The 144,179-nt window shown below is 36.5% G+C and overlaps 2 protein-coding genes, 1 non-coding gene and 1 pseudogene across 7 annotated transcripts; 2 read left to right on the top strand and 2 right to left on the bottom strand.

The window, feature by feature from the left end:
• The first annotated feature begins 41,873 nt into the window (after positions 1 to 41,873).
• On the top strand, positions 41,874 to 42,544 carry LOC120226924 (annotated as a pseudogene).
• An 82-nt stretch (positions 42,545 to 42,626) lies between these two features.
• On the top strand, positions 42,627 to 125,352 carry NDUFAF2 (NADH:ubiquinone oxidoreductase complex assembly factor 2). Its single transcript, XM_039225096.1, has 4 exons — positions 42,627 to 42,636; positions 60,555 to 60,644; positions 82,291 to 82,331; positions 125,028 to 125,352. Exons 1-4 carry the CDS (start codon positions 42,627 to 42,629, stop codon positions 125,277 to 125,279), a joined length of 393 nt encoding a protein of 130 aa, XP_039081027.1. The 3' UTR covers positions 125,280 to 125,352.
• Positions 72,933 to 73,100, bottom strand: LOC120226926. Its single transcript, XR_005527120.1, has one exon. It is a non-coding gene; the product is annotated as a small nucleolar RNA SNORA23 (small nucleolar RNA).
• Positions 125,353 to 131,736: 6,384 nt separating the features above from the next.
• On the bottom strand, positions 131,737 to 134,361 carry SMIM15 (small integral membrane protein 15). 5 transcript variants are annotated; one of them, XM_039225102.1, is made up of 3 exons: positions 134,299 to 134,361; positions 132,903 to 133,035; positions 131,737 to 132,039 (listed from the first exon to the last, which is right to left on the bottom strand). In XM_039225102.1, exon 3 carries the CDS (start codon positions 132,026 to 132,028, stop codon positions 131,804 to 131,806), a length of 225 nt encoding a protein of 74 aa, XP_039081033.1. In that variant the 5' UTR covers positions 132,029 to 132,039; positions 132,903 to 133,035; positions 134,299 to 134,361; the 3' UTR covers positions 131,737 to 131,803. The 5 variants fall into 5 exon arrangements, with proteins under 5 accessions (XP_039081033.1, XP_039081028.1, XP_039081029.1 ...); XM_039225097.1 differs by lacking the exon at positions 134,299 to 134,361 and adding an exon at positions 133,670 to 134,292; XM_039225098.1 differs by lacking the exon at positions 134,299 to 134,361 and adding an exon at positions 133,695 to 134,292.
• Between the last annotated feature and the right edge of the window lie 9,818 nt (positions 134,362 to 144,179).

Below are 144,179 nucleotides of genomic sequence, written 5' to 3'. Positions count from 1 at the left end.
GTTTTTTAATCAACAAAATGTCACTTAAGATGGCTGAAGCTTACAGTTTTACATATGAACAGTGACTTATTTGTCTAGGTTATAAGAAGGCAGTTTGAGTTTAGGAGTTAGTGCTTTGTTGGAAAGGTAAAGAGTGACATGGGCTCTTAGCTGTATGTTTTTTTAAAGGGTTGGTAAGTTGCTTGTGCCTGGGTAGCCTGTACCTCTTACTACACTTCTGATGTACCTGTGATCTGATGTACCTGGGATGTCTAGTCCCTGAGTGCCTGGCCTCTCTTGTTAAGAATCAGTATCGTCCCAAAGAAAGTACGTAATTTTTTCCTCTCTATCTCCCTTTTGTTTTTAGAAACTCAGCATTTGCCTCAGATCATCAGTATCTTCTTTTCTCTATTTGTAGCTTTTCCTTTTTTACTTTTCAGTAAAAAGGTGGGGTTGGCATGAGATAGCCTACAATAAATATTAGGTTCTAGAAGAATTGATTATGTCCTACTAAAATTATTGTGGGATAGCACAAATTCATATTAATGTTATGTTGACAGTGTGTTTTGGGGCAAGATAAAAACCTCATACCCAGAGAATTAAGCGTAAAAGTCCTTTCTGTATACACATATGTCAGTGAAAAATCTTTGTAGAAACTACAAACAAAAATGTGCTCTAATAGATTATTGATTTGGGTTTTCTTTGGGTGTATTGGTAATTTGTTATGAATTGACTTTTGCTAAATCAAGTAACTGTAGAATATCTTGGATTAAAATAGATGTGTGATTTTTTGTGAAGTTTCAGAAACAGCTGTAGTATTTACAGATTTTTTAGGGGTGTACTAGAGCCCGCTTGCACTGGCTCATGAGAGCAGATTGTTAACATTTCTGGAATTTTGTGTGCTGGCTGTTCAACACAGACATTATTCAAAATTAAATCATATAAACTTATAATTAAGCTATATTAATTGTATATATAATAAATATATAATTATATATATAATTAAGCTATATATAATTAATGATTCAAAATTCATTACTTCCTAATTAATTACTTACATTTTACTATTTTCTGTGCTCTTGATGCTGTTTATGCCTGTTGTATCTGTGTGGTAGAAACACTATACAATGGTGGGCTACTGTGTATCTCTTCCTAAGTCCCTGTTTCATGTTAGTAGCTTGAACTTTGTTCTGGTGGAGTATTTCTACCACAGAAATTGGCAAATGCTACAAATCAGGGCTTGATATTTTATTGATTGCACTTAAAGTGATGGAGAAAACGATAATGCACATTGTGTCCTTAGTCTTTATGTTCTTAATAGCACAAAAAATGCAGAAATATTCTTTCAGTATTCCAAAACTATAATCCAGTCAACATTCGTGGAATTATACTCAGTGAGTCAGTTGATAAACATTTATCAGCACTCCATTGGTATAAGTTAATTAAACTTTGTTAATTTTTTTGTTAACAAATTAGGATTTAACATAAGTACTTTTTTAAATGTTCTATTTATTTCTGAGAGATATATATATATAGAGAGAGACAACGTGAGCAGGGGAGGGTCAGAGAGAGAGTGAGATACAGAATCTGAAACAGGCTCTAGGCTCTGAGCTGGCTCTCAGCACAGAGCCCGATGCGGGGCTCGAACCCATGAACCTTGAGATCATGACCTGAGCCGAAGTTGGACATTTAACCTACTGAGCCACCCAGTCACCCCTTAACATAAGCGCTTTAAATCTAAGCTACATAAATGGCTATAAAATATATTTTTATTCATCCAGTATCTTCCCAGAACATGAGGTATAGTTATGCACTTAAAATAAAACCCTAGCTTGTAGTTTTCTTACATTTTACTTCCAATAAAAGCTGGCTTATAGTTTTTTTAAATGTTAATATTCTCTACAGCCGTTGTTCTTCTTTGTAGAAGTTCTCTCAATGATCAAATTAACAGACACTTTAAAAACAATGACAAAAAAAAGTGAGTTGTATCTTAGAGATGGTGATTCCATAGATTTATGGAAGGCCTAAGAACCTGCATTTTATGAATCTACCCTGGTGGTACCAATCATTAGCCAGGCCTAAGAATTACTATATTTCCAATGCCTTTTTGAATACTTGAGGATCTTTTACTTGAAAGAAGTAAAATAAAAAAGAAAGAAGCTGTTTATATTTTGATTTTAATGACACTGTTGCATATCTCATTTTGTGCTGTTAGAATGTCCTGAGTAATATACTTTGAAGATCTTTTTAGTTCATCACTGTTTTTTATTGTTATTTTTGTTTTGTTTTTGTTTTTAAATTTACTTAGAGAGAGAGAGAAAGAGGGAGAGAGAGAGCAGGCACACACACACACATGTGTGCATGGGGAAGTGGCAGAGAGAGCACAGTAGAGAGAACCCCAAACCATGAGATCATGACTTGAGCCTAAATCAAGAGTCAGACACTTAACCAACTGAGCCACCTGGGAGCCCCAACCAGGGTTTTTTTTTAAAGAGTGTTTTTATTTTTAAGTAATCTATGCACCCCATGTATGACTTGAACCCACAACCCCCAGATCAAGAGTCACGTGCTCCACCAACTGAGCCAGCCAGGCTCCCCTAGTTCTTTATTAAGTTTTACCCAAATGAAGTATTAGTACAAATGAAAATAATCTGAAGGTTTATTTTCTTGTCTTGACTCTCATTTTAGGGTTCTGTTACCTTGCATGTGTAATTCTTTCTCTTAAAAGTCTCCATTTTCTCATTCATAAAATGAGATTATACTATATAATCTTTAAGGTGGAAGAGATGATTGACTAAAACATTACCTTTTATTCTTAGGGATTTATTTATCACTGCTGCTTCTGAGTCCACTGAATTATCTTATCCCACACAGAAAATTGCAATGATTGTAATTTGTCTCTTTTACTTGTTTCTTTCTCTGTGGAATGGGGATAATGATAGTACCTATCCTCATAGTGTTATTTTGGAGTTTCAGTGGGTAAATTTGTTAGTATTTAAGAGAATTTGTTGTACAAAGACAAGTTATATAAATATTAGCTGCTATTCTCTTTTCCCTTTTTTTCCCTACCTCTACTTTCCTTGGGGGTAAATGGTGAAGATCTACCCAGTTCCTACTTAAACTACCACCCTTTTTCTTCTTAACAAGTAGAGTAGTAAGAAATATCCGTTAAAGGTGCAGTACAGTTCCGTAAGGTTTTTTTTTTTTTTAATGTTTTTTAATTTTTGAGATAGAGATAGAGGCAGCCTGAGCAGGGGAGGGTCAGAGAGGGAGGGAGTCACAGAATCTGAAACAGGGTCCAGGCTCTGAGCTATTCCTCAGCACAGAGCCCGATGCAGGGCTCAAACCCACAAACCGTGAGATCATGACCTGAGCTGAAGTCGGACGCTTAACTGACTGAGCCACCCATGTGACCCCCGTAAGTTTTTAACAAATTATGAAGAACTTTAAAGTCTCTTGGAAAGATTTCTATTTCTAGCAACAAGGCAGATGAAAACCTCAAAAATTCTTCTGCTACAAAATATTCAGTAGTATTGAATAAAACATAACTTAAAAAAAAAGTTCACCTTAGATTTCAAGAGAGTAAGGAAAATATCTGAGAGGATACAGACACCCACGTATTTCTTTTTAATAAATGATTTTTACATATATTAAGTGAGATTGGCTTTTTTTTTTTTTTTTTTTCCTTTCTTGCCCTGGCCTCCTCTGAGTTTGGTATCAGATTATGCTAGCCTCTTATAAAGAACTGAGGCATTTTCCTTCTTTCTCTGTTCTCTTAAATAGATTGTAACACAGGTTATCTGTTCCTGTGTGTCCTGGAAAATGTACTGTTAGATTTTCGGGCCTCAGTGGCATTTTTGTGTTTTAAAAAAATTTTTTTAAGTTTATTTTCAGAGAGACAGAGACAGTTTGTGTGGGGGAGGGTCAGAGAGGGACAAAGAGAAAGAATCCCAAACAGGCCACTGACTTCCAGCACAGAGCCCCATGTAGGGCCTGAACCCACGAACCGTGAGATCATGCCCTGAGCCGAAATTAAATGTTGGACACTTAACCGACTGAGCCACCCAGACACCCCTTTATTGGTTTTTTTTTTTTTTAATGTTTTATTTTTTTCTGAGAGAGAGAGAGCAGGGAACGGTCAGAGAGAGAGGGAAATACAGATTCCAAAACAGCTTCAGGCTCTGAGCTAGCTGTCAGCACAGAACCCGACGTGGGGCTCAAACCCACGAACTGTGAGATCATGACCTGAGCTGTAGTCGGTCGCTTAACCGACTGAGCCACCCAGGCACCCCTCATTGGCGTTTTTTAAAGGAAGATTTTTGACTATGAATTTAACAGTTGCAGCTCCTATTTAGTTTCTTTTTGCAGCTTCTATTTCTGCTTCTTTGATCCATTTTTATAATTCATGCATGTGGAAAATTGGTTTAAGTTTTCAAATTTATTGACACAATTGTTCATAATATTTTCTGATACTCTTAAATATGTTTGTAGATTTTTTTTTAAGTTTATTTATTTATGGGAGGGGGGGAGGTAGGAGAGGGGCAAAGAAAGAGATAGAGAATCCCAAGCAGGCCCCATGCTGTCAGTGTGGAGCCTGATGCCAGGCTCGATCCCATAAACTGTGAGATGATTACCTGAGCTGAAATTAAGAGTTGGATGTTGGGGTGCCTGGGTGGCTCAGTCGGTTAAGCGTCCGACTTCGGCTCAGGTCATGATCTCGCGGTTCGTGGGTTCGAGCCCCGCGTCAGGCTCTGTGCTGACAGATAGCTCAGAGCCTAGAGCCTGTTTCAGATTCTGTGTCTCACTCTCTCTCTGACCCTCCCCTGCACACGCTGTCTCTCTCTCTCCCAGAAATAAATAAAACATTAAAAAAAAAAAAAGAGTTGGATGTTTAACCAGTTGAGCCAACGACGTGCCCCTCTTTGTAGATATTTAATTTTGTTTATATATACTAGTCTTTTATTTATTTTTAAATGTCTGTTTATTTAGGGAGAAAGAGAGCATGAGCAAGAGAGAGGCAGAGAGAGAGAGAGGGAGAAAGAATCCCAAGCAGGCTCTGTCCTGTCAGTGCAGAACCCCATACAGGGGTCTGAGTCACAAACCATGAGATCATATCCTGAGACAAAATCAAGAATCAGTACTTAACTGAATGAGCCACCTAGGCACCATTATACTAACCTTTTAAAACTTAACCAATTAATGACAAATCTGTCTATAATTCTTTTAAAACACCCAGCTTTTAATTTTATAGTTTCTTCTTATTTACTTACATTTCATTAAACATTTATTCTCCTCTTGTTATTTCATGTATTTTACTTTGTTTTCCCTCCTTGGTGGTGTTATTTTTATAATTTCTTAATTAAATTTTAGATAATTTCTATTGTGAATTCTTTCATCCATGAGTTATTTTGAGTTTTTTTTTTTTAATTCCTAAATTTATTAGGAAACTTGGTTTGGTGTTCTTTTTATTCCTGATTTCTCATTTCTAACTTTATGGCAAGTGTTAGTTTCCTATTCCTGTTTTAATAAATTACCAGAAATTTAGTGGCTTACAACAACACAAATTTCTCAATGCCAGAAATCCACAATTACTTTCTTTGGGCTAAAATCAAGATATTAGCAATGTTATGTTCCTTTTGGAGGCTCTAAGGGAGAATCTGTTGTCTTCTTTTTTGTAGCTTCTAGTGGTTTTTGACTCCTTTTTCCGTCTCCAAGTCTCTTTGATTCTTAAACATTTGCGTCTACATAAAGATGGCCAACAGACATATGAAAAAATGCTCAATATCACTCACCATCAGGGTAATACATATCAAAACTACAATGAAATATCACCTCTTACCTATCAGAACTGCTAAAATTAACAACACAGGAAACAACAGGTGTTAGCCATGATGTGGACAATGAGAACCTTCTTACACTGTTGGTGGGAATGCAAACTGCAAAACCGTATAGAGGTTCCTCAAAAAGTTAAAGATAGAACTACCCTATGATCAGGTAATCACACTACCAAGTATACCCAAAGGATACAAAAATAGTATTTAAGAGATAATATGCACCCTGATGTTTACAGCAGCATTATCTACAATAGCCAAATTATGGAAAGAGCCAAAATGTCCACTGACTGATGAATAGATAAAGAAGATGTGGCATATATATGCAATGGAATATTACTCAAGCATAAAAAGAATGAAATCTTGCCATTTGTAGAGACATGGATGGAGCTAGAGAGTATTATGTTAAGTAAAGTAAGTCAGAGAAAGACAAATATATGATTTCACTCATGTGGACTGTAAGAAACAAAACAAACAATCATAGGGGAAAGAGAGAGGAAAACCAAGAAGTAGATATTTAGCTTTAGAGAAGAAACTAACGGTTACCAAAGGGGGGGAGGGTTGGGCTAAATAGGCGGTAGGGATTAAGGAGTGCATTTGTTGTGATGAGCACCAGGTGCTGTGGATGATCACTAAACTGTATGCCTGAAACTAATATTACATTGTATGTTAAGTCACTAGAATTTATATAAAAACTTGGGGAAAAAAAACAACAACCCAGGAACCTCTGCTTCTGTCATTCTGTCTTCTTCTGTGACCCTTGTGCCTCCCAATGTGATTACATTGATCTAGCACAGCCTTCTGGAGGCCCTTAATTTAGTCCCATCTGCAAAGTTCTTTTGCCATGTAAGGCAACACAAATTCCAGAGATTAGTACCTGGACATCTTTGGAGGGCCATTGTTCTGCCTATCACAGGCACCATGGTTCGAGTGTGTTCATATGGCATACACTCTTTGGTTTTTGTTAAGATTGTCTTTGTAGTCTTGCATGTGGTTTATTTTTATTAAGATTCCACATGTGCTTGAAAAGAATCTGGTTGTATGTAGTTTTCTGTAAGATCATATTTACAGGATCAAACTTGCTAAATATACTGCTTATAACTTCTAAATGTTCACTGATTTTTTTTCTTTAGTAGATTTGGAGAGAGGTATGCTAAGATACCCCAATTTTAGTCAATATTAGTATGTTTTTACTTGTAATTCTATTTTCTGGCTGTATTAATACTGCTATGCCAACTTTGTTTTGATTAATGTTTGGTATCTTTATCTCTTTATTTACTTTCTGTGTTGTAATGCTTTAAGTAAATCTCTTATATATAGCTTGTAAGCAGATTTTTAAAAAAATTCTGAGAGTATTCAGTCTTATAAGAGATGAGCATAATCTTTTTGCTTTTTATTATTTTATGATGTATTTGAACTTATTTCTGTAATTACATTCATGTTTGCTCTTAATCATACCTTTACCTTCTTCTATTTCTATCAGTTCTGATTGATAAACTTTATATAATATCCCTTCCCCAACCTTTCCCCCTTTACTCTTTTGGATGTTATACATTCCGTTTCTCTTCCTTATTATTACTATGCTTGTTTGACTAGCAAACTCTAAAGGTAGTATCTCTATTGAGCTTTTTGGAAAAAAAAAAAAAAGAAGACCTTGAAATTTTAACTTTAAATACCATCCTCTTTTTGCACCTTCTTTCTATTCTTTATCACTTTAGTTTCCTGTTACTTTTAAGTGCCTTGTGTATTAGAGTTCTTTAGAGAAAGAGAACCAACAGGAGAGAGAGATCTATTTTAAGAAATTGGTTTGCACAATTGTGGAGGCTTGGTAAATTAAAAATCTGTTGAGTAAGGCAGTCGGCCAGAGATCCAGGAAAGATTTGTAGTTTGAGACCAAAAAGTTCCCTGACAGATTTCCTTCTTGTTTTTTAAAGTTGGTCATTATTCTCTTAGGGCCTTCCACTGATTGGATGAGGCCCACTCATATTATGGAAAGTATGCTTTGCCTAGAGTCCACTAATTTAAATGTTCATCTCATCCAAAAAATACCATCATAGAAACATTCAGAATAATATTTCACCAAATACCTGGGAAACATAGCCTAGCCAAGTTGACACATAAAATTAACCATCACACCATCCACATTATTTACTTTGCTGTTACTATTAAGATTCTGTACTGATTTAGCTTTACCAGTATGTTTACCTGTATCTTTTCACATCATTTATTTTTTCATTTACTCTCCTTTATATGTCTCATTTTCTTTCTTTAACAGATCTTTCCTGGGAGTCTCTGGAAGATAAATTCTGAAATTTTCATTTGTCTGAAAATGTCTTTATATTGCACTAAATGTAAATGATGGTTTAAGTGGGTATAGAATTCTTGATTAACATACCTATTTTTCACCTCTTTAAACATATTATTATGTTGTTTCTAGCATTTACTGTTTATTATGAGACATTTACTGTCTATCTAATTTTCTTTTATTTAAAAGCCATTTGCCCTTTTATTTTGATTTTGATTTATTTATTTATCTTTGCTAATTGTTTTTAAAGATCCTTTCTTTGTCTTTGATTTCTGTGTTTTCATTACAATTTATATGAGTATAGATTTCTTTGTATTTATCCTGATTTTTGCCTTCCTGAATCTGAGAAAGGGTTCCATTGGCTCATCAGTTTTGGAAAACTATCTGCCATTATATTTTCAAATATTGTTCCTTTCTCCCTTCTTCCTATCGTTTCCTTCTGGAATATTCATTGGAGATATAGGTTGTCTTCCCTATATCTCTTGAGGTTTTCTTTTTTTCTTCAATGACTGTTTATTTATTGAGTTTCTCTTAGGTTCTTTTAAAACTAATTTAGTTCTTTTGCTGCATAGCCAGCTTTTTCATTGTGGCTTTCATTTTTTTTTTTTTTTTTTGTGGCTTTCATTTTTAAATCTATAATCATCCTATACATTCTTATGGTTTTAGTCATTTTCAGATTATTGTATTTGTAGTTTGTGGAGGCTAATTTATTTTTTGTATCAGCTAAAACTCCCCTCGTGGTGGCTTCTTGAAGTTTTAGTTTTTTACTATGAGCTTATCTTTGGTAGGGATTATTTCTTCTGTGGAAGTCCATTGTAGTATGTGAGTATTTCTGTAGGGCTATTTATATTTTTATCTTCTGGATTCTTAAAGATGTCAGAGGTCTAGGCAGATTTTATCTTGCTTTTTAATTTATAATGTTCACATCATACATATTATATAAATTTGAAAATTTCACATACGTGTGATACTCCTGTAGAGTTTTTTTTTTTTTATTTTTTTACTAGTGACATTTTTCATATCTCATTCAAGTCCTTAAAGTAATGACTACCCTCTTTGCTCCTTCTCAAAGTTTATGGGGCACAGTTTTTCTAGTTTTTCTTTTTTCTCAATGTTTGTTTATTTTAGAGAGAGAGAGACAGAGTATGAGCAGGGGAGGGGCAGAGAGAGAGGGAGACACAGAATCTGAAGCAGGCTCCGGTCTTCAAGCTGTCAGTACAAAGCCCGACAGGAACAGGGCCTGAGCACAAGGAACCTTGAGATCATGACCTGAGCTAAAGTTGGATGCTTAACCAATTAAGCCACTCAGGCGCCCCCTAGTTACTTTTTCACTAGTCACTAAATTTTTTGTTATTGTGAGCTTTATCCAGGTGCTCACCAGCTAAAGGTGTTTTTTTCTCCAGCTCTTTAAAGCTATACTTCCAAACCCTCAGCCTTTAGAGCCTAGAAATGAGTCTGAAACCCTATGGATTGCCACTGTCTCAGCTCAAGCTTAGGACTCTGGCCTTCTATGTCTATTTGTTTCCAGCACTTGAGGAATTTTCCTTTTTAAAAAATTAGCAATATATTATTTTTAAAAGTGTTTTATTTATCATTTCTTTATGTTTATAGCAGAGACAAAACTCCTGAACATCAACTTAGAGGTACATGTTATAAGAATTGTTTGTATTTTGTTAATACTGATGAAATTTGAGTCTTTACATTTTAAGAATGTTGATTTATTTTCTATATTATTACTTTTTAGCAGTCTCTTTTGAGATTATTTTAACTTCTTCCAACAGTAGGTTTTTTAAAATACTTTTTCTTTGACATGTCTGTACATAATGAGAATTCAGTAAATGTTTTCCAAGTGAAAATAATTTGTGTAATTTGTGCCAGTGGTGTAGGTGATATTGATTATATTATTTGCTTTAGGACTTGTGCGTATTAGAGTTAGACCTAAAGACCCTACCAGACTGTAAAATGATGATGGTGATTGTAATAATGATAATTAATAACAATAATAATAATAATAAAAGGCACCTAATTCTCCTAACTCTGCTATATAAAGTATCATTATCACCTGTTTTACTGATGAGGTAATTGAGACATAGAAAAAAGTAGTGTGCCCAAAATCACATGGCTAGCAAGTGGCAGAGCCGGATTTGAACCGAGTCTGTCTCCCAGGAGCCGGTATTCTTAATGACTGATTATACTTTAACTTTTATATCCCATTGGAAGTTACCATTCATTATTGCTACATCCATCCTTAACATCTTCCGTAAGCCTCCTACTGCCTTTTGCGTATTGTTTAAATAAAATATTTTAACATGACATTCAAAACTCCTCCTGACTTACTCCAGCCTACCTATTCTACCAAATCACATATCAGCCCTCTTCTCCATCGCCAATTACTAACAATTTTCCAAAGGTACTATGCTATTTCATGCTTTCATGTTTTTTTGTTTAATACTGCCTTCTAGCTGGAATGTGTCTTTATTCCACTTCTCTCCTGGCTGATTTCTCTATGTCTTTAGAAACTATGACTCTACCAGAAAACTTCCATACTGCTCATGAGATAGTAGTCTCTTTCAGTGCTTTCCTAAATTTGTCCTCTCTTCATGTATCCATTTATAGCACTTATTTCACTAAGTTTTAAAAAACGATTTTCTTCACTCTCAATTATACTACCTTCCTGAGGTACAGGACTGTTGTTCTGTACGTTTCTATATCTCCATGGCCTGGTAAAAACTACCTGGCACATAGGAAATACTCAATAAATATTTGTTGAATGAATGAATGAATGTCATTGCAAGACTTGTTTTACAGACCATCTGTAAGGTTGCTTAGTTCATTGTCTTGGTGAATTTTTAAATAGGGTTGTGAATTATTTTGTTAGTAACTTTAGTGAAAAGATGTTTGTAAGAACAAGAATGCAAGTCACTTAGTGAGTTTCTTAAGGTATCCTTTTTAACACAGTAGTTTTGCTTAATTAATTAATTAATTGTTAATTAACATAGACTTCATAATTGTGCTTTATTTAAAAGCCGTTCTATTTAGATATTCAGTTAAGGATGATTCTTTGGTGAAAAATTAACTCAGTTTTTGTATGCATTAAGAATGTCTAGTCTAAGGGCACCGGGGTGGCTCAGTCTGTTGAGCTTCTGATTCTTGATTTCGCGTCAGGTCATGATCTCATGCTTCCTGGGTTTGAGCCTCGCATCAGGGTCTGCTCTGACAGTGCAGAGCCTACTTGAGATTCTCTCTCTTTCCCTTTCTCTGCCCTTCCCCCACTCATGATGTGTCTGTCTCTCATAAACTTAAAAAAATGTCTAATCTAGCTCCTGTAATTCTTTGTTTAATATTTTTACTCTTGGCAGTATTTAATGAAAATCCATGTTATTAAACTTGAAATTGCTAATAATTATTTTGTGACTGCATTTCATTTATGTACTATCTTGACATCGTATATAGAAATATTAATTTTATCAAAGCTCTTAGCATTATTCACCACCAAATACAGAATGAATAAATGAATAATAAATAAATAAATCAGATAACCATATAGAACAAATAAGTCTCTTAGGAAAAATCTCTTTTTTTAAAACATATCAAATACATTAATGGTTTTTCTATCGTAATTTTCATATAATTATGTAGAAAATGGAATTGTTTAATGTGAGAGTAAATATTTTGTTTCATGGGTTTTTAAAAAATTTAACTCTTAAATGGCATGAAGGGGATAAGAAGAGAAAATTACTTGTTTCAGCCTGATAGGCAGTGTATCTAGGCTAGCATTATTTTGCTGCAGCTGAAATTCAAACATGAGGAAATTGCAGAAATTTACAATTCAATGTGTGTTTCATCAGGGAGAAATCCACAGATTGTTTTGACACTCAGTTAGAAATTCAGCATGAAGATGGACGTCTCATGAAATTTGCAGCTGCTGATTGAATTTATATTTCCATAAAGGCCATCAACAGTAGCAGCCTGCAGGGGAAGAGGGGGGAAAATGACAAAAATCGTGAGGCTAGCATTTTTCCTCAGCGTTATAGTGGCAAATTACTGGTAATAAGGGTTTACACTGACCAGGATTAAAGAAAAATACAGACAGCCAGAAGGGAAGGACTTCTCAGTTTAATTGATTTTAACTAAATATGTCTACATTTGATATCTAAATATGTGTTTAGTCATATGTGGAAAATGTAAAATGTACCTAAAATTCAGTTTATTTGTCCTTACTATTTAAACATGAAAAATAAAGTAGTTCTTGAGGTTATAGAAGGTTTTATTGTGTCAGTTATTTTCATAAGAGCCTCTCAAGATAGAAGATGAGTATTATAGGAACACAATACAAGCTTGTTTTCTATAAGATTGAAAAATAATTTCATGTTCTTACAAGTAGGCCACAATTCACTTTTTCGGAATACCAACTCATTATTTTCAGTATTAAAAAAATTTCTTGAATGGACAGCCACGTAACTAACCTTCACAGATAACAAGTTGCTTTTTCAAGGAAATTATTTTATTCTTATTTTAAAGTGTTATTTTTTAGCACAATCAACAAAAAGTTATTTCTTTTGTTTAATGTGTATCTTGTAGAGATTTCATATTGTACATGATTTTAAAATATTCATGGATTGTGAGTGAACTAAAGGATTAAGAATATGTTCATTGTTCTTCCAGAATTCTTTGTCTCTGTGGATGATGTGTGCTTTAACCTTAACAGGATGCCCTTAGATGGCTTTATTTGAAAATTAGTATTTGCACAACTGTATGTAAAAGTAGTGTCCTTAGTGAGAAAAATATTATATTTTGTTTAAGATTATATGGTTTAAATGTTAAAAGTGAGATTATTACCCAGAAAATAAATGCATAATTGTTAGCCTCTTTTTTTTAAAACGCATTAGATTTTTTTGAGTATAAGAACATAGAAACTGATTCCAGTTCGTTTGGTTATATGTTAATTATATGTGAGAACACCTAATATATCTACCTTGTAAACTATTCTAGTTGGAGAAGAGCTGTATGCATGTATGGTTTCTGCACTTCGAATGTACACAAGGACATTTTTAGAGTTTCAGAATTTAGATGTTAAATAAACATCTTCAGGTTAGAAAACAAGAATGTTCTTATCCTGCTATGAGTCTATGATGCTTGCCTTTTTCAACATCTCTTGCAATTGTTTTACTCTTTGTTTGTTATGAGAACTTGCCATTTAAATATATTTTCATTTCTTGTGCATTCATTTACAAACCATAGCAAAATTATTTTATGAGAGAAGTATCAGTGCATCTGGCATATGAAGGTTATAGGTATTTAGAAAAGCTGTTTATTCGTTTGTGCTTTTCCTTCACTGCATCATTCCGGCACGCACAATTTTGACTTCCCTGTTTTTCTTTCTTCCTTTCCCTCCCTGTCTTCCCCATTTGAGGACTTACTTTTCCCAACGTTCGAAAATATAGGAGCTTAACAAATTACTTCTTTTAAAAGTTACTTTTTCTTTGTTTTAAGTTGCTGTCAGTTCCATCACCCAGTCCAGTTTTATTTGCTTTTTTGGCTTTCTTTCCATGCCTATGTGTATTTTCAGTTTTTATACATGAAATGTAATTTATTCTTTCATTATTTATTCAGCAAATATTCATTGGCTAGCATCTATGTATCAGAGACTATTTTAGGTGCTGGGGGCACATAGTAAAAAACACAAAGCTCCCTAACCACCTGCATGGAGTTTGTATTTTAGTGAGAGATATAGACAGTAAGTAGATGGCTATGTAATATAATATCATGTAGAAACATGGAAAAATATAAAGCCAGGTAAGGGACTAGAATGTGACAGAATAAGGATATAACAACAAATTTGTAAATTACAAAAGGATCTCTCTGAGGATGTGCCATCTGCAAAATCAGCTGCATAAAGTGAGGGTGCAAGCAGTATTACAGAGTTCTACTTAATTCTTCTTTATATAACATGACCCAAATTGCATGGGGGTATTGTTTATTTATTTATTTTGTTTTACAAAAATGGAATTATTATATTTACCTTTCGTTGGCACTTGTGTTTCTTACTTAACAGTAAGTCAAGGCTGTGACTTAGAAAATAGAGACCTAGCTCTAAAGCAGCTTTTTAAATAGCTGCATATATTTTCATGGTATGGATATACCACAGTTTGTTAATAACAGTGTAATTAGTTGCAGTTGTACAATATAGTGATTCAGCACATCCGTATAATACCTGGTACTCCTCACGACAAGTGCACTCCTTAATCCTTATCACCTGTATCACCCATCCCTTACCCACCTCCCCTCTGGTAAACATCATTTTCTTCTCTATGGTTAAGGGTCTGTTTCTTGGTTTGCCTCTCTCTTCCTTAGTTTTTTTTTTTTTTTCCCTTTGCTCATTTGTTTTGTTTCTTAAATTCTACATATGACTGAAATCATGTGAGATTTGTCTTTCTCTCACTGACTTATTTGGCTTAATGTAATACTCTCTACCTCCATCCATATCTTGGCAAGATTTCATTCTTTATGACTGAGTAATATTCCATTGCATATGTAAGCCACATCTTTTTTACCCCTTGGATCAAGGATTCAGGTTAGGGCCACGGTTAGTTTATATACCTGGTATTCTGCAATATAATGACCTCTGCAAAGGGTTAGTTTTAGGGTTAGGATTAGGGTTAATGGTTAGGGCTTAGGGCTTAGGAGTAAGGTTAGGGTTAAAGTTAGATTTAGGGTAGGTACCTGACATCCTGCAGTTTAGAGACTTCTCTGGAGAATAAAACCCAGACTTGTGCTGGGGTGAGAATAGATAATGCAGCCATATACCAAGCTGAGGCAAAGAGGGGATTTGAGGCTATAAATACTTTCTAAATAACTATTATGTTGACTTTTCTGTTTTTATCTCTGTCTTCACTGCTTTTAACCCATCTTTCATCTGTCTCCCTGATGTTCATTTTGTGTGTATTCTAGGCATACAATTTAGAACAACAGAACAATGTTTAAGTCTTATGGAACTATACAAACCAGTTTTTAACAATCTTACCATGTTGTGTTTTAATACATGTTTAAGTATATATCTTCACCTACTCTAATCCCCAAAACTTCAGTAGCACAAGCCACTCTTTCCTAGGAGAGAAGTCTAGGTTAGTACTTGCTTTCAAAACCAAATGTACAAGATATTTTGATTACCAGGCATGTTGGATTATCCATGCCATTAATTTATCTTTGCCAGGGCAAATAAGAGTTCACTACATCTAAAAGGTGTTACTCGAAATATCAAACAAATTTTTTATAATATTTGACTTTAGGGTTTAAGCATGTATTTTCCTTATATTGCACATTGCTATGATCAGGACACAGTTATTATATTTGTCAGATTGTTGCTGGCTCCTATATGCATTCTTCTGGATCTGAAGTCACGTACATATTTTAGACCTGTCCTCTGAAATTTTTTGAAGTTAATATTGTTGACATTTTACTGGGCAGATGTTTTCACCCCAGCATGTGATGTTCACTACTTCCCTGACAGAGGTCAGGGAAAGCGAAAGCTTTTTGTTATTTGCCAAGATGTTTGTTACAACCATATAAAAGTGTATTCCTATTTTCAGATTTAAAGTGTAAACAAATTCCATCCCTGTCTCAACCAGTCTCTTCATTTTAGAATCTTAATGTTGAAATGTCCCTTTACTATCAACTAGCCCAGTCTTCTTTTCATAGCTGCCCACCCAGAAGGTAATGTTTATAGTATATCTCAGTTTGTGCCATTATGTATAGGAGCCTGTGTCACCATGAATGTAGTATGCATTAGCAGCTGAGCCCAAGAGAATAGGGAAAGTGTAATCCTGATTCAGCCCTGCTTGACAGAGATCATGCCTTTAAATGGTGGATCTCAATAATTTCTCACAAGTGCAAAGAGCCAGATGGTATTTCAGGTTTTTAATGTAGGATAAGTTTGAGGACCTTTGGAGTTGATTTTAGTAATGTGGGATATATAGGAGTCCTAGATGATGTGCCATACTGTCACTGATAGGTAGTTAGAGAGGACACAGTGATTAATCCAGGAGACTTCTGACAGAATTTTGAAAATGTGGACAGAATGGAAATGGCAAGTAGGGAACTTTATCAATTCTTCAAATTAAGTCTGAATTTGTTTACTGAGTAGCCAATTCTGTTTCACCTTCCTGTTGCCTGTTTTTCTGTCCCCTATCTTATTCACTGTTATCCTTTGAATGTGATCTGAGAATGTACTGTTCTTCTATGGTTAGAGATTCATATTTTGGATTAGAAACTGAAACTTGGAATAAAACTCTTCCAAGCTCTTAGAGCAACAACTGACCTCAGCTCTTAGGTCCTTTATTGAATCTTATGGACCACTTTTCTTTTTAAGGTATCAGCTTCATGGCACACCTGGGTGTCTCAATCATCAGTTAAGCATTCGACTTCAGCTAAAGTCATGATCATGCAGTCCATGACTAAGAGCCTGGAGCTGCTTTGGCTTCTGTGTCTCCCTCTCTCTCTGCATCTCTCTCTCTCTTAAATAAACATTAAAAAATTTTTGTAAAGATATCAGCTTCTTAATTTAGATTTTTTATGTATAAAATCATTGATTATGTTTCCCAGTTAGTTTTTACCTTAACTGTTTTCTTTCTTAGCATTTTCAAATTTGAAGTGCTTCTCAAACTATTTTACTAAAGGTCTAATAGATAAAATTCACAAATAAGGAATATTATGTCTAGATACTTTAACAATTATTTTTATCTTTTTTCCTATTCTTTTTTACTTTTCTTTTTAAATTATAATACTTATAATAATTGTATTTGAAGATTACTTCTCCCCAGATAGCTAATGAGGTCTCTTGTTACAGCAAAGGCCAAGCAGCATACATAATATAACCTTTTTATTTTAAACTAGGACATTAAGATTTTCCCTGAACCTACTTCTACCAAACCCCTATTTTGTCTTTAGTTACTCTTATTCTTTGCCTTAGGTATGCCATTTCTCTGTCTCCTTATCTTCTGCCTTGCCCTGACTGCCCAAAGATATTACCATCAGCTCGTCTAGTTAGTTCCTTTGGCTTCTCTTTAAACTTAGTTTTGTATAGACCCATTGATAATATCTATTACGCTTATGAGCCGCTTCAGCTCATGTGAGAATCATGGATATGAGTGCAAGTTCTTTGCCACTCATTATCCATTAAATAACCATTATTTTTTCATATAGATATATTGTAAGAAATTGAGTTTATATAGGGTTTCTTTTTTCACCTTACTGGTTAGACTGTGTGAGGGCCCCTGGGTGGCTCAGTCGGTTAAGTGTCCTACTTCGGCTCAGGTCATGATCTCACAGTTCGTGGGTTCGAGCCCCTCGTCAGGCTCTGTGCTACAGCCAGCTCAGAGCCTTGAGCCTGTTTCAGATTCTTTGTCTCCCTCTCTCTCTGACCCTCCCCTGCTCATGCTGTTTCTGTCTCTCTCTCAGAAATAAATAAAACATTAAAAGAATTTAAAAAAGACTGTATGAAGATAGTCATGTAGACTTTTTAACATCATCTCTTTATGTCAGTATATAATTAAGTTATTGTAGTTATGTGGAAAATGTTAAAGGCATCATTTCAAGTGGGGGCTTTTATTATATATTATCCCTCATGATATGAATCTGTTTTATATCATTCCATGTGATACCCATTTTGTGGTAAAGATTTAATTTTTATCACAGAATTATTTATGTTTTCACCTACTGAGACATGTAACTAGTAAACCTAGAACTAGGTAGGATACTTCTTGAATGATAAGTATAGATAATTCCTTTATACAAATACATTCATTTCTGTATTTGTTCAACAGAAATTCATGTTCTCACTGTGATAATCTTAAACCCTCATGAGATAGAATTCTTTCTTTCTTGGAAGTTGTGTGGGTTCATATATATTTTTAAAAGTCAGAGCAGAGATATATGAAAGCTATACTAAGAGGAGCACTTAAAAGGAGTTTTAACTTCTTGAAAAAAAGAAATAGGGAGAAATTAGACAGAATGTTTTTATATTTGGCTCTGCAGAGAAGAAGTATATGTAATTAAATTTGTGCACATATACACACTCATACACACACCTGTTTCAAACTATAAATTAGTGGTTGAAGTCATCATTTGTTATATCAAAAGGAGAGTGAGACTTCTGCTCAGAGCCTAATTCTGATTATCAAGGAGAAAATTTATTAGTAAGGTAGAAACTTTAGAGCATTCAGTGTATAATTTCAGTTTATGATAGCCAAGCAAAGTAGTGTTTTGGGAGTTACATGTGTATTCTATCCTATACATTAGAAATGGAACCTTCACAAAGCTCTGCATGAAAAATTGATGTTTATGTTTCAAAAAGAATGGAAAGATCAACAAAACAACAAAAAATATTGTTGACAGTATATCTGTTAATGATTCTGATAAGCAAGAAATAGAAACTCTACTATAAGGAGTGCTGTAACTAGAGTTTTAAAAGGATATGTTCACAAAAGTTCCTTTAACTGTAGCCACAAGCATTGTGATGGCAGCAAGAAAGGGGGCCTGATGTGTTCTCACATAGTCATTAAACACATACCAATATGTTTCACACATCATGTATGTAATAATTGTCTAAGGCATTTAAAAACAAATTCTAACAACATGGCATATTTAAACTATGAATGAAACATAAAGCCAAGGACATTGCTCAAATGAGTAAAACATAATACTAGAAGAGCTAAATCTCAAAAAGAGAGATGAGATTTTTGAAACTCTCAAATAATACAAAATGGCTGTCTACCTTTGTGTAGAATTTGTGTGTGTGTGTGTGTGTGTGTGTGTATTTGATTTTTCTTAAATAGATAAATACTTGTGGGTAACAGATATGTTCTTATTTGATAATATACCATAGTCTAAATATCAGTATTAAATATCCACAAAAAAAGGCTAAAATGTTTTATTTCTTTCTTTATTATTTTTTCTTAAATAGTTTATGTCAAGTTGGTTTCCATGTAACACCCAGTGCTCATCCCACCAAGTGCCCTCCTCCATGCCCATCACCCCCTTTTCCCTCTCCCCCGGCTATCAGCGCTCAGTTTGTTCTCAGCATTCAAGAGTCTCTCATGGTTTGTCTCCCTCCCTCTCCGCCACTATTTTTCCCCTTCTTCTCCCTCATGGTCCTCTGTTAAGTTCCTCCTAATCCATCTATATGTGCAAACATATGGTAGCTGTCCTTCTCTGCCTGACTTATTTCGCTCAGCATAACACCCTCAAGGTCCATCCATGTTGCTACACATGGCCAGATTTCATTGTTTCTCATTGCCATGTAGTATTCCATGGTATAGATAAACCACATCTTCTTGATCCATTCATTCGTTGATGGACACTTAGGCTCTTTCCATTTTTTTTTTTCTTTACAAATAGTTTATTGTCAAATTAGTTTCCACATAACACCCAGTGCTCATCCCCACAAGTGCCCTCCTCCATGCCCATCCCCCCTCCTCCCCACATCCATCAGTCCTCAGTTTTTGTCAGCATTCAAGAGTCTCTCATGGTTTGCCTCTCTCCCTTTCCCCCACCATTTCCCCCCTTCTTCTCCCCCTTGTTCCTCAGTTAAGTTCCTCCTAATCCTCCTATACGTGCAAACATATGATATTTTTCCTTCTCTGCCTAACTTATTTCATTCAGCGTAACACTCTCAAGGTCCATCCACGTTGCTACACATGGCCAGATTTCATTGTTTCTCATTGCCATGTAGTATTCCATGGTATAGATAAACCACATCTTCTTGATCCATTCATCTGTTGATGGACACTTAGGCTCTTTCCGTGTTTTGGCTATTGAGAGTGCTGCTATGAACATTGGGGTACATGTGCCCCTATGCATCAGCATTTCTGTATCCCTTGGGTAAATTCCTAGCAGTGCTATTGTTGAGTCATAGGGGAGTTCTGTTAATTTTTTTGAGGAACCTCCACAGTGTTTTCCAGAGGGGCTGCACCCATTTACATTCCCACCACAGTGTAGGAGGGTCCCCATTTCTCTACATCCTCGCCAGCATCTGGAGTCTCCTGATTAGTTCATTTTAACAACTCTGACCAGCGTGAGGTGGTATCTCAGTGTGGTTTTGATTTGTATTTCCCTGATGATGAGGGACGCTGAGCATCATTTCATGTGTCTGTTGGCCAACAGATGGTATATTTAAATTACGTAATAAAGGTACCATGTGAGGGTGTGGGCAGGGTCTCAAAGGAAAATCACTGAGGTGGTGTAGGAAACCACAAGTCCAATCCTGGTGATCTAACAGCAGAGAATCTTCCATCGCCAAACTTGAAAGGGTGAGGGAAAAAATGGTTTCTGGGACCTTAAGTTGTGACTTTGAGCTGGGGGGCGGGGGCCGCCAGCCATTTGACCTTTCAAGGAGTGCGCCAGCAAAGTCAACTCTCTGATCTTATTCTCCTCCTTCCCTCTAGTCTCCCATTGGTATTCCCTATTTGAATCCCAGTGGAAGTCAGAGAGCAAGGAACATGTTCATGTAATCCATAGAGGTCACCTTTCTGGGGCGGAGGACAGAAAGGTGGAGACATCTGGAGGGGGTAAAAAGCACACTATCCTAAAAAAATTTCTCTCTTTGGCAAATATTTTCAAGGCCTGTTCATTTGCAAAGCTGTAAGTACTATAAGGTATATACAAAATCAACGTCTTTTCCTTCAAGGACCTTGCTGTCTAGTAAGGGAGAAGAAATCATAAACAAAAACTGAATTCAGGGGCAAATCTCTAGAAGATCTGTATTTAAGCAAGGATTGAGTGCCACATGGAGCTTTAGATGAGGTATCAGTAATGTAGTTCAGAAGAGGAAGAGATTATTGCACTCTTGAATTGTTAAGGAAGGCTTTTGAAAGAACTAGAATTTGGTTATGAATGAGTTGACAGAGTTTTTATAGACCAGAAGAAGGACAAAGAAATACATAAATGTAATTTGCTCAGAGTATAATGAGTGTAGGGTGTAGTTGAAGGTGGCAATTCATCTATAAGTTAGAGGTAAGTTTAGAAATAGTTTGAGGTCAGACTTTATAAAATTATAAAGAGCAAACTGAGCAACTTTTGCATTTTAAAACCATCATAGTTTTCTGAGAGAAGTTACAAGGTGTTTGTGGTAAAAGTGTTGTGCAGTGAAATATGTTTGGGAAATGTGTACTTTCCCACCTTGTATATTGTGTAATGTTTATGTAATGTATTAATAGATCATGAAAATCTTGCTGTACAGAAACCACTTTTTTGCTAAGCTACGTTTGACAAGAGAATACACCCTCTTCCTTTTTTTATCTTTTTTAAGCTAAAACATGTTAAAATCTTGTGAAACTGTAATATTCTATGAACCGTGTTTTGGGAAATGCTTCTGTAGGTAAAGGGAAGCCTTTGATAGTTCTAAAAGAGTTATGACATGAATAAAAGGATATTTTGGGGAAATTCACTGGGCAGTGTTGTGCAGAGTGGATTGGGGTGCAGATGAAGTTGAATGAAGTGGATGAAATAGAAGTTACTGCTTCTGCAATAATACTGGCACCTAGTGCTTGATAACCTGAAGTCAAGGGTAGTAGTAAGCTGTAAAAAATGTACACTTGGGAGGGGCATTAGGCATGAAGTGACTCAGTGACTGAATGAATATGGGTGATAAGAGAGAGGGAAGAGAAAGTCAGGCAGAGGAGGGAAGGAGGAAGGCAGGTATCAGGAATGACACAAACTAGGACTTTCAGCCTAAATCTTCAAGTTCTGTGTTTGTTAAACTGCATTCAATAATGTACATAGACCATTAAGAATAAGGTATAAAAAAAGGCATGTGAGGAGTTTGATCATCATGGTATCAAAACTGATTGTAATTCGGAGAGCGGAGTTCTGGCCAAAGTAGGTTGATGGGCCAGACCATGAGGATTATATATACATAGCCAATTCACACTGTGGATTTATTGGTCATACGTGTAAATTTAGATTTTTTTTTTATCACTCCCTTCTCCTCACTAAAGAAGAATTTTGGCACAGAACCAGTTCAGGGTAAGAGCCAATTGTATCTTGTTTATTAGAGGTTGTATTAACAGTAACAACCTAAGAACATTGTTTATTCTAACATGCTTCAAACCAAAATCATGTTAACAACCAGCTGCTTGCCTAATGTGTATTTAGAGCCACAACCTGAAGGAAATTGGTGTTGGGTAAGAGAGGGATACTTTTAAAAAAGATTTGTTATTGATTCAAAATTAATTATTTGAAAAGGGAAAAACCCAGCAACAACTCTATAGCATTGTTTTGGGGACTCATATATCTTAATTGGTACTTTTGTTGCAGCTGTAACTTTTTTTCTTTTCATTTCATATGCTTGCTGTCATTTGCCCATTTCTCTTCTGTGCATGAATGCTTTTTTCTTTATCTTCTGATACTGTGTTTTTATTTATAGAAGACAAAGTACAGTGTAATGCTTCTTTATTACTTGCTAAATTCCTTGTTTACATGCTAAATCCCTATTTTAATGTCGTTTGGGGAAAAATGTACTGAAAATATTCAGTGCTTATATTTTCAGTTTTGAATTTATTCATATTGTGACAGTAATTGGTAGAAAACTGTTTCTCACAGCTGACAGGCCAAAAAAAAAGGGGGGCTTGGGGACAAAGCTACCACATGCCAGGGTGCTGAGGGCCCATCAGATATTTAAAGAAGTGGCATTTGTACTTGCATTATTTAAGCTACTATTGAAGAAGAAGATGAGAAGAGACCATATTTGTAGCAAGCATATTATAGAACTCATTTTCTGAAGAATCATGTTTTTGAAGAAGGTATAACATCTGTCAGAGATTTTATAAAGCACACAAAACAAATACATAAAAGTTCTTCTCAAAGAGAACTGGAAACTGTGAATGCTATGGCATAAAATCTTTTATTTTAAATCCCTCACACTGAAACAAATATATCTACATCCTAGAAATTAGTAATTAAGGCCAAATTTCATACCAAGTGTTGGTGAATAATTTTATCATTTTATATCATAGAAATACTGTCGGGTAAACACTGCTTAAGAAAAAATGTATATTTAATCTCTGTTTTGCCAATTAACTCAGATCATTAATTATCAAACTGATTTGGGGGATCTGGGACATCTGGTATCTTTAAGAACACCTCAAGTGACAGGATAGCTGTTCTTTGGTTTTAGTGATGATGGCTGTATTTCTTTCTTTTTTGCAACTATGAATAACTCTGTTTAATAAAAAGAAAAGAGCATCTCACTGATGTCTCATCAGAGAGAAAACTGACTTGCTCTTGATTCTGATGAGGTACGCTGCTGTAAGCAGGAACAGTCCTCTCTAGTTTGTTATTTTTAGTGGTACCTAGGTGAGATTTCGAAGAGCCATGGATGTAAATCAGAGCCCCATAACTTTTTTGGCCTTTGAGGATATTCTATTAAATCATTTCAGATCCATTGTTAAAGTGAAGATTTGTACAATGCCTACTGAATAGTTTAAGAACATTTAAGAAGTAGCTAAGTTGTCCTCCTTCCCTGGCTTTAACTATGGAACACAGATTGTAAAACACTTCAACCTGAAGTTTACAGTCTGACAAGTTTTTGTTTTTCTTACCTTTCTTTTTTTTTCTTCCTTTGCAGTCAGTGTAATGGGTTGAATAGTGGGTTCCCAAAAGTTCATGTCTGCCCAATATCTCAGAACCTTTTGGAAGTAGGATCTTTGCATATGTGATTAGGATAGGGTCCTGGACTAGAATAGGCCCTAAATCCAGTGACTGGTGTGTCTATAAGAAGATGAGAGGACACACAGTGTCATACACAGGAAAGAAGGCCATGTGAAGATGAAGGCAGAGCTTGGAGTGATGCAGCTGTGAAAGCCCAGGAATGCCATGCATTGCTGTCACCACCAGAAGAGGCAAAGACAAGTGACCCTAGAGTCTTCAGAGGGAACATGGCTCCTGTCTACACCTTGATTTTGGACTTGCAGCTTCCAGAGCTCTGAGAGAACAAGTTTCTGTTGTTTTAAGCCATCCAGTTTGTCGTACTTTGTTATGGAAGCACTAGGAAACCAAGAGATTCAGTATTCCTAAACATTCTTCTGCAAATTTACATATTACAGCTTATTTCAACATCCTGATATTACCCACGAAATCCTTGGGGGTAAAACCACCTTATACTCATGTGTAGTAGGCAATATTTAGTATTATTTTTAAATAATAAAAATATTTATTATTGTATAACTGGGTGGACACTCTTCCTTTTTAAGATTCCCAAATGTGTTCTTCATGAACAAATATGCTTTTATTAAATTTATATATTTGAGGAAGACTAGAATATAAATATCCTTAAGGATATTCTATATGGAAAAGTTACAGATAATTACCAGGCTTAAGTTTTAATAGTTAGCAGGGTATGTTAACTTTCACTACTACTTTTTTTTTATTAGTAATACTGTATTTATTTTTATTTATTTTGAGAGAGCAGGGGGAAGGGCAGAGTGAATAAAAAGAAAACATCCCAAGCAGGTTCCGCGCTGTCAGTCCAGAGCCTGATGCATGGCTCGAACTCACAGACTGTGAGATCATGACCTGAGTCCAAATCAAGAGTCGGAGGCTCAACCATCTGAGCCACGGGGCACCCCAGTAATACTCTATGTAAATAATTTAAATCACTTTAACATTGGATGTTACTCTATGCCATTCAAAGACCTAGGAAATCAATACTGTATATCAGTAGTGAAAGTAAAGTGGTTTTTAATGATATTCCATATGAATATTTAAAAAAATGAAGCCACAATTAATACAAATCTATTATATATATGTGTACTCACATACCCATACCCATATCTAAAGCAAGAATTATTGAATACAAAAGTAATTTAAGATTTAAATGCATGTGGTTTAAAAAAATTTTTTTTATGTTTACTTTTGAGAGAGAGAAAGAGAGAGATGGAACACAAGAGTGGGAAGCACAGAGAGAGAGGGATACAGAATCTGAAGCAGGCTCCAGGCTCTGATCTGTCAATACAGGGCCCAGCATAGGGCTCAAACCCAGGAGCAGTGAGATTGTGACCTGAGCCAAAGTTGGTCGCTTAACTGACTGAGCCACCCAGGCACCCCTAAATGCATGTGTTTAATAATGTATAATCTATAAAACAAAGATTTTCTTTTCTTCAAGTTTTTATTTAAATTTCAGTTAGTTAACATACACTGTGATATTGGACTATTACTATCACTTTTATATTCCATTCATATAAAAGGTAAGATCTGACCTGAGTTTAAAAATAAATGAAATTTCTGGCACATGGGTGGCTCAGTTGGTTAAGCATCCAACTCTTGATTTTGGCTCAGGTCATGATCTCAAGATTTGTGGGATGGAGCTTGGCTCAAATAGGGATTCTTTCTCTCCTTGCTCTCTGTCCTTCTCCCCACTTGCCTGAGCATGCTCTCTCTCTCTCCCTCTCTGAAAATAAGTAAACCTAAAAAAAGATTTTTCTTTCTCCCTTTCCCCCTCCTCCAGTTTCACTGTCTCTGTGTCTATAAATAGATAGATAGATAGATAGATAGATAGATAGATAGATAGATATTAAAGTAAATGAAATCTCTAAAGGACTTCCCATCTGAATTCTTCATAGAATATAATAAGTTTGTCACAATTTTGTTGTGACAGTCTAGAGCACAGCTGAAAATAAATGATCATTAAAGTATCAAAATTCTATCCAAAGCACAGATCATTTATTAAGATTAACATTTTTTTCCTTTATTTTTATTTTTTATTTATTTTTTTACAAATAGTTTATTGTCAAATTAGTTTCCACATAACACCCAGTGCTCATCCCCACAAGTGCCCTCCTCCATGCCCACCACCCCCCTTCCCCTCTCCCCCACCCCCCTCAGCCCTCAGTTTGTTCTCAGCATTCAAGAGTCTCTCATGGTTTGCCTCTCTCCCTTTCCTCCACCATTTCCCCCCTTCTTCTCCCCCTTGTTCCTCAGTTAAGTTCCTCCTAATCCTCCTATACGTGCAAACATACGGTATTTGTCCTTCTCTGCCTGACTTATTTCGCTCAGCATAACACCCTCAAGGTCCATCCATGTTGCTACACATGGCCAGATTTCATTGTTTCTCATTGCCATGTAGTATTCCATGGTATAGATAAACCACATCTTCTTGATCCATTCGTCCGATGATGGACACTTAGTCTCTTTCCATGTTTTAGCTATTGTGGAGAGTGCTGCTATGAACATTGGGGTCCATGTGCTCCTATGCATCAGCATTTCTGTATCCCTTGGGTAAATTCCTAGCAGTGCTATTGCTGGGTCATAGGGGAGTTCTACTGTTAGTTTCCTGAGGAATCTCCACACTGTTTTCCAGAGGGGCTGTACCAGTTTACATTCCCACCAACAGTGCAGGAGGGTGCCCGTTTCTCCACATCCTCGCCAGCATCTAGAGTTCTCTGATTGGCTCATTTTAGCCACTCTGACTGGCGTGAGGTGGTGGTATCTCAGTGTGGTTTTGATTTGTATTTCCCTGATGAGGAGGGATGCTGAGCATCATTTCATGTGTCTATTGGCCAAAAGATTAACATTTTTAAAAGTCTAAAAAATGTAATTTAAAGTAACATGGTCTTTTATGAAGAATTGATATTCAAAAATAACATCTAAATGGTTATATGTAGGGGTGCCTGGGTGGTTAAGTGTCTGACTTTGGCTCAGGTCATGAGCTCATGGTTCATGAGTTCAAGCACCACACTGGGCTCTGTGCTGACAGCTCAGAGCCTGGAGCCTGCTTCAGATTCTTTGTCTCCCTCTCTCTTTCTCTGCCTCTCCCCTGCTCACACTCTGTCTCCATCTTTCTCTCTCAAGAATAAATAAACATTAAATTTCTTTTTTCACTGGGTATATGCAAATTTGAATTTTTTTAATCTTAGAGAATTAGATTATAGCTTAAACTTCAGAGATAGGAAAAATGATCATTAAATGATACTCTTATGTTTCAGTTTAAATATACTCTACATTTACTAGTATTTTTATCTCTCCCTAATTAGAAGTAGTTTAAAATTGTCTCTTCAATATTTCTTGCCCACAAGTTGAAATATTGCCAGTGAAAGCACTAACGACTATATGAAGTGGTTATACAATGTTTTCACTTTTCCCAACTTTTTTTCATGAATTTTAATGTACAAAGACTTCCAGTCTTTGTATATTAAATTCTCACCCTTCTCAGAGAGACTGTAGGTAAGAAATATTGTTTAACTTATTACAGGAAATGGACTAGTACCAGAGGATGAGAATGCCAGATTCAAAACTTGGTGAAGAATTAAACATATGACTCTTAGTTACATAAACTAATGAATTATGAATTGTAAGCTCATTTTAGTTTATACAACCAGGTGATAAACATCATTTGTAATAGTTAAATCTTTATATATCTATGGACATGCATTAAGCTTACATTCTACTAATAAGGAGGAAAAAAAATCATTGCTTTTAGTTGGTAGAGGACATTCTTTCCAGGCATTTGTTCATAGTGTTTCCTATTGGAAAGTGATAATTTTAAAAGCTAGCTGGTACTTACTTTCTTTCTCTTTTCTGATTTTTTTTCACATTCCATGAAACAAAATTAAAATCCCTGTGGCAGCCATGGGCAAACCAAGTATGCTTCTTGAAGCTTAACAATTTTCCTGACATATCATATGAGTGAATCATATGGGTAAAATTATCCATAATAAACTCAAATTATAAATCCAGGTACGAGCAAGTAGGTTTGTCACTAATCTGCTGGAATCTTTTTTAGAAAAGTATTTGCACTTTTAGACTTAACTATTATTCTAGACAACTCAAATGAGCCCAGTAACCTTGATAGCACTATTTTAGCCATAGGAGATTATCTGTCTTTTGTTTGAAATTTATTAGTCCTTTATAAACATGTAATTCCATGCTTGTAACTTAAATGTCTCTCTTTTTAAAATTTTGTTTTATTTGTTTAGTGTTTTTATTTATTTTTAAGAGAGAGAGAAGGAGAGAAACAGAGCATGAGCAAGGGGCAGAGAGAGAGGGCAACACAGAATCCAAAGCAGGCTCCAGACTCCAGGCTTCCAGCTGTCAGCACAGAGCCCGGTGCAGGGCTTGAAATCACGAACCATGAGATCATGACCTGAGCAAAGTTGGATACTTAACTGACTGAGCCAGGCACACCAAAATTTCTTTTAAACCTAAGTGCTCACTATTAGTGGACCAGTTACATGAATTACGGAACACATACACAGTGGTGCTTCTGTAAAAAATAATGAGGGTATATACTTTGTGTATTAATATGAAAAAATCTAATGTGATTACTAAATGAAAAGGAAAATTGCAGGACAGTTTATAGAGTAAGCTATTTATGGAAAAACAAAAGGAATCATGTCTGTGTCTTTGTCTGACACAGACATTTATATATACATTTATATTGACTTCTATGTGCATAAAAATTTTTCTAGAAGGATGGACTAGTAAAGAGAGGTTACCAATTGTGTCTGTGTGCAGGGATAGGAACTCAGCAGATAGGACATAGGCATGAGAGGGAGTTTTTCCACTGCATACCATTTTATGCTTAATATTTGAACCGTATGAATGCACTAGATGGATAGGCAGACAGATAGTTAGGAAGAATATTCTGCTTTTTAAAGTATGCTGGTGAATTTTGCCTTAAGAAAAACCCAGTAAGTGGAAATCACCTTTAAAAACAGTTCCATTTGGGGATTGATATTAATCAAGAAAATATGTAGAGAATCTCTTATATGTAAATTGCCTTATTAGACATTGCTGAAGCTACCAAAAAATGTAGAAGGACAAAGTGACAACCTTCTAAAACTGTACAGTGATTATGTTACAAAAATATTACTCGTTTTACATGTACTGTCTCTTTGAGTCATAGTATGATTCTAATTTCCCTTCTGAGTCTTGTAATCAGTAAATGAACTTTGTGGTTCTTTCAAGTTTTCTGAAGATGTAGTTCTCAATTTCGTATCTTCCTGGTTACCTTTCTCCAGTTGTTCTTCACTGTAACAGTGTGCTTTGTAAAAACTCAGTATCAGACATGAAAGTGAATGCTCTGAATTGGGGTGACTAACTCTGATTATGATTTTTACAATTATATTAACATTTGGATTAACTTTGTCAAACTACTAAAAACTACCAACTGTTTAAACTTGCTGCTCTGCTATTGTGCAGGATATATTCTAAGTAGATTGCTGCCCTATAGGGCCGCAAAATGAGCATGCAGTTTTATCCCAGAAGGTTTACTCATCTGTTCTGTGAGACTGTCTTGCTATTTTGTCATGGGACTTGATGAAATATACCTCGTATGTAACCCTTTTCTGTCGGAAACACAAGACATTCTGGTACTATCTCTAGTTACCCATCTCTGTTTTTCCAGCATATGTTCTTTTTTTTTTTTTTTTTTTAAAGTTTTTTAAATGTTTTTTATTTATTTCTAGGAGAGAGAGAGAGAGACAGCGTGAGCAGGGGAAGGTCAGAGAGAGAGGGAGTCACAGACTCTGAAACAGGCTCCAGGCTCTGAGCTGGCAGTCAGCACAGAGCCCGACGCGGGGCTCGAACCCACGAACCGCTAGATCATGACCTAAGCGAAAGTTGGACGCTTAACCGACTAAGCCACCCAGGCGCCCCTCCAGCATATGTTCTTGAGTTCCACTCTAGCTGATTTCACCAGTGAACCTGGTTTTCTACCCCTGGTGCAGAACTGAGCCAGAAAACGTCTACACTTTGCTATTGAGTGAAGAACTAGGGAAGAACTAGCTCAATAGGCTTTTAGATTAGATGACCTTGGCTCATCAGGTATACCATAGTGTTTTGGAAGCTTGGATGCAAGTATATCTCCTGTAGTTAGTTCATATGTTTGTTTGACCTTTTATAATGATGTATGCTTTGCAGTCATTAGAGTCTTTTATCTTGATATTAACCACTTGGTAGTCAAAAGGCAAACATCCTAATGTGGTAACTTCTTTCATGGGGTTTAATAAAATCTGTATTTTCCTGCAGTCACAATTTTAGGTGAAGGATTTTCTATCTTTTAGTTCCAGGTAATTTCTTCAGAAAAGAATCTCATGTGTCAAGAGCAGTGATAAAAACTTAAAAATGAAGATCTTTAGATTGAATTGTAGGGTTTGATGGCAGAAGGAAGGGGTTTCCTTAGAACTTTGTCCCTCCCAAGGCAGTCCATGAAACATTTTCATGGAATGCATTATGTTTAATTTGACTTACATTATTGTGTTCAGAAAAATGAAATTGACAAGTTATATTGACCTTAGGACAACCTTAGGAGATAGTTTTAGAGCTTTTGACTTTTTAGTCAAAAAAAGTAATTTTTTTGATAGTAATTTTGATTACCAGCAATTTGGGTACTTTTTTATCTGACCTCATTTTCCTTATCAAGGTGTCTTTTGAAACATATAACCTTTCTTTTTGATTTGTTAACATTATTTCTTGTGTCCCATCCCAATTCTGTTTATTCTGTGGAAATACTTATCTTTAAGGCCTAAATATTGGTAATAAATTAAAAATGGCCCAACCAAAAGCCATTATGAGTAGGAGGATGGCTCCCTATGGGTAATCTTTTCTTTTAGAGACAGATGTATTTACCTAAATAAGAAATATTTTTGCAACTCTGGTAAGTGCAAATCTGGGGAAATTGTTACCAGTGTTTTTACTTTGGATGCCAACATTTCATTCTTATATATTTTTTACCTTCAAAGTTTTCCAAATTATAAAAGTAATACACTCTTAAAGAAATACGTCATAGGGACGGGAAAAGTCTACCGTAATACTTACTCACCCCCCTGAAATAACACTTTGCAACTTTAAGTCTATTTTTATCATTCAGGATGGGTAGCTGGGCTGTCTTAATAGAAAAACCATGAAATTCCAGTGGATTACTGTGACAGAGGTTTCTTTCTCACTTGCCTACTCCAGGTTAAGCATGAGGGTGTTTACAGTTTCTCACTGATGGAGAGATTCCACCAACTGTTATAACAGCAACATGTGGCCTCTTCAGATACTTTGGTAGGAGAGAAGAGCTTTAAAGATTATTTTGACTAGCAATTACATTTTTTGCAATAGCAGTGAGATGTGTTACTTTAGCTCATAACTCATTGCCATAGGCCCCTCTTCAAGGTTACAAGGAAATAGAGAGGAACACTTGATGGGGTGAACAATAATAATCCCTAACACATTATTATTCCTTGTTCTCTGTGCCACTGCCTGTATTTTCATCTAACAGATGAGAATATCTTTTTAATCTACATTTCTTTAATTATTAAGTTGTGCACCTTTTTTTTTGCCTATTTATATTTTTCTGTCTTATGCAAAAAATGTTAATATCTTTCATCCATAGTTTTATCAGTTCTCCCGTTCTATTCAACCTACTGGTATATTAGGAGCGATCAGAACTTGCCTTTCATTTCATTAAACATGTTTTTTTCCCTCCATTTTTTTCACATGGCCTTTTGACTTTGTTTAATGGTATTTTTTTGCCTCTCGCGATTTATTTTTTATTTAGTTTTCAATTTTTTTTAACATTTATTCAGTTCTGAGAGATGGAGAGATAGAGTGCAAGTGGGGGAGGGGCAAAGGGAGAGGGAGACAAGAATTCAGAGCAGGCTCCGGGCTCTGAGCTGTGAGCACAGAACCTAATGTGGGGCTCGAACCCATGAACCCTGATATCATGACCTGAGCTGAAGTAGTATGCTTAACCAACTGAGCCACCCAAGTGCCCCCCAGGATTTTATTTTTATGAAGAAAATTATACAACCCTTTTCTTGAAAGTTTCTGTTTCTGCTCATCCATAGAACAACCTTTCCCAATCCAGGATTATTTTTATAGTCACTCATGTCACTTGATTTCCGAGATAGTAAACCTCAAATAAGGCACTCCCAAGAATATAAGGTTTCTTTTTTTCCAGGTGCCAGGTGTGTTTCTCTGCAAATTTTGACTCCTCACGCTTGCTATTTAACCATAGTCTCTGATAACCATTTTGCTATTTATTTTCTTATCTGTTATACCATTTCTTCTGAAAGACACCATCTGGATGAATGTTTTGTGAAGGAACCAGAATTTACCACAGTTCAAGATCACCTGTAGCTAAGCAATTTATAAAACCAAGTAGAGTGAGCATCCCTTCAGTATGCATGGCAAAATAAGCCATTCACACTTAGTCCACACATTGGGGACTGAGGGCGGACAACATGATGGTCTTCTCTACTCTGCTTTGTACTTTAATTGCAGCCCAGATAGGAAAGGACTCCCCATGCTTGAGAAGGTAATAGTGCTGCCAATGTTAACTAGCCCTAAATTGCATTGGTTTCCCTCTCCCCACTTCCACAATTATTTCCTCTTTGACCTTTCTACCAACTTCTTGAGTTGTTTCTTTGATTCTGAAGTCCCTAGGCAGAAGTATGGCTGCACTGCAGGATGCCAGGCTCATCTGAACATTGAGTTTCAGGACTTCCCCTGCCCACACTTGCCTGTTAGCAGCAAAACTGCCAGTTCTGAAACATAACCTTATACTCAGTGATCAGAGCCTGACTTATGTTGCTCCTCCATCTGCCAGCAGCCTCATAGCCCCCTAGAAAGAACACTGTGCAAATCTCTGTGTTGCTTTTGTTTTGATGCCTCAGGTGATAATCTGAATATTCTCTAAGTTCGATATTAAACCCTCTGTTTAGTTTGTAGTATGACTTTTAAATGACAATCTACAGAATAAATTATAATAATAGTAATAGCTAATACATGTAATGCTTACTAAGTGCCAGGTACTATATTTAGCGGTTTACATATACTAACTAATTTTATCCAGTGATCATATTTTATCTTATATCCCTGTTTTATATGTAGGGAAAGTGGGGTACAAGGAAGTTACATAATACTAAAGAATATAAGCTGGTAAATTCCAGAGTCAGTGAGTCTCCTTCCATAGTCTGTGTTCTTAACCAGTTGTCTATGCAGTAATATATATATATATATATCTTAAGTTTATTCAGCTTTTGGTTTTCAGTTTAGCTGGTGTCAAAGCATTCTAAGGTTATCGTAACTATTTGTAGGAACCTATAAAGTTAGACAGTGCCTTAACTGTTGGAGATGAGGGTTGACCGCAGCCATTTCTGAACTAAAACTCCTAGTTTTTGTTAGGTGCACACTGCCTGTAGATCTTAGTGTTGCAGTGCCATTTTCCTCTTTTCTCTCTGATGTTTCATATTTTTAAATGTAGGATTATAACCTGCCACAGAGCCTGCAACCTAGAAATGAATCAACTCAGCTAGTCCAAGGATAATATCTCATACAGGTAGGGTTCCCTGCTGAGATATTTAAGGCTGGGAAAATTAAGGGGTAAAATAGAGTGTTTTGGTGATGCTCTGAATGCCTAGAGTTAGCTTAAGTAGCCTTCATCTAAGGATGTATTCTATCACTATGTTGAAAGCCTTTCTAGCAATATACCAATGATTTTACCGTCCTTCATGGCAGATAGAATAAAAGAACAGAGAAAATTTACTTCCAAAGCAATTTATTAAACATGAAGTGAAAAAAATCAACAGAGATTTGTTTCTTTTCATATTTTCCCTTTAAAATTGCCGCCTTATAGTTGATTAATGAATTCATTTCTCTTTCATATCACAAATTTAAGTGTGTCTCTGAATAAGACCTAGTGTCTGATTTTTTTAAAGTGCTAATATGTACTGGAACTGAGCTTAAAAATTCATCCCTCTTCCCCACCTCCCTCCCAAAATTCATTCCTTTGACTCATCCTTCTTTGTACAATTTGAGAAGTTTTGAAATTGTGTTTGGATGGCTTTCATTAAGGAGATATGTTTGCGTGTTTATCCATTTTAAATTAGAAAAAAAACAGATCAATATTCTTATCATTTCTTGGCAAATAACTCAGTTGTCAAATTATTTTTGTATCCTGGAGTTGGTGCTTACTAATATTAACCTTTTTGAAAAGGAGATTGAGTTTAAAATGTGGATGCTCTTGGGGCGCCTGGGTGGCTTAGTCGGTTAAGACTTTCGCTTGGGTCATGATCTCGCGGTTCGTGGGTTCGAGCCCCGAGTCGGGCTCTGTGCTGACAGCTAGCTCAGAGCCTGAAGCCTGTTTCAGTCTGTGACTCCCTCTCTCTCTGACCCTCCCCTGCTCACGCTGTCTCTCTCTCTCTCTCTCCTAGAAATAAATAAAACATTAAAAAAATTAAAAAAAAATAAAATGTGTATGCTCTGTAATATGCTAGGTTACCTCGAACAGTTGCAAAGGCATGGATAGTTTCTGTTTTTATGTGAAGTGAAGAATGAGGCATTAGAGTTATAAAATTAAGATGCTTGTTGAATAAGTGAGTTTGCCTAAGGAAAGGGGTAATCAAAATGCTTGATAATTTGCACTGAGAAGTTAGAGTTGTCAAAAGCTATCCCCCAGCCAACTAACTCTCTTGAAGCCATTATACCTGGGCTGATCACTTTATTCCCCAATGTCAATAAAGTTGATCTTAATCCTAACTGCTCTAGGCACCTGAGTGGCTCAGTCAGTTAAGCGACCAACTTCAGCTCAGATCATGATCTCACAGTTCCGTGGGTTTGAGCCTCATTTCAGTCTCTGTGCTGACAGATGAGAACCTAGAGCCTGCTTCAGATTGTGTCTCCCCATCTCTCTGCCCCTCCCGCACTCGTACTCAGTCTCTCTCTCTCTCTCTCTCTCTCTCTCACTCTCTCTTTCTGTCTCAAAAATAAATAAACATTAAAATTTTTTTAAATAAATTTAATCCTAACCCCTCAATAAGACTTTCCCCAAAACATGTTTTTTTCCCTTGAGATTATAATAAATGTCATTCTGCATTCATGTCTTCTTTGTGATTTAGATATTACTCATCTTTTTGCTAGAAGCAATCAGGAAGTGCAAAATACTATCTTTGAGAGTCTTATAGCACCAAAGTTTGAACAAAGTTGATTATAATGGGTAATTTGAGAGGTGAGTGGTGACAGAACAACACTCACAACTGGGTCCATTTTGTCAGGTTTTGTGGTTGTGTCTCAAGTTGTTTCTGACACAACATACAAGGTAAAACCATCCATCCCTGTCATCTTTGGAAGCCAAGGCATATTAAAAACCAATATTCATTAACCTCCCAAATTAAGTAGTTTGTATTTATATCCGAGTTTTGTATTCTTTGTTCTCTTTCTGTATATAGATAGATAGATAGATAATAGATAGATAGATATAGATAGAGAGAGAGAGAGAGAGTAAGGATTTTAATGTGGCAACTTTAAAGACCAAATACATTCCTGTGTATTATGGCTAATTATATACTATTTGAGTCAATACATTCATCTAACCTTTTATTTAAAATGGTATAATTAGATCACAAGAGGACATAGTAATTTTTTATAATCTCAGACTACTTGGTATAAAGAGTCTCCTTTATATATATATGTTATATATGTATATATATGCTATATATGTGTATACATATGTTATATATGTATATATATAATTGAGTCTTATATATATACATATACATGTTATAAATGTTAACTAAATTGAGTCTTATATACATATATAATATATATAATAAGACTCAATTTTTTTAACATTTATTTATTTTTGAGACTGAGAAAGACAAAGCATGAGCAGGGGAGGGCCAGAGAGAGAGAGAGAGACAGAATCTGAAACAGGCTCCAGGCTCTGAGCTGTTAGTACAGAGCCTGATGTGGGGTTTGAACTCATGAACCAGGAGATCAAGACCTGAGCCGAAGTCAGACGCTTAACCAAGCCACCCAGGCACCCCTAATAAGACTGTATTTTTAAAAATTACTTCCAGGTAAAAATTGGCTTTAGTGATATAATTTAGTATCTCATCAAGTACTTAAAAGTTATTTAGGGAATAAAACATGGATTTTTATCCTCCATGAGGGCAAACTGTGCTGTTGATGGGAGGTATTCACATCTTTGTTATATAAAGCATTTTAACTATTGTGGTTGTATATTGTTTGACACCATAGGTGTAGAAGAAAGTGTACATGCACAGGGTTTGAAGTCATATAGACAAAATTAAAATTCCACTTTTTCTACCAACCAGTTGTGTGACTTTGACTTAAGTTTATTTTGGGACAAACCTATGTTTCTTCATCTGTAAAATGGGAATAATAATATTTAGCTCCTAAGTGGAAATTAAAAGGAATAATTGAAGAAAAACACCAAGTACCATGCCTTAAACCCTGTATCTATTTGATCCTACAGTTAAACCTATTCCACCTTATAAACCTCTCTTTGGATTATTGTGGTAGACTGGTATCCATTCCTGTCTTGCACTTCACTCTCAAAGTGGCCACCAAAGTGATTCTTTTAAAACACATCTTTGAACCTATTAATCTGTTGCATTATTAAATTTGCCAGTGACTCCCTATTGTGTCAAGGAAAAAGTCCATATACCTTGTCATGGCATTCTTGGTCTTTCCAGGATCTGATTCCACAATCTCTTTAATCTCTTTGATCCTGCAGGCCTGGTAAGTGAGGAGTTTTCCAGGTGAAAGGAGCCCAGAATCACAGGCTTGTTGACATTATATATAGTTTTAGTCTATGGTGGTGGTGGTGGTGGTGGTGGTAAAGTGTATCTGCTCACATAATCTCCTGTCTTTCTATTGCACTTTTTTTTGCAACACCACATTTAAGGGACTAATTACTTTAGTAATTTTATTCCTTCCCATGTTGTCAGAATTGTGTGAGGTTTTAATGCACTGCCTGTTGGAAAAACTAGCCACAACTCTTCATGCTGTAACACTGTCCTTGGGAATCTTTAAATGCCAAATGTATATGAGGAATTTTCATTAATTGAGGTAAAACTCACATAACATAAATTTAATCAATACATTCACATTTTTGTGCAATCCTCACCCTTGTCTAGTTCTACAACATTTTATAAGGGAATTTTAAACCTAATGCTGAAAATCTTTGAACAAGTGGTGGAAGAATAAGTGTAAGAGTGATAAGGACCGGCTTGATGATGAGCTCTTCTAGTAGGATCTCCCAAGTTTACAAAATCTATAAATTATATGTATATATATATTTTTTTATATTTATATTTATATAATAAATGACACATAATATAAATTTACCATCTTAGCCATTTTAAATACACATTTCAGTAGAATTAGGTACATTCACGTTACTGTGCACCTAAGTCCTCAGAACTCTTTTCATGTTGGAAAACTGAAACTCAGCAACTTCCAGTTCCCCTCCTCCCTCTCAGCCCCTGGTAACCACCATTTTATTTTCTGTTTCTATGAATTTGATTGCTCTAAGTACCTTATATAAGCAGAATCATACAATATTTGTCTTTTTGCTTTCTGTGACTGGCTTATTTCACTTAGCATGATGTTACCAAAGTTCTTCCATGTTGTGACATGTGTCAGAATTTCCTTCCTGTTTCAGTCTGAATAATCTTCCATCATATCTATATAACACTTTTGTTTATCCATTTATCTGTCACTGGACATTTGAGTTGTTTACACCTTTGGATGTTGTGAGTAATGCTGTGTGAACGTGAGTATACTAATGTTTCTTTGAGACCCTGCTTTCAGTTCTCCTGGTCATATGCCAGAAGTTAAATTGCTCAATCATAATGATAATTCTATTTTTAACTATTTTGAAGACCACCATATTGTTTTCCATAGCAGCTGCACCGTTTCACACTCCTACCAACAGTGCACAAGGGTTCTAATTTGCCCGCATCTTGCTCACTAACACTTGTCTCATTTGGACATTTTTAGTGCTTTTTGTTTGTTTGGTTGTTTTGTTTTGTTTTTTTTATAAGAGCTATCCTCATGAATGTGAGGTAGAGTCATACATTTTTAAATTAAACCATGACTAGATATTATCCAAAGGATACAGGTATGCTGTTTCGAAGGGACACATGCACCCCAATGTGGTATATATATATACAATGGAGTATTACTTGGCAATCAAAAAGAATGAAATCTTGCCATTTGCAACCACGTGGATGGAACTAGAGGGTATCATGCTAAATGAAATTAGACAGTCAGAGAAAGACAAATAGCATATGCTTCACTCATATGAGCACTTTTTTTTAATCATAATAGTAGCTTTTATTTACTGAGCACTTAACATACACTAAGTGTGTGTCAAGAGAATATTATATTAAATATCATTTATTTTTTTCAGTACACTTCTTTTTTTTTAGTTTTTATTTTTATTTTTTTAACAAATAGTTTATTGTCAGATTGGTTTCCATATAACACCCAGTGCTCATCCCCACAAGTGCCCTCCTCCATGCCCATCTCCCCCTCCGCCCCACATCCATCAGTCCTCAGTTTGTTTCTCAGCATTCAAGAGTCTCTCATGGTTTGCCTCTCTCCCTTTCCCCCACCATTTCCCCCCTTCTTCTCCCCCATGGTCCTCAGTTAAGTTCCTCCTAATCCTCCTATACATGCAAACATGTGATATTTGTCCTTCTCTGCCTGACTTATTTCGCGAAGCATAACACCCTCAAGGTCCATCCATGTTGCTACACATGGCCAGATTTCATTGTTTCTCATTGCCATGTAGTATTCCATGGTTTAGATAAACCACATCTTCTTGATCCATTCATCTGTTGATGGACACTTAGGCTCTTTCCATGTTTTAGCTATTGTTGAGAGTGCTCATATGAGCACTTTAAGATACAAAACAGATGAACATAAGGGAAGAGAAGCAAAAATAATATAAAAACAGGGAGGAGGACAAAAATGTGAGCGACTATTATATATGGAGAACAAACAGAGGGTAACTGGAGGGTTTGTGGGAAGGGGATGGGCTAACTGGATAAGGGACATTGAGGAGTCCACTCTTGAAATCATTGTTGCACTATATGCTAACCAACTTGGATATAAATTTAAAAATTAATTAAAAAATAAAATAAATTTATTAAACTCTGATACAGAGGAAGTTATGAAAAATATCTCGTTTCATTTAGAAATTATGGCAAAAGTCTAAATTTGAAAACTTGTTCCAGTTGACCCTTTTCTCCTTCACTGTACCCCAAATGATAGGTCTTGAGTAAAGCTTATCACAGATTAAGAAGTTGACTGAGGGGCGCCTGGGTGGCTTAGTCGGTTAAGCACCCGACTTTTGCTCAGGTCATGATCTCGCGGTTCGTGGGTTCGAGCCCCGCGTCGGGCTCTGTGCTGACTGCCAGCTCAGAGCCTGGAGCTTGTTTCAGTCTGTGACTCCCTCTCTCTCTGACCCTCCCCTGCTCACGCTCTTTCTCTCTCTCTCTCCTAGAAATAAATAAAACATTTAAAAAAATGTATTATAATTTTTGTATTTTTTAAGATGAGTAAACACTAAGATGAAGAATTTGGATTATCTGTTTAAGAAAAATACATGTTTTGTGGAATTTTAAGTTTTGTATAGAAAGAGTGATAGAGTTGTGATACAATAAAACTCTGTTATAAAATCATTCTCTCCCTTCTTCCAGAAGAGATATGAGGTTGAAGACTCAAAGATAGAGGTATAAAATTGCAGTGAACAGGACAAGTAAATTCAGGGTGAGGGAAAAGTGGACCCAGATATGAGGCTGTAATATTAATTGCACTTAGTGCACATTTCCTCAGAGTGGACTGCAAATGAATCTCTGAGTTTTCTAACAGCCAGCTCAAAAAGCAATAGCCTTCTGGTCAAAGCTTCGCGATGGCTATGAGATCCATTATGTAAATAAGTATTGTGAAAGAATAGGACTATGTTTTTGTTTTCCCCAAAGAAACAGCCTCATTTTGTTTTTATTCTTTAAACAATACATATTTCTTTAGGCATCTGGGTGGCTCTGTCAGTTAAGTGTCTGACTTTGGCTCAGGTCATGATCTCAGTTTGTGGGTTTGAGCTCTGCATTGGGCTCTGTGCTGACAGCTCAGAGCCTGGAGCCTGCTTTGGATTTTGTGTCTCCCTCTCTCTGTGCCCCATCTCCACTCGTGCTCTGTCTCTCAAAAATAAATAAACATAGAAACATTTTTTTTTAAAAATTCAATCAGTAAAGAAAGTACAAAATCTTATGTTAATTGCCCCTGCTAGAGATAATTTTTGGCCACACTCTTAGCTTCTCAGTAATCCAGAGATGAAAACAGTTGGTAACACAGTTCATAGTGGCTAATTTACATTCCCAACAGTATAAGAACTTCTTAATTTTCCTGCACCCTCTGTAACACTGGGTCTCTCTGTTGGTAATCTTTCTTAGTCCTATAAGAGAAAAATGATATTTGTTATTTTTCTATTATTCTTAGTACTGAAATCTAATGCTACTTCTACCATAGCTTTTATAGACTTTCTGCAACATAAATAACAAGTATCCCTGACAACATGTTTTGATAGATTTGATATGTTTCCTTCTGAAGTATTTTTTACAGTAGCACTGTACCAGATTTTTAATTTGGTAACCATGTTTCTGGGGCCAATATGATATGATCTGGTATTCACTGTCTTTGTTGATTTAGATTTATCCAGGAGTATATTTGTAAAGACTGCTAACTTTCCACCAAAATCCACCTTCTACTTCTCCTTGACACACAGCTAGGAGTTTCCTTTAAAATCAGGCGTGACTCTATGACCAGGTTTTCTGTAGTGCCTTGTAACTGGAAATGATGTGAGTCATTTCCTGGCCTAACTGGTAAAAATCTCCCTTTGTTTCTCAGTGTTCTTTCTTCTTTCTCCCTGAATGAAATGGCAGTGAAACCCTGGAAGTCAACTGTTGAAGATGACTGAATAGCCTTCAGTCTGAATCCTCAAATGACTGTGTGGGAAGAGCTGGCCTACCTGAGCACCCACCCAGGACTCTTACATAAGAAAGAAACATATTTCTCATTTAAGCTACTTAATTTTTAGATTCCATTTGCTACCACAGCTTAGCCTACCCTAACTAACTAATAGAATATTTTAGAAAATATATAATATATATATATTGAACAGAAAAATATATAATTGAACAGAAATTGAATTAGATGCAACTGCTCAATATCATGAGGATGTGTTTTATCTATCACACAACTCTACCTACCTCCAAATTAGTTTCATTCATAGATAGGTTTCCTCCACAATGTAGAATTGATGGCCCCAGCAGTTTGAGATCTATCTGGTCTTTATAACTTATGATCTTAGATCTTTCTTGGATGCTTCAGCAAAATTTGTAGGGAAATGCTGATTGGCCGAGCTGGCATCATATGCCCGTCCCTCATATAGTTTTTATGGTTAAAGATTTGTAATACTATGGCCAAATTTAGTTTACATTCCTACCTCCAAATGCAGGGGTTATAGCCTCCCCCTCAGGCCCAACACAACCTGCCAATCTCAATGCACAGAGAAGGATCACAAGGAATGGTTCCCCAAAAAAAGGATTTCTACACAAAAAGACATCAGAATACAGTATGGTTACAAAGGTTTTTCAGTTAATATAAACATGAAATAAGAGGGGCCTGGATGAGAGTGGTGGTGCAAACATTAAAATAAAAGGAGCAAATCAAAGTATTTTTTTTAGTGTTGAAAAGTTGGCACTGTTGGGGAGGGAACTAGTGGTAAAGTCAATTTATATTTAAAAAAAATAGTTTTAAAACTTTTCACATGTGGCTGACAACTCCTCCAGCCGGCAGCTGCTGCTTGGGTGCAGAGGTGAGTGAGCTGTGAGCCTAGCTGGCACGCATGGAGCCTTGGCCCTGGCTTTGCATCCCAGATGCAGTGTGAGTGCTGAGTCGCCCCTGCTGGGATGGCAGTGAAGTTTTTCCTGGGCCAGAGCATGCCCCAGAGTCCCTGGTACAAGTGTCCATGGCCTTGTGGCAACAGTACCCAAATCCCTGTAGCAAACGTGTCTTGACAGAAGACACAGTGCACCTGGAGGTGACCCCTGAACAGAAGCTCCTATCCTAGCATCTCCTGATGGAGACCAACAGAGTGCCCCTCTGGGTGCAGCAAATGTTTCCTACCAATGTTGTTCACTCAGTGTACATCCTAGAGGATTCTCTTGTGGAATAGCAGAACCAGACCACAACCATGCCCAGCGGAGGAACTATGTATTTACTGTGTGAATTCTGATAAAAGCGACTGGACCAAAATCTATGGGGAAGCTTGGGTCTCTGTCTGATTTGCTATCCCTAGAACTGTCCACAGTCCTTCCCCTTTTCTTCTTTTGCCAGAAATTTGGCCTTGCTCAGTTCTAGAGGAGTGTGGCTAAGATTGTGAAGGGCTTTGAATAGGGCTTAGCTGCGCTGCACAGTGAGACCCCTTCCAAAACCCTTGGTGAGAGAGCCACAGAAGCCAAGGAGGAACCAAAAGAGAGAAGCTGCACAGGCAGCTACAGAGAGGTCCAAGGACCTTGCCAGCAACACAGTCACCGGACAGCAGCAGTTTGTGTGGCTAGCCCAGGCCCTGGTGCAGTAGGACACCTGACCATCTGGCACAAATGCCAGGGCCACTTATACTTTTTTTTTTAAGTTTATTTATTTATTTTGAGAGAGAGCACATGTACACAGGTATGTTTGTGTGAGTGGGGAAGGGGCAGAGAGAGGGGGAATAAAAGAAACCCAAGCTGTCCCATGCTGTCGGTGCAGAGCCCAGCGCAGGACTCCATCCCAGGAATGGTGAGATCATGACCCAAGGCCAAATCAAGAGTCAGATGCTTAACTGACTGAGCCACCAAGTGCCCCACCATGTGCTTTATTAAAAGTCAACTTCCAGGGAAACTGAGTGGCTCAGTCAGTTAAGTGTCTGACTCTTGATCTCTGCTCAGGCTATGATCTTACGGTTCATGAGATCAAGCGCCATGTAGGGCTCTGTACTAACAGCATGAAGCTGCCTTGGGATCCTCTCTCTCCCTCTCTCTCTCTCTGCCCCTCCTCTGTTTGCATTCTTTCTTTCTCAAAATAAATAAATAAACTTTTAAAAAAAAGGAAAAAAAGTTAAATTCCAAGATTTTTTCTCATTTGTGTTATAAATCATATTTGTCAACCTAACCATAAAAATGTTGTGTTAAGTATATTCATATTGTAAAAACAACTGAAATTTTTAAACTAGGAAATGACTAAAATGATAGTACTATTAAAGGATTTCAGAGATTTGAAATGAAAAGCAGTGGAGGATAGAGAGAGATAGATATCATAACTACTGATGAAACAGGCAAGATCATAGTTTTTCAGAGTCTTGGGGAGTCAATAAAATAGTGCTGGGCAGATGATTTGCAAGGTAGCAATACAGTTAAAAGTGAGGAGAAGGTCATACACCTGGGCACTGGACATCAGCGTTAGACCACAGACAGGTCTCAGAGTACAGGAATATGGTCTGTCTTTCTACCACAAATAGCCTCTGTCTAGGCAGGTAATAACAGTTTGTTATAATATTTATGAGCAGTGATGGTCTTTCCTTGCCATAAAAAATTGGACTCAAATTAGGATTTGAGGGGCAGTTTCTAGAACTAAGATGCAAGGCACAGACCAAGGGACAAAGACACTTTGCTGCTTGATTGGTACCAGCAACAAAAGTGACTTCATGATGACCCATTTGTTTGAGAAATCTTACATGTGTCTCCTGCTTCAGCACAAAATTTCCTCAAATGGTAACTTACAGAACTTACCATAAAGATAGGACTTTAAGGATTAGATACTAAGGACACATTACAGGAAGATATAAAACTCTTTAAATAAAAGTTCATGATTAGCACTCTTTAAGTGATTAGAGTTATAGATGTTGTCCTCGTAGTTTTCATCATAGAGATAAAAGTCAAAATAATGGGAGTTGTTCCCTCCTGTATCACTGGTGTAACTTTAATGAGCCAACGCAAAATAGAGGTGGACCTTGTCATTATCAACAAATATTTGAGTGTTCCCCTGTGTGTAGGGCAAGATCCAAATTCCATAGAACAAGGCAGATGTTTATCAACTCTGAAGAGGGCGAGAAATATTTGCAGCTTTGCTTTGTATTAGCATTCTATTCCTTTATTTGCCTTGGAAGCCACAGTGAAAGTCTTAATGTTTCTATATGTTTTAGTATTACAACAAGTTTCCAACCTACAAATTTCTTGAATTCCAAAAGTTCTATGTAAGCAGCTTGTTTAAATTCAGCACACTTTCCTTTGAAATCATGTTGTAAATGGTAGTTCAGTTTCCATAATAATTCACATCCCTTTTAATCCACAGTTCTTGTGAATTGCTGCACGTTAGCAAAAAAAACATACTGGTTAGCAATGGAATCAAAAGAGATGCAATAACTCAACAGGTTTTTAAAAGGAGAGATGGAGATAAAATATGTATACATATGAGGAAAAAGTTGTTTTCAAGTGGACTTCACTCAGCTGAAAATTTTTTTCAAGTAGGTGTAATAAAAGGCAGAAGAAAAGGAGAACTCAAATTATTCATTAGTCTTCCTGACAGAAAGAAGCAGATGCTATTTCAGATTATTCCAATCCCTTTGTAGCCAGTTGGTGGTGCTATTGCCACACAATAGTTGGGTTGCTCTTAGTTCTCAAGACAATGGGAGAAGTATAAGTCAAGAGGTTGTAAAGTGAGTTGTTAAAGGAAGCAGGAAAAAATAAGGGAGGCAGTATGAAATTGGTTATATGTGGATATCGACACATCAGGTTTTATGGCATAAGAGGTGACTCTCCTTTTCTCATCCATAATATTTTCTTTGAGCTTTAGTTTACTCAGTGATAAAAATAAAGATGGTTGTGAGAATTAAGAAAATAAGTGTCTAATAAATGCCATACACATAATTGTTGCTCAATAAATATGATTCTCTTGTTCTCTTAAATGAGTCAGATACAATTAATAAACTACAGTATCATAATGTTATTGATATATTACAAAATTAGACTAAAATAAGGGTTCCTGAGTAGTTCAGTCAGTTAAGGGTTCAACTCTTGATTTTGGCTCAGGTCATGATCTCATGGATTTGTGAATTGGAGCTCTGAGCTGACAGCATGGAGCCTGCTTGGGATTCTCTCTCTCTCTCTCTCTCTCTCTCTCTCTCTCTCTCTCTCTCCTCCTCCCCTGCTTGTCTCTATCTCTCTCTCAAAATAAATAAAAATAAACTTTAAAAAATAAACTAAAATATGTGATCTCTGGGATCTTATAAAGAAGTAGGAAAGATGTTTTGTCATTTATTACTAAAAATAAAAAAAAAATTTTAAGACTGATTATTTGATTATTTTGTAGATAAATATCCTGATGTGCATCTACCAAGTCCACCCTTGAGTAGATGTAGTTTACTTTTCTGCACAGTATATTTGGAGTTACCCATCTTAAAGTAAGATTACCATTTTGCAGATCTTCATTATTTGTGACTATAGTCTTAACCTTTTTGAACATTAGTGGAAAATAAGACATAGGTAGGGAACAATAGCAGGATGAATGCTCTTTATTGCAACCTTCACAAGCCAAATAGGTCCAACCTTTACTTTTATGCTTCTATAGCCTTCCTTTTGGTGAAGTCACAATTTATTAATTTGCCTTTCTGCCAGAGAACTGAAGCAGAGAATGTAGGTAAAATTTATGTCATCCAGTTTTATTAGTTATTAGCCAAGGTAAAGTTTTATTGTAGAGAAAGTTAAAACTAATGACTAAAATAATGGGATACTATAAATAAATTGCTATTACTAGAATTTATTTATATTTCCCCTTCCTGACTCTCTTTATTGCTCAGGTTGGCCTTAGACTACCTCAGTTTCTTCCCCTTGACTGAATCCTCTAGGTTTGAAGGGCTGAAGGAAGTAGTTGAGAATGCATATCCAGTCAAGGCCTGCTTCCTCGAGGACCTGTGAATCCAAGAATTTGTTTCTCTATCTTTTCTATACAGGCATTTTTATCTCTTCCTAAAGACTTCTTGCTCCGAAGTGAGAGAGTGATTTCTCGGTGAACTCTTCCTGTCTATACACTGGAAGCAGACCTTAAGTCATGCTCTAGCCTTAAATCATAGCTCCACATGTGAAGTAGTCCTTGTATTTCCTTGGGCTGTGGAATTGCAGGCAAAATCCTGCATTGTCTTCCACCTGATTACTCAGGAGTTTGTGACAGATTGTTGGATAACTATTTGACAGGTAGGGGTAGAGAAAGAAGCAAAATACATGATGGTCTTTCTGCCATTCATAAGGTCTTGATTTTGTTTAGGGAAGCAGTATATATTCTCAAATGCATTTCACAGTCTCAAAAGTGTGATACTGAGTCTGAATGCACGACTTTCACTGGGCTCCTTGGAGCGCCAGGAGTGTGAGTAGGTTGCCTTCAAGAAAGGCAAGGGAGACAAGGACCCCTGCCTCAACTATAGAAGCTCCACTTTGAACAGTTTCATAATTTTGGCCTCTATTGAAGATATTTTTAAAGAAAAGAGTTTGAAAATTATTGACCCCTCAACCTCTGATATAGTTCCTGTCAAGCTGATGAATGTCATAGTTCATTAGCTGATTATATTATTTCTTTCTATATCAAAATAGATTTCTATTCATTAATGATAAGTAGTGCCTAATGGTAACTAAATTAAACAGATTAATGAAGGGTATTACTAATTTCATGGGTTAGTAAATAAGTATACATTGTTTAAATTAAGACAAATGTACCACAAAATGTACTCTATTTTCACTGAATTAGCCCTATTTGAAACTGTCATATAGTCTGTGAATTAGTATCATTAGCTAATAGTGCAATCCTTGTCTCTTTTATGATCTTTGATAAAATGACCAAGTACTACCCAATTTCTATAAAACTATTTGGATGTAGAAATCAAATAATCAGTCATATCTCTAACATTTCAAATATGAAAATAAAGTTTGAGGTAGGCCCAAGCTTTACAAGTGGCATAATTTTCTAATTCTTTAAATTCTATTAATATTTGCCACTGTTTGCTTATTCCTTCAGTTTCTCTCTCTGTTTTTGTTTTAATGTTTATTTATTTTTGAGAGACAGAGACAGCATGAGTGGGGGAGGGTCAGAGAGAGAGACACACAGACTCTAAAGCAGTCTCCAGGCTCTGAGCTGGCAGCACAGAGTCTGATGCGAGGCTCAAACTCATGGACCATGAGATCATGACCTGAGCCGAAGTCAAAGGCTTAACCGACTGAGCCACCCAGGTGCCCCTCTTTACCTCCCTACTGATATCCCCATTTGTTCAAGTTAGACTCTCAAAGTGAAAATCAAATACAGTACTTAATTATATTGGTTTATACTATACTTGAATGTGTGCTAATTTTGAGAGGAGAAAATATTATTCCTTTTTATATTAAGGATGTACCAGATTGGAATTTGCTTACTTTGTATAGTGATTGTCACTAAAAATAAAATGAAGAGTTTTCAGTCATAAATTTCCTCACTGGACTTTTTAAAACCTGGAATTTCCATATGATATATCTTTTTTTTTTTTTTTTTAAGAGAGACCGTGAGCAGGGTAGGGAAAGAGAGAGGGAGACACAGAATCTGAAGCTGACTCCAGGCCCTGAGTTGTCAGCACAGTGCCTGATGCAGGGCTTGAACATATGAACCATGAGATCATGACCTGAGCGGAAGTTGGAGGCTCAACCAATTGAGCCACCCAGGAACCACTGATGTATCTTAAAGCATATGTAATTTAGCTAAATTTTCTTCTCTTCTCTTCTCTTCTCTTTTTTCTTTTTTCTTTTTTCTTTTTTCCCTTCTTTTTTCTTTTCTTTTCCTTTCCTTTCCTTTCCTTTTCCTTTCCTTTTCTTTCCTTTCCTTTCCTTTCCTTTCCTTTCCTTTCCTTTCCTTTCCTTTCCTTTCCTTTCCTTTCCTTTCCTCATTTCTTTGCCTTGCCTTGCCTTCTTTCTTCTTTTTTTCTTTCTTTCTTTCTTTCTTTCTTTCTTTCTTTCTTTCTTTCTTTCTTTCCTTCCTTCTTTCTTCCTTCCTTCCTTCCTTCCTTCCTTCCTTCCTTCCTTCCTTCCTTCCTTCCTTCTTTCTTTCTTTCTCTTTCTTTCTTTCTTTCTTTCTTTTTTTCTTTCGAGAGGGCATGTAAGCATGAGTGGGGAAGGGGCAGAAGTAGAGAAAGAGACAGAGAGAGAATCTTAAGCATGCTTCACACACAGTGTGGGGCCTGATGGGGGGCTCAATCTCACAACTGTTAAATCATGACTTGAACCAAAATCAAGAGTGTGACGCTTAACCAACTGAGCTACCCAGGCACCCCAAATTTAACTAAAAATAATTTTATCCCTCCCCTTCATTCCCTCCCTTTGCTTGTGTATTTAGGACATCTTAACTTATATCACATGATTCAGACATAGTGATACCAGGGTTACTGAAAGTTAGCTTTCTTGTGTTATTTTGGTAAATGTTAAAATTATCAATTATAGGGCCTCCTGGATCGTTCAGTCAATTAAGCATCTGACTTCGGCTCAGGTCATGATCTCACAGTTTGTGGGTTTGAGTCCCATGTTAGGCTCTATGCTGACAGCTCAGAATCTGTAGCCTGCCTTAGATTCTGTGTCTCCCTCTCTCCCTGCTCTTCCCTTACTAATGCTGTCTCTCTCTTTCCTTCAAAAATAAGTAAACATTAAAAAAATTTTAATTATCAATTATAAATATATTTTACACATTGGAAGTAATTTAGCCTTACGAATTCTAACAAAGAAATATAGAGTGTATTAGGTGAAAAAAATACTTTCAAAAACTGATTTCCTACACACCAATCAAAATCTGAAATGACTGCATCTCTTTTATTCATGGACTAAATAGTAATGAACCTATCATTTGAATTCTTCTTTTTAATGTTTACTTACTTTGTACTTTTTCTGAAGGTTGAAAATTCTTTGCATTTTGGAAAATAAGTGATTTTTACACAAAAATGTTTGATTTCCACAATAATAGGAAGTAAATGCAGTGAAATACTAGACATCTAGGACCCACATGCTTGACTGGGGAATGCACTCAGAAAACCTACTTAGCTTTTGATTGTAAGTCATCCTAGATTAATATAATAGATTATTCAGTATACATTTGTTGGCTAAATAACATTTTGAGAACTTTAAGGTTTTGTTTACATACAAGATTGTTAGGGAACAACAGATAAGAATTTATTGTCTAAGCAGAAAGCACAAGCACAAATTTGCATTAGGTACATCTTTTTTTCTTAAATGATGATATTCTTTGAAAATGTACTTTCAGACTTTACTTTTACAAATTGTATTTATGGCTTTAAAAAAAAAAAAAAACCAGACAGAAAATCACTAAAGAAATAATGGACTTGAAAGACACATTGGACCAGATGGATCTGACCGATATATTTAGAACTTTACATCCTGAGGCCAGGGAATTTACTTTCTTCTCAAGTGCGCATGGCACATTCTCCAAGATAGATCACATACTGGGACATAAAGCAGCCCTCAATAAATATAAAAGAATAGAGATCATACCATGCACACTGTCAGATCACAATGCTTTGAAACTTGAAATCAATTACAGGAAGAAGTCTGGAAAACCGCCAAAAACATGGAGGTTAAAGAACACCCTTCTAAAGAATGAATGGGCCAATCAGGCAATTAGAGAGGAAATTAAAAAATATATGGAAACAAATGAAAATGAAAACACAACAATTCAAAATCTATGGGATGCGGCCAAGGCAGTCCTAAGAGGAAAGTACATTGCTCTCCAGGCCTATTTCAAGAGATTAGAAAAAGCACAAGTCCAAAATCTAACAGCTCACCTAAAGGAGCTAGAGGCAGAGCAACAAGAACGCCCTAAACCCAGTAGAAGAAGAGAAATAGTAAAAATTAGAGCAGAAATAAACAACATAGAGACCAAAGAAACAATTGAACAGATCAATGAAACCAAGAGTTGGTTTTTTGAAAAAGTAAACAAAATTGACAAACCTCTAGCCAGGCTTATCAAAAAGAAAAGAGAGAGCACCCAAATAGACAAAATTATGAATGAAAATGGACTTATTACAACCAACCCCTCAGAAATACAAGCAATTATCAGGGAATACTATGAAAAATTATATGCCAACAAATTGGACAACTTAGAAGAAATGGACAAATTCCTAAACACACACTCACTACCAAAATTCACACGGGAAGAAATAGAAAACCTGAACAGACCCATAACGAGTGAAGAAATCGAATCAGTGATCAAAAATCTCCCAACAAATAAGAGCCCTGGACCTGATGGTTTCCCTGGGGAATTCTACCAGACATTTAAAACAGAATTAATCCCAATTCTTCTCAAGCTATTCCAAAAAATAGAAGTCGAAGGAAAACTCCCGGACTCATTTTATGAAGCCAGCATCACTCTGATTCCCAAGCCAGACAGAGATCCAACAAAAAAAGAGAACTATAGGCCAATATCCTTGATGAATACGGATGCAAAAATTCTCAACAAGATCCTTGCAAATCGAATCCAGCAGCATATCAAAAGAATCATCCACCAAGATCAAGTGGGATTCATTCCTGGGTTACAGGGCTGGTTCAACATTCGCAAATCAATCAATGTGATCCATCATATCAATAAAAGAAAAGATAAAAACCATATGATCCTGTCAATAGATGCAGAAAAAGCATTTGACAAAATACAGCATCCCTTCTTAATAAAGACTCTCGAGAAAGTTGGGATAGAAGGAACCTACTTAAACATCATCAAAGCCATCTATGAGAAGCCTTCAGCTAACATCATCCTCAACGGGGAAAAACTGAGAGCTTTCCCCCTGAGATCAGGAACACGACAGGGATGTCCACTCTCACCACTGTTGTTTAACATAGTGCTGGAAGTCCTAGCATCAGCCATCAGACAACAAAAGGAAATCAAAGGCATCAGAATTGGCAAAGAGGAAGTCAAACTTTCACTCTTCGCAGATGACATGATACTCTACATAGAAAACCCGACAGACTCCACCAGAAGCCTACTAGAACTGATCCAAGAATTCAGCCAAGTTGCAGGGTACAAAATCAACGTACAGAAATCGGTTGCATTTTTATACACCAATAATGAAGCAACAGAAAGAGAAATCAAGAAACTGATCCCATTCACAATTGCACAAAAAACCATAAAATACCTCGGAATAAACCTAACCAAGGATACAAGAGATCTGTATGATGAAAACTATAGAAAACTTATGAAGGAAATTGAAGAAGACACAAAGAAATGGAAAAACATTCCATGCTCATGGATAGGAAGAATAAATATAGTTAAGATGTCATTACTACCTAAAGCACTCTACACATTCAATGCAATTCCAATCAAAATTGCACCAGCATACTTCTCAAAACTAGAACAAACTATCCAAAAATTTGTATGGAACCACAAAAGACCCCGAATAGCCAAAGTAATACTGAAAAATAAAACCAAAACGGGAGGTATCACCATCCCAGACTTCAGCCTCTACTACAAAGCTGTCATCCTCAAGACAGTATGGTATTGGCACAAAAACAGACACATAGACCAATGGAACAGAATTGAGAACTCAGAAGTGGACCCAAAAGTATACAGCCAACTGATCTTTGACAAAGCAGGAAAGAATATCCAATGGAAAAAAGACAGCCTTTTTAACAGATGGTGTTGGGAGAACTGGACAGCAACATGCAGAAGAATGAAACTAGATCATTTTCTCACACCATGCACAAAAATCAACTCAAAATGGATAAAGGACCTGAACGTGAGACAGGAAACTATCAACACCCTAGAGGAGAAAGCAGGAAACAACCTCCTTGACCTCCACCGCAGCAACTTCTTACTTGACACATCCCCAAAAGCAAGGGAATCAAGAGCAAAAATAAACTGTTGGGACCTCATCAAGATTAAAAGCTTCTGCACAGCCAAGGAAACAACCCAGAAAATTAATAGGCAACCAACGGAATGGGAAAAGATAGTTGCAAATGACATATCAGATAAAGGGTTAATATCCAGAATCTATAAGGAACTCACCAAACTACACGCCCGAAAAACAAACAACCCAGTGAAGAAATGGGCAGAAGACATGAACAGACACTTCTCCAAAGAGGACATCCAGATGGCCAACAGACACATGAAACGATGCTCAGCATCCCTCCTCATCAGGGAAATACAAATCAAAACCACACTGAGATACCACCTCACGCCAGTCAGAGTGGCTAAAATGAGCCAATCAGAGAACTCTAGATGCTGGCGAGGATGTGGAGAAACGGGCACCCTCCTACACTGTTGGTGGGAATGTAAACTGGTACAGCCCCTCTGGAAAACAGTGTGGACGTTCCTCAGGAAACTAACAGTAGAACTCCCCTAGGACCCAGCAATACACTGCTAGGAATTTACCCAAGGGATACAGAAATGCTGATGCATAGGAGCACATGGACCCCAATGTTCATAGCAGCACTCTCCACAATAGCTAACACATGGAAAGAGCCTAAGTGTCCATCAACAGATGAATGGATCAAGAAGATGTGGTTTATCTATACCATGGAATACTACATGTCAATGAGAAACAATGAAATCTGGCCATGTGTAGCAACATGGATGAACCCTGAGGGTGTTATGCTGAGGGAAATAAGTCAGGCAGAGAAGGACAAATATCATATGTGTGCACGTATAGGAGGATTAGGAGGAACTTAACAGAGGACCAACCAGGAGAAGAAGGGGGGAAATGGTGGGGGAAAGGGAGAGAGGCAAACCATGAGAGACTCTTGAATGCTGACAAAAACTGAGGACTGATGGATGTGGGGGGGAGGAGGGATGGGCATGGAGGAGGACGCTTGTGGGGATGAGCACTGGGTGTTATGTGGAAACTAATTTGACAATAAACTATTTGTAAAAAAAAAAATTAATAAAGTCAGATTTAAACAGTTAATTTTGGATTTTCCAAGATAGAAGCAGAGATTCCTTATGCGAAACCTATAAGTATGGAGAAGCTGATAAGGTTTTAGGTAATCCATTGAACTAGTTGGCTGTTTTAAAAATTCTGAAAGCTTATCTGGAAAGCCTCTTTAATTGGTTTTTAAAAAAGTATTACCTGCTGAGACCTGCTGAGATAGTCATCCATGCTCGTACAAATATATGTAGAATATGTCAAATTATAGAATCATCACATTTTCAAGCAGAAATGGCTCATTTGATCACTATAGGAAAATAATAGGTTGTGATTATTAATAAAATGTTAGTTTTTAATTGAATATGTGTAATGATACTGTATGCAAACTTTGTAAATGATAATTTTAAAATCTTAAATAGGAAATGCTTAAGGGAGGAAGTTAGTAAAAATGCTCAGGATCAAATGCTAGCTGTACTGTACTACTTTAATTGGCTATGTACATTTGGGTGAGCTAATCATCCAGTGCCTTTTTTTTCTCGTCTATAAGAGATGTTTTAAACACAAGAGGCAATATGTGGAAGACACCTAACTACTTCCTAACATACAGGCTTTTAATAAGCAGATACTACATCTAAGTAATTTTGGTCAAATAATCCTTTAAGTCATATGTGAAAATGACTTTCAGCTTAAGAATTCTTAGTACTCTTAACTAAGTTTTTTCTTTTTAATTTAATCCTTCAGCATAATGTTAAAAGTCCCCAGACCTAACCAATGGAGTATGTATGTGGTTCTTGTCTTTCAGTAGCACTCACTTTCACGTATTATGTACCAACACTTCTAAGCCTCTTTTCGTATGCAGAATTCAGTCTTTTATATATCACCAGACCGACTGATTTAGAATAATCACCTGGTTGCACTGATCACTGCTACTGGGGTAAAGGGCCAGACGTAAGTCAGACAGAGAGGATCTTAACCTTGGCCATCTTACCACCATTTCTTCAAGCCAAGGACTCTTGTCAGGCATCAAAAAAGTCTCAGTCTTGCTTATTTATAGGGGGAATAGCTCTCTCAGAGATGTGCCACCCCACTCAACCCAACCTCCTTTTTGACCCCAAAGTCACCTCCAAATGCATTAGTGTCTCCTTACACTGTCCCACCTATGGGAAATATTAGACTGGAAGTAGATGGTTGGAAATATCACCAAGAATTATATGTGCTTGTGGGTCACAACCAATATAGGCCTCCACCTTTAATTTGGTAATTATAGAAGAAAATCCTGGCTACATTGTGATAGATAGCTAATGAGTTTTGAAGCTCCAAAATTTAAAAATTAAAGGCTGCCCAAATATCTGCACTGACCTATGAGGATGCATTAGGGAAGGAACAGTGATCTGGAAAAGGAGAGATGCCTCAGTCTGCTGTTTCATTCTTCAGGAGCCTTGGTGTTACCTGCCTATGAATATACCTGTCAAGGGTCTTACCTACAGGGTTACTAAGACCATTAGGATGACAATATTTCTAGGTATCAAATTAGAAATTTTTAATTCCTAATCCAGCCATCTTTCAATAAACCATCTTGTAATATTTACCTTTCAGATGTGTAAGAACACCCCATTTGCAGAGGAGAGGGAAATTATTTCCAAATAAAAACAAAAACAAAATCTTCTTCCATTATGGATGATTACCAGAGCTCGTCTGTATCTTACAGCTATAAAATGATGGTGTTTCAGCTCTGGCACTTGTTCTCTACATTTACTATCCAGCACTGTGGTAAGAAGGAGCCCTTTCATCTCCCCCAATTTATTTATTTATCCATTTATTTATCTATACCTTTTAGTGACTTGGCTTTATGGATTCCTTTTTTTTTTCCTGGTAGAGTATTCTCAAGTATTTTGGTCTGAAGATCTCTTTAACTCTTCACAATTATTGAAAGAACCTTGTTTATGAGATATGTATTAATATTTATATTGAAATTAAAACCAAAATTTTAATTCTTGTAATATTAATTATTTAAAATTAAAACTAGTAAATCTATTACATAAAGAAAATATTTTTTCATTATTTACATAAAGAATATATATATTTATATTTGTTTATTCCTTTGAGAACGAGAGAGAGAGCACACATGCCCCAGGAGGGGCAGAGGGAAAGGAAAAGAGAGAATTTTAAGCAGGCTTCACACCCAGGGCAGAACCTACTATGGGGCTCAATCTCAGGACCATGAGATCCTGACTTGAGCCAAAATCATGAGTTAGATGCTTACCTGACTAAGCCACCCAGGCAACCCCCCCAAAAGTATAATTTTTTTTATCAGATATAATGATGCTTTCCCAAACAGAAACATTTAGAGAAAAGGGGAGCATTGTTTTATGTTTTATAAACCTCCCTGATGTCTAACTTAATAAAAGATAGCTAGATTTTTTTTTCATATCTGCTTCCTTATTTAGTCTGTTGCTATTATCACATACATGTAGCCTTTGGAAAACTTCACTGTAAGTTCAGTAAATAATGGAAGTGAAAGAGGCAAATAATGTTCTTAGTATTATTACTGAAGTAGTGTTGGCCTCCCATTCCCCTTCAAAGGGTCAAAGGTACACCACAGTTTTCCCTCACACTTTGAGAATAGCTGGTCTAGAATTCCTAAATTATTTTTAAGTCTATTTACTTTTAAAGACAGAGAGAGAGAGAGAGAGAGAGAGAGAGAATCCCAGGCAGGCTCCACATCCAGCATGGAGCCTGGCATGTGGCTTGATCCCTTGGCCTCAAGACTGCTATCCAAGCCAGTATCAAGAGTCAGAGCTCAAACAGTTGAGCCACCCAAGCACCCCTATGATTCCTTCATTATTTTGGTGCTCAGATTTATCCCAGTTTTGGCAAGTACCAGCCCCTATAAAATGGCTCTTAAGAAAGGCTCCTATTTTATGTATGTATGTATAAATGTACGTATGTGTGTATTTACTTACTTACTCTCTTACTTTCTGGCCTAGCAAGGTGCAGGCTCATCTTACCTACTCAGCTCTCGGCCTGAAATCAGCCATTTCTCTGAGAAATTCTGATTTCTTTTGGTGGATAATGGCATAGAGACCAAGACCATTGCTAACTGCTCTTAAGGTCTTTACTTCTAGGCTCTTTCTGCAAGTAGAACTAGGAAAATGCATGAAGTTTCTCCAGGCAAGACTTGGTATTTATCAGCCATTTCCCATCCATAGGAATTTCTTATTGATTATGTTGATTCCTGTGCCTGTATTATCATATATGTTGCTGGGCTTGTCTTTGTAGACAAACATTGTGGTTTCCCAGGCATGATCTTCAAGATGATTTTAGGTGATACAAAGATGACCCATTAAAATTTTAATGTATGTATATATTTTATGTATGTTTTAACAAAAAACACAACTAGTGTTGACATTTGAACTACATGGGTTTGATTTTTTTCAATAAATACAGTATTATAAATGTATTTTTCTTTATGATTTTCATAATATTTTCTTTTTGGGTTTACTTTATTGTAGGAATACAGTATAGAATACATAGACAATATAAAATGTGTTAATTGACTGGGTTATCAATAAGGCTATGGTCAACAGTAGGCTATTTATTAGTAGTTAAATTTTTACAGTAAGCTGTTAGTAGTTAAGCTGTTAGTAGTTGAGCCAAAAGTTTTAGGTAGATTTTCTCTTTTTTTAGTTTTTATTTTATTTTATTTTATTTACTTATTTGGAACACAAGCGAGGGGGCAGGGGGCAGGGGAAGAGAGAGAGAAATCTCCATGGGCATGGAGCCCATCATGCAGCTCAGTCTTGCGACTATGAGATCATGACCTGAGCCTAAATTAAGAGTCACATGCATAACCGAGCGAGCCACGCAGGTGCCCCAATTTGTTTTATTTTAATTCCAATATAGTTAACATTAGGAGTTAGTTAACATTTTGACTACACTGAGGTGTTGATGACTCAACTATAGTTCAGGACTCAACTATATTGAGTTCTACTTATAGAAAGAGCCTTTATTAAATCATTGATTTTATGAGTATTTTTATGAGTAAAAGTGAATATTGAAAGAAAAAATAAGTCAAATTAAGGACAAATGTTAAGAATTTAATACTATCGGTGTGACAGAAAATGCAAAATTGGATCGAATGAAAATTGGAAGACTGACATTTATGGCTCTCTGCTCTCGATAGATCCTTCTTGCTCTATTTGTGTCCAGGGAATTTCCCATCCCTATTCTGGAAGCCCAACAGATGAAGTCTGTCCTTTACCTAAACTTGTCATCTACCTGATGTTTGGGGAATCTTCCGTTTCTTCTTTTCTTTTTATTTTAACCAAATAGGTTTTATATTTTTCTAAACAAAGGAACAGGAAATCTGTCCTAGGGCAATTTTCTTTAAGTCGTTGGCAGCTAGTTTTATAATTTTTTAAGTTTGTAAAATGATATTGTTACTTGTTCTGTCTTAAGTCCATATACCAATGACCATTATGATCTACTTGGGTTCAAACTTTTGTTTTGATTGTTTTAATTGAATCTGTTGTTTTACTATTAATTAAAAAATAATTAAAGCTATGCTTTGTTTTACATAATAACACTCATTGAGCACCAGTGTCAATTGTTTATTGTTGCATTAGGATTTATTAAGCCAGTACATATTTTAGATTAATGTTTTTGTTATCAAATTAATTTTTAAATGTAAATTAGATCCTAATTTTTTTTACACCGACCAGGTACTTAAATTTGATCTGTTTGTAAGGGTGGACATTTTTTGCTGTGATAAGTAAGATTGTCTTTACAACTGTTGTATTAAAGCATATTAGTATGAGTAATGTACAATTTGTGCATAATTTCTTAGTGAGAGGAAAAACCTTCATTCCCAGTTCTTAGAAATTATGTAATTAGGACTTATTACAAAGAATGGAGTGGTTTTAAAACAATTTATGTCAGGGGAGAAACTTATATCTGATTACAAAAAATTTATTCAATAAACTATTGGCCTTATTTTGTAGGTCTAATTTTTTTTATACATCTTTGATGTCTTCTATTTATAAACAAGATTTTCTCAGCAGTTATCAAGGAATTAGCTAAACTAACTCATGTGTTACTCTTTCTTTTAATTTATACATAAGTATGTATGATTTATGGTTCTTAAAAATCTTGGGAGAACTTAAGCTGATGGACCTAAGAGATAAGAGATAGGATGTTAATTTTTATATCACAGACATTGAAATATACTTGTATTATATATGCCTTTCGTGGTGCTACTAAGACTGGTAAATGTCTTTATTCTCTTCTCTGTGCTAAATTTTTTGATGTACATATAAAAGCTTATAGAACACACACTTACTTTCAGATGACCATTTCTTAGCATTTTGTGTTTTAGATGACATTTTTCATTTCTGTACTTGTTAGTGCTAACTAACAAGTTATATCTTCATATTCAGATAAGAGCTATATGAAAGCACAGGTATTTTGATTCTCCCAAACATTTTTAAAATTGTCATGTAAACATACTTTAGTTTGTGCTAAATTTATGATAACTTTTGTTATTACATGTTTATGTATGTAGATATAAATAGCATTTTATTAAAGATATACATATTTTGAGCCTCTACTATGAGAGTAATGCAGCTGTCATTGTTACAGGCTCCTTTTACTCTGACTCTTGTCCCTACAATCTAGGGACTTTACTCCTAACATGACCTACTGATAATTTATTGGAGAAGGTAAGCAAATGGTTACTCCTCTTTATAAAACTTGGGAAACCTCTGTGTTAGGGTTAAATCAGCTTGATTCAGTAGTCCATAATGAAAGGCAGAATTTCCCTAACCCCATACTTCAGAGTTATTGCCCATTGATGGCTTGTGCATGAAATCTCAGCCTTTCACTTATTATCAGGAAGGCAAAGGAAGTAGCACTAGTCCTTCATTCTTCTCAGGCTATCCTTTTGTGTCTTCCATTCTCCTGCATAGTTACCCCCAGGAATTTACTTGGTCTGCAATTAAAGGAATTTTTAATTGGTAGAATTTCAGGAAGAGATTTACAATAAAGTCATTTTGTTTAATTATGTTACTCTATTTAGCATAGTTTAAGGTTGGTCCTGGAGTGGGAAGACAAAATAGTATTTTGTAAAGCCCAGATCTCTCTCCCTGACTAATGTGATCATTGTAAAGCCATGCTCCTCCCCTCATAGTTAGTCAACATTGTTTTCTCTGTTTCAGCTTGCATTCCCTGAGTAGGCAGGCACACTCCCTAACTTTTGGGAAGTACCAAGTTCACCTGGTTTCCCTAGACTCAAAGGCTCAATGAGAAGGGAACATGTTTTGAAACCACCAGTTTGACAAAGCTGCTTTGAAGGATATAATTGAGACTGTGGGAACAGAAGAAAATACCAAATAGTTATATATCTTTTATATGAACTTAAAACACATGCTAATCAATTTTTATTATTGAGAAAAGTAAGCCTATTGCATTCTCATCCCATCCCTGATTATTCTACACCTTTTTCTTTAATGCTCCATTTGCTTTCATGTTTCTCCGTTGCTACCATCCTGCACCAGTATGAACTCACACTCGTAATTCCCGAGTTTTTGCCTTCTTCATTTAGATCCATTAAGAGGTAGTCACTTACACAGGTCATAGAATTGAACCCATGAGTTGGTTCCCTTGGGTTTGCCAGTGTACTGTGGGGGTAGGGTGGCAGCAGGATCTTGTGGTTCGTTACACACTTAATGGGGGTGTGAGTAGTGGTTCCCTTGTGCAGTCACAGCAGCCACTGGCACCTCTAATACAAATACTTGTAGAATTTAAAGGAGTTGAACACTGTTGATTACCAAAATGTTTTTTTTGTGTGTATTTTTTTTTCCATTTGTGCCCTTAGATTAATTGGTTCTTTTTTTTTTTTTTTTAAGAATTTAGATTTCTTCTACCAAATTTAATTTTGCATACTATGGAAGGAAATTTAAAATTGTAGTAAGTTTAGAATTTGTTTTTTCTAACATAACTAACTATAAATGCAATCTATTCTTTGTCCTGATAGTTCTTTTACCGTATGAGGATGTGTGCAATATCCAAAGAAAAAATATTAGTTGTAGTAACTGCTGTGTCATGACTTCATTTAAAAATAAGAGGGGCGCCTGGGTGGCTCAGTCTGTTAAGCGTTTGACTTTGGCTCAGGTCATGATCTCACGGTTTATGCGTTTCGGGCGCTATGCTGTTATCTTGGAGCCTGGAGCCTGCTTTAGATTCTGTGTCTCCGGGGCGCCTGGGTGGCTTAGTCGGTTAAGCATCCGACTTTCGCTTAGGTCATGATCTCGCGGCTCGTGGGTTTGAGCCCCGCGTCGGGCTCTGTGCTGACTGCCAGCTCAGAGCCTGGAGCCTGTTTCAGTCTGTGACTCCCTCTCTCTCTGACCCTCCCCTGCTCACGCTGTCTCTCTCTCTCTCCTAGAAATAAATTAAAAAAAAAAAAAAGAGAGAGAGAGAGAGAAAGGCTGTTTAAAAAAAAAGAGAGAGAAAGGCTGTTTAGATTCTGTGTCTCCCTCTCTCTCTGCCCCTCCCCCACTTACTCTCTATCTCTGTCTCTCTCTCCCCCACTTTGTCTCTGTCTCTCTCTTTCTCTCTCTCTCTCAAAATAAAATAAAGACATAAAAAAATAAAAAATAAAAATAAGATAATCACTTTTGTTTTGTAGGACAAACTATTCGAGAGAAAAGAATTGTAGAAACAGCAAATAAAAGAGAAGTGGACTATGAAGTAGGGGATATCCCAACCGAATGGGAAGGTAAGTTTGTGTTTTTAGTAGTATCTTCTGGAAGGCAAATTGTTTATACAAAATTAACAGAAGCAGATATAACTAGATGTTTATTTTTTTTTTTTTTACAAAACCTTTAGTAATCTGAATCCATGAAATTTTTTTAAGATATTGCATTTCTTTGAACGTTGTGAAGGTGTCACAGTTTATTTAGTAAGGAAACACATGTACAGTGAAAGGATCTTTTAAACATTAGCTGAATTGGTACTAGGGTGAGCCAAGCGAAGCTCCTACAATAGAAGATTGAAAGAGGCACTCACTTTCATGTGCTGACTGTGCAGTTGCACATCCCCCAGAGTTCAAATATTGTTTCTGGCATGGAATACCCGTATGAACTTGGGAAAGTAAATTCATTCTTCTCAGTCTTGGTTTACTCTTTTATAAACTGTGAATAATACTTGCTGTTACCATCTGGAATATTTGCTCAGCTTAACATGACCCTGTTAGCTCATACCCTGTAAAGACAAGGATGAACACTTGATTCCTATCAGGACTTTGGAATTAAGGTAAGAGATCAAAGTGAGATATAACAGTAGCAGTCAGTCTTTCAGTATAGCTGGAACAATAACATATGATTGTGGCTAGTTATCTTCAATCTACTATCTAAGCTTTGCTGCAGGAAGAGCTATCTACTAAGAAGAAAAAGGAAACCAGTCTGCAAAACAAAATAGATAGTGAGACAGAATATTTACTAAGTTTCCTGGAAGTTTCTAGTCATATATTTCATTTCTTTATGAATGAAGTTCAGCTGCATATCTGCCTTTGAATATTAGTGCCACCCCACATCTGAATTTTCCCTTTTTTTTTTTTTTTCTGAATTTCCCCTTTTCCCTTACCATTTCTTTGCCTAGTACCTGGCACATACTAAGTGCTCAGTAAATATATATTGAGTACATGAAATCCAGCTTGAATTAGCTTTTGTTATTTGCATCTAAAAGAGCCCTAACTAGAATACCAGTATCTGTCTCTCTTTTTTTTTTTTTTCCTGATTACACCAATATCTATCGTTTATCACTTATCACTTACCAAGTATTTACTTGTCTACCTGGTATTGTACCATTGTTTATAATCATTAAAAGTTTAAGCATCACAACAACCCTGTCAGGTAGACATCCCTGTCAGGTAAATCTACCCATTTAATAGATAGGGAGTCTAAGGTCTAGAAAGATTAGATAAATTGCTTAGGTTATATGGCTACAAACTGCAAACAATAGACCTATTGCATTCTGGTGGGTGAAGCATACTTTACATGTGGTAACTATAGCCATTAAGTTACTTTTAGGCCAGTATGTGAGCATAAATATTTCTTTGGAATCATCTTTTCTGTTTTACCTTAAAAGCTATGAAAATATTAGAACTATGAGGAAAGAACATAAAAATGGGTAGAGACCAGAGACTATTTGAAGAAATGTAGAATATAAACTGACAACTTCTAGGAGTAATAAATGAGATTTTTTAACAGACTTTCCAATGTTATGTTACCTTTGCAATTCTTAAATAATGCCCATACCTCTTTATGAGTCTATTTTATCATTTTTTCAAAAAATGATATAGAATTAAAGTGTTTATAAAAACAAATTGAGTTGCAAATAAACAGGTAATGACTTATTTTTCAAAACCTTTGAGACTTTCAGAGAATTAGAATGAAGTTCTAATGATTTTTTTTTAATGTTTATTTTTATTTTTGAGAGAGAGACTTAAGACAGAGCACAGGCCAGGGAGCAACAGAGAGAGGGAGATACCGAATCCAAAGCAGGCTCTAGGCTACGAGCTTTTAGTACAGAGCCCAACACAGAGCTCAAACCCATGAACCGTTAGATCATGACCTGAGCCAAAGTCGGACCCTTAACCAGCTCAGCCATCCAGGCACCCTAGGTCTAATGCTTTTTATGGCTTTGTCCTGATCCAGTAATTCGGCATAAGTATCCTGTGAGTCATACCCTTAACACAAATGTATCAACCAAACACTTAAACTAAAATCATTCTTATAGTGGTACATATCAATTAAATGTAAAAGATAATTCCATACTATGAAAATGTAAAGTGAAATCAAATAAATATACAACAACTATGTTAAAAAAAAAGAAAGGAAAGTGAAAAAAAAACTTTTAAAGTAAATAGTGTCAACAAATGAATCTAAAGTATTTTCAGATCCAGATGAATATTTCTCAATTATTAGTATAGTAGAGGTCCTCAAAATGTATGGGGGATACCTATTAGATGGATGCCCTCTTCCTTCATTCATTCTTTTAGTAAATATCTGTGGAGGACCTCTGTATTCATGGAGTTTACTTTCTGGACTGGGAGAGTAGGTGGGAGAAAGACAGTAAACCAGACAGATAACTATGTAGTATGTTAATGGCCACAGAAAATAAAACAGGGAAGAGGAAATAGGGAGCGTTGGGGAGAGTTATGCAGTTTTAAATAGTGTAATGAAAAGGCATTGCTGAGGTAATGACTTGGAATAAAGGCAGAAGAAGGAGCTGCGGATGCAGAGAAGTAGTGGAGGGGTATTTCTGGAGAGTGAGTACCAAAGCCCTGAGGCAGGAACATAAACTCATAGGTTTAATGAATAGCAAGGAAGCCAGTATGATTGGAATAAAATCAGAGGGAAATTAATAAATGAAGTTAGAAAAGTAACAGTATACCCAGTCTTGTAGCACCTTATAGATAATTTCAGGACCCTGGCTTTTACTCTGAGTGAGATTGAATGCCATGGAAGGTTTTGGAAAGAGTAGTCATATGCTTTGTTGTATTTAGCAGCCTCACTCTGGCTGCTACACTGCAGAGACTTAAGAGGGCACAGGCAAAAGTTAGAGACAGAAGGCTCTCCTAATAATTTAGGCAGGGAGTAATTGTGACTTGAACCAGAGTAGCAGTGGAGTGGGAAGTAGTCATATTCTGGATCTTGTAAAAGCAGACCCAGTGGGATTTACTGATAGATTGGATATGGAATGGAGTCAGAGATGCCTATTAAGCTTTTGGTCTCACCTGGGAAAATGGACTGTTTTTCCATGCTCTTGATTCTGAGGGCATTACTGTGGGAGGAGCAAGTTTAGGGGGGAAATGAGATCAATTTTGGAAATGTTAAGTTTGAGATATCTATTAGACATCAAAGGAGAGATCTTAAGTTGTATGTAAGCTGAGAATTTAGTGGAAAAGTTTGAGCTGGAGACAAAATATGGGAGTTGACAGCTAACAAATGGTATTTAAACCTGGGAGACTGGATGAGTTAACAAAGGGAATGAGATAAAGAGAAGATGTGAAGTTCAGAGACTGTCCTCTTGACTGCTCCAGGGTTTACAGATGGTGAAGACAAGAAAGAAGCAACCAGAATAGGGGAAAGAAGGAAAGAAGCAGAGGACAGAAGGAGAGAAGGAGAGAAAGAGAGAAAGAGAGAAGGAAAAGTTTCATGTCCTGGAAGCTAATTTTCAAGAAGGAAGAAGGATTCAACCATTAAATGAAGACTGAGAATTAACTCTTCGCTTTAGGAACAAGGAAGTCCATGATCCTGCCAAAAAAAAAAAAAAAAAAAATAGTGTGTAGAGTGTTAAGAACAAAAGCCTGATTAAAAGAAAAAAAAAGGATGGCCAAGGAATATTTAGAGGGAGTGAGTATAGACAGTGCTTATGAGGAATTTATCTGCAAAAGAAAGGGAATGAGTATTGAGGCAGACCCTGGGTAGGAATGTAAAGAGAGGAAATTTATGTTTTATTGTTTAAAAATTTTTTTGATATTTATTTTTGAGAGAAAGAGCACACACAAGTTGGGGAGGGACAGAAAGAGAAGGAACAGAGGATCCAAAATGGGTTCCATGCTGACAGTAGAGAGCCTGATGCAGGACTGGACTCAGGAACTGTGAGATCATGACCTGAACCTAAGTCATATGCTTAACTGCCTGAGCTCCTTGGGTGTCCCTAGGTTTTGTCGTGTTTTAAAGATAGCAGAAGTAACCGAATTTTTTTTTCCAGGAATAGAATTTAGTGATTCATCACTTACATATAACACCCAGTGCTCATCTCAACAGGTGTCCTCCTTAATGCCCCTCACCTTTGTAGCCCCTCACCCCCAGTACCCTGCTAGCAACCCTTGGTTCATTCTCTGTATTTAAGAGTCTTTTACAATTTGTTTCCCTCTCTGTTTTTATATTATTTTTGCTCCCTTCCCTTATGTTTATCTGTTTTGTATCTTAAATTCCACATATGATTGAAATCATATATTTGTCTTTCTCTGATGGACTTGTTTCACTTAACATAATACACTCTAGTTCCATCGGTGTTATTGCAAATGGCAAGGTTTCATTCTGTTTCATTGCCAAGTGTATGTATATATATATATATATATACTTCTTTATTCATTCATTCGTCAATGAACATTTGGGCTTAGTCTATATTTTGGAGTTTTGTTGATAACACTGCTATAAACATTGGGGTGTATCCTTTAGATAAATACCTAGTAGTGCAACTGCTGGGTCGTAGAGTAATTCTATTTTTAATTTTTTGAGGAGCCTCCATACTCTTTTCCAGAGTGGTTACACCAGTTTGCATTCCTACCAGGTATGCAAAAGGAATCCTCTTTCTCCACATCCTTGCCAACATCTGTTGTTGCCTGAGTTGTTCATTGTAGCCATTCTGACAGGTATGAAGTGGTATCTCATTGTTGTTTCGATTTTTATTTCCCTGATGAGTGTTGTTGAGCATTTTTTCATGTGTCTGCGAGCCATCTGGATGTCTTCTTTCAAAAAGTGTCTGTTGTATTTTGCCCATTTCTTCACTGGATTATTTGAGTTTGATAAGTTCTTTATAGACTTTGGATACTAACCCTTTATCTGGTATGTCATTTGCATATATCTTCTCCCATTCCGTAGGCACTGCCTTTTAGTTTTGCTGATTGTTTCCTTCACGGTGCAAAAGTTTTTTTATCTTGATAAAATCCCAATAAGTTTATTTTTGCTTTTGTTTCCCTTGACTCCAGAGACATGTCAAGTAAGAAATTGCTGAGGCTGAGGTCAAAGAGATTCTTGCCTGTTTTCTCCTCTAGGATTTTAATGGCTTCCTGTCTTATATTTAGGTCTTTTATCCATTTCAAGCTTATTTTTGTGTATGGTATATGAAAGTGGTCCCGATTCATTGTTCTGCATGTTACTATCCAGTTTTCCCAGCATCATTTGCTGAAGAGACTGTCTTTTTTCACCTGATATTTTTTTCCTGCTTTGTCAGAGATTAGTTGGCCATATGTTTGTGAGTCCATTTCTGGATTCTCTGTTCTGTCGCATTGATCTATGTTTCTGTTTTTGTGCCAGTATCATACTGTCTTGATGTTTACAGCTTTGTAATACATCTTGAAGCCCAGCATTGTGATGCCTCCAGACTTAGTTTTTTTTTTCAGGATTGTTTTGGCTATTCAGAGAAGTAACCAAATTTTCAAATAGTGATGGGGAAGATCCAATCAAAAAGGAAGCATTAATAATGCAAGAGAGAGTGACCTTGAGAGGCAAGGTGAGACAGAGTCTAGTACACATGTGAAAGAGTTGGCCTTTGACAAGAGGATGGAAAGTTCATCAGTTGTAATAGCAGGAAAGTAGAGTATAAGGCCATGGATGCAGATAGGTACATAGATGTGATGGTGAGTTTCCTTACAGTCTCAGGGAAACTTTTGAGTTTCATCCATGGCTTGATGGATAGTTCTTACACAGAGCCTCTCAAAATCTCTATCCGCATAATTTAGATGACATTTTAGCTTCCAGTTTTGTTTTGTTGTTGTTGTTTTTGGTAAGTTTAAGCTTGTTTGATGTTAACAGTAACATGCTTTCTCAGGTTACAGGGATTCTCTACCAAACATTTCCAAAGTGCGCTTCATAAAATAATGACCAGGACATAATATTATTCTCATCCCAGCATCAGAAGACCTAGGTCCTTGATCCTTTTGGGCAAATCGTTTTGCCTCTCTGTTTTTCATCTGTAAAATTAAAAGGCTCTTTCTATCTCTGATGTTCTATGATTACATGACTCTAGAATGTCTCTAATCAACTAACGCCCCAGTCCAGCATCTGGACCTACTGTTGAGCCAGATTGTTTGGCTGGGAATTACTGATAGCTCTTGCTGGTCTTCATCAGATGATAGGATAGCCATATGTATTAGTGATCCACTGCTGCATAACAAATTACCCCATAAGTTAAAGACCTAAAATAACATTTATTATCTCACAGTTTCTATGGATCAGGATTCTAGGCATGGCTTATGTGAATCTTCTTACTCGGTGTGTCTCACAAGGCTGCAATCAGTGTGTTGACCTGGGCTGCAGTCATCCCAAGACTCCTCTCAGGAATCATCCGCTTTGAAGCTCATTCACGTGGCTATTGTTAGGCCCTAGAAGATCTACTTCCACACTCACTCAAATGGGTATTGCCCGGCTTCAAGTCCTTCCTGGCTGTTTGACTGAGGGCCTCAGTTCCTTGATAATTTTATCTTTATAGGTCTTGATATAAGGTAATGTTAGTCTTACAACCTAGTTCTTCTTTTTTGAAGATGTTTTGGCTATCCTATGTCCTTTGCATTTTCAAATGCATTTTAAAGTGATCTTGTTAATTTTTGCAAAAATTCCTCCTAGGATATTGGTTGGGATTGTGTTGAACCTACATATAGATGAATTTGCAAAGAACTTCTGATGTCTGGACATTACATTTCCCTTTATTTAATTTAGGCCTTCTTTAATTTCTCTTATCACTGTTTGTTGTTTTTATCATACAGATATTGTACATCTTTTGTCAGTATAATTCCTAAGTACGTATTTTTATGCTATTGTAAATGATAACTTTTAATGTCAATTTTTGATTGTTCATTATTATGTAAATATACAATAGGTATATGTATATTTATCTTATATGCTATGACTTTGCTAAGCTCAATTATTAATTACAGTAGCCTTTTTGTCAATTTCATCAGATTTTTTACATAGAAGATCATGTTGTCTGTAATTAAAAACATTTTTTCTTTCTTTCCAATCTGGATGCCTTTAAATTTTTAATCTTACCTGTTTGCACTGACTAGGACTACCAGTATACTGTTGATTAGAAGGAATTAAAATGGACATTCTTGCCTTGGTCCTGATATAGTATTCTTTTTATATATTATTGATAGATTTATCTAAACTTTGCTTAATGTTTTTACATGTGTGTTCTTGAGTTATATTGGTTAATTTTTTTTTTTCTTGTAATGTCTGCTTGGTTTTGGTGTCAGGGCAATGCTGATCTCATGAAATTAGTTTGGGTATACTTCTTCAATATTCTGCAAAACTTTTTGTAGAATTAAAACTATTTTTAGATTTTTTAATGTTTATTTTGAGAGAGAGAGAGAGAGAGAATGCAAGCACAAGTGTGGGAGGGGCAGAAAGAGAAGGAGACACAGAATATGAAGCAGGCTCCAGGCTCTGAGCTGTCAGCACAGAGCCCGACACAGGGCTCAAACCCATGAACTGTGAGATCATGACCTGAGCCAAAGTTGGACACTTAACCGACTAAGCCACCCAGGTGCCCTGAGTTAAAATTATTTTTAAAAAATATTTGACAGGCTTCACTATTGAAGCCATCCGGGCCTGGAGTTTTCAACTACAAATTAAATTTCTTTATTAGATTGAGGATATTCAGGATGTCTGTATCTTCTTGAATGGTCTTTGGCAGCTTGTTTCTTTCAAAGAGTCGGTCTATTTCATCTAAGTTTCCAAATTTTTTCGCATGAAACTAACCATAATATGTTCTTATTATCCTTTTAATATCTTTACAATCTATAGTGATGTCACAGCTCTCATTCCTAATTGTTATGGCTGAATTGTGTCCCTCCAAATTCTATGTTGAAACCTTAAACCCAGCATCTCACACTGTGTTTGGAGACTGTATTTGGAGATAGGGTCTTCAAAGAGGTAATTAAGTTGAAGTAAGGTTATTAGGCTGGGTCTTAATCCAATATGACTGGCATCCTTGTAAGAAGAGGGGATTAGGACACAGACATATACAGAGGTAAGAACATGTGAAGACACATGGAAAAGACAGCCATCTGTAAGCTGAGGGGAGAAACCTCAGAAGAGACTGACCTTGCTAACACCTTGATCTTAGACTTCTATCTTCCAGGATTGTGAAAAAATAAAAACAAATTCCTATTGTTTAATTGCCACTGAATAATTAACACTTTACTTTGCTTCAACAGCCCTGAAACTAATAAGGAAACTAATATATTAGTATTGAGTATTGTTTATGATTCAGTTTTATTTCCAACTGTGAGTCATCAACTGTATCTCTGTTTTGTTACTTGGTTGGCTGTTTTGGTTTTATAGACCATATCTTGGCCATATCTTTCTTTATGTGATATTTCCACTTCATAAAGAGTAGAAGAACCTTACAAAGGTGTACTGCTGTTTCTCCTTTCTAAGATTTCTGTTGTTGTCATATATTTTAGTTCTACATGTTACAAACTACACACAACATCATTATTTTTATTTAAATAGTGAACTAGATAGATTTAGATAGATTCAATCAATAAAAAATATGACATATTTAATTCATATTGTTACTATTTCTAATGCTCTTTATTCCTTTTTGTAAACCCTGATTTCTATCTGCAGTCATTTTCCTTTAGTGTCTAAGACTTATTTTAACATTTCTTTATTGTGAGTCTACAGCCATTAAATTCTCTCAGCTTTCATATGTCTGAAATATATTTTTAAAAGTATTTCTCTGGTGGGATGCTGGCTCACTTGGTTGGTGGGGTATGTGACTCTTGATCTTGGGGTTGAGGGTTCAAGCCTCATATTGGGTATAGAGATTACTTTAAAAATGAAGTATTTAAAAAAAAGATATTTCTCTGTCTCTAATATTCTATGTTGGGTTCCCCCCCGTCCCCGCCTTTGAGTAGTTTAAAGATACTTTTCATGGTTTTTTTGTTGAGAAATCTATTGTCCTGCTTTTCTTTATCCCATTGTATGTAACATATATTTTTTTTCTACTGGCTGTTTACAAGTTATTCTTTTTTTTTTTTTTAATGTTTCTTTTTGAGAGAGAGAGAGAGAGAGAGCAGGGGAGGGGCAGAGAGAAAGGGAGACACAGAATCTGAAGCAGGCCCCGGGCTCTAAGCTGTCAGCACAGAGCCTGATGTGGGGCTCGAACCCACAGACCATGAGATCATGACTTGAGATGAAGTCGGATGCTTAACCCACTAAGCCACCTAGGTGCCCCAAGTTATTCTTTTTTAAACTGTTTTTCAGCCATTTGATTATGATGTACCATCATATAGTCTCTTTTGTGCTTCAAGTTTCATGAGCTTCTTAGTAAGGCTGTGGATTTATAGTTTTGTTTAAATTTAGAAAAATTGTAGCAATTATTCTTCAAATACTTTTCTTTGAGTATCTTTCCATCCTTCCTTTTGGGGATACCATTTACAATTTAGGTTATTTGAAATTGTCTCAAAGTTCACAAATGCTCTCTTCATTTGTGGCGGCTTTTTCTTTTTGAGTTTCATTTTGTATGGCTTCTCTTGCTGTATCTTCAAGTTCCCTAATCTTTTCTTTTACAGTGTCAGATTCCTACACCAATCCATCCAGAGTATTCCTCATTTCAGACATTGTAGTTTTCATTTCAACAAATTTGGTATGGGTCTGTTTTATATCCTGCATGTCTCTACCTAACCTCTTCAATCTGTCCTCTCACTTTTTGAACATATGGAGTACAGTTATAACTGTTTTAATGTTCTTGCCTGCTAATTCTACCATCTGTATCTGTTTTTAGTTGGTTTTGGTTAGTTGATTTTTTTTTTCTCTTCACGATGGGAAGTATTTTTCTACTTCTTTGTTTGCCTTGCAATTTCTGATTGAATGTCAGACATATTAAATTTTTACCTGGTTGAATACTAGATATTTTTATATTCCTATCTTTATTATTGAGCTTTGTTCTGAGACACAGTTAAGTTAGTTGGAAACAGTTTGATCCTTTGAGGGATAATCTTTTAAGATTTGTTAGGTGGGACTGGAACAGAATTTAATCTAGAACTAATAATTCTGCATTTTTGATGCAAGTCATTGCTGAGCACTCTCCTCTTCCCCGTCAATTATGAGGTTTTCCACTATGGGTGATGGAAATTAACATTATTCTTGCTTCTGTGTGAAATATGAATACTTTTCCTTCTGATCTTTTCAGGTGGTCCTTTTCCTGGTCTTAGAAGTTTCTTACTCACATGAACTCATTAGTACTCTACTGAATACTTGATAGCAGCCCCCCATCAATATCCAGAGTTTGCTGTCTTGGAAGCTGCCTCCTGTCTAATCATCTGTCCTGTGAATTTTAGTCACCTTGGTCTCCCTAAACTTCCAGCTCCATATCCATAACATAGGTAGTGTTGTAGATTTTAGCAGGATCCCCACCCTTCCCCCATACTGGAAACTCTCAAAACAGTAAGGTAATTGTAAGGGTAACCTTTGTATGTTTTTAACATTCTGAAGAGATCACTGTATTTCATTATTTGATGTCCACTGTCTTGAAAATTGTTGTTTCATGTCCCTCTTGCTCTCCATCTTGGCTAGAATCAGAAGGCAGCTTTCTTTCAATTCACTTAATGCATTTGAAATTCATTTATATGTTTGCATGAATCAGCAGTTTATTCCTTATTATTGCTGAGTAGAATTTTATCATATTGATATACCAACTTATCCATTTACCAGCTTCAGGACATTTGGGTTGTTTACACTTTATAGCAATTATAAGTGAAGCAATTATTTATAATTATATATATATTAATATTCCTATTTAGGTATAAATATATGAACATGAATTTTCGTTTCATTCAGGTAACTACCTTGAGGTGGCATTTCTAGTTATGTGATAAGAATAAATTCAACTTAAACTCCTAACTGGTTTTATGCCTATAACATTTAGCTTTCCATTAGTACTGTATGGAGAACTACAGAGGGTCCTCATCTTCCCTAGCCATTAGTGTTGTCAGTGTCAATATATTGGTGTTCTGGTGTCTCACCATGGTTTTAATTTTTATTTCTGTAGTGACTGGTCATGCTGATCATCTTTTCATGATATTTGCCATTTGTATATCTTCTTTGCTATAGTGTTTGTTCATATCTTTTTACCCACAAATTTTTTATTTGCTTGGGGTTTTTTCACCTAATTGTTTATCTTTGAGGGTTCCTTATATATACTTGATACAATTCCACATATATGTGATTTGCAAATGCTTTCTTCCCAGCCTGGGGCTTGTCTTTCGATTCTTTTGACAGTACCTGTTGGAGAGCACACATTCATAATTGTAATGAAGTCCAATTGATCATTTTTTTCCTTCTCTGTATCATCATTGTGGTGTTATAAGAAATTTTTGCTTAAGCAAGGTCATGAATATTTCCTCCTGTGTGTTCTTCTAAAATTTTACAGTTTGGGGCTTTACTTCTGCATCAGAGACCCATTTTGAGTCTGTTTTTGTGAATGGTATAGATACAATTTCATTTATATGGACATCTACTTTTATCCAGTGCTATTTTTGATTGTATTAAAGTACACATCACATAAAATAAACCATCTTAACCATTTTTAAGTGTACATTTTAGTGATATTAAATACACTGGCCTTATTGTGTAGCCACTACTATCATCTATCTCCATAACTCTTTTTCATCTTGTAAAACCAGCTCTATACCATTAAACAATAATTCTCCCATTCTTCCTTACCCTTACCCAGCCCCTGGCAACCATCATTATACTCTGTCTTTATATTTTTGATTACTCTCCCAGCACTAGTTTTGAAATGACCATCTTTTCTCACTGTTTTTGCACCTTTGTCAAATATCAGTTGTCTTTGTAGGTGTGGTCTATTTCTGTATTCTCTCTTCTGTCCATGGATCTATGTCTGTCCTTTTCTCAATGCCACACGGTCTTGATTACTGAGACTCTGTAGTAAGTCTTGAAATAAGTAATTTGAATTCTCTTTTTCAAAATTGTTTTGGGTACTTTGGGCCCTGTGTCATTATATATGACTTTTAGTATCAGCTTATCAATTACTACTCAAAAAAAATCTTTCCAGGATTTTGGTTGGGAATTCATTGAATTTATAGATCAGTTTGAAAAGGATTGAGCCTTCAATGAACCCAGCATATTCTCTCCTTAGGTCTTCATTCATTTTTTCATCTGCAATTTTTAGCTTAGAGATCTTGCCGATATTTTATTAAATTAAAACTTAAGTACTCCTTTTTTAATACTAGAAAGCTTAGCATTTATTCATTAAAGAACACAGGAAATCAACTTATTTCAAATAAAATGATATTGCACTGTGATTCCAACTTTATTCGTCAGCTACATGTTTATGGGGATAGCAGGATCTGGAGGCAAGGCACAGACAGACGCTGCCATTGGACACACATGAAAGCTGCACACATTACAGCAGCTGTTACTAAATGTTAATTTTCAGGGGCTATTGCTAACTGCTTTTTATTTCAGTTTCACATTATTCATTTATAATACATAGAAATACAATTGATTTTTGTATATCAATTGTGTACTTTACACAACTTTGCTAAACTCATTTATTTTAGTTTACTGTACATAAACAATTTGTGTTCTATTTCCTCTATTCTAATGTATTTTTTTTTTCTTGCCTTGCTTTCCTGACAAGGACGTCCATGCCATTGATGATTAGAAATAGTGAAAGTGGGGGCACCTGGGTGGTTCATTCAGTTAAGCAGCCAACTCTTGGTTTCAGCTCAGGTCATGATCTCATGGTTCATGAGTTCAAGCCCCACGTCTACCCTGACAATGTAGAGCCTGTTTGGGATTCTCTCTCTCTCTCTGTCTCTCTGCCCCTCCACTGCTCGCTCTCTATTTCTCTGTTTCCAAATGAACATTTCAAAAAATAAAGAAATAGTGAAAGTGAACGGTCTTGCCTTTTTTTTTTTTTAACTTATAGGGAAAGCATTCAGTTTCTCACTATTAAATTTAATGTTTGCTAGAAATTTTTATATAGATGCCTTCCATCAGATCAAGGGAGCTCTCTTTGCTTCCTAGATTTCTGGGAGTTTTTATCATGAATGGTGTTGGATTTTGTCATTTTTTCCCCTGCATTTAAGTTGAATTTTATGGTTATTCTTTATTCTGTTAATATAGTTGATTACATTGATTGATTTTCTTTTATTATCTCTCGGTTTTTTATTGTGATAAAAGATATATGTCTTAAAGTTCCATTTTTGCCATTTCTAAGTGCATAGCTCAGTGGCTTTAGGCACATTTACACTGTTGTACAATATCAACATCATCTCCAGAACTTTTCATCTGCCTAAACTGAAACTCTTTATCCATGAAACAGTAACTTCCCAATCCCAACTGTGTCTGACAACCACCATTCTACTTTCTTTGTCTATGAATTTGAGTACTTTAGGTATCTCATATAAATGGAATCAGTATTTGTTTTGAATCTGGCTTATTTCACTTAGCATAAGGTCTTCAAGGTTTATTTACGCTTTAGCATCTATCAAAATTTCATTCCTTTTTCAAGCTGAATAATATTCCATTTTCTCCATATACCACATTTTGTTCATTTGTTCATCCATCGATGGACATTTGGATTATTTCCACCTTTGGGCCATTGATAATGCTGCTGTGAACATGGCTGTACAAGTATCTATAGTTAAACCTAATTATGTAAATAATTATGGGAAATATCAATGGTCTAAAAGCTCAATGTAAAGGTAGAAATTGTAAGAATGATGTAGAAAACAACTATTTATATCAAACAGTTTAACCTAGTTGACACATATAGAACATTACACTGAGATATTGTAGAATTCATTTTTTTTTCCATTTTATTCACCTGGATAGGTCATATTCTCTTGCCAGAAATGTTGGAGGTGGAAATACTTGCTTATCTACTCATTTTGTGAGGACAGGTTTACCATGATACCAACTCCTGTCAGAAACAGTAAAGAAAAGAATACTATACACCAATATCCCATATAATCGTAGATGCAGAAACCATTAGTAAAATATCAGCAAATTGCATCCAATAGTATATAAAAAGGACAATATGCCATAATGATGTGGAATTTTTACCACTAATATAAGTTGGTTTAACACTTAAAGATCTACACCTCCCCATTTTCCCCATCTCTCACCCCTGGTAGACACCTACATTCCACATAAAAATGAGATCATGTAGTATTTTTCTTTCCATATCGAGCTTATTTCACCTACCATATCTTCCAGATTCATCTGATATTGTCACAGATGACAAGATTTTCTTCTTTGTAAGACTAAATAATATTCCCTTGTAAATACATATATATATATACACATATTTATGTATATATATACATATTTATATATATGTGTGTATATATATATATATGTGTATATATATACACACACACACCATAGTTTCTTCATTCTTCCATCCATGGACAGTTAGGTTGTTTCCATATCTTGGCTATTGCTAATAATGCTGCAGAGAACATGGGGGCACAGATATTTTTTATTCTCTCATCTAAAATGCCATTAAAAACACTAAGTATTTAGGGATAAAGTTATAAAAATATGTCTCTACAACCTGTACATTGAAAAATGCAGCACATTCCTAAGAGAAATTAAAGGAAACCTGCATAAGTGGAGATAAACACAGTTTTCATGGTTCAGAAGTCAATAGTAAAAGATGTTATTTGCCTCCTAATTGATCTGTACATTTAGTGCATTCCAAGTCAGAATACTAGTGAACTTTTTCTTTTTAAAATTAACATGCTGATCCTAAATGTTATATTAAAATGTAAAAGGATCAGGACACCTAAAACACTTCTTATTCTTTTCAAATTTTTATTTAAATTCTAGTTAGCTAAAATACCATGTAATATTAGTTTCAGGTGTGCAACTTAATGATTCATCATTTATACACAGCAGCCAGTGCTCATCATAACAAGTGCCCTCTTTAATCCTCATCACCTGTGTAACTCCTCCCACTGCCCACCTACCCCCTGGTAACCAGTTTTTTCTCTGTAGTTAAGACTCTTTTGATTTGCCTCTCTTTTTTCCCCAAAGTTCATTTGTTTTGTTTTTTAAATTCTACATGTGAGTGAAATAATATATTTGTCTTTCTCTGACTTATTTTGCCTAGCATAATACTCTAGCTCCATGCATATCCTTGCAAATGGCAAGATTTTATTCGTTTTGATGGCTGAGTAATATTCCATTGTGTATACATACCACATCTTTATGCATTCATTAGTGGTTGAATATTTATGCTCTTCCAATAACTTGTCAATTATTGATAATGCTGCTGAAAACATCAGGGTGCATGTATGCCTTTGAGTCAGTATTTTTATATCCTTTGGGTAAATACCTAGTAGTGTACTTGTTGGATCATAGAGTAGTTCTATTTTTGACTTTCTGAGGAATCTCCATACTGCCTAAAACACTTTTTAAAAAGAAGAACAAGGTTGGAGGATTTAACTTAAAAAAGCTACATTTTTTGAGACAGTATAATACCACCATAAGGATAGATATAAAATTAACGGAATCTAACTGAGAGTCCAAAAGTATTCCTGCACTTATGTGTTCATTTGACTTTTCAACGAGAAAAGGAAATTCTTTTCAACAACTAGTGTTAAAAGTTGGATTTCCATATAAAAAAAAAAACATCAACTTTGATCTTTACCTTCTATTATCTCTAAAAGTAACTTGAAATTGATCACAGACCTAAATGGGAAAGTTAAAGTTTTTAAAAGAAAACATTGGACAAAACCTATCATGGCATAGTCAAAGAATTATACAAGACACCAAATGTAATAGAAAAAATATGACAAGCTAGACTTCATCAAAAATTTTTAAATTCTCTTTTTTAACAGATAACTCTGAACAAATGAAAAGATGGATGAGGAGAAAATTTGCAATACATATGTGACATAAAACTTGTGTCCAGAATAGGTAAAGAACTCTTACAACTCAATAATAGGACAAACATCAGAATTTAAAAAGAAGACATGTAAAATCATTAGTTATCAAGGAATGCAAATTAAAACCATAGTGAAATACCACTACATATCACTGGCTAGTTAGAATTTAAAAGATTAGCAATACAAAGTGTTAATGAAGATGTAAAGCACCTGAAACTTACATAAATGTTTGGCTGATGTGTAAATGGTACAACTACTTTAGGAAACAGCTTATTCTTTATAAATTTGAACATACTCTTACCCTATAACCTGGAAATCTGCTGGGTGTTAACTCAGAGATATAAAAACATGGTCTACCCAAACCCTTGTACGGAAAGTTTTCATGGTAGCTTTATTCATAAAAGCTCAAATTTGAAACCTCCCCAAACACCCAACAAAAAGTGAGTAGATAAACACATTGTCCTTTTCCATATAGTGGAATACTACACAGAAATAAAAAGAATGAAGTGCTGCTGTGCTCACTGTATTTTTTTTCTAAATTGCTCTGCATCAGTATTACCAGAAACGTAGCTAAAAACACTACACATTTATCATCTCCATTTCTTGTGGTCATGAGTCCAGGCCTAGATGGGTTTTCTACTTAGGGTCTCACATAGACTGCAATCAAGGTGTCCAGGACTGCATTCCCATCTGGAGGTTTGAGTGTGAAAGGATCCATTGTTCCACATGTATGGTTGTTCATAGAATTCAGCTCCTTGCAACTATAGTACTGTGAGCTTCAGTTTTTCACTTGATGCTGACCACTAGAGGTCACTTAATGCTCCTACAGGTCACTGGAAGTTCCTTGCCACATGGGATTCTCCAATATGCCACCTTTTCTCTTACAGCCAGCAAGGGAGAGACTCCAGCAAATGGATGCTATAATCTCGTCTAACGTAATCATTCACTCATAGATGTCCCATCACTTTTGCCCTCTTATCATAGTTAGAAGTAAGTCATAGGACCTGCCTTCACTCAGGAGGAAGAGGCCATACAAAGGTGTGGACATGAAGAAATAGGAGTTGTGGAGGACACCTTAAGAGTCTGTTCTCTGCACACAGTTACATGGATGAACTTTAACAACCTTATGTTGAGTAAAATAAGATAGGTGCAAAAGACTGCATACTGTAAAATTCCATTTATATGAAATTGTAAATAAGACAGAACTCATCAACAGTGACAGAAAGTGTAGCACTACCTGGGGGCTGTGGATGGATTAGGGTGGGCGTTTGCGTGTGGTCAGAGATTAGGAAACTTGCCAGTGATGGAAACATTCTATATACTAATTGTGGTGCTGGTTAGAACGTTCTATACGTTTTTCAGAATTCATGGAATTTCACACCTAAAATGGTTTCACTGTACTGTTTATAAATTATATCAAACTAAAGTGGATTAAGGAAAAAGAATTGTAGGGGCACCTGGGTGGCTCAGTCAGTTAAGCGTCCGACTTCAGCTCAGGTCATGATCTCACGGTTCATGGGTTCAAGCCCTGCGTCGGGCTCTGTGCTGACAGCTAACTCAGAGCCTGGAGCCTGTCTTTGGATTCTGTGTCTCCCTGTCTCTCTGACCCTCCCCTGCTCATGCTGTCTCTATCTCTCTCTCAAAAATAAATAAAGCATTTAAAAAAAATTTTTTTAAAGGAAAAAGAATGGTAATAGGCTTGAGCATCACAAAATTTTTAACTTAAATATACCAATTAAATCTAATATCATCTTTAAGATATGCTTGAGTCAGTAATCAGAAAGTGACTCATTTCATAATATATCATTTAAAGAATTTTCACATTTAAAAAGTACAGAGTCTTGTTTTTATAGTTTTTTTTTTAATAATGTATATACACCCAGAACTGACAAAGATCAGTTTTTAAAAGATGAGGGCTTATTATAGTGTTCTCTTTTCCTTGAACAAATTAAACAACACATTTTTCTAATGTAATATCTTTTGGATACAGACTCCTCACAAGCTTTCCGTAATTTTAGTTCTGAACGGTCACCTCCTGAATCTAGTGATAAATGTCACATTTACCTGAACCCCTGTTGGTACTGCTTCTAAAAGTGTATTAGCCGTTTCCAGTGCTTATAGAAATTTGAGAAATATATGCTTCGCGAAGTATTTTCCTGCTTGCTTTTTCTAGAGTCTTTTAGTGATTAATGGGAACTTTAATTTGCATGCTCACTTTTACGCTTATTATAGTGTATTATGTTCCAATAAGAGTATTAAAGTTCAATGAAAATCTCATGCATACTAATGAGAATGCAGATGAACACTGATGAAAGAATGCTAGGATCTTAAGACATAAACTGTCCAGTTATCTTGCTAAATTCTGTTCAAACAATGGTTACATTATAATGAAGACTGATACAGAATGCACCATACAGATATAATTAGCAATGGCAAAATCATTATATAATTTATAATTGGATAGAGGTTCAGTTCCAGATTGTTAGGAGGATAAAAAAAAAAAAAGAAATGTAATGATTTGATATTAATGCTTATTTTTATTCTTCCTCTTTCTAACCCTTGCCAACCTTCAGCAGGATATTTCCTTTATTGCATATAGTGATTGGGAAAGTTAGGGATGATTATATAAATGAGTTTTCACATTGAATATTTCCAGCTGTAGCCTTTATTGGATACGTAGCAGCAAACGGTCATCAACCATCATCTCAAGAACATTTGAAGTATCTGGTTATTGTAGAATTACACAAATTTATCCCAGCAATTGCATTTATTTATCTAGATAAAACAAAGACCTTTTTTCTTGAGCCATTTAAAACAAAGCTAAAGGAAGTCCTATATCTTTCCTTAGAGAATAGTGTGTCCCATGAGGGTGACTATTCTAGGCAGTACTTAATAATATATTACCTGAGTTATAGTGCATTCTTCTATGCATGAATTTTATAAACTTCTACAAAACAAACTTTAGAAAACATATATCAGTGTTTACTAGATATATTAATTTATCTTGGGATTTTTTGAAAATTATGTAGTAATTCTCTTGACATATATTTCTTATTTTAACCTTACAAAGAAACGGGAAATGTCGTTTTATGAGTTTGTTGATAAGACAGTTTGCTGTTTTAAGTTGTTTTTCTTGTGGTGATAAAGTTAAGTATGCATTGTGCCGTGATACTTTCCAGCATGATCTAACGCCAACAGTTTATGTTCACAGACTCTCGAGTACATGGTGTTCATTAGTAAAAAGTGTAATAGTTAATAATGATTTTTATTTTAGATATTGTGCAAGTGTTTTTGAATCAGGATAGATAGTTCTTGATACAAGGCTTGTACTTATTGGGTTGGCAATAAGCGGTTGGCCAAATGATAAATATTTTATAGCCTTTGTGGACTCTACAAGTGTGGCTATGTTCCAGTAGAACCTTATGTACTGACAGTGAAATTTAAATTCTATGTAATTTTTATGTGTCTTGAAATACTATTCTTCCCTTGATATTTTTTTCAACCATTTAAAAATGTAAAACAAGTTATAGGCTAAATTTGGCTCACAGGTTGTATAATTTGCCGACCCTGCCCTAGCATTTGATTTTTCTTAACTAACTTTCAATCTCATTTAAAACTGAAGATTTACTGCTTAAAAGCTTATAGAGGTATATGGCTTATATTGAATTGTTTTAAAAGAAGCCTGTATCCTAGGGGGAGAAATGCCCATGAATAAAGCTAAGTAACTTTTATTTTGACCATAAAAAGGCAGTTGAAAATTCCATAAAGGACTCATTTCCTTGATTGCACAGAGGAATCTTGCTATTGCTAAGCTGGATTTTCTAACGCAGGTAAAAATCCCATTACAACAAATATTTGTGTAGTGGAAGTATTTTATAGTGCAAGTATTCATTCCACAGCTGTATTAAGAACCTACTCTTTTGAGGCATTCATGTGGTAGAAAAATAAATCTCCCATGGATACATCTTGCTACCAACAACCTTAGAATCTTAACAAGGAATATAAAATCTATACAAGTTGTGACTGGAAATGGACCAAATAGGAGTGGTAGCTAATGAGAAAGAGAATGCAGTGGCCCCTGGGTGGCTCAGTCTGTCAAGTATCCTACTTTACCTCAGGTCATGATCTCGCGGTCCGTGAGTTTGATCCCTGTGTTAGGCTCTGTGCTGACAGCTCAGAGCCTGGAGCCTGCTTTGGATTTCTGTGTCTCCCTCTCTGTCCCTACCCCGCTCACACTCTGCCTCTCTCTGTCTCTCAAAAATTAATAAATGTTAAAAAAATAAAAACCCACTAAAACAAAAAAGAAAGAATGCAGAGAAAACAGGGTTAGAAACTCAGAAGTCAGAGTAGAGAAGGTAAAACTCTGGAACTATATTAAAAATACTTATACGGGATCAGTGCAAGGCCTACAGTTGAATGTTGCTCACTATACACCTACAACCATTCAGTACTTGGCTTGTCTAGAGGACAGTTTGTGCCTGGTGCTAGTACTTGGGTGACAAAAGGCAGGCTGGTGGAGCTGGTCTGATGGGAAGGTAGGTGGTAAACAGACAGAGATCGAATTTTAGAGCCATTTTAACAAGAGGTTGATTCCCAGGCTGTTGAGTTTATGTGGATTACTTAATCTTTGTGAACCTCAGTTTCTCATACTGTAAAATGGGGTCACCAATTCTTATTTTATGACTTGTAATTAAGGTTGCAACCTATTCTTCCTAGTTTTGTGTTCTTTGCATGTTGCTTGCTGAAATTTGTGAGACAGCTTAGTAGAATATGGATAGCTTTTGGAGCTGGAAACAGGGTCAAATCTACACTCACATGCTACCCTTAGTATATAAATTTGAGAATGTAATTTCTCTACTAAATAAGGATACTTCACAATTTTGTAAGGAAAATTAAATCAATTAAAGTGATCAGTTTTCTCCTTTTTAAAGACCAAATTTCTACCGTATAAGGATATTTTCTTTATATATTCTGATAGTCCTAGCTAATAGTATTGCACTTAAGGTTTTCTAGTCTATTTTAAAATATATAGGTTTATTGAATTATAGTGATAAAAATAGTTGATAATAATATTAACTTAGACTTAATGCTTACTGTATACCAGGCTCTGAGCTAAAAAATTTTATATATAATTTCATATACTTTTCACAACAACTTTTAAATGTAGGTATTATTATAATTTAAATTATATAGATTGGAAATCTGATGCTTACAAAATTAAGTAGTTCCCCCCCAGTGACACAGCCAGTAAGGGATGAAGTTGAGATTTGAACCCAGAAAATCTGATTCTACTCTCCTAAACATCATCTTCCATGTGATTCATATATACTTCCCCTGAGGCAGCTGGCCCACTCCCTTCCTGTTGCTACAAAGCACTGAGCACTCAGGTGAATTCAGATAATTATTAGGTCTGATTTTAGAAATGGAACTGCCTTTCTTTATTGAACTCCCTATGCTGTTGTATTTTTTCAGGAACAAATCATTACCTGACATCATATATTTGTGTGTTTGTTTTCTGTTCCCCTTCACCAGTATATATGCTGCAGGAGAGGAGAAAGTTCATGTTTAGTTCCTTCTTACATGTCCAGTGCCTAAAACAACATGTAACAGGTGCTCAGTAAATATTTGCTTTATGCGTGAATAAGTAAAATGTTTGTGCAAATTACCAAAATTTACATTTAAATATTATTTGTCTTTCTAGCTTGGATTAGAAGAAAAAGAAAGACTCCACCTACAATGGAGGTAAGAATATACAACGAAAATACTCAAATAGCCTGTATTTATAATGCTGTGTTTCTCAGTTGGGAGTTTACATGAAGCCTCAGAATAAATATTATGCATCTTCCCAGAGTGCTCATTTTACTCCACAGACAAGATGTAAAAAATTTTTATAATAAATGCACAAGTTATAGAATATAACATACAATTCATAGCAATTTTAAAATGAAATAATACAAATGCAATACAAAATTAAAATATTTTTTAAAAAGTTTAGACTTATAGCAGCTTACATCAGGATATTTTGCCTGGTTCCTGGAGCTGTGTTCTGATACGGGTGCTTTGGTGGAAAAGTCTGAGACATGCTGAATTTCATGGTCCTATCCAAATCGTGCTTATTTTTCCCTTAATTTTATATTAAACATAAAATGTTTTTTAATTTTGTATACATTTAACTCTATCGAGTATCTGAAGAAACCTTAAAATATACAATTAGCATGTAACATGGAACACTTAGTAATTAATAGTTGAATTCTTATTTTAAACTTTAAAAACATGGTTTTGGTAACATGCAGAATAAGAAGTATAGCAATGCTGTGGTGTATGTATTTTTAAAACATAGTTATTTCATAATTTTTATGTTAAAAACAGTATCACAAAGTGTTCTAAAATTGTTTTGTTAGAATTAAATGCATTTCATAAGAGGAAAGTTTCCACATGGATTAGGGTACCAGCTTTTCCTTTTCTTCTATTTAGGACCCCCTCCTCTTTTCTCTCCCCTTTTCCATTATTACTACAGCCCTGATGACAACAGAAATGTTGCTCCACCAGTCAGGGCCCACTTGTTGAGAGGTGGGGTACTCCAGGGCAGAACTCATGGTGACCCATAAGTTGGCTCCATTTCTCCTATACCGACCCCATCAATGCTTGTCAGGCAGAGGTCTGAACGATCGTGTCTCTGAGCCCACTTCTAGCTTTGTATGTTACTTTCACTTTTGCCCTGCCCTCCTCTTGTCATACCTTTCTTTCTAATATCAGTGGACCTTGGAAATAAAAGGGAAGAAAAAGTCATTGTGATCCAAGATTCAGAAGCATCCCCAGTGGTTTACAGTGGTAGGAATCATCGAGAAGTCCTTCCAGTTCCCCTTCATTTGGCCATAATAAGAGTTCCTATTCTCAGAGCCAAAGATGTTTCTTCTAACCTCGGAATTCTGAAAGCGTTCTTCAACGGAAACATTAATATGCAAAGCGATTAGATGAAGGCACCTGCAACTGTCAGGGCTAAGACACCACCCCTGTAAATTTCAGGTAATCCCAGCGTTTCAGACAATCTCCAATCAGAACAGTGAGACCAAGTCATGGAATATCCATGATACTCATATTCTTGAATATTTGAATAGGAGCCTTCCCTTGCTTCTTTTCTAACGTATTATCAATCTCATCCTTCTTTATGCTCTTTTGTACCCTCCCCACCACACACGCATATACCTTTCCTTCCCTCTTGATCTCTTCCACTCTGTTTCAGGAATTTCTGTTTTTTTGTTAGCAAATTATCCTTAACCTTTAATAATTTCTTAGGAACTTTCTCTACCACAAAACCTCATCTGAAATCTGCCTGTGTCTGAAAAGATAGTGAGCCTTCTTGTGCTCCTTTTACCACAAACCACAGAAAGAATGTGGGTTCAACTGTTCCTTTCTTTCCCTGGTCCTTGCCAAAATATTCTTTCATTTTGTGGACCCAAGGGAGAGTAGTAACTTTTCAACCTAAGTATGTTTTTCTCCACCTGTTGATAATTTTTGTCTCTGCCAACCTGCAGGCCACTCCCCACCCTGATGGTGAGGATGAGAACCAGACTTACAGACTTCTTCAGTGCCTTTCCAAGTTTTAGATGTTCAGTTTTTTTTTTTTACTCCATCCATGCTAATATCCACACCGCAAATGAACAGCCACTTCCATAGCCACACCTTAGTTCTTATTGTCACCAAACACCATTCTACCACTACAGCTTGTAAACTCTTAAATCCCAGATTCTACATATGTCATAATAAGAGAAAACTACTTAATTTAAACTCAATTTAAAACTACTTAATTTAAAATAAGACAAGTTTACAGAGAGCCACAAGAATTAAATGTATGGCTTAATGGGTTATTATACGGTGAATTCCACACAGGTCAGAAATAGAACTTTGTCATCTATTCTAGAATCACGTGCTGTGTCTCAGTATAGCCTCCCCCAAAAGCAATGCTGAACCTTTCACAGTACTCATTTTCTCACAGTTTTATATAATTTCATCACCCAAATGTACATTATAGTTTAGAGTTTTCCATTTTGTAAAAACTTCATATTTGATTTAAATCTCCATCAATCTCTTTGGTTCTCCCCCACCCCTTTTATTTTCTTATAAATTTATCTGTTGAAAAACCCAGCCTGTTTGGCCTGTAGAGCTTGCCACAGTTTAGATTTTGTTGACCTTATGTTATTCATATTAGTTCAAGACATTCCTTTGTCCTCTGTCTTTCCTTCAGTTTGGCACCTGGATCCAGAAGCTGGCTACTCATGTTTGATCTTTTTGTCAAGACTGTAGAAAATGTTGGCAGGACTATGGTAGAGCACATCTTGTTGTGCCTCTTTTTGTAATTTTCACAGTTGTTTATGCTTCATGCCTATGTCAGTTCATTCGAAACAACCTCCTAATCTTGCATATCTGTTAAAACTAGTTAGTTTTCAAGATGCTATCAGTCATTTGAGCTCTCTACTTTTTTTCAAGTCTCTTAGTGAACTCCCACCCCCAAACAGACTTCTTTCCCTTCTACATGTATACTACAGCTAAAGGTTAGCCAATAACAATTAGAATGCCGTTTACAGTAGTGTCAGAAAAGATAAAATACCGTGATATAAATTAAGCAAAATATATGCAGGACATGTACACTTAAAACTAATGAATGCTGTTGAGAAAAAGAAGACCTAAATTAATGGAGAGAAATATCTGTTCGTGGGTTAGAATATTTAATCGCTAAGATATTATTTCTTCCAAATTGATCTACAGCAGGAAAGCTTATACTTTATCATGCATCACCATCACCAGGAAGGCTTGTTAAAACACAGATTGCAGGGCCCAGCCCCAGAGTATTTGATCCACTAGGTCTTAGGGTAAGGCTTGAATATTTGCATTCATAACAACTTCCTTGGTGATACTAATGCTGCTGGTCAAGAGCCCTTACCTTGCAAACCACTAGTGTAGAAAGTCATTTAAATAAAAACCAAATTAAAATTGCATCAGACTTGTACAAATCAAGATATTTATGAATTCTAAAATATATTTTTCAATGCAAAGGCCCTAAAGTAGCTGAAAGCAACCAAGAAAAAGGAGATAAAAATTAGAGAACTTACACTGTCTGGCACTAAGACTTAACTCTAAAACTATAGTAATCAAGACAGTGTGGCACTGGAATAAGGATATATAAATAAATGAATGAAAAAGAATAGAGAATCCAGAGGTAGACACCATACAGCCAATTGGCTTTGACACTGGCACCAATGGAACACAGTTACAAATGGAAAGTCTTTTCAACAAATGGTACTAGAATAACTTAATATCCACATGGAAAAAAATAAAGATCCCTACTTGACATCATGTGCCAGTATTAATTCAAGATGGAACCTAGCCTAAACATAAAAGCTAAAACTTATAATGCTTCTAGAAGAAAACATAGTGGAATATCTTCACAACTTTGGGGTAAACAAGAGATAGAAAGCACTATCCAGAAGGGAGAAGCATTGGTGAATTGAACTTAATCAAAACTAAAACTAAGCTTCTCAAAAGAGAACATTAACAAAGCAATAAACTGGGAGAAAATAATCACAGTGTATGTATTTGATAAAAGACTCATATCCAGACTACACAAAGAACATCCCAACTCAATGATTTAAAAGAAAAGAAGGCAAAGCTAATAGAAATTGGGTAAAAATCTTGAACAGTCACTTCATAAAATACAAGAATGAGCACTAAGCCTATGAAAAGATGCCATCTCTAGTCATCAGAGAAACCACAGTGAGATGCCACTATACTACACATTCAAGAAAAGAGCTAAAATTAAAAAGATTAACAATAACTAGAGCAACCATACTTTTCATGTAGTGCTGGTTGTTGTGAAAATAATACAACCACATTTGAAAAAACTGGCTGTTTGTTATAAAATCAGACACCTCTACCCTCTGACACCAATTTTTCTCCTTGGCCCCTTTGAAGTCTGAAGGAATAAATATTTAGGCATATTTCTTGGGAAGCTCTGTCCAAAAGAAGGTCTAGTTGCTTGGCACACCATGCAAGGCCTCCTGATTTGTGCCCAGCCCACATTTTCTTACTTTCCTTCTTATGCTTGTTATACCCACTCAACTCTCCAAGGAACTCCCTGCTGTTTCTTAGGTTTACTGTCTTTTCTCTCCCTCATCACCTGGCACACTTCTGCTTGTGCTTAGTTCCCTTTAAAATTTCTTGATGGGATTCTTTGATTCCCTTTAAAATTCCTCGACTGTTTGCTCAACTTTTCATCCCGTAGAGTTAATCACTCCTATCTAGCTAGAGCTGTACTGCCATGTACAGCTGTGTAGTTCTTTGAGTTCAGTATCATAATTCTGTTTTATTTTTCTATCTTTCTGACTATATTATGAGCTGTATGACACAAGGATTGTGTCTTGTTTGTATGTCACAGACACCCAACACAAAGCCTAATTCATTATTAGATAAGCTTTTGTTGACAGAATTGGAAATCTTGTTGCCATGTAAGTATATTCCATGATTTCCATACAGAGTTTGAATTTCCAACCAACCCACTGTAAAATGACCCGACAAAACTGAATATATTTTGAAGTTGAGTATTGCCTATACTGTACTGTTACTGTAGGTTGCCAATCTAGTATAGCACCTTTTCATCAGTGTGGTACAAGTTGAATTAATATTTCACAAAATTAATGAGATAAACTTTTTCTAGTGGTGACTATATTCCATTTGAAGTCGTGTATAGCAAATATTTTTAAATATTGCTTCTCCTTTCATACTGACAGAACAGTAGGAAACAAAATAAAGTTTTCTGTTGTAAAAAGTAAATAAATATATTGCCAAGTATTGACAAAATACATGACTCAGCTATAGATTTACAGACATTAGAAGAAAGCTATAATATTACACCTCACCTATTTCATTTTTAATACATATACTTCATGAAAACGGAAGAGAAAATTCTAGAAGCCAGTAGAAATGGAGTTGGATATAGTGATGCTATAGTGAAATGAAAGGTTGGGGCAGCTAGGTAGGATAATACTTTACAGTAACTTGTCTACTTGACCATATTCTCAGATCTGAGCTAGAAGCTCCAAAGACTCACTTTTGTCTGTGTCCGAGGTGATTTGGCTCTACGAGATATCACAATGACTAAAAGACATGTGAGTTTGAAATAGTTGCCAGAATTCCAGTCTGTTAATTTACAATAGAAATTCACTTGGCACAGGAAAAAACAGTAGGCTACCTGGTAAGTATGGCATTAGGATAAGGGGAGTTAAGTAAAATAAATGTTTAATTGCATCAGGACTAAAACTGCCTGTTGTGTGCATCTCACAATAGGGATAATCTGACCCATAGGAATGGAAATATTTAAATAGAATTGGCCACAGTTACCAACATCTGTCTCTATCCTAGGAATAACCTTATGATTTGGAATAGAAAAAATTGCCATGTGCTGGTTGAGGCTTTTGCTTTCAGGGACAATTTTTTATGGACTGCTAGCATTTGTCTCTGTGATCTCTTTTTTTTTTCTTTGCCATTTGTTTTTTCTTCCCCATTCTGACTGACATATTATTTCTTTTGCTATTACAGTGGTTACCTTATGATCAAATATTGCTGGCCCTGCAGATGTTCTTACATTTATTCTTTTCATATCGCTGTTCTGGACTATAAGGTGTTGATCTTACAGCTTAATTTTCAGAGAGAAATCTAATTTCTGAATTCTTTTTTTTAAGGTGTTATTTTAAGTAGTCTCTGCACCCAACATGGGACTCGTACTCATGACCCCAAGATAAAGAGTAGCATCTTCCACTGATTGAGCCAGCCAGGTGCCCCTTATTTCTGAATACTTGAGGCCCATTTCACCATTGTCTCCAAGTAACTGATACTTATTGCCCAGTATTAAGCGCCCAGTATTATGTTCATTTTATAAGTTACAGAATTGAGGGACGCCTGGGTGGCTCAGTCGGTTAAGCGTCCGACTTTGGCTCAGGTCATGATCTCACAGTCGTGGGTTCAAGCCCCATGTCATGCTCTGTGCTGACAGCTAGCTCAGAGCCTGGAGGCTGCTTCAGATTCTGTGTCTCCCTCTCTCTCTGACCATCCCCTGCTCACGCTGTTTGTCTCTCTCTCTCGGAAATAAATAAAATGGTAAAAAAAAATTAAAAAAAAAGAAGTTACAAAATTGAAATGTCTTTTAAAATGCATATTTTGTATTTGTAGCCCCACTTCCTGCTACCTTAAATTACAGAGATGGAGTTTGGACCCCTACCTCAAACCTCACACTATCACTTCTGGTTATACAGGAAATGGATAAGAAAATTGCAACATGTTCATACAGTAGGTTAAACATGATTCATTATATAGATAAACCAAATCTTCTTGACCCATTCATCAGTTGATGGACATTTAGGCTCTTTCCATGATTTGACTATTGTTGAAAGTGCTCCTCTGAACATTGGGGTACATGTGCCCCGATGCATCAGCACTCCTGTATCCCTTGGGTAAATTCCTAGCAGTGCTATTGCTGGGTCATAGGGGAGTTCTATTGTTAATTTTTTGAGGAACCTCCACACTGTTTTCCAGAGGGGCTGCACCAGTTTACATTCCCACCAACAGTGTAGGAGGGTGCTCGTTTCTCCACATCCTCGCCAGCATCTATAGTCTCCATAAAATGGAATACTACATTGCAATGAGAAAGAATGAAATTTGGCCATTTGTAGCAATGTGGATGGAACTCCAGGGTGTTATGTTGAGCAAAATAAGTCAGGCAGAGAAGGACAGATACCATATGTTTGCACTTATAAGTGGAAACTATAAAAGAAAAAAAAAACATAATTCATTAACAATGAATAAACTAGGGGTACCTGGGTGGCTCAGACAGTTAAGCATCCCACTCTTGATTTTGGCTCAGATCATGATCTCATAGTGCATGGGTTCCAACACTGCATCGGGCCCTGTGCTGACAGTGTGGAACCTGCTTGGAATTCTCTCTCTCTCTGCCTCTCCCCTGCTTGCTCTCCCTCTCCCTCTCCCTCTCCCTCTCCCTCTCCCTCTCCCTCTCCCTCTCCCTTTCTCTCACTCTCACTCTCACTCTTACTCTCACACTCACTTTCTCTCTCTCTTTCTCTCTCTCTCTCTCAAAATAAGTAAACAACCTTAAAAAATGAATGAACTAGAGCTGCATGTATCATTGGGTGATGAATCTCAGAAACATGTCAAACAAAAAGAGCAAGTAACAGAAGATTTCATATAGTACAATACCATTTATATAAAGTTTGAAAGCAAGGAAAGATTAATGGACCTTCAAGCAAAGTTAGCAAGTTAAACTATGAGTTTACTTTTTCTTTGCAAACCTAGTGAAAACAACAGCAAAGGGATTTATTTTAAAAAGCATAAACCTACAAGGTGAAAGGAATTGAAGAGACAAAAACAGCAACAATGTTTTGGAAGCTGGAAAGCAGATGAACAGGTGGTAACAGATTTAGCAAAATTGAGAATGACTTCTCATCTGGCAGAGAAGAAAGCCCAGAAGCAACCCGGTTTATATCACAGAGCCCAAGAATGTTCAGTAATTGGCAGTGCCAGGAAATTCTAAACGTGAAGTTGAGGCTGGTGCTAAAAACAATAACTCAGTTGAAAATCTGCTTGAGAAGCAATTAGAAGCTAACCAGTAAATTTTAGATACAATAATAGAGTTGGAAAAATCACCATTTTTCAATTATCTTTGTAATAGATCATTTCCTTATTCAGGGAAAAATTTTTAGTGCGTGCTAAAACCATTGCATCACATTTTGTTGGGAAACAAAATATTTACATGATCTTGGGATCATGGGTGGCTCAGTCAATTAAGTGTCTGCATTCATTTCAGGTCATGATCTCACAGTTCGTGGGTTCAAGCCCACATGGGTCTCTGCACTGACAGCACTCTCTCTGCCCTTCCCCCATTCTCTTTCTCTCCCTCTCTCCCTCTCTCCCTCTCTCTCTCTCTCTCTCTCTCCCTCTCTCTCTCTCTCTGAAAAATAAAATAAACACTTAAAAAAAGATGTTTGCATGATCTCAAGACATCTCCCTACAGATTATGTATTAATTACAAAGGGAAAAAAGGTATATTTATAGTAGACAAATCTAGTGGATACCAACTTAATCAAGTGGTCAAAAGTTGTACCAAGTAGAACAGATTTAACAACATGTGTGCCTCCTTGTATAATGCACTGAGAATAAGACAGTATTTATGTCGTATTTCTTAAAATGCAGAATCCTAATCTAATAATGAGGAAAGAACCAGAAAACCTAGATTTGAACACATTTCATTAAACACCAGACCAGTTGTGTCATTGTTATGAAAAACAAAGAAAGACTCATCAACATGACAGCTAAATGTAATATGTGACCCTGGACTGGGGAAAAAACTTAGCCATAGGGGATGGTATTGGGGTAATTAGTAAAATTTGAACCGGAACCACATATAAAGTAATAACACTGTATCAGTGTTAAGTTTCCTGAAGCAAAAAAAGAGAGAAGGATGCTGTTAAATTCTTTTTGTGAAAGCTTGAAAACCCAGCAATTTTTCTCCCAGTTGAAAACTGGGAGCTTATTTATGGAAAAGGGAAAACAATATCCAGACAAATTTGAGTGAAGAGGTACCAGTGTGAAAAGAGAGTGACTAAATGGTCATATACTTATTGAACTTAATAAATGAGGTTAAATTATAGATAAGTACATAGTCAGTAAACAGAATTTACTTATTATTTCCAAGAAAAACAGAACTTAGGTAGGAAAAAGAAAAATAATCCTGGTATATTAGATAACTTACTTGTTATATGTTTATTCATAATAATATAAATATTGAATATTGATCTATAACTGTGTTGAGGATTCGGTTTCAAAAACTTAGGTTACTCCTCATTTTCTTTTCCTTTATTTTCAAGTTTATTATTTTGAAAGAGAAAGAGTGAGGGCGTTTGGGGGAGAGGCAGAGAGAAGGATGAATAGGGAATCCCAAGCAGGCTTTGGGACTGTCAGTGCAGTGAACGATGTGGGGCTAGAACTCATGAATCATGATATCATGACCTGGACTAAAGTAAGACACTTAGCCAACTGAACCATCCAGTTGCCCCGCAAATCCTCATTTTCAATAAGTTAATATATAGTGCTTACAATCGAAAAGTGAAGAAGTAATAGCACACGAATGTTATTTAGATATTGTGGAGGAGTTCTGAGCAGAGTCTTCCTTTATAGCTGTCAAACATTTTCACAGCTCCGTTGTTTGGCCTGTGCCATAATCATAAACATCAACTGAAAGCATATCAAGTAGTTGTTCTGGGGGAGAGAAAGCTCTATTTCGTAATAAACCTTTTAGAACAATGTGGCCCTTTAAATTATGTGAATATGTAATTTTGATTTGAAGAGAAGAATTTTAAAAAACACATACGTGATGCTGTAGATGAAAGGTAGCAAAGTTTTTCTTCAGAGCTCCATGTAGTAAATACTTCAGGCATTGCGAGACATGGTCTCGTTCCTCTTATGTAACTCTGCCACGGTAGTGTGAAAGCAGTTATAGACTACGTATGTGAGTGAATGTGGCTGTGTGCATTGTAACTTTATTTATAAAATGGGTGGTGGGTGGATCCTAGTTTGCTAACCCTTGCTATTGATTGATTACTGGTTTTCAAATTGGGATACTTCTACCCCTGAGAGCACAAAGGCTTCCAGTGGGATATGCAGGTATGGATAGCTTTAAAGAAATTAATTTCCGTATTCTCTCTTTCCATATGTCATCTTTCCTAAAAACAATCTGCCAGAGAACTCTCTCTGGTCTGCCAGTTCTCCTTTCTGACATCTTTTGTAATCATCTGTCTTCCGCTTTTCAAAAGAAACGCTTACCGCTTGTCCTTGCTATATCTTACTGTGGTGCCTTGCCTTGAGTTTAAAAATCTCCAGGGCACCAAACAGAGACTATTGGAGAGTGAATTTCTCCGGAGGCATAGTCTCTTGAGACTAAAGCAGAGCAATCCTCAGTAAAAATTACTGAACGGGGCAACACATTATTTCAGCCAGGTGACAAACTCATGGCAAGGATCCATGCCTTCAAGTTTCTTTGTCCACCTAGATAACCATTTATCTATCTTAAAATTAAAACCCACAAGTGAAGAAGTTGTCTTAGGAACACATAATAATACATTTATTTGAATTTAAAAATTAGACTTCTTCTGACAGAGAAGAAGTCATATTTGGCTGATTGGATTTGACAATGAGGACTGGCCTTGCCAATTAAGTTATATGGTTATATTTTCCTTAAATTGAATAAGTTAAACTGCAGCTCCAAGCCTTTTGACAAAAACATGCTTAGAGGATGCATTCAATATGCAATAAACTGGAAAATATATCTTGTGCCATTATTTAAGTGTCAACTTAAATGTGCAAATTGGTACGTAGTTTTCAAAAGTCATAGGAGATGAGTGTGCAGAACAAATTAGGAAATCACTGCTACTGTTGTTTATGGATGTATAAAGATGCGGTGGGGTGCCTTGGTGGCTCAGTCAGCGTGAGATCGAGCCCCGCATCAGGGGCTCTGAGCTGAGCATAGACCCTGCCTGAGATTCTCCTTCTCCCTCTGTCCCTCCCCTGCTTGTGCTGGCACATGTGCTGCCTCTCTTTCTCTCCCCCTCTCCCCCACTCTCTCTCCCTCTCAAAACATAAAAATAAAGATGTAGTAAAAGTATTAAAAACATGCATGAAGACGATAGGTAAGAAACTGAGAGTAGTTATTACCTCTAGGGAAGGAGAATGCTGGGGAGAGGGGTCACAGAGCATTTTATGGGTCATCTCTGTAGTGTTTTATTTCTTAAGCCATATGGTGGTCATATCTGTGATATCTGGTAGTTTTATCTGTGATATTTTATTTAAGTTGGTTATAGCTGTAGTGTTTTGTTTCTTAAACTGGATAGTGGGCACATAGATACATAGAATATTATTAACTATATTTATACACTTGAAATATTTTATTAAAAAATAATACAATGTGTGGAATTTAAGAAACAAAACAGATGAACATAGGGGAATGGAAGGAAAAATAAAATAAGATAAAAACAAGAGAGGAGGGCCAACTCTAAGAGCTTCTTAAATACAGAGAACAAACTGAGGGTTTCTGGAGGGATGTTGGGTAGAGGGATGGGCTAAATGAGTGATGGGTATTAAGGAGGGCACTTGCTGGTATGAGCACTGGGTGTTATATGTATGTGACTAATCACTAAATTCTAGTTGTGAAACTAATACCAGCCTATATGTTAACATGAATTTAAAGTAAAAAAAAAGAATACAATGAAACCTTGTAATTATATATTTTAAGAGAACATATTGGGTTCCTGATACAATAGGAAGATATTTAGAATAACTTGAAAAATAAAATACTTGAAATTCTAAAATACCAAAGGCACTTAAGAAGTTATCTTAGCAATATGCATAAAAAACAATCAGCGTAGCTTATATTTTAGAATTCCTTGTTAAAGCCTGAATGCTTATATATATTTTTATTATTCATTTAGTTACTTAATAAGCACCTGATATGTGCCTAATAATTAACATAGTTTCCTTGTATATTTCTGTTGTACATACCAACCTTTCCTAGATATAATTCTGTTAAATTATGTTTAGATTCAGTTTTTAGTATTCTTTTTTTTTCCCTCTGCAAAAGTGAATTAGTCTGATTCTTTAAGTTCGCAAAGGAAGAACATTCACATACTACCTTCAGAAATTAGATTTATTGCAAGTTTACACAGGAAGCATTATGTCTTCAGTTGTGTAGTCATTCTGGGATCTTTGGTTTCCAAGCCTGGAAAGGATATACCCTTGAGCTTGATCAATATCCCATTCTTTATTCACCGGCTAGCATTTCTGTTTCCCCAAAGAAGATGTATCTGGATGGGTTGACCACCATCCACAATGAAAAGTTCCTGTTGAGTGGAGTTGGGCCAGTCACTTTACCTCCCTTATGCCTAACCCTTTATGCTTCTGTTTGGCCAGGCACAGCAACTCCCTATTCAGGAGTGCCTGAAGCGCTGCATTTTGTGCCTGCCAGGGGAGTTATTGCACACTTCTGTGATTCTGGCATAGCCAGAGTTAGAACTTTACTTGGTTTATCTTCCTTTATTTGATTAAAAAATTAATATAACAATATTATAAGGCACCTGGGTGGCTTAGTCGATTAAGCGTCCGACATCGGCTCAGGTCATGATCTCATGGTTCATGGTTTCCAGCCTGCATCGGGCTGTGTGCTGGTAGCTCAGAGCCTGGAGCCTGCTTCAGGTTCTGTGTCTCCTTCTCTCTCTGCTCCTACCCTGCTCGTGCTCTGTCTCACCTTCAAAAATAAACAAAAAATTTTTAATAAAAAATTAATTTAACAATTTTAAAAATAGCAATTGTAAATGATCCCAAATTCTATAGCTGGCTGCACAACTCAACTTTAACAAGTTATTCTTACATTGGTACCTTATTTTAATTTCGGTATACTTTTTAAATTTTGTATTCTGACATTTTCACTTAACTATCATAATAAATGAATAAAAACAAGCACTTGAAACTCAATGGCATAACACTTAGAGATGTCTTTTCTACATACCTTTTTTTTGATATTGACCTGTAGCTTTGTAAAAAATGAGATGATATAAAATTGGCCATCCTTCTCTAGAAAAACTGTGGTAGAAAATGAAAGTAAACCTTGAGCATTTCAAGCTCTTCAGAGTCTATACTCAACCATAAGCTAGTATGTCTCCCTAACTGGAGGTATTTATTTATTAATTGTGCAAGACATTTTTATGTTAGTTTGTGTTGTAAATAGTTTTGTTTTCTAAATATTGATTTTAAGTAGGTCTTGCTAAACATTATCTCAAATTTCAAGCATCCCACCTTACTCATTCTAAAAGGATTGCTTCCCTTTTTTAAAAATGTGTATTTATTTATTTTGAGAGAGAGAGAGGAAGGAGGAAAGGAGCAGAGGGAGAGGGAAAGAAAATCCCAAGCAGGCTCCATGCTGTCAGCAGAGAGCCTTATGTGAGGTTGGAACTCATGAACCTGTGAGATCATGACCTGAGCCAAAATAGCCAAAACCAAGAGTCAGATGCTTAACTGACTGAGCCCACCTGGCACCCCTAAAAGGATTTTTTCTTAAATGCCTCTTTACAAAGCTGAGGTCTGAGTTTGAGCCTCATTTATCCTTAGCACGTTTTTTCCTTCTATTTTGATCTTTTATCTGACTTTTAAAGAGCAGAACATAAAAGGTTTTTTTTTTAAGTTGTATATAAATAAAGTGCTGTTATTTATTGTTTTTAGATATGCTTATGCTCATTGTCTTCTGAGATTCATCATAACTTACTAGGTGCATATTAAAAAGTATACAGAACTCGTTCTGAATAGTTAACCTTCTGAATCTCATCATCACTTACTGAGACAAGTCCCATTTAGGTGTTAAGTCTGGGCTTACATCCAGAGTGAAAAAAGGTTAAGGGAGTTAAAATGAGGTCAGGGTTTTGTTTTATTGTTTTTCTTTAATCCACACTCCTTCTCAGTTATCTTACCAAAACAATTTCTTATGATTTTCCTCTTATTCTTTCACGCTGGAGAAGTAATGATTATCTTCGCAATCTAAATTTCAAGAAAAATAAATTGCTCCTGATCACTTTTATCAGAGGCAACATGATTTCTTTAAATAGGGGATGGGAATAATGGTGTTTAGGAAGATTGTATTGATTGATTTGTGATGTACCCTCTAGGATACCAAGCCACAGTTGATTGTCACAGTTAGGCATGCCAGATTTTATTCTCAAATATTTATTATGACAGTGACAAAATACTGTACTAATTTGCTAAGTGTATGCCGTTGCTATGGTAATAAGAAATTAGGCATTTTTTATAATTTTTCTGATATACATATGCTCACTGTGTTTCATGTGTTCAAATATACTTAATTTCATTCTCAAATATTACATTCTGTTGCCATTGTGATACATTTATTTTTATCAGTTTTTTCTAAAACATGAACAAACGGATGTGTCAAGTAGGGCAGGGTTTTGCAATTTATGTCATACGTTAGTGAGTTGTGAAATCAACTTAGTGGGTTATAAGTATTTTTTCTTTTTAATAAAGTAGAAAAATATACAATAGGAAATGCCAGCATAAAAAAACCTTTACTAATAGTTTTATGAAATTCTTATTTCACATACACACATATGTTTGTGTACTATATTTCTTACTGTGGTGGTTAATTTTTATGTGTCAGTGTGAGTAGGCCACAGCACTGTGGTGAAACACTAGTTTGTTTGTTTGTGGTCAAACACTAGATTTTGTTGTGAAGGAACTGTTTAGATGAGGTGAACATTTAAATCCATAGATGTTGAGCCACCACTCTTGATCTCTGGATTGTGAGTATGAGCCCCATGTTAGGTGTAGAAATTACTTAAAAAAATAAAATCTTGGAAAAAAAAATAAATCCATAGATGTTGAGCAAAGTGGATTACCCTCCATGTGGCTGGGCCTCATCCAAGCAATTGAAGACCACAAGAGAAAAGAGACTCATATTCTCTGAGGAAGAGGGGATTCTGCCTGTAGACTCCTTTTGGAATTAAGCAACATTGACTCTTCCCTGGGCCTCCAGCCTGCTAGCCTATGATGAGTGTTTGGACTTCTTAACCTCCACAGTTTTGTGAGTCAGTTCCTTAAAATTAATCATCTCCCTGATATATATATATACATATATCACACACATATATACACGTACCTATATATATAAATATACACACACATTCATAAGCATGTTATTGGTTCCCTTTCTTTTGACAACCCTAAAATACTTAGTAAAGGTCATAGTACAAAAAAGTTGAAAATGATTAACCTTGACAATTTTTTTTAAGTTTATTTATTTATTTTGAGAGTGTCAGAGACAGTGCAAGTGGGGAGGGGCAGAAAGAGAGGGAGAGAGGGAAGATCCCAAGCGGGCTCCACACTGTCAGCACAGAGGCCAGTGTGGGGCTTTCACTCACAAACTGTGGAATCATGACCTGAGCTAAAACCAAGAGTCGGCCACTTAAGCGACTGAGCCATCCTAAATCTCGACAGTAGTTTTTTAACCTAGTGAACTGGTATATGTAAAATGCTTAGCTAATGTCTAGCTCAAAATAGGCATTAAATAAGTAATAGCTGCTATTATTTTATTATTTTTACTTATTATTTAAAGTCCATAAAGGGGCGCCTGGGTGGCTTAGTCGGTTAAGCGTCCGACTTTCGCTTAGGTCATGATCTTGCGGTTCGTGGGTTCGAGCCCCGCGTCGGGCTCTGTGCTGACTGCCAGCTCAGAGCCTGGAGCCTGTTTCAGAGTTCTGTGACTCCTTCTCTCTCTGACCCTCCCCTGCTCACGCTGTCTCTCTCTCTCTCTCTCTCTCTCTCTCTCCTAGAAATAAATAAAACATTAAAAAAAATTTTTTTAATAAAAAAATTAAAAAAAATAAAGTCCATAAGAATCTTAATTTGATGAAAAGTTATATAGAAATATAACTAATTTCTACACTCATTTAAACTCTCTTTTTTTAAGAGACTAATCTGTGTTTGAGAATAATATTGTGATATTTTGAATATTTGCTCTGTAGAAATTATCGTGAAATTTTCTGCTTTGTTTCCCTCTCCCCATTTATATGGCCTATAAGCTCCCTATGTTTTTTCCACCATAATATTCCAAACAGTTTAATGTATTTCAGTTTTTGAAAAGATAGTCTTTGTAGTTCAAGATGATTTTAAATTCTCCATCTCAATGCACTAAGGGACAGGACCTAGTATCACATAGCTCTTGAGCCCTCCCCCGCATGCTCTTGTCCTGCTTTTATCTAGCATAGCTGCAGTGACCATCTGTCTTAGGTGTAACCTCACTACAGCTCTGCTGAGTAATTTTAGCTTTCTACTTTGACACTGTTGTGTGGGATGCCTATGGGGAGTCAGCCTGGAAATGTGAGAGGATTAACACACCAGGTAACCCTTGACCCATGGGGGACAGGAGCTAATGGATAAATGCTCCTTGTCTGCCCCGTGGGCAAACAGGTCAAGCACATTGAGACAGTTCAGATACATTCAACATGACTCCTCAGAAGGTTCCAGAACGAATTGGGTCCCAGTGTCCAGAGCACAGACCAGATCCAGAGCATACCTCTATCTTTTTTTCTTCCCTATTTCACTCTCTCCAGTATCTTATTCCTCTTCCCTTGGATCACTTGTTCAGCATTGGATTTATGAAAACCAAAACTGTTGTCTTAACAGACAAAACGGAGCTCAAAATTAAAAGGGTTAATACCTCATAATTAAATTCCACAGGCCAACTGATTTTGTAACATGAGTGCACATTGGTCCTGTTGGCACAAAATGATATGTCTTTAGAAATATTAAACAGAGGGGCTCCTGGGTGGCTCAGTCTTTTGAGCATCTGACTCCAGCTCAGGTCATGATCTTGTATCTCATGAGTTCAAGCCTCACATCAGGCTCACTGCTGTCTGTGCAGAGCCTGCTTTGGATCCTTTGTTCCCTTTTCTCTGCCCCTCCCCCACTTATGCTCTCTAAAAAATAAATAAAACATTTAAAAAAAGAAATATTTAAGAGAAAGAGTGTATGTACATTACACTGTACATTAGATGTACCTGAAAATTTTGTGATCCAGGAGCATCTTAATAGGATGTAATTCTGATGTGTCATTCAGTACTTACCCAGATACTTGAGAGACCTGAGATTAATTTTTCAAGAACAGCTTGACTTGGCCTATAGGTATAATTGAAGCTTAACTCTGGAAGAGTCTAGTGGTTTTCTTTCCGAGTTAGAATCTTGATTGTATTTTTCTAGTTTGATAATAGAGTGGCCATATTACTGCTGCCCATTAGGGATTAGAAGCAGGCGTCTCCTCTCCATTTGGAACACTGCCAACAAACTGACGCTCTACAGAAGGATACCTTTGATTATCTAATGTCTTGATCCTTTCAAAAGTGAGGCTGAGGGAAATTGTCTAAAGTAGATCTTCTAGGGGCACCTGGGTGGCTCAGTTGGTTAAGCATCCGACTTCTGCTCAGGTCATCATCTCACAGTTCGTGGGTTCGAGTCCCGCATCGAGCTGTGTGCTGACAGCTAGCTCAGAGCCTGGAGCCTGTTTCAGATTCTGTGTCTCCCTCTCTCTCTGAGTCTGCCCCACTCGTGTCCTGTCTCTCTCTGTCTCAAAAATAAATAAAACAAGAAAAATTTTTTTAAAAAAAAAAGATCTTCTAGGATAGAACTTCCCAGCTGCTGAGCCAGAGCTCTATAGAGATGTACCCACAATACTGATGCTCTTAGTCCTCCAGTGGCCACTTCCTGTTGTGAAAAACTTGGCAAAGAACTACCTAAGGCAGCAGTTTGCAATAGAAATATATTTGTCACATATTTAACTTTAAATTTTCAACGAGCTCCATTAGAAAAAGTAAAAAGAAACATGTGAAATTAATTTTAATAATGTATTTCATTTAACCCAGTATATCAAAATATTATCATTTCAGCATGTAATCAATATAAAAACTATTAATGAGATATTTTATATTTTTAGTACTAATCTTTGAAATCCAGTGTTTATTTTATACTTACAGTGTATCTTTTTTTAATTTTTTTTCTTTATTTTTGAGAGAGACAGAGCATGAGCAGGGGAAGAGTAGAGAGAAAGATACAGAGTTCCAAGCAGGCTCCAGGCTCTGAGGTGTCAGCAGAGAGCCCAATGCAGGGCTTGAACCCACGAACTTTGAGATCATGACCTGAGTCCAAGTTGGACACTTAACCGACTGAGCCACCCAGGCGCCCCTCCACTTACAGCATGTCTTAATTCAGACTAGCCACATATGAGGTTGTCAGTGACCACCAGTGACCACCATAAAATAGTGCAGATCTAATAGATATACTAGCCACCTAGTATATCAGGTGAAACCATCAAACATATAGCACTGCCTTCATTAAGTTCTAGCCTTTGTATTTTGATCCTTTGATTAATAAGTAAAAAGGCTGGAAGATAATCACTTTTGCATCTATTTAAAAGTGATTAATGAAGATGTTGGTCATTTTGTTCTATCTCTTATTTAAGAATTCTTAAAAACAAATTCTTCCTAAAAGTGTCTACCAGGAAAAAAAATGTTTCCCTCTCACAGAATAAATATGTTTCCTTTTATTTATTTATTTTTTTAATGTTTTATTTATTTCTGAGAGAGAGAGAGACAGTGTGAGCACGGGAGGGTCAGAGAGAGAGGGAGATACAGAATCTGAAACAGGCTCCAGGCTCTGAGCTGGCTGTCAGCACAGAGCCTGATGTGGGGCTCAAACCCACGAACTGTGAGATCATGACCTGAGCCGAAGTCAGACGCTTAACCAACTGAGCCACCCGACTGAGCCACCCAGGTGCCCCAATATGTTTCCTTTTATTAAGTAAAACAAGTTATATAATTTGTTTAGCTTCATGCCCTGGCTATTAGGAAGGTCGGAGTAAAAGACATTCTTAAGTCACATTAACTATATTAACACTTGTAGTTATCATATATCCTTTTCCCCATAGTTTGACTTTTTAAACAACTTTCTTTTACTTCTTTTACTTTATGTTTTCATCTTTTTTAACAACTTTATTTTCCTCATTAAAAACCAGAACACCGAGGAGTGCCTGGGTGCCTTGAGTCACTTAAGCATCTGAATTCAGCTCAGGTCATAATCTCATGGTTCATGAGTTTAAGCCCCACATTAGGCTCTCTGCTGTCAGTGCAGAGCCCACTTTGGATCCTCTGTCTCCCTCTCTCTGCCCCTTCCCTGTTCTCTCTCTCTCTCTCTCTCTCAAAAATAAACATTAAAAAAAAAAAGAATAGTTCATATTAAAAAAACAAACAAGCCAGAATCCTCGGATCCATTGGCTAAGTGAATACATTCTGGATAGGAAGAGAAATATATGAACTTATGCTGTTAAATGTACTGATTTGTGGTACTTCTCAGATGGTCACATGTGCAGATTTCAGTCCTAGAGTAGCATAATTGCAATAGACTTGACTTCACAATGATAGTAATGAGCTATGGAGCATATAGATTACTCATAGAAGAAAGGCATGAGGCATTTCTCTTCAAAGTGATGTGAGAGAGGGAGGGAAGGGAGAGACGAAAGAGGACAGATGTAGATATAATTAAGATATTTAGGGGCGCCTGAGTGGCTCAGTCGGTTAAGCATCCAACTTCGGCTCAGGTCGGAGCTCACGGTTCGTGGGTTCGAGCCCCGCATCTCTGTGCTGCCAGCTCATGTTCTGTCTCTCTCTGTCTCAAAAATAAATAAACTAGAATAAAAATTTTTTAAAAAGACATTTATTTATTACAGAGAGTTGGCTAACACAGTTGTGGGAGCGGGCAAGTCAGAAATTTGGAAGGCAGGCAGGGAGGTTGAAAATTCTTAGGCAAGAATTGATCCTACAGTCTGGAGATATAATTTCTTCTTCCTCAAGGGACTCTTAGTTTTGTGCTTAAGGCCCTTTAACTGAAAGGTTGAGGGTCACCCAGATTATGAAGGATAACTCTTTTAGTTAGAATCAGCATTCATAGATGTTGTCTGCTTTTACAGAATACCTTCTAGCAACACCTAGGTTAGTGTGCAACTGAATAGCTGGGTACTGTGGCCTCGCCAAGTTGATACATAAAACTAATCATCACAGTTGGTAATTAGTGCTTTTATTTTGATAATTAGTTTTTAGTTATATTTTTTGTTTTAAAATCCATTGGGTTTTCATCTGAAACTAATATAGCATGTCAGTTATATTCAGTAAAAAAAAACTTTTTAATTTTTTAAGAAAGATTTTTTTATTTTTTTAATGTATTTTTGAGAAGCAGGGAGGAGGAGAGAGAGGGGGAGATAAGAATCTGAAATAGGCTCCAGGCTCTGAGCTGTCAGCACAGAGCCCAACACAGGGCTTGAACTCGTGAACCACAAGATCATGGCATGAGCTGAAGTTGAGCGAACGCTTAACCCACTGAGCCACCCAGGCACCCTGAAAGAGTTCTTTTAAGATAAATTTATCTAAGGGGCACCTGGGAGGCTCAGCTAGTTAAAACAAAGTGACCAACTTTGGCTTAAGTTATGATCTCATGGTTAGTGAGTTCAAGCCCCGCTTCAGGCTCTGTGCTGACAGCTCAGAGCCTGGAGCCTGCTTGGGATTCTTTGTCTCCCTCTCTCTCTGCCCCACCCCCACTTGTGCTCTGTCTCTCAAAAATAAATAAGCGTTAAAAAAATTTTTTTTAAATAAATTTAAGTAGGGGCATCTGGGTGGCTCAGTCACTTAAGCATCCAACTATTGGTTTTGGCCATGATCTCACAGTTGTGAGATTGATCCCCACATTGGGCTCCATGCTAGACCTGGAGCCTGCTTAAGATCCCCCCACCCTGGCTCTATCTGTCTCTCCCCCCACCCACACATGCTCTCTCTCACGCATGCTTTCTCTCTCTAAAAAAAAAAAAAAAAAAGACATCTTTTTGGGGTGCCTGGGTGGCTCAATCAGTTAAGCATCCAACTTCAGCTCAGGTCATGATCTCATGGCTCATGGGTTTGAGCCCTGCATAGGGCTCTGTGCTGAGAGCTCATAGCCTGGAGCCGTCTTCCAATCTGTGTCTCTCTCTCTCTCTGCCCCTCCCCTGCTCACTCTCTATCTGTCTGTCTCTCTCTTAAAAATAAACATTTAAAAAGAATAAAATGAATTACTGTTTTAAAAAATAACATAATCGAAGTAAAAAATAAAAATAGAATACACTGGATTTTGAAGGCTCAGGAATTTTGATCTTCAAATTCCTACCAGGAAAATATGAATATGAACCAATGAAAAAAATTCTACTCAAAGAATATGATTAATCTTTTAGGTACTGGTATTTGGGCCATGATTGTTTGAATTAGTCTTTTATTCTGTTTCTTTTTAATTTTTAGCATATTTTACAATTTGAAATTTCCTTAAACAAGAAACAGCAATGAATACATTAACTGGTATTTTGTTTGTAGCTCTATTTTCCAAGGCAATTCTTTTTCAACTTAGGTAGGATTCTATGTCTTTAATACAACCATCAATGTGAGAAAAATTTTCTGGAGTTTAGATTCTTATTGGAAAATGAGAGACTTATAAATTTGCACATATTTGTAAAATTTAAGTATATTATCTTTTACTGATAAGTGCTGCTGGCTAATTAACCCTTGGAGACCTTAGTTCGAACAGGTTATCACAATCAGCACTGAAGGTTTAAGTGTGAATCTAATTAGTCAGTTGGCTTAGCCTCTTTCTCAGTTAATGTCATGTTCATATGCTTTGCCTTTATAAACACATTGTATGAGAATGAATTTAAAAAAGAAAATCATAAAATATACCATATCTTCCTGTCTTTTTTTAAAGTAAGGGAGTATGTGTGTATTAAAAAAAAAAAAAAGACTTGAAGGAAATGTAAATACAAAATTATCTGGTTAGTGAATTGGTTTTCTTGTTTATGCTTTTATGTATTTTATGAATTTGCTGCATAAAGGAAATATTTCTCTATAATCAGAAAATATTTAACTTTTAAAAAGGAAATTAAGAATGCCAGCCTATGACAAAAACTGAGGACTGATGGATGTGGGGGGAAGGGGGATGGGCATGGAGGAGGACACTTGTGGGGATGAGCACTGGGTGTTATGTGGAAACTAATTTGACAATAAACTATTTGTAAAAAAAAAAAAAAAAAAAGAATGCCAGCCTAGTTTCTAGTGATATGACAAGTGGGGCCAAAGGACACGATGAGGAAGAGCCCACTGTAATACCTACCTTTGGCCTTTGGGATTGTTCCTTGACTTCCTTAATTTATTACCTGTCTCTGATGCATTATTTACCTAAAATCTTGAGGTTTATTTGCAGCCTTAAAGTAGTGTTCTTTGTTACCACCACAAAAGTCATTTCAGTTCAACAAATATTTCTGAAGTGCTGCCATGTTCTACTTACCAGATAATTAACATTTTTCCCATGTTAATCTAACAAGACTGTTTTTATAAATTAACTTTTACTCTCTTGTTTTATCCCTTTCTATACTTAATTTTCTGTATCTACATCTTTGAATGGCTTTTGTTTCCATTTTCTAAAGATTTTTATTCAAATGTCAAATTATGGAAGAATTTCCAGTTTGGACACCTTACTCTCTTATGATGGTTCTCAGTTTTTGTTTTTATTGTGATTAATAAATCTTTCTTCTTAAACTTCCTCTGAATAATTAGTAATATTCCCTATCTTTGACTTAGACTGTATAGACCTGTCTAATGAGGCTGTGTAATCCAATATAGTGGCCACTAGCCATATGTGGCTATTATAATTTGAATTAACTAAAATAAATGTCTCTCTTCATTGAAAAGTCATGTGTTTTTATTTGTATTTAAATTTGAAAAACATTAGGTTAAATAATTGATTGCTTTTTATCTTTAATGTATGAAGTTCTTGATACACCATAATAAAGTTAAATGTTTTCTGAATTGCACAATAGATATAAGGTGAAATGTTAAAGACGAAAATAAAGTTTTTTGTCCTGTATTCTTTCAAACTATTTCTAGCTTGTCTAAGATTGTCTGTCTTAACAGTCTCACTTCTTTAGGCAGAGAAAAGGTGTTATTTTAGTGATGACTGATAAGCATAACAGTTCAGTAATTGTCCCCCCCCAACAAAGACTAATTGCATTATCTGTGGTCACCAAATTACATGATGGTTTATCATAAAAATATTTAATTTCATATATATATATTTTTAAATAACCTCACTAATAAGATTTTCTATTGAATGAATTCCAAATTTTTATTATCAGGTGGATATTTTTGTTAAGAAATTTACTCTTTAAGAAAATTGAAATTACATTACATAGTAATTTGAATGCAGTAATTATAAAAGTCATGGAATATTATCATACTAGAGTAGTATTTGTTCATAAAATTCCTTTGTGTATTGAAAATATATTTGCATGTAATAAGTCCAATGATATAGTATATTCTTTGAAGGTTAGTATACTTCATGGATTTGCCTAAGAAAACATCACATTGTCTCTCACTTTAAGCAACAAAAATGTTTATGAGTAAATGATAATAGCAGAATGTAAATACTTTTACATGTACTAAAAAAATAGGACTCAGCTTTTATTCCACTTAAATTTGTGTATTAGACTTTGAAGTCCTTGTTTACAAATAGTCTAGAGAAAAAATGCCCAAGTAGAAATGTTCCTAATCCCTGCCACATTTAAAGGTATCTTAGTCTAAAAGGAAAGAGACATTCTTAAGAATTATCGACAAAAGGGGCACCTGGGTGGCTCAGTCGGTTGAGTGTCCGACTTCAGCTCAGGTCATGATCTCATGGTTCGTGGTTTCGAGCCCCGGGTCAGGCTCTGTGCTGACAGCTAGCTCAGAGCCTGGAGCCTGTTTCAGATTTTGTGTCTCCCTCTCTCTCTGACCCTCCCCTGCTCAGGCTGTCTCTCTCTCAGAAATAAAGAAACATTAAAAAAAAAAAAAAGTATTATTCACAAAAGTGTTCTTCTGAGTACCACAAAGCTTTTTATTGTAAGAATGAAGATACCAACTCTGATGCCTTTGAAGAGAACTCTTATCTAGCAAGTAGCAAAACATGCTATCCTAAACCTTCAGTTTGTGTCCTTATTAACTGATACTATTCAAGGAATTGAATCATTATTGCTGAAGGTTGTGCCTAAATATCACTTTTCTGAAACAAGTGATTAATTGCTATCATAGAGGATATCCATAGAAACTAAGTTACAAGTTTCTAACTCTTTGGGTGCTCTGGCATCATAGGTAACATGCTGCCTTTTATCCTAAATTAGTTATCACAAGTCTTCATTTTCAAAGTAGGCTAATGGTATATTTTGAAAAAAACAAAATTCTCAAGATAGAGTGTGTAGATGCACCATGGGGTGTCATAAAAGCAATATTGCATGTCCTTGAGCCCAAAGAATTTCCTTAAATAGCATAAATAACTTGCCTGATTCCCTGATACAGTTTCCATAGTTGCCATATAGCAACAATGTTCCATTAAGCCCAGCCCAAGACTTCCTGACTAGTCTGTGTGCAACGAGACCTGATCTTAAAGCATTTCTTTTGGAAAAGTAATGAATGAGATTTACTTTCTCTCCTTTTACATTAATTTTTAGTGAAGGGTCAGTTCGACAGCCTTTACTATTCATTTAATCTTTTAGAAGGAGCATTGTTCAAGAAAAACTAGCAATAGGCCCCAGGAAGGAAGAAACTAAAATTTGTTCACCAAATAATTTAGGAGTGTCTATTCTATGCTAGATGTTGGAGCTGTGGTAGAAAATATACAGAGGACACAGGGAACATTGTAGACCTCATGGAGCTTATACTCTAGTGGAAAAGATAGACATGTTGCAGATATCAAAAATGGATCATTGCAAGTTGTGAAAAGAGCTCTCAAGGAATAAACAAAGGTTCTAAGAAAAAATAACAAGGACAGCTTCTTTAGATGGACATTAGGGAAGCTACTTTGTGGAGGTATTATTATTCAGGCTGACACCTGAAGGGTAAAAAGGAACAAGGAAGACAAAGAGAAAGTGGCATGACAACAGAACCATAATGGAAAAAATGACAAATTTGACAGCATAAGAAATTGCTCATTTTTTAGAAAAAATAATCCCAGACAAAGTTGAAAGAAAAACCAAAGACTTGAGCAGAAAGTTCTAAAATATAAGACAAATAAAGATTTTTTTGTTGACATGTGGGAAAACAGGTCTTCTCATTCACCATAGATACAGATGTAAGGTGATGTTGACTTTTAGAGAGCAGTTTTCCAAATATATGGGAACCTATTGAATCCAGTGTTGAGAAGATATCCTAAGGAATGATTGGCAAGTGTATAAAAAAATTTTATAGAAGGATATCTAGAGTATTGTAAACATCTATGTGTAGGGGATTGAGTGAATTAATTATGTTACCTCTGCACAGCAGAATACTATGCAGCCATTAAGAAGGTTAGTATACATCTATATATTTACACAGAAAGATGTTTGGAAAATATTAAGTGAAAGGCAATTGTATGTATACTACATACCATTATTATACTTTATCAATAGTTATAAACTTGCAGTTATAAATGAGGTACATTATATTCATATTGTAAAAGCATTTATATGTTTAAAGAGAAGTCTATAATGATATACTCCAGACTTTTTAACAGTGGATATGATATTATAAGAGATTTACCTTTTCAACTTTATGGGTTTATGTTTAAATCTCAGTATTTGTTCCAAGATGTATTACTTTTGTAGAAAAAAGAAAAATGAGAGGCGCCTGGGTGGCTCAGTTGGTTAAGCATCTGATTCTTGATTTTGGCTCAGGTAATGGTCCCATGATCTCAGTTGAGAGACTGGGCACCGCATCAGGCTGCATGGTAGGCATGGAGCCTGCTTAGGATTCTCTCTCCCTCTTCCTCTGCCCATTAACTGCTTGTTCTCTCTCTCTCTCTCTCTCTCTCTCTTTCTCTCTTTCTCTCTCTCTCCAGCCACCCCCCCCAAAAGTGATTTTCATTTTGAGAAAAAAATGCATTTGAAAGGAGCTAAGAAAGTTCTATTTAATCCTTTGTTTACTCCCACATTAGTTTAAGTCTCCTGTTTCTTAGCAAACCCAAAAGGGTAGTCTGATTAAATATAAGTAAATCTATTTACTTATATTCAGTAGAGGTGTTATTTGGTGTATATCCTATATCTCTTCTTAGAAGTCAAGCCTCATGTGATCAGGGACTAAGTTTTGTTCTCTGCCTTATCTAGAATAGTGCTTGGCTAAGAGTATGTGCTCAATAGTATTGAATGAATGTGTGAAAAAGTGAAAGAGAGGGCTTCAGGCTAGTTCTCTTGCTGAGAGCATTAGGAAGCCCAGTTCCTTCTCTGCTCTTAATTTACTTTTGCCTTTGTTCATCTTTCTCAGTGATCATTTTGCCACTCTGCCCCACCAGTTCCCATGAGAATTCTCATCCACCTTATTTCTTCCTGTCTCCATCAATGCTGGGATATCCCTGAGCCTCTGTTTTTCTCCTGGCATCAAATCTAAAGGAAGCCTGGCTCCTAAATGCCCACAGATGCCCACTTGAGCTTCCATCCATTTGCTTGCTCACCTGTTTGCCTGACCTCTAGAAATTACTCTACATCCCTAATTAATACTGTAGCCTTTTCATTTCCTCTTAGGAGAAAAGATGTTACTGTAGTGCCTCCCTTTTATTGTCTCTTCTTCCCTCTGTGTCATTTCAGTTGGTTTCATCAGCTACTTCTCCTTTGGGAATTCCACTCTCCTCCCAGTATAATTGCTGTAGGCAGTCTCAACTGCTCGTCTGTTGGTGTTACATTGCCTAAAGTGGATGTTACTGTTACTGCTGGTGTAGTGGTGGTGGTTGATGTGATTACTGCAATTCTAGTTGATCACATGGTCACCTTCTTTCACCCCCTGCCACTTCCCATCCTTTCCCAAGCCCGTTTTCCTATTTCTTCTACCTTCTCCCATCCTGTAATGGGAGGGGAAGTGCTTGGAATCACTGTCTTTGGAGTTGGGAGGACTGGAGTCCTGAGTTCCATATGAAGTAACTGAGGGTCACTTACCCATCAGCCTACTCACAGTACCCTTGTGTCTTTGGGGAGGCAGCACCAGCAGGTCCCTCTAAGATTTCAGCAGCCAGTTTTCAAGTTTTGTTCAGTCATAGATACTATGCATGATGTATTGTGTTCCTACCACATATTTTTTTTTACTGCATATATATTACACTGTGATTAATCTTTATCCTAGGAAGGAAGTATAAATATCACTGTAAAACTATTTCTCTGGGGAAAAAAATGACTTAGGTCTAAAATAACTGACCTGTTATTAAACTCTCTTAATATTAAACTCTCTTACCTTGATGTCTTCCAAAGTTAGGAATTTTGTATTTGGGTAGTGATACATATTTTAAGTCAGATACTTATTGGTTGGCAAGGGAAAGGTACACAAAAATAATTTTTTCTTAATTTTCAAAAGGACAACTGAGTCATCTCAACCAATTAGTTTTATTCATTCATTCATTCATTCATTCATTCATTCATTTGTTTAATGTGGCCACTCAAGGCCTGAACAAAGTGTGGAGTGCCCTGGAGTTGGGCTAGGCAGGCAGACAAGGTGAGAGGGTTGCAGACCCAGGGGAGGATGACAAGCGGTGGGGGCTCGCCCGGGGAACACCAAGGAGAGTATCAGAAGGGTGACCCAGGCAGGCAGACTCACTAAGAGGACCTATAGGCCAGCCCTTATGAGGGTATCTAAGCCAGGTGTGAGTGCCCAGGCCACAGGCTAGCCCAGGGAGGCAGGGTTGGGGCTGGTTGGGGGCTCTCAGAGCCTAAGGACTGACATCACTAAGGGCCTTCAAGCTTCTGGAACTCAGTGTGTCTGCCAGTTGAATTCAAGCAGCTCCTGGAGGCAGGCTTGTGGTGGTCATTCTTCTCCTCCAGGTGGTCTAGAGAGGAGTTGATCTAGTCCAACATGGAGTTGATGGAAGCATATTCTGCTTCCCCAAAGCCATCATCCTCACCTTCTGTGCCCACCTCCACCAACATGCCCAAGTCCCCTTGGGGTCCAACATTGCGGGCTCAGAGCACCACAAGGGCTGTGCAACAATGGAAGCCAACAACACTCCCACCAACATCTGGTGTCCCACGCTGGTTTTAAAAAGGTAGTACAAGCTTCCAGGACTATAAGTAAAGGTATACCTATCTTTTCTCACTTTTCAAGTTATTAAGGCTTTTTCAACATTATGAAGAGAAGGGCTTTAAGTCAGTGGGAATCACGATTTATTTTATTTATGACGGAATATGATTTACCCTTGATTACTAGCTATTTAAGTTTAGAATTGAGTTTATAAGACTATTACAAATGCAGAGTTAATCTGTTTATTCAGTAGTGAGTAAAGTGCGTGTACAGAGCCAAGTTTATTCATTCCACAAATATATATTAGGCATCTGTTATGTGCTAGGCATTGTTCTGGATACTGAGTGTGGGGGAAGTATAAAGAGCAGTAAAAAAATCCATTCCCTTATAGACAGCAAAATGTATATATGCATTTGCCCTCTGCCTTAGCAATCTGACTTTTAGTAATCTACTCAAAATTATCTGGTGAAATAAGTAATTTTCATAACTCACAGGGAGTTTTGTAATAGCAGTAGTAAATATAGCATATTGAAAAACTAAAAACACCCCATATGTCTACTAATAAGCCATAATATGCTACACAATGGAGACTGTCTGTTCAACACACTCTCTGTAGCTGGGAAGCAAGTCTTGTCTTGAAGTGGGAACTTATCAGAGTATCCCCATATCTGCCATGGGCAAGTTTGGGTTTCGTTCTAAGGACCTATTAATGTGCTGTTAGAAGGAAGTGGCATGAAACATTGGTGGTTGCAATGTGGACGCTGAACCATATAGGACCAAGGGGACCTATTAGGAGATCAGGGCCTAGGCAAGAAATGCTGTTGGCAAGGAGATGAAGAGAACTGAACAACTCCAGATATACTTTGGAGGAAGAATTGATAAGATTTAGTGCCAGGTCGAGGTAGGAGGTAAGGGGAATATAGGAACAGTTTTGCTGAATGTACGCAATTGTGTAAGGAGGCTAATTCAGCTGCTGCTGATGTAAGTGCTACTTCCCACCATGAGGACATCCCCACAGCCTCTTTGTCCTCTCCGGATCCTGCCTGCCGGTGTGCATCTGGTATGTCAAGGAGGCTACTTTGAGAGTATGGTAGTTCACTTTCAGGACTGCCATATAATTAGCTGGATGTGCTATATAGGCATTATTTATGCTGATCAGATTGGAAATGATTAGTTAGGCAGAAGAATATAGAAAAAAGGGTAGACCTAGAATTGAGTCCTGAAGCCTTTCAGTATTGGGAGGTTTAGGTGAGAAGGAGCTATCACTTTGATAAACGATATTTGAGTATTTTACAGACATCTCGGGTCCAGTGTGTCTAAAACAGACTTCCTCTTCTTCCCTATTTCCTCCCACAGTTAATGGCATTTTCCATCATCACTCCGTCATCGTCAGAGCCTGGAGTCTGGTTCACTTCCAGACTGGTTCACCTGGTCTGTTTCACTCCATATCTTAGTGACCAAGACTTTTCTCATTTTGAAGATTGTAGTAATCGATCTTTTCCTCTCCATCTCACTACCCTTGTCTTGGTTTCTGCCATAATAACTTTTCAGTTGCCTTTCTACAGTAACATCCTATCTCATTTCTCCATTCCCATCTCGCCTCTCTCCAATCTATTTTTTACAGTTGCCAGAGTCATTTTTTTTAATGGAGTATAAACATGTAAGTCTCCACCTATAGTTGCCCGATTTTGCTAAAAAAAATACAGGGCCCCTCATGAAACTTAAGCTTCAAACAAACAATGAATAATTATTAGGGTGAGTATAGCACATGCAATATTTAAGAATTATATATACAGGGGCATCTGGGTGGCTTAGTCGGTTAAGCGTCCGACTTTCGCTTAGGTCATGATCTCACGGTTCATGGGTTCGAGCCCCGCGTCGGGCTCTGTGCTGACTGCCAGCTCAGAGCCTGGAGCCTGTTTCAGAGTCTGTGACTCCCCCTCTCTCTGACCCTCCCCTGCTCATGCTGTCTCTCTCTCTCTCTCCTAGAAATAAATAAAACATTAAAATTAAAAAAAAAAAGAATTATATATACAAAAGTTACTTATTATTTCTTTGAATTTCAGACTAACTGAGTATTCTTGTCTTTTATCTGGAAGTCCTACTCTTGCTTCATAGTCAAAATACATCTGCATGCCTTTCAGGATAAAAGCTAAATGTCCTAACATTGCATTATAAGAGTCAGCATGTTCTCCCCCTTGCATGCTGTATGAAGTGTTTGCAGTGTTCCAAATTTGCTGCACTGCATCACTCCTCTACACCTCTGAGCAAGTACTTAGCTCTTCCTAGCATGCCTCCTCTCTTCTCAGTTCTCTGGTTCATTCATATTGTTAAGACTCACACAGCAACCCCTCTTGGAAGTCATTTCTAACCCCCTCCTCCTCACTCTGTGGACAATAATAAGAACACCAGTTTTTCTTCTGCAGTCTCATAACATTCTTTCCTTAATATTATCATGGAACTTATCATATTATAATTTAATTAATTTTTAACTTATTTTCCTTAGATTGTGAATTCCTTCAGTTTGAGCTAACAGTTGTGTCTTCTAACTCTGTGTCCTTCACACAGAGTGGGCTCTCAATATCTAAATGAGACCAGTGAACGAGTGAATGAGGACATAGGAAAGAACCTGTAAGCATTAGCCACAAAATTGACTGTTGGTGTTTACCCAGCTCCTCCCTATCTTGACTCCTGGTTAAGCCAGCAACCTCCTTTGTATGTCTTCCTCTCTCAACCCTCAAGGAAGCTGCTTAAGAGTAGAAGCCAGGTTTTGTCCTCTGTAACCCCAGGCCCTTGAATTATAGGTGTTCATATATATTTATTGAGTGAAAGAAAGAATGAAAAACAGCTGAATGAATGAACATATCTTGCAGGGCCACAGGTTTATTGTCCCTTACATCAAAGGACAGTACCTCTGCATTAGTTCCTCGGGAAGGTGACCTCCCTCCATAGCTATCACATATTTGATTCTGTAGGGCTGACTGTAAAGCTGGAGCTGTAGACTTCTCTACCTCTCTCCTTCTCAGCTCTTTTCCTTCCCTCCCTCAATCTAGGAGAGAACTCTTTTCTCCCTACAGCAGCTGGCATATAACAGCTCAATACGTGTTAGCAGTCATTCACAGATGGAGCCTCCTCTTTCCTCCGGGCCTCCAGCCTCTGCCATTTTTCTCCCATGCTAGGCCTGAAGAGCCATGGAGACCTGACACTGCTTCTCTCTCAGGGATAATGAAGAGGGCTTCCCGTCTTCTCACATAGAGGAGCAAGGTTTTCTTTGTCTCCCACCAGGGCAGTGCAATTAAATAGGACTAAAATTAAGGGACTCTAATTATTTTTTTTATTAATGTTTAACTGCTGGATTTCTTTTTCAGTTAAGTAATTGTATCTTTATGCTCAAAGGTCTTTTTTTTCATATAAATGAAAGTTCATTCATTTTATTAAAAGAAATACCACCTGCAAACCTATTAATGACTTGGGCTCTGTGATTAGTTCATTCTAGTAACATTTTGAGATGTAATCATTAATATGGCTCAAGCTCAAAGGCAGAAAACTCAATGCCAGAAATTTCTAGCCAGCAAGGAATATAAACAAATCTTGCAATTGTCCTTTCAAATAACAAGAATCATTGAGATCCACTTCTTGCAATTAGAAATGTTTTTTAAAAACGCAGGAGAAAGGTTCAAGAAAGCATGTCAAAACAACAAAACTCAGTCTGCATTTTCATTATTGTAATTGATCAAAGTCTGTTTGCAATAGATTTGAATGTGAATAAATTAAATGTGACATTGATTTGGCAGAGGTACACTAGTGATTGGCAAGAACACACAGCACAGGCAGCTTCTGCTGCAGGAGAACTTGCTTGGTTGTTTCATTTGAATAGATTTCTTAGCAAAGTGGTGTTATCATACTAACCTAAGCTTTGTCATTTATTTACCCTTTTGGTTTCTGATTCCATTCAGCCAAGATCCAATCATTTTTATTACTAATCTAAAATGCCTTTGGTCTCAACACAGAGTACCTTTTGGTGACCTGTGTACTTCGCTGCTTTTTTTTTTTCCTCTTCTCTCTTTTATATATTGTAAAAGGGTGATCTAATAACTTATTATTTCATCCTAGCAGTTCAACTTGTAGAACTAGAAAATGTAGTTTAAATCAAGAATTTGGCAATATTTTCAAGCTTAGGCATTGCTATTGCTTTGTTAGGTCTGAATTATTAATATGTTATAAAAATGATGCTATAAAAAGAATATTCAGCTTAGAACATTTTGAAAAAGTTGTACACTGATTTCCCATTATAATTATGTTGATTGTGGGGAGGGGGATGGGGTATATTTTGGAAGGCTACTTTCTGGATGAGACCATTTTATAGTAACCAATTGTGTATGGTTTGGGGACCTGGAACATACTTTCTGCCAAATTTTCACTTATAATATGTTTACTAAATCTTTTATATTCTTCAAAATATTTTTCTAAGGCTGTCTCAAAAGCAATATGCTCATACTTTTAAAGTTTTAATATTCATTCATCTGAAAAATACTTAGTATGCATAGTTTCAAGTATGGAAAGAAATTAATGGAGCTGTTAAAGTCAAATGTATTTGTATTATGTATAGCACATGTGTGGCAAGAGTTGAAAAAAGGGATTGGGGAGATGTAGTTAGCAATTTAAATATTTTAGAAAATTGTTCTCTTTCTAAGACCAAACCTTTCATTGTATCTTTATCTTATGTGCACTTTGAAAAGCATATGCCTAGATCCTGTAGTTATTACAGTTATATTTACATTAAGCTTTTGCCACAAATATATTTCTAATTTGCAGTTTCAAATTAACACTTTTAAAGACTTTAATTTCCTTTTTTGGTATATAACATGACTTGGTCATTATGAAATAGCCATGATTTTATTCTCACAGAAGACTTAAAAAAAAAATCTAGTGACATGGCCAATTTTATCATTATCTATAAGACTGACTCTTGCATCTTTGCTTGCTCTTGAATGTAACACACCTTTTAACAATGAAGAAATGTTTGATTTACTTTAAACTGTATTTATATTTAATCTTGAGATGGGTTTTGTACTTAAGTTTGAACATAGTTATATATAGTATACTTGGAATTCACAAGTACTTGAAACCAAATGGAGACCATTTATAAATAATAAACTCCAGAGAAGCATGGAACCAGAACATCAAAGAAGAAATAGGTTAGAATATGTATATTTGTATTGTGCCTGCATTTTTTCCTAGCTTGATTCATAGCACTTTTAAAATAAACATTATATTACCCTAATAAAGGACTTCCCATTAGCTCTCTTCCATTTCCAGCTCCATCTGTATGAAAATTATCAAATAATTTTGAAATCTATTACGGAATTTTATATTTTACATACATATCACACATTAGCATCATATATAGATAGAGAGTTTTACTGAAGCACTCCTTGATAGAAGAATTCTCTGTTGAAATAGGGTTAGGGGTTTAGATCTTGAATTATAGTACAAAACCATTATTCACTTTTATTCATACATATGACACAAAAAATAAATTTAAAAACACAAGCAATATTTTTATTATCTTTAATAATAATGGGTAACTTGTAATTTGTATTTACTTTCCCTTGTATACTAGGTATATGTGTAAAAACAGATAATACTCCTAAGATGTTTTTGAATGTATGTTTAGATCTGTATCCACATATTCAATTCCATTTAATAGTATAGACTCCGAATTGTTCCTTTCCACACCTCTGGTCCAAGTGTGGCCCCACAGATGCAGAATGATGTGGATATCTGAAAAATCTTCAAGTAACCTTTTTTAGCTTACTTAGATATTTCTCAGCCCTTCTCTCCCCAGTACTTGTTGAATAATCTAAACTTTCTTGTAGCCAGGATAACTTCATCAAAGATCACTTACGGTCAGCTCTCTCTTCTCTCAGATACTAGAGTGCAGTTGCAGGGTTCAAGTTTACATTGTTAATCTCTCCCAAGACATCATCTCAGAGTCCTCTAGTCCTAGCCTGCCATTTATTTTACCTCTTTTTTATATACAAGATTCAGTTCTGTTACCTAACACTTCCCACAGGTATAACTGTATATTGGAGCTGATTTCTTCACTGTCTTGGAAAATTCACATATGCTAGAATTTGCATAAGAGACTGTATGATTGGAATAGCATTATATCCTGAGTAAGGTTTATGAGTGAGCTGTAAGTTGCCTTTTTAGTAGATCACATTGTCAAGTTTTTGTTTGTGTCTTATTAATTAAAAAGAAACTTTTAGAGTCTTTTAATTATCACACTTAGCAATTTGCAATACTGAGCACAGTAGCCCAGCTAACAAAAAGGTTCTTAAGCAGAGTTTAGCAAAGAAGTGACACTGGAAAGGGCTTGAGCTACATCCTTTCAGGGCTGGAGTTCACATCGCCTAATTAATGAATGGTACTCAGTAAATAACCATTAACTTTGACTATGCTACAAAAACAGGGATGAGCTTTTTAAAGGCATCCAGAGCCTTCCCTTTCTTTTCTTTTCTTTTTTTTTTTTTAGAGATACACATTTTTTTAAATGTTTGTTTATTTTTGAAAGAGAGACAGAGAGTGCAAGCAAGGAATGGTAAGAGAGAGGTTGGGGATAGAGTATCCTAAGTGGACTCTGCACTGACAGCTGGGATGCAGGGCTTGAACTCACGAACTGTGCAATCATGACCTGAGCCGAACTTGGACCCTCAACGAAGTAAGCCACCCAGGCACCCCAAGGCTTTCCTTTAAAAAAAAAAAGGTCTTCTTTCAGTGTAATCATTCACAAACAATGGTAATGCATAATATGCCATAGAAAAATGTATGAATTCAAACATTTAATACATAGTAGTTTTTTACAACTGAATTTGTTTCTTATCCTAGTATCAGGCTCCATAAAAGCTAATTTGCTCTAACTGAACACCCTGCTGACTGTAGAAATGAGGGAAATTGTTACAGAATAGTCATTCATTAACAATATATTTAGAGAAAGTCCTGAAATAACAGACTTTGATATAGCTCATGTTTTCTCTGTTGAGTATGAATTATTTTTCTTCTTCCTTGAGATTAGTTAAAAATTATATCCTTCAGTACCTCATTCCAGGGGACTCTTGGATATGACTTTCTCAGAATGGGGTTGACCTCATGCATGACTTTCTGATTGTCAGCTCCACTGGGCTCAGACTCAGATGGAGGGCCATTGTTGACATACTGCTTCAAATCCCAGCTCAGGGAAGCCTGGACACTGGTATAAGACATGGAAGGCTTGGTGGGCAGAGGCTCTTGGTTGGATGGGAATAGAGAGGGAATGAAGCATTGTCTGCCTCCCACCTAGTAGTGTTAATTTAAGGGCTGCATATTACAACAGTCTCCATGCCTTCAGGCTGTCCTTCTCATCAATGTAGTGGTAACTGGTATCTTTGCAAATCTTGAGATGTTGTTTTGGTGAAGGTACAATCATGATATGCCTCAAAATCCATACTACTAGTTTCCATGGACAGGTTGATGATGCTCCTCATATGCTTAAGGAATTTATAGTGGGTGACATTACATTCCATGGCACCAAGCACCTAGCAGAGTGTCCACAAATCTAGCATTTTGCCATACATTCTGGTCCTCCATTCTGGTCATTTCTGCCACTATTCCTTCCTTTATGTAGATTCACATTTTCATCTTGTATCATTTTCCTTCAATCTGAAGTACTTTCTTTAATGTTTCTTGTAGTAAGAGTTTGTGATAAATTCACCCTTCGCCTGAAAATGTTATTTTGCCTATATTTTGAAGGATATTTTCATTTGATAAAGTATTTTAAATTGGCAACTTTTGTTATCTTTCAGAACATCCATTATTTTATACCCTGTATTCTTTCTGATAAGAACTCAGTAGTATTTATTCTTGTTTCTTCTGTAAATAAATCTTTTTATTCTGTAGCTGATTTTAAGATTTTTCTTTATCATTAGATTTAAAATTTGATTTTGATGTGCTTTGGTTTTGTATTTCTCCTCCTTGTAGTTTTTTGTTTAGTTTTGTTTTGTTTCTTGGATATGTAGATTTGTTTTAATTATTTGGAATATTTTTACTCATTATTTCCTCCCCTTTCTGTCTCTTCTCCGTGACTCCACTTACACATATGTTAGACTGCTTGATCTTGTCCCACAGCTCACTGAGGCTTTAGTTCAGCTTTTAAGTTTTTTTTTTTCTCTCTCTTGCATCATTTTGGATAGTTTCCACTGCCTTGTTTTCAAATTCATTGTTCTTTGCAGTGTCAAATTTGCTGTTGGGCAGGTCCATTACATTTTTCACTTCATATATGTTTCACCTGTATAAGTTCCATTTGGTTCTTTTTAACAGTTTCTATTTTTCACTTTATGTTTACTTTTTTTGTGTGTCTTTGAACAAATTTATAGTGGCTGTAATAAAGTCTTTAATTTACCACCTAATTATCAAGTAATTTAATAATTTCTATCATGTTTGGGTCTGTTTCTGTTGACTGGCTTGATCACACTTTCCTTATTCACTTCTTGATTGGACGATGAGTATTGAAATGGTGTACTGCTTACTGTCTGGGTTTTCTTGTCCTCCTTTTAAAAATGTTGAGTTTTGTTTTGGAGTACTTGAAATTACATTTTAGTCAGCCCAAACTTTTAGAGGCTTATTTTTAAGTTTTATTAGGGTGTATCTAGCAGTAGATCCAAATAGGAGTTTCTGCAATGATGGAAATGTTTTATATCTGCTCCTTCCACTTAAAATGAGTCTAGGGCAGTTGAAGAACTGAATTTTTTATTTTCATTAATTTAAATAACAGTGTGTGGCTAGTGGCTACTGCATTGTCCAGTGCATGTCTAGAGTTACCTCTACTCTGGTGCCAATTTATCCTTACTCCTAGAGTGATCTTTGATATTTCTGAAGTGTTTATATATACCGAATGCCCTGTGTGTTCAATGTTCAGTGAAGCATCTCTGGCTGATTAGAACTTGAATGTCTTTTAGTCTCAGGCAGTCCCCAGCAGTTGTTCAGTTTACAGCTCCCCAGTATTTATTCTTTAGCCAGAAGTTGACCTTCCTAGTCCTCTATTATCTCATCCTATCCTCATTCAGCTTAATACTCAGCTGAACACTCAAGTGGTTCCCTAGGCAGATTTCTAGAACTTTTTCTCTGTATATTCTGGTATTCTGTCTCACAAATGCTGGCTTTCTCCACCTTCATAACCCACATCTCCCTTTTAGCATGACAAGACTACCAAATTCTGCTTGGGTTCCCCCACTCTGTGCAGAAGCCCATAATATGCCTCCAGGCAGAAAGCTGAGGTAATACAGGACTTACCTCATTTATTTCCCTTCTCTCAGCGAGCACCGTACTGTACTACTACTTGTTTAATATCTGAAGACTTTATTATTTTTTGTCTGGCTTTCTAGTTGTTTATGGGAGAAAGACTGTTGTGGTACCAGTTACTTCATCTTGTTCTCAAGCCCATAGACTGTGTTTTACCAACACTTCTATTCTTAGTGGTAATGGTTGCTGCCTTTGTTGGAGGCTGTGGCACATTAAAATGTTGAAGATTTCTCAGGCCGCCTAGGTGGCTCAGTCCGGTTAAGCATCTGACTTCGGCTCAGGTCATGATCTCACTGCTCGTGGGTTCAAGCCCCACATCAGGCTCTGTGCTAACAGCTCAGAACCTGGAGCCTGCTTCGAATTCTGTGTCTCCTTCCCTCTCTGCCCCTCCCCCACTCACACTCTGTGTCTCTCTCAAAAATGAATAAATGTAAAAAAAAGTTTTTTTAATGTTGAATGTTTTTCAACCTACCAAAATCACAAATTCTATTTATTCTTCATAAGAATAGCAACTGATATGGGGATTCTATTTACAAAATTTTCATAACAAATAATTATTCAGTGTTTGTTACAAAATAGTTAAGATTTTAAGTACTTAATTAAACAGGGTGTAAGTATTGAAGAAACTTTCTTTGTACTCTGAGATGAGAAAGAGGGATGAAAATAAATTTGGTGTATTTATGTTTTTAATGAAGTGGAATAAATAATCCACCTGTTGAGCCACTATTTAAAGTCCACTATTTAAAACGTCACCCATGCCCTCTTCTGTTGTCTTACCCTTGCCCAGCAGTCCGTTCTTGCCTAGTCCTTAGAACAGCCCATTGAAGAAGACAGCATTGTTGTCTCCATTTTACACATGAGAAAACTGAGCCACAGAGAGGTTAAGCAACATTGACAGGGTCACATAGCTAGTACATGGCCAAACTGGGATCTGTAAACAGGCAGTCTTGCTTCAGAGCCCATGGCCTTTTTTTTTTTTTTCCAAGTTTTTATTTAAATTCTAGTTAGTTAACATACAGTACAGTATTGGTTTCAGGAGCAGAATTCAGTGATTCATCACTTACAACACCCAGAAGAGCCCATGGTCTTAACCACAAACTTTCAGAATGTCTGTCACTGTGAACAGTATACAGATGGGTATTTGAGGTGTAAATATTTATATATACACGGTCACTTGATTCCCATTTTCAGATAAAGAAACTGAGACTGAAAAAAAACTTATGTGAGCTTTTTGGTGGCCTAGCTAGTAAGAGGTAGTTTGGCACTGAAACTGCCTTTTGGGGTCAGAGAATATGTGGATGGTCATCACAGTGCTATTTTTTAAAATGAAAATATGTAATATTGGAAACAACAGTAGGGGTGCTCATTAAGTAAATTGTGGTACAATGCAAGTGATACAACTGTCTTTTTCTATGTTGAAAAATACTGTCAGGGGGAAAAAACGGCAAATAGGGGCTCCTGGGTGGCTCAGTTAAGCACCCAACTTCAGCTCAGGTCATGATCTCATGGTTTGTGAGTCCGAGCCCCTTGTCAGGCTCTGTGCTGACAGCTCAGAGCCTGGAGCCAGCTTCAGATTCTGTGTCTCCCCCCTCTTTGCCCTCCCATGCTCATGCTCTGTCTCTCTCTGTCTCTCAATAATAAATAAATGTTAAAAAAATTTTTTTTAAGCAGCAAATAAAAGGATATTTGTTTTAAACATACAAACATTTATACGAGGGAAGACCCACTTCCTCTTGGTTTATCTCTATACATTGAAACAAACTTTATCGATGAACATATTGAGATGTAAGGTGGTACTGTTCAAAGGAAATGTAAGGAAAAATGCTTATTTTATGTTAATTTCTGCTCTAAAATTGGCTTTATTAAAAATGATGTTTATCTTTAAGTGCACAAATTCCTATTTTTTTTCTACCTAAGTACTTTCATTTTATCTATTCCAAATATTTACAAAACTAGATTTCCTTTCATACATGATTTATGTTCTGTTTAATTTTTCTGGAAGCTCTTAGGAGGGGTCTGGTAACAATTAGTTTTTTAAAAAAAACTAATTTTAAAAACTTCTTTTAAAAAAAGAAAAAAGACAGAAGTAAATTCTTTCCTAGGAAAAACTATAATCTCCATGTTTTTCAATTCTGAATTTTTAATCTATCTTCTTATGTTAAAATAACTAATATATTCAGATTGGTTTTTTATTTGCCTAGATGTCTTTCTTTATAAGAAAGAAACTGATTTGGTAGAGTAATGGTGAGTAAAGAGAAATTTGAAAACAGAGCTAGAGAAACATCTCTCTGCCCTCAGTTTTCTTCTATGCAGAAGCTGGAGGCTTATCCCAGCTGTAAGACTGCAGCAGGAGAGCTGAGGTAATAAAGCAGACAGGGGCAACTTCAGGCCATGTGACTCATCCTCTTAAACCAAAGCCAAACATGCTGCATACCGATTTCTCAGTAGCGTTTTGCTACCTGTGATTAATAGTGTAAGTTCAACCCTGTCCTGTAGCTTTCATTCTGCTCCAAGAACTTCCCTAAAGACACAGCAGGTCATGGTGGGTACTGAAGAGTATGGTGATATGGAAAAGTATTTTTGGCTGCTTCTGCTATTTGCAGTATCACATTGAGAGAGATTTCCTTCATGATACATGGTCATTTCACCTGAGAATTCAACAGGACGCATAAAAGTCTGACTACTCTCCAATCACATGGGTGGCTCAGTCAGGTAAGCACCCGACTTTGGCTCAGGTCATGATTTTGCAGTTCATGTGTTCGAGCCCCGCGTCAGGCTCTGTGCTGACAGCTCAGAGCCTGGAGCCTGCTTTGGATTCTGTATCTCCGTCTCTCTCTGTCCCTCCCCTGCTCATGCTCTATCAAAAAATAAACATTAAAAAAATTATTTTAAAAAAAAGGCTGACTACTCTTACCCTTGTTCATAGTAGCTGCCCCTAAACTCCGTTATTGTGGTTATTAAACTACTCATGGGAAATGGGTCTATATGGTAGAAATTACAAGAATTTTTATATTCTTTCCTAGACATGTTTGCCTTGAAGAAGTTTAATTATACTTCTTTGTGCCTAAAGTTAAACTATACCCCCTCAACCCTTATTTTTCCTTTAAATTGTAACTTTTAATTCTAGTTAACATACAGTGCAATATTCATTTCAGAAGTAGAATTCAGTGATTCATCACTTACGTACAACACCCAGTGCTCATCACAAGTGCCCTCATTAATACCCATCACCCATCTAGCCCATCCCCCACCCTCCTCCCTCCATCAGCCCTCAGTTTGTTCCCTGTCTTTAAGAGTCTCTTATGGTTGTTTCTATTTCTTTCACCCTCCTACATGCCCATCTTTTTTGTTTCTTAAATTCCACCTATGAGTGAAATCATTTGGTATTTTGTCTTTCTCTATTTCACTTAGCATAATACATTCTAGCTCCATCTACATCACATATTCTTTATCCATTCATCAGTCAATGGATGCTGCCACAATCTTGGTGCATGTACACCTTTGAATCTGTATTAATGTATCCTTAGGGTAAATACCTAGTATTGCAATTACTGTATCCTAGGGTAGTTCTATCTTTAACTTTTTCAGGGAATTCCATACGGTTTCCCAGAGTAGCTGCACCAGTTTGCATTCCCACCAACAATGCAAAAGGTTTACCCTTTCTCTGCATCCTCACCAACACTGTTTGTGTCATTAATTTTAGCCATTCTGACAGGTGTGAGTTGGTATCTCATTGTGGTTTTGACTTGTATTTCCCTGATGATGAGTGATGTTGAGCATCTTTTCATGTGTCTGTTGACCATCTGGATGTTTTGTTTGGAAAAATGTCTATTCGTGTCTTCTGCCCATTTCTTAACTGGAGTATTTGTTTTGGAGGTGTTGAGTTTGATATGTTCTTATAGATTTTGGATACTAACACATTATCAGATAAGGTCATTTACAAATATCTTCTCCCATTCCATAGGCTGCCTTTTAGTTTTGCTGATTGTTTCCTTCATTGTGCAGATGCTTCTTATCTTGATGAAGTCCCAATAGTTCAGTTTTGCTTTTGATTCCTTTGCTTTCAGAGACATGTCTAGTAAGAAATTGCTTCAACTGAGGTCAAAGAGGCTGTTGCCTTTTTTATCCTCTGGGATTTTCATGGTTTCCTGTCCCTCATTTTAATTATCAGTGCTTACCTTTTTAAAAAAGACTATTACTACTTGAAATTTACTTTGGAAACAGGAAGGTTGTATGATACATTTGGATACCCAGTTAATTGCTTCTAGGTGTCATTTTTCAAAGTGTTGAAATTAAAACACATAACTTGGAAGAACTTGTTTTTCTAAGTGTTGACAAATATTAGTTACAATAACATTCAGTTTTTTTCATACATAATATATATGTTAAGGAAAAATTTTTAAAATACAGATAAGCAAAAAGAACATTTAAAAATATTACCCATTCGACAATAACTATTAAGACAGGAAGAGAAGGAATCAGTAAAGATAAAAGATGTAATGACTTTATTTCATCTGTTTTTAAGACACACATCTTTTCAAATTTTAACATCTCTGAAATGAGGATATGTAGAGTTTGCCCTTTTTAGTGAGACATGTAACAGTGATGCCTCTTAAATCTGAAATTTGATGTTTCCACTGTAGTCAATGAAATACAGTAATTTGGGAGTATAGACTTTTCCAGGTAGAATAGCAACTCTTAGGGACTGAACTGCATTGCACAAATAGCTTGCAGTGATCCAAGGAAGAATTTCTAATACGAGAGTGCTTCTCTGCCACTGGTGTCTAGGGCATGCTAAACTCTGATTCCATCCTTATCCTCCTCCTCGCTGCCACACCATCCTAGAACTGAAAAGGATACAGATGGGATTTGGGTCTGGCACTTGAGGGGGTGGCAGTACCATCTATGCTTTAATTCTCACAGAAAAGTAGATTGGTAGGAGCATCTTTCTGAGACCATCGTCACCTTCACTTCATCTCCAGCAGAAAGTACAGTCACTGATCAGTTGTGAGCCAGCATATAGCTGCTAAGCTTAAGATCTTCAAGATAGTGACTTACGCTCTTGTGTGGTATTTCATGTTAAGTAGTTTGTTTCACTTTTCGGGTAGTAAATATTTTTATTTTGTGGTCCTCACACCTTATTATGGTATACGACGGCAGAGCTGTTTAATTCATAGAACACTGGTATATTATCAGATAGTTTTTTTTCAACTTGTCCTGTGCATATCTATATATTATTTAAATGCAAAAGCAAGTATCATATATGTACATTTTTATTGGCTTTTTTGATTTTCATAAAACCTATAGTTTGGGCTTTCTTCTAATTAGAAATTTACTAATTTCTTTCATTTATATATACATGCAGGAAATCCTAAAGAATGAAAAAAATAGAGAAGTCGTTAAAATGAAAAGCCAAGATCTTTATGAAGAGGAAAATCTCCTTTGCAAAGGGAACAAGGAAGAACTTTTGGCTCCACCAGTTCAGACTCAGATCAAAGGCCATGCCTCTGCTTCATACTTTGGAAAGGAAGAACCCTCAGTGGCTCCCACCAGCACTGGTAAAACCTTTCAACCAGGATCCTGGATGCCACAAGGCGTCAAGAACCCCGATCAATGAATGCACTGTGGTAATAAATACTTCATTTGTATGTAACTTTTAACAATAAAAGAAGTAAAGATTAGTTTGTTATTTTCTGACTGTACAATAGTTCTCTATTCCATTAAGCACATGAATGCATTTTAAGTATGCATAAGAAATGTTAGGTTATGAACTATAGAAACCTAACTTTTTTTTCTTTAAGATTTTTAAGTAATCTCTCTACCCAAAGTGGAGCTCAAACTTAAAACCCTGAGATTAAGAGTTGCACGCTCTACTGACTGAGCCAGGTGCCCTGAAACCTTCTTTTAGACTTAACTCCTTCATTTGCTTTAATCATCATTCTATTTATTAAATTGTCTATGTTTTCCCTCTTAGTATTGCTCCCTTCAGAAGGATCCTGTAGCTGTAAATGCTCAGTATATTTTGGATCCTTATGATCATTTAGGAACCCCAGCCACTGTATATCATGATAGAAGTAAGGTAATTAGTGAACTTTCCTAAATTACCCAATTAAAAAAAGTGAGAAGACTGCTTGTAAGATTCTAAAGGATTAATCAAAAACAAGAACTTGGATAAAACACGTGAAGGCCAAGAAAATTTAGCTGAGAAATGAAGATAAATGGAAAAAAACAAAAAGCCATGAAGACCTTGATGAGTTGATGAGACTAAAACTAGCTATGGCAGAATTAAGGTTAGAGGAGTTTGAAGCGAGGAATTAGGACAAATACAAACAGGCAACCTATCACAAAAGTCTTAAACAGGAATGGTACAACTAGAGTTCTGTGAGATTAAAAATTATCTTAAGAAAATGAAAAATAGTAGAGGGTGCTGATTGATTCCAGTGGCAGTAGGGATTCTAGTGGCTTGTATATTTAAGAATAATGTAGACAAGGTGATATTAAGACATTCATTATCATACAGAAGTATTTTTAATGTTTATTTGAGAAAAAGAGAGACACAGAAAATCAGTGGGAAATGGGCAGAGAGGACAGAGAAAATCCCAAGCAGGCTCTGCCCTGCCCTGGGGCTCCGTCCTGTGAACCATGAGATCATGACCTGAGCCACAACCAAGGGACAGATGCTTAACATATTGAGCCACACAGGCTCATATATACCTTTTATTATACAAAAATATTTTTGAAGGGTCATGTTTTCTGAAGTGCACAAACAAGTTTTTGCTGCTAATATAGAGTTCTTCTGTGTATGGCATTATAATAGGTGCTCAAAAAATAAGTACCATATAAGTCATTCAAATTTTAATGCTCCTAAAAACACATAGGTTAACGTTTTTACTTAATAGAAGGTAAAAAAAAAAAAATTAATTGCTTAAGAAATAAGTTACAGAAAAATACTTTATAAAATGTAATATTAAAACAAATAATCAAATGTAATTATGACACACTTACTGAATAAGAAACAAGCTCCTTGGTGATAATACTAACATTCCAGCAACCCTGTTAATATAAGGTTAACCATTCTGTCTCTATATCATTACAAAGTAATGCTACATTTTTATCATAGAGGCAAAAAAGGAACTAGTCACCAGGCAGTATAAAAAGAGGTAAAATTTATACTACAATTGATTGTAATTAAAATGTTCTTAAGTCCTGGGTTACAAGAAAAAGTGCAGATTTTCTAACATGCTAGAATATTTCTACTGCCAAATTCCTATTAGCTTATTAAATGTATTCCATACATGTCTTTTTACAAATGCTGCCTTATAATTTGTAAATATCTTAACGTCATGACAAAATTTACATTAGTTTTAATTTGTATGTTTTCATTTAAAAATACTTGTTTTATTAAGCTACCAGAGGAGAAGTGGGTGGGAGGATGGGTGATATAGGTGATGAGGACACTTGCTGTGATGAGCACTGGATGATCAAGTTCTCAGTCACTATATTGTACACTTGAAACTAATATCACCTGTATGTTAAATAACTAACTGGAATTTAAACAACTTAAAAAACTAGGGGAGGCATAAAATAAGTAAAATAAATAACATAAAATACATGTGTCACATAATCAGCAAAAGAAAATCTTAATCTGGGGGGGTCCCTGAGTGGCTCAGTCGGTAAAGCGTCCGACTTCGGCTCAGGTCATGATCTCACGGTTCATGGGTTTGAGCCCCACGTCGGGCTCTGTGCTAACAGCTAGCTCAGAGCCTGGGCCTGTTTCAGATTCTGTATCTCCCTCTCTCTCTGACCCTCCCCTGCTCGTGCTGTTTCTCTCTCTCTCTCTCTCAGAAGTAAATAAAACATTAAAAAAATTTTTTTTAAAATCTTAATCAGAAGTCCTTGTGGGAAAATACCTGAATATAATGACACTGGCCCACCATTTTTAGTAGAGCACATTTTTTTTTTTTTAAAGATTTTATTTCTAAGTAATCTTTACACCTATTGTTGGGCTCGAATTTGTAACCCCGAGATCAAGTCACATGCTTCACCGACTAACCCAGCCAGATGCCCCTGGAGCATGCAAACTTTTAAAATTATTTTGAGAAGTGGAAATGACAGTTAATAGTAATCCATCCACACTCTTCCTCAAGACTAACGTTTTTTAGATGACTGGTGGCACTGTTAGGTGGCATCAGAATACAGCTAATATGGCCTATGTAAAAACTGAACCTAAAAACCTTGGCCCAATTCAAATTACCTTTCTAAGCTGTCTTTTCTATATTTGGCTTTTAGGCCAGACACATGCAAAGCAGAATTAAAGTATTAAATAAAATATTAGCTTGTCTACATTTCATATTTTAAACTGTTATATTTTGGATACTCACAAATTTTATTTTGGTTTGCTGTTCAACCCTATGCAAAGTTTAATTCCAAAAAATATTCATTTTAAAGTAAATGTCAGATATACCTTAAGTACTTCCTCAGGAAAAAATCCTTGATTTCCCATGCATGTGCTGCTGCACATGTAAATACCAGATTTTTGACTGTTCAAGTATAGAAAACGTGTTGACTATTGGGATTAATCATATAAATCTAGCCTATTAGGTATGCCTTGGTTATGTGAGTTGAAAATCAATAAAAATGAAGGAAAAAACCTTTCCCATTATGTTACTCTTTTCCATTTTTACTTTTACTGATACCTGGCTGTCATTTATTTTTTAATTTAATCAGCCTTGTGCCAATACCTTATTTTTTAATGTTACCTTATTAACCACACTATTTAAAATGCAACCTGATCTTGGGGCACCTGGGTGGCTTAGCTCATTTGTTTGATATCTGCTCAGTTCATGATCCTAGGGTCGAGGGATCGAGCCCTGAATCAAGACACATGCTGTAGGGCCTGCTTAAGATTCTTTCACTCTGCCCTTCCCCTGCTCTCTAAAATAAAACTTGAGAGCGCCTGGGTGGCTCAGTCAGTTAAGTGTCCGACTTCGGCTCAGGTCATGATCTCACAGTTCATGGGTTCGAGCCCCGCGTCGGGCTCTGTGCTGACAGCTAGCTCAGAGCCTGGAGCCTGTTTAGGATTCTGTGTCTCCCTCTCTCTCTGACCCTCCCCTGCTCATGCTGTCTCTCTCTCTCTCAGAAGTAAATTAAAAACATTAAACATTTTAAAAATAATAATAAAAATAAAATAAAACTTGAAATTTTTAAAAAACAAATAAATGAATTGTGCCTGATCTCACCAAACAAAGCAAAACAAAAACAAAATAAAATTTAACCTGAATTTATTTAAGAACAGGCTTTCTCAAAGTGTTTATATTCTCTGGGGAAAGAAACAGCAGAGAGAAAAGTCTATGATAGTTAAATTAAGTTAAAAGCCTCCAAGAAATCATGTAGGAATAAATCCTAAATTTTTTTATATTTCCCAAACTGGTGGTATTTGAAAATGGAATGTTTTAATGTTTGAGAAATACATATATTTTTTGTGAAAATATACATATATATTCCAGATATGAAGTAAATCAGAGTGATTTTATAATTCAATGGCAAATATGAAAACAATCATTCCTTCATAGGAATCAGACTTTCTCTAACAGGATATGAGATGAGGTGTAAAGTGGCCATTGCCACTTTCCTTTACATTATATATAAGGAAAGAAGGAATGGGTCAGGAGCTGTTAATTATGATGTATGTCAACATTAGTTTTCTGGCTCACACCTTGGTAAGCTTACTTGATTTGCTTTACTTACTATAATTCCAAGAAAAAGAAGTAAAAAATGCTATACCAAAAAAGTATATCTGATCCAGTAACACTACACTGAAGTTTATCACATGATTACTATGGATCAAAATCTGACACACAAACTTTTGTTTTTGGTAAAATGTCTGTTTATAGGCAGCCTATGTTTTTACCAAAACCAGCCATAAAAAGGTAACTGACCTTATGAGTTCTCAAAAGTTCAAAACATAAGAGACAACTTTAAAAAGAAGTATTATGGCTAATAGTAAATGGGATTCTTCAATCAATAGTACTATTTGTTGTAGTGAGAGAAGACTGATTGTTCTGAAAAATCCCAACCCTCACAATACTCTGTTTTACATCCCCCCAGCTCCCCATACACACAAACATATAGACATATATATTATAAAACCTTGATCTCACAGTTAGGAAAAGCTAAACCTGAGGAAACAAATGGCATATGTCTAACAAATACAAAATTGGCATGTGTTAAGACTTCAAAAGAAATTATTCAAAAAGATTTCAGTTAAATAAATATCTTTAAATTGTAATGAGAACCAATGAAAACACAGCTTTAGTAGGTAACTGAGAATTATGGTAAATAGATCTTTTACTTCAGTACTTTTACTCTAAAATGTAGCCATAAGCAACTTATTGGGTAATGTAGATCCAGGAGGGCCAGGAGATCTACAGAAGCATTTTTTTTTTTAAGTTTGAATTTCAATGGTAATTCCAACTATTAAAACTTCAGTGACAATAAAAGAATCACTAGATATCCTATTACCTGAGTAATATAACCAAACACTGGAGTTGCAATAATGTCCATTATACTGGAACCAAGCTGAAACTGACAACCTTAAGTAAAAGTAGTAGTGTTCAGAACAGCCCATCAACATTCTCAGGAGTCCTTAGGTGTTCATAGCTGAGAGACATTGCCCTCAACCTTTTTAACTATGCTTTTAGCTATAAATGAAATTCATAACCCTTTGAAACGTCTAACTTCCATTACGTATCTAATTTTAATTACTGTATTGTTATTAGTTCCCCCTAAAAAAAAAACAAAACAAAAAAAAAAGGACCTCTTTATAAAAAAGTATCAAATTTATTTCAATATCTAGTTTCATTTTTAAATTAAAGCTGGTGGACAATTTACCAGAAGGGAGAAAAACAATAAGCTATTATATACTGACAGCAAATAAAATTACTGGACCATACATTTATAAAAACCATGTTTAATAGTAAAAAGTTCCAGTTATACTACTTAACTAAAGGAAAGATCCTTTAGCTCTTTATTTCTAATTTTAACACATTTCTCATTTTGACTTGTTCCTTTTTCACCTAATACTGGTATGATAAAATTTTTCCAAGTATTAAACCTTTCTTTGCCACTTATGATTTGTTACTTAATTATGATTTATAACTTAAGTATTACTTTTTAAGAATTCCTTAAAAGAAATTTGAAATTTTAATTTTCACCATGAACCTGTGTGATCAAAAAGTACAGAATATCACTACTAGATAAGTTAAAACAAAGAATGGAATAAAAACACAAAAATGTCATGTATATAATGAGCAAATTATCCAAGAAGACATTTTAACTACTTCACATTTCTACTTAGCATAAGAAAGAGTAAACTGGTTCCAAGGTAACACAAGGTTTGGCATTTTTATGCAACCTCTAAATCATGGTGTTATTCTACTCAACAAGACATATCTAAGAAAATGGCAGTGTTCATAAGTACAAAAATTGTTATATCTGGTAGGTGGTATTTTATATAGTCAATAAGAGAATTCTTTATAAAATTAGATTTTAAAAAATGCAGAATGTCTGATAATTATCTCAAAGGCTAAATAAAATGAAAAAAACTCAGAACACAAAAAGTCATTAGTTAATATTTGGCTTTGAGAAAGCCAGAAACGATTCTATTCCAAGAAATAAGCAATAATGATAAAAGATAAAATTAATATACTATATGTCTTTTAAGCCAAAGCACACTTTTCACCTCAGTACGGTTTTGATTTTTACATTCTTAACTCTTTTCATCCAGAACAGGACCCCATTCTAAGGCATTATTTGAATAGAATTCATAATGTATAGTCATTTCTCTCCACAGGATATTTTCATTTCAGTACAAATGCTGCAAAATGGCAAATGACTAAGTCACTTATAAAGAATTTATAGCATAATAAATGCCAATTTACAATAACTGTCAACAGACTTCTATACCAAAGCCTAAAAGTTGCAGCAGTAGAGGTCACAACTAACATGATCCTTCCATGTGCTCAGACTTCACTGACTACAAATTACTGTCATAAAAATCAGAAAAGAAACCTTAGTGGGTCCTTCCAAAGCTGCATAATTTTCCAAATGGTTTTCCTCTGGCTACAGAGCCTGTTCATTCCTTCAATCCTTTTTTAGTCGTTTAGCTTTTGCAATATTTTCTTGACGTTTTTGTTTCTTCTTTTGTTCCTTTTCCCTGGCTTCAATCATCTTGGCCAATTTCCAGGACAGTACGGCACTTGCCAGAAACAATGGAGTAAGGGCCAAAATAACCGTTGTAAGGAAGCCATATGGGTCCTTTGCAGCCCATTCCACAACGTACTCAGCCCAAGCCTTTATATCAAACATCTTGGTAGTGTCTTTGGAAAAGGGAGGAGAGAGGCAACAAGAGGAAAAAAAGACTATGTGGTTAATCAAATTTTGAAAAAGTTACATCAAACCATCAGTTAACTCAGAATTCCATTTTCACTCATCAGTTTCTTGTTTTTAAAAAGGATTAATTAGTACAATTTTAATAAGGTCTAATATCTCCAGTTAAGAAAAAAATAATTCAACTACGGCAACACTTAAAAAAGATGTAAAGGTATAGAAGATAAAAGTAAAAACCACATGGAGTCTGCCATAGGGACTTTGCAATCTTTATAGTCAAGACAAATTTTATTAGCAGCTGACTTTTTAAAGAATTTTGAGTTTTAAACACTCATTCCAGGAAACAGCTGAATCCTGTTTGTCTTTTATGGACAATGCCTTAGTACTATTATTTACTAATTAACAAAAGTATGAATCATCAAATCTGGTGTTTGAAAAGGACAAACCATGGAGTACATGAAATGCCTGGAGAAACAGAGGTAATGGACAGGTGTTTCCAGGATTGAAAAGGTTTGGGAGCCATGAAAATATATATTCATATGCAAAGAGATAGGAGCAAAAAACTGACATGCCCTCTTTTGGATCTGTGGACTCCTACTTGAGGACATAATTTAATAAATGAGAAAATTACCCATAACAGGTGCCATGCATTTTGTTCCATTTTGAGTTGGTATGGGAGGGCCATCTGATAAGGAAGGATGCTGTGGATCTGAGTGACACTTTCTATTTTGCCTCAGAGCTTTTCAACCTTTTGTTTGGGTCAACCTCTATTCAAAGGTGAGAATTAGAACAGTTGGATAGGAATGGCTGTATATACATCCACAATTTCAGTGGGATTTAAAAAGTCATCTACCTTATGCTTGAGTAGTTATTTCCAACTTTGTCCTGTGATTATTAGTGAGCCAATTACAATTTCAGATGACCCTTGCTTGTCTTCTTCTTTAGCTCTACCATACACTTGTGAGAGAAGATTTAAATTCTATATACTGGGTGGGTTGAGAAGAACAGATAAAAGAAAAAAAGTTTAAGTCACAACTTTCAGGATTTTAATACAATTGCAGATGAAGTTATTTCAAAATTCTACATATGCAATCTATAGATGACATATAAAATTGCCTGGCATATCAAAGACATTTAATATTTATTTCTTCCTAATGTGAAAAACGAAATCATTACTACAACTGCAAATGCTCTGTAAGAAAATCCTAATTACTGGAGTAATTACAAACTATTAGTAAATTACTTCAAAAATAAAATTATTTATAAAGCTAACTGGCATATTAAAAAAAATTAGAGCATATTCATTCCTAGGTCTTGAACTTCTTATACTAAAAATGTCATTCATTATTAGGGTTAGGTACATAATTACAAAATCAAACACCTCACTTTATTCTTTAACTTTTTTTTTTTTTTAGTCTATTATACAATTCGTGTTCTTTTCAGAAAACCGCAACAAACTATAATTCCCATCACCTCAAGAAAACTACCGCTGATTTTAATATCCTTTCACCGGTCTCTTCATATATTTTCAACAGATAGCACTAATTTAAGTGACTCTAGGAGTCTGTTAAATACTCTAGCTCCCGCCCCCTGCCCTTGAATTTGTAGGCCCCAACCCACATAAGAGGTCCATCTGTTTCTTCACCTTCTCCAGCACGGTAATGAATTAACTAAGGCAAGACTGGGTGATAAGCCAACTTTGCAAAAAACGAGGCACGCGGAAGTAAAGGGCATGCTCCGTGGCAAAGTTTTATCCTTAAATTAAGACGAAAAAGTTATTGTCCATAGGCCACACGGCTCCCGTGCACTTCAATTTCTGACCCAAACGCGCGCGCCTCCCATACTTGGAGGAATATATATACTCTTCTTCCTTCCGTAAGGACTCGACCGGGCTTGCTCTCCAAACCAGTGCTCCGCGGCTCCCGAAGCTGCAGTTGATGGTATTTCACAACATCAGCATGCCCCGTCAATCCTGGTTCCCCGCCTTGCTCCTTCGCTCCCCTACCTCACCAAGCTGCCGGCCTCAGGGGGCCACGTTCAATCTCCCCTCGGCCTCGGCGGGCACTGGCCCGGCGGGGCTCGGACAGCGGGCGGTCCCGGGGAATCCTGGCTCGGTCCCGCCACAGCTCGGTCCGCCAGCGCCGTGGCCGCCTCCTCTGGGCACGTGGGCAAAACAACCGCAGCGACTGCCAGGAACCCCCTTGCATCACGACCGGGACCTTGGGCTCGGACCCCTACTCCCAACTCACCTCCAGGCCGGAAGCAGAAAGGCGGAAGCCGCAGCTTTCTCGTCCCGCCCACAGGCCGTCCCCAGCCCTGAATGGGCCTGAGGAAGTCGAGGGGCCAGTTTCCGGCTGCGCCATTGTTGTGTGGGTCCCGGGACCTCGACTTCCAGGACTCGCGGGGGCGGAGGGGCGGGGTAGGGCGGCACCCGGCTTGCCGGCGAGCGGCAGGTGAGGCCGAGCGGGGTGTGTGGCGGCGCCCCGGCTGGCCTCTGGCGGGACCCCGAGGCCGGCGCTTCCTGCTGGGATGAAGGGGCGAGCGTGGAGTCCCGGGTGGACTCAGGCCTTGAGGAGCCGGCCCGGAACTCCGAGGGCCCTCTGCCTTTGCCCCTGATGTCAGCCAGGGCACAGCCCCCTCCTCTGCTGGAGCCAGACCGTTGATGGAGGGCCCTGGTGGGTGAGGTCTGTAACCCCTGGAAACAGACCCAAGAGCGGCGGCAAGAAAGGAGTTGGTCTCCACAAACCGCCCAAAGCCAAGGTGAGGGTCACACAGCGGCTTTTGAAGGATTCTGGCGAGTTTCTTCTCTTGGGTCACACCCTTCCCCCTCTCATCTTCTGGTTGGACAATAGTTAAAGCCTCACGTACTGGAGACAATGGAGCAGCTGGACCTTGGTGGTTCCACTAAAGCCTATTACTAAAGGAAGATGCAGCCATGTGTGTGAGCAGGGATTTTTGTTGTTCGTTTTTAATTTGAGAACTTAACTCATTTCACATACACACAAACCCACAAACACTCAAATGATCGATACTTGCCCAAAGTAAACTTGATAAACACACTGGGCATAGAGTTCCCACAGAGATATTTGTTCCTTCAGTACACAAATAAAGGGATTCAAAGTCAACAAGCAGAAAGAGTGAGTTTAATATTGTCTTCTAATCTACAGGAACTGAGAGATTAACTCTGGTTTGGTTGGTGACCAAATGTTGTGATTGCTTGCACTCAACGGCTCTGTTTGACTACCTCTGCGAATGTTGCAAGACCTCTTCACTTTTGTGTGCCAAATAAAGCAGGTTTTTATTCTCGAAAGACTATAGAATGTTCTCTTTGAGGAGCAAGCTGTGACATGTATAACTAGATATAACAACAGTATTATTTACCAGGGAACAGGCTTTTGGCAAATAATCTTGTGATCTGTAATACTGTTCGTTGGGCATATGTTAATGTTTGTATGTTGTATTAGCAGCAGTTGTTTTCTTACTCATCCTTGTTTGAAAACTTGGCCGACGGTTTCAAAGCTTGTGCTGCTTGGGCCTAGCCTGTACCTGTAGTAGCCAGAAAAAGCAGACTCAGTCACTGGATTCTGTATCCTCAACACTTTACTTGCCGGGGGTAACCATGTGATTTCTAAAAACTTGTTCAAATAGTCATTCCCGGATGGGGTCAGATTGTATTTTAACATCCTTCACTGCAGAGACCAAAGATGTGTGTGTTTTGTTTTAATCTTGGATACACAGTGTACCCAATTACTGCCTTCCCGGAAGTTTGCTCTGCTGCTTGTGTCCTAAAGCATAACAGTCTTGGGGTTGCAGGAAAAAGATGCGTAAGAAAGAAGCTTCCGTTCCCCTTTAGCTGTAGTGTAGACCTGCCTTCACAGCTTCCTACTGCTGATTTAGTTATCAGTTCCAGCACAGGATGTGAGCCTAGGAAAACCATAGGCATTGCCACAGCTGAGCTGCTTCCTTACTGCAGCCTGCATTGCCTTGATGAAAGGTGGCTCCTAGATTGGTTCAGATGCCGTGGACTATTTTCTTTAGTGAGGACTCAGCCTGTGAGTTCAGTTTCACAGGCCTTGTCTCTGCTGATCTTTATACACTGATAAGTCACTCTGAACCTGTTTCCTCTTCTTTACCTGGGGAATAGACTAGATTCTCCCTGGTGTTCTTTCAGCTTTAAAATTCTGTCACTTGGACTGGATTTGGCCATTTTTCTAACTTCCCGCTTCATAAGCAGCAGCAGAACAAAGAATCTAGTGGAAAGGTAGCCAATTTTCTTAAGATCTTACTTATTTGAAGAGATCCTCCATTGGATTTTTATTCTTTCTCCAATGTCTTTCAGAATGCCAACTTAGAATAACAAGGAAATAAGCTCTACCTGTATTTATTTTTAAGAAATCTTATTCATGCAACTTTAACCAAATTTTAAAAACCTTACACTATTAAGGAGGGTTTGTCTTTACATAATTCCTGTGTAGTGAATTACACCACCTTATCTATTCACACTATTTCTCTATTGCTGTTGTATTTTGAAAACGGAGAGTTAAAATTTTTTAACCATTTTTTTCCTCTTAAGGTAAGTCCTACTCCGTCATTTTAAAAAAATTTTTCTTTTGTATGGTATAAAATTGCATTTCATCTTGACTCATGTCAAAGTTGTGAATCAAAAAAAATTGTGAATGAGTAAAACCTGACTAAGATTCTGTTACAGTAATCTAGACTTGACTAAAGATCTTGAGAATATTCTTAACCTACTCAGCATTTTGTGCTTAATTGTCTTCACATATCTGACTTAATTTGATGAAATTGTTTTTTTCCCTAAATTTTATTTCATGAGTTCTTCCTCTCATTGAAACATAATTAGAATACAAAAATAGATGTCTTAATAGGCACACTTATGTGATTTAAAAAGTAATAATCAGGTATTAGTGGTATTTGCAAGATCATACTGAAGAAGAATGATTTCTTAAAAGCTATTTATTGAGTGCTTACTATGTACCAGGTGCTGGGCTAGGTGCTTCACATCTATTATCACTAATCCTGAGACTAAACAACCCCAAATGATAGTATTCTTATACCCATTTAACAGATAAGGAATCAGAGACTTAAAAAGTAGAGGAGGGTTCTAAACACATCTGGCTAGAATCCCAGCTCTTCTTTAATATCCAAAGACTTGTCAAAAAATGCTGATTTCATAAAATGAAAGTATGTTTTTTGAGTCTATAATTGTTAATTAACTGATAATCACAACTACAGTTTTTCCATACTTCAGAATTTCTTATTGCCCAGGTGGTGGCAGCATATCTCAAAGAGCTCGTGTGGTACAAAAGGCTCTCTTCCACTTGGGCAGTTGATTTGCCTCTTCATCTCACATACTTGATCTCTTTGAACCGCTACTTCTCTATTGGGTTTTCACTACTGTTAGACCAATCCCTCAGTAATTAACTCCATCTTCCATCTTCCCTTAAGCCTCAACTTCTAAATGAGTCCTACTCAGCCAGTTTGCTTTCAGCCTGTCTTAATTACAATGCATCACAAAATGTCTATTTTTTAGAATATCCATGTAGACCTAACAAGTAACACAAGGAGTTTTTTTCAAATATTGTTATTTTTCACCCATTGTTAAATGTAATTTGGAAGAAACACATACTAAAATAATGAGCTAATACTATAAAATACTTATTTAAATTAGAAGGCATGCTTTTTAAACTTATGGGATACACCAATTAAGGACATAATGAAAACCTTTTGAAAGATAGAATTAGCCTTCAAATTAAGAACAAGAGCATTCAGGAAAGAGTAGTGCAAGGTTATATAATTCAGAATAAATGTATATAAATATAGGGGCACCTGGGTGGCTCAGTCGGTTAAGCATCCAACTTCGGCTTGGGTCATGATCTCACAGTTCGTGGGTTTGAACCCCATATCGGGCTCTGTGCTGACAGCTAACTCAGAGCCTGGAGGCTGTTTCAGATTCTGTGTCTCCCTCTCTCTCTGACCCTCCCCTGCTCAGCTGTTTCTCTCTCTCTCTCCCTCTCCCTCCCTATCTCTCTCTCAGAAATGAATAAGACATTTTTAAAAATGTATATAAATATATACTAGAATAACTAGTTAAACCGATTTTGGCCAAAAATTGCTTGGAACATCATTCTCTTTGCAGGACAGATGCTACCTCATCACAAAAGCCCTCTTTACCTCTATCACTTAATTTTTTTTTTCATAGCACTCCAGCCTGACAACTTGTTTACTGGTTTGTCATCTGTTTTTCCCACTAGAAGGTAAGCTGTGTGGGCTCACTTACATTGGTACCTAGAATATTGTTTTGAATAATTGAGTCCAAGATACAGCATTGCTACTTACACATAAAGCTGTTTTGTTTTAATTTGTGGTTTGAACAAATCATGAAATAACCTAAATCCTGTGAATTTGTGAAGTTTGTATTAAAGGACCAAACGTTTGTGTGGATGACCCATTAAGAAGAGGCCTAAAGATTAGTAGATAAGGTGTTTGGAGAAAGGCTAAGTAATTGTGACTGTCTTGTTAATGAAAGAACACTAATTGCTTACTAATTTCCGAGTATGTAAAAATATGTATAAGGAACATAGCAGAACATCTTCATTGATGAGATAAAAGGAATTGGTCCTAGACTGTAGGTGCTAAGATAAGAAGAAGCTGGAATAGAGATCTATATAGAGATTGGAAAATAGGGCAAAAGTGTATATGCACACTAGATGCCCTCTGTAGATATTTTCCAGCTTCATTATTCCCAATGCAGATTGCAGGAGAAATACTTAGATTAAATAGCAGATACTTCTCTCATTGATTATTCCTTGCTGCCCATGGCCTCATGCATACATTTTAGAAACATTCATTGCATTTGGGCACAGTAGTCAGTACAGATAATTATATATTGCTGCTTTGGGTAGTTGATAGAATTTTTTTTAACATAATACTGAAAATTGGGGTTTCTGCTTTTTTAAGACTGAAACTGTTTACAGTTCTTTATCTTCAGAATGTACTATACATGCTCATGCAGCAAACGAATTCCTTATAGTTGGAGGGCATCCTTTTGGAAGCCTAAAATTTCCAGTAAGTCCTTCTGAAGCCTTGGGTTACAGTGCTGTTGAAATTGTCAGGAACTAAGCTTTTCTGCTGAATCTAGAGGTTTCAAATTTTAGGCCTGTCCCTAAATGAGGTAATTGTATTAGGCCTGTCAAGTTAATTTGTACTTTTTGCTGGGGTCTTCTAACCATTAAATAAGAGTTGCTGTCCCAGGTGGGAAAACTAATCCATGTGTAAGAAGCTTTCAGTGTAAAAATGATGTTTATGGCAAAACTAGCCCTTAGTAATACCACCTTTACTGGATAGAATTTTAATGAGAAACCTTCACCTTCACCTAAAGAAGCTTCTTGAAGTAACCATGTAAAACATTTTAACCATATCTGTTATATGATACTGTCAGAGACATTCTTCTCCATGTCATATAGTGCCCTTTACATAAAGTCCCATTTGAGATATTTTAGAATGTGATTCTAAAAAACTTTTGAAAGCCCCTTTTTGATAGTAAAAGGTTTGCCTCTTTTTGATTGGGTGTCACAAAGCTCAAGAACAAATTTGAAGTTAATCAATCATCTATCCTATAATTTAATATCTATCCCGACCTGCATACTTCCATTTCTTTTTAAATACATATTTTTCCTGGGACAAGTATTATTGTATATGTTAATGTAGTAAGGTAAGTCAAGTTCTTGGTGAACTAAGGGAGTATAGTTTGCCTTTTTATCAAGTGTTAGTAACTCAGACTTAACAAAGACTTTTGATACGTAACAAGTAGTTATTTGCTAGTAAAATTCTTTCGTTGATTCTAATTTTTATGTCTATTTTAAAATCTTAAAACCCTATCATTCAAAACTAGGGAACATAGGAAATCATTGTTTGGAATTGCATCCCAAAGTCTAATGCTAAGAGCTAGTTTGTGCCTTTAATAGCCCTCAGAGTATAGTGTGTATATTTGGAACCTAGTATAAAAAATAAACAAAATTTACTTGTGCCAGGCTATAAATATATATGGTTTATGTTCTCCAAACCATCACTTAGAGACTTCTCCTACTCCCAAATTCATAAATTGCTTTTGCTGAGTTTACAGTTTATGTTTTTAGGCTTTAAGTCAGGAAGCGAAACAGACTGAAATCTAAAAACTCCATTCTGATTCACATATGTATTATTGAAGGATAATAAATAGTAGTGGTTGTGTATGATGAGTTTCTAGAGGGTTTGAATTTGGAGTTTTTCTTAAGTTTTAGATTTGGCCTTGATCAACTGATTTTCTGTTCTCTGTAGTCAGATAATAGTAATACTAGCCATTATAAAGAAAGTTGTGCCTGGATGGCTCAGTCGGTTAAGCATCCGACTTTGGCTCAAGTCATGATCTCGCAGTTCATGAGTTGGAGCCATGTGTCAGAGTCTGTGCTGACAACGCCGAACCTGGAGCCTGCTTCGAATTTTGTGTCCCCTTCTCTCTCTGCCCCTCCTCTTATCACACTCTGTCTTTCTCTCAAAATAAGTAAACATTAAAAGAAATAAAAAAGATAAAAGAAGTTTGGACCAATGTTCTCTTGAGATTCTTTTTCTTTTCTTTTTTTTTTTTTTTTTTTTTTTTTTACAGATAGTTTNCCCCACACCCATGAGTCCTTAGTTTGTTCTCAGCATTCAGGAGTCTCTCATGGTTTGCCTCTCTCCCTTTCCCCCACCATTTCTCCCCTGCTTCTCCCCCATGGTCCTCTGTTAAGTTCCTCCCAATCCTCCTATACGTGCACACATATGATATTTGTCCTTTTCTGCCTGACTTATTTCACTTAGCATAACACCCTCAAGGTCCATCCATGTTGCTACCCATGGCTAGATTTCATTCTTTCTCATTGCCATGCAGTATTCCATTGTATAGATAAACCACATCTTCTTGATCCATTCGTCCGTTGATGTATACTTAGGCTCTTTCCATGTTTTAGCTATTGTGGAGAGTGCTGCTATGAACATTGGGGTACATGTGCTCCTATGCATCAGCGTCTCTGTATCCCTTGGGTAAATTCCTAGCAGTGCTATTGCTGGGTCAGGGGAGTTCTACTGTTAGTTTCCTGAGGAACCTCCACACTGTTTTCCAGAGGGGCTGTACCAGTTTACATTCCCACCACAGTGTAGGAGGGTGCCCGTTTCTTGAGATTCTTTTCATCTCTCAGTTTTAATATTCTATTGCAGGACTATCCTGCAGTTGTAGATTTGTATTATTAATGACTCTAGGTGTATAAGAATCTGATTTAGTCTCTAGTTCTATGTTCATAGTTGATTTCATGATGTGGAGCAAAAAATCATTTACTGTTTCTCTGCCTGGGTTCCCATGTTTATAAAACAGAACTAAGAACACTTGTTTTTTGCAACACTAACTAGTTAATGAATAATTGTGTGGTATCCTTTTTATAGAAGGTTATATTCTATAGAATTCATCTATGAATTGATTGTTAGGAGCTTACACAGATTCCCAGGGAATTATGTTATAAATAGGGGTTACGTTCTTCATTTACCTTGTAAATGCCTATTTGACACACAGTATAAGTGGAAAGAGTGCCTTTGCATAAAGAAGGTAGAACATAATTTTCAGTACAGCAATAAAGTAGTAAAAGTTAAATGAATTTTTGATTGCCTTGTACCACTGTAAGATCTCATACCAAGTGCTGGAAAATGGATTTATCTGAGTCCATTTTTCCCCCAGATTTTTACATTTTAGACAGTATGAATGATTTGTCAGCACTTTCTGACCATTGTACCATGTGTACAGGGTGATACATCTTACATCTCAGGAATCACTGTTGCAGCTCTTTTCAAGTCTCCTAACCTTTTTATACCATAGGAAACTAAAGCTACATATGCGTCTATAAATTATTCATGTGTGTATGCAGTGCATACAGAATATATTTGTATACATTAATCTGTGATGTGCCCCTCCCCCTGCTTTATTATCTGTATACTGAAGTACGAACTCTTTAGAGGAGCCCAGTGATCTTACCGATCTGTTCCAGCCTGCCATATAAATCTTCCAACATGATAGAGGACTGTTTATTTCAGACCTCTGCACTTCTAAGAGATACTTTCTTAGGGTACTGGTAGTAGTATAGAGTCTGGAACCAAACTACCTAATTTGAATTCCAGCTCTCCCTCTTGTTAAGATGAGGAGGCTACTATGAGAATGCACCTCATAGACCCCCACTGCAAGGAGTTCAACTGACCAAGGATTCCAGCTGCTGTGCTCTGAAATCCATCACTGTGTTTGTGCCAAGACCTTCCTTCTTTTACAGCTCAGGGACTGAGCATGGCAGAGATACTAAGGCCCATTTTTGGGAGACACAGACTCCTCTGATGGCCACTAGGGACACAAGGACTCCCCCATCGCTTTGCCAAGCCTTCTTTAGACAACATGGCCCTCTAGAATACTTCCACTCAGTCTTCCTTCCTCTCTCTTTTACTTAGGATCAGACCTGCATCATGATGTGGCACTTCATCCAGTCTTCCTGGCTCCCTCCTCCCAATTATCTTTCAGAGATATTTCCCCTAGTAAAAATCCTACACTTTAATAACATCTTGGCTGCTGGGATGGTAAAATTGACATTTGGAAATGGCTCATCTGTCTCTCGGCCTGAAGGTGCCACCATCATCAGTAGGTGAAGCAACGAGTCTTTGGCATAAGGCTACAGACTAATTACTAAAGATTTTACCAGTGTTGACCTGGGACAGTTTGAAAAATATGGGAGTAATAACATCTCCAAAGACAACAGAGTTGACTGATTCCTGTTAAATTGTATAGTAGCACTGCATAAGGAAAATAGAAATAGCTGTAAACAAGCCATGAATACCTAAAAGTCAGAGCTGGAGGGCCCCTGGGGTAGCCTTTATTGGCTGTGGGACAGAGTCTGTTGAACCACTTGCTGAAGAGGTAGCCAATTGTTGGAGTCACAGAACCCCCAGAGACATCTGAGCCTTGAATGTTTAGCTAACCTGGTTCTGTTAATGTGAAGGTGAGGAAATGAAGAATCCTAAACATAGGATGGTGTCATCTTGAGAGATGGCCTTGCTCCTCCCTCTGGGACCTTAAGGCTTGCAAGGTATCCCTTCTGTAGTATGAACTAGCAATGTTTGTTCTACTGGAGATACTGCAGAAGCCTCTTGCCTTAAGGCAATAGTCCTCCTCCTCTGCCCCCTTTCTCCTTTCTTGGCTGCCAAGCAACTAACTAACCAGTAACCAAGACACTGGCAACCTGTGTAAGAAGGAATAAAGGCTGAGCAAATGGGGATGCTGGAATTGATACATTGCCTAAGGCCAGAAGATCTGCTGATGGCTTTTACTCCATGAGAGGACCTAAAATCTACACCATTCACCGAAGGCCATCAGGAGAGCACTGGTGAGAGACGCATCATCACCATCACTAAGAAGTTTGGTGGTAGCTCTCCTCTGCAAGACTGGCATAAAGGTAAGAGAGGCAGCCACAGAGCTGACTTCCACAGAAACTGCCCCATGACTTAACGTCCATGGGAATAACAGCCCTGAAGTAATGGAAGCCAGTGGTGTTGCTTAGCTGCCAAAAACTAGAAGGTCACAATTATCCTAAGGCCATTCTTATATCCAAAGGAGCTTGGCCCACAAGGAGTTCTAGAGTAAGCTAATACAGCCTAGTCTCCCTCGGGGCAAAACAGATGGGCAGTCCTTGAGAGTGCTGATTAACATCTCTTACCCTAAAAAGCAAGAATGGAGGTGCAGGAGACTGAGGGCAGTGACAGCAATAAAAAGTCATGATCCCTTGCTTAGTTTCCAGACCTGAAACAGTTTTTAGATCGAGAACTGAATATGTGGATGAGTCCCAAAGAAGAAGAACCCTACCACACCATGGAAATTATGTAAATACATGACATTTCTCCAGAAAGGCTTTATGGCTATCTGAGTGACTGTACACTAGGGAAAAGAAAATCAGGTGTTTTGAGGACTTTTGGTCATAGGATTTGAGTTGATATCAGTATCTGCAGATTTAAAGCAAGATCACAGCCTTCCTGTTATAATGGGCACCTACCAGGCCAAGTATACTGCCTA

The sequence above is a fragment of the Hyaena hyaena genome, unplaced genomic scaffold (assembly GCF_003009895.1).
Source record: "Hyaena hyaena isolate Hyena2069 unplaced genomic scaffold, ASM300989v1 scaffold_1904, whole genome shotgun sequence".
Lineage (NCBI taxonomy): Eukaryota > Metazoa > Chordata > Mammalia > Carnivora > Hyaenidae > Hyaena > Hyaena hyaena.
Note: the sequence above shows the minus strand (reverse complement) of the source record. Positions and strands in the feature narration are given on the sequence as shown.

What these genes read in the sequence shown, in the direction of transcription:
- NDUFAF2 (XM_039225096.1), top strand. An exon ending in TATCCCAACCGAATGGGAAG is followed by an intron (nt 60,645 to 82,290) that starts GTAAGTTTGTGT and finishes TTGTCTTTCTAG; the next exon opens with CTTGGATTAGAAGAAAAAGA. An exon ending in AGACTCCACCTACAATGGAG is followed by an intron (nt 82,332 to 125,027) that starts GTAAGAATATAC and finishes ATATACATGCAG; the next exon opens with GAAATCCTAAAGAATGAAAA.
- SMIM15 (XM_039225102.1), bottom strand. Translation starts at nt 132,028, where the DNA reads ATGTTTGATATAAAGGCTTGGGCTGAGTACGTTGTGGAATGGGCTGCA.